This window comes from Eublepharis macularius, chromosome 18 (assembly GCF_028583425.1).
Source record: "Eublepharis macularius isolate TG4126 chromosome 18, MPM_Emac_v1.0, whole genome shotgun sequence".
Classification (NCBI taxonomy): domain Eukaryota; kingdom Metazoa; phylum Chordata; class Lepidosauria; order Squamata; family Eublepharidae; genus Eublepharis; species Eublepharis macularius.
The window spans coordinates 19,085,249-19,229,427 of NC_072807.1; the positions used below are offsets into that span (position 1 = coordinate 19,085,249).

At 45.6% G+C, this 144,179-nt stretch overlaps 2 protein-coding genes and 1 long non-coding RNA gene across 4 annotated transcripts; 2 read left to right on the plus strand and 1 right to left on the minus strand.

The window, feature by feature from the left end:
* The first annotated feature begins 13,960 nt into the window (after positions 1–13,960).
* On the plus strand, positions 13,961–14,268 carry LOC129345250 (60S ribosomal protein L36-like). The gene is given in 2 exon segments (XM_055002292.1): positions 13,961–14,195; positions 14,198–14,268. Coding segments are annotated over 2 exon segments (306 nt in total).
* Positions 14,269–53,200: 38,932 nt separating this feature from the next.
* On the minus strand, positions 53,201–99,365 carry LOC129345290 (uncharacterized). 2 transcript variants are annotated; one of them, XR_008598493.1, is made up of 7 exons: positions 99,165–99,365; positions 95,924–95,983; positions 82,842–82,908; positions 79,210–79,384; positions 59,726–59,820; positions 54,758–54,831; positions 53,201–53,390 (listed from the first exon to the last, which is right to left on the minus strand). It is a non-coding gene; the product is annotated as an uncharacterized LOC129345290 (long non-coding RNA). The 2 variants fall into 2 exon arrangements; XR_008598492.1 differs by lacking the exons at positions 53,201–53,390; positions 54,758–54,831; positions 59,726–59,820 and adding an exon at positions 77,778–78,489 and having other exon boundaries at positions 99,165–99,351.
* A 2,321-nt stretch (positions 99,366–101,686) lies between these two features.
* On the plus strand, positions 101,687–110,276 carry NR2F2 (nuclear receptor subfamily 2 group F member 2). The gene is given in 9 exon segments (XM_055002349.1): positions 101,687–101,779; positions 101,781–102,117; positions 103,983–104,042; positions 104,045–104,074; positions 104,077–104,243; positions 104,245–104,310; positions 104,312–104,341; positions 104,343–104,511; positions 107,776–110,276. Coding segments are annotated over 9 exon segments (1,227 nt in total). The 3' UTR covers positions 108,051–110,276.
* The last annotated feature ends 33,903 nt before the right edge of the window (positions 110,277–144,179 follow it).

Consider the following 144,179-nt stretch of genomic DNA (forward strand, 5'->3'; position numbering starts at 1 on the left):
ATCTCTGTCTTTTGGTGCTACACCTCTGAAGATGCCAGCCACAGCTGCTGGCGAAACGTCAGGAACTACAATGCCAAGACCACGGCAATACAGCCCGGAAAACCCACAACAACCATCGTTCTCCGGCCGTGAAAGCCTTTGACAATACATCGTCTTCCACATCATCTACTATTTGGACCTTTTTATCTGGAGATGTCAGGGATTGAACCTGGGACCTTCTGCATGCCAAGCGGTTGCTCTTCCACTGGGCCACAGCTCCTTGCCTTGCCACCAGCTGACTCAAGCAGCTATGCATTAGTTGTGACCGCCTTTGGTAGCCCTGGGATGTAGAAGGGAGTCAGAAGTAAGGAGGAGCTGCCGTCCTTCCCCCTGTGCCTTGGAAGCAACTATATCAACAATCCTTATGGGACCTTATTTAAAATATTTATACCTCATCTTCTCAGACTCAAAGCAATTAATACAGCCCCCCCACACAAAAAGCTGCAAAGACACCACACCATCATCCAGACACAAGTTTAAACAATCCACAATTAATATGCACATTTTTTAAAAAATACAGACTGTTAAAAACATAAGCAGCCTGTGGTGGTTAGAATGTGGGGCTCGGATCTGGGAGACTGAGGGCCAAGCTACACATGACGAAGACACTTGCCTGGCAAGTGGATTGAGTGGAGGGCAAGTGAACAGGGAGAAATACACTTGCTGTTCAAGTGTCATTCATCATGTGTAGCTTGGCCCTCAGGTTCTGTTCCCTGCTCTACTATCGAAGTTTGCTGGGTGACCTTAGGCCAGCTGCACACTCTCAGCCTCACCTATTTTATAACATTATGGTGAGTATACAATTGATAAGGGGAGCATGTTGTAAGCCACTTTGGGTTCCCACTGGGGACAAGCAGGATATAAATGAAGTTGTTTTTAAAAAGTTCAACTTCCTCCAAAAGTCGTTTGGAATAAAACCATCTTAAAACTTCCGCAAAGCGGCATGGAAAGGGGCATTTAAACCCGCGGATCAGCTGAATTAACAACACCTGGAGGTTGGCAACCCTAGGGAGTATCTGGGCCCCACCTGGAGATTGGCAGCCCTAAGAAATGAAAATCTGGCTTATAGGCCAGAGAGGGAGGGATAAATGTGGTTCAACCTTGCCTTTATTCTGTTACTTCTTGCAGGTAATGAATCAGAAAGATTAACCTCAGGTGGCTGTAACCCCCATAGTTCAAGGCCTCCTTCGTTTCACCCATCTAAACAACATGTCGTTATGCCTCTCAAACATGGTGGTACAATCTCTCTCCATACCCTTTGACTGGTTTTACTCCTGTTTCAAACAATATAATTAAAAAGGGATTCCTTGAAATAGAGAAACCGCCCTCCCTTCACATTTACTCTGGAATGCTGCCACTATCAAATGTTAGCTAGTCTGTAATACCAGATTATGATCTCTGAATGGGGTTGTATTTGGGAGGGGGACCCTCTTCTCCTATACAAGAACACTTGGAAAAGGGGGCCACTCAATCTTTTCTTGCTGTATTTATCGAAAACCCATAATTATCTTTAATGTCCAGAAAGAGTCTGTGAGAGCAGCCGTGTGGGGAAGGAACGCAAGGCCACAATTTTGCACCCTTAAATGGCTACTGGCAAGAAGGACGGCCCTTCCCCACCCCCCACTCCTATTAGTTTACTGTATAAATGGGAAGACTCTATATAGTTTGAAATTTAATTAAAGTAATTGACTGGATTGCATTTTGCCGTCGTTACTGTCATTAGTCGCCCTGACCCTTCTGTGAAAAGGAAGTGCTTCAGATTCTTTCTAAAGGGAATATTACGAGCATTAACTTCTTTGGCAAATGCTACCAACAGATTAAAATTCATTTTAAGCATTTTAAGGGAGACAGGAAGACCTGGTGGGCTGCCGAGAAGCACGGCACTTGCACACGCTGGATTACCTGTTATGGAAAGTGCTGTGCCAAGTTGGGCTCCGGGGTCCCTGCTGTGGACTTCAGTGTCTGGAACTTCTCAATTTAAGAAAAAAAAGACTTTGATGTTAAAGTTCCAGGTGTCCCCAACAGCTGCTGTCTCATCAAAGACAAGGCAGCAGTGGCCATTTTCCAGATGTATGCAAATGTATAATATTTGAAGTCTGACCAGAAGGGAATGCTTTGTGTATCTATACCTTCATGTGCTAATGCTAGGGTTGCCAGCCTCCAGGTGGTGGCTGGAGATCCCCAGGCCACAGAGATCAGTTTCCCTAGAAAAAATGGCTGCTATGGATGCTGGACTCTATGGAATTATACCCTATGGAGACCCCTCCCCTCTCCAGGCTACACTGCCTCAAGTTTCCAGGAATTTCTCAACTTGGAGCTGGCAACCCAAGCTAATGTCTGCAGATACAATAATTCACTCACTGCCTAGAAACACGAAATAGCACAGGATCTGGCAAAGAGGAGCCTGGATCATACCACATCAGGTTGTAAGCTGGGGACTGCATGACTCAATGTTTCCCCCTCCCGCATATAAAAATCCCGTGAACATAGAAATCTAGTTGTTGGGGACGAGCCAAAGAGCCTCACTGGACATTTTGTTTTCCTATGTGGAGTGATTTTTTTAAGGCTCAAATATGTAACAGCCCACCCAAATGCCAGCCCCACATCCATGGACAGCTTGAAGGGTTACAGTCCGAGAACATAATTAGGGATGTCAGCTCCAAGTTGGGAAATTACTGGAGAATTTATGGGTGGAGCCTGGAGAGGGCGGGGTTTGTGAAAGGAAAGGGCCTCAGCAGGGTATACTGCCATACAATCCACCCTCCAAAGCAGCCATTTTCCCCAGGGGAACTAATCTCTGTGGCCTAGAGGTCAGTTGCAATTCCAGGAAATCTCCAGCCACTACCTGGAGTTTGGCAACCCTAAAATACTGCTAACGGGTAAGGTGGATTCAGGGCCGGCCTGCCCATTGAGGCCGGCCCTGCAGCCGCCTCAGGGTGCTAAGGCGCCAGAGGAGCACCGGCCCGGGGGCAGGGGCACGTGCCACAGAACTGCTGCTGTCGCCGCTGGCCAGGAGTGTGTGCTGGTGACAGCAGTGTGGGGTAGCTAAGCGGGCAGCCTCCTGTTCAGTTGCTCTGTGGGCCAGGTGCAGCTGGTGGCCAGGGCGGCCGGCTGTGCCTGGCCCACAGAGCAACTGAATGGGAGGGCTGGAAGGCCCCACACACACATGCACCAGCCCTGCGTAATGATGTCACACGCAGTGACGTCATCACGCAATCTGGTGTGCACGCACTTGCGTGCACACGTGCACACAGAGGCAGCCGTTAAGCTGCCTCAGGTGCCAGCAATGCTGGAGCAGGTCCTGGGTGGATTCATATATGGATTCATATTATTCCTCCTCCTAGGTTGCCCAGTTCAAAGAGTGGACCTTCTTGTCTCAAGTTGATAAAAGCTGGGCGAGTAGCAAAAGCTAGACCCGTGAGAACCAGTGTGGTGTAGAGGTTAGACACGGGCTCAAATCTCCACTCAACCATCAAATGCACTGTGGAGAGCCAGCATAATGCAGAGGTTAGAGTGTTGAACTATGACCAAGGAAACCTAGGTTCAAACCCCTGGTTGCCATGTTGCTTGCTGGGTGACCTTGGGTAAGCTAATGCTTCTCAGCCTTGCCTACTTCGCAGGGCTGCTGTGAGATTGAAACGGAAGTACCATGTGTTCTCTCCTGGAGGAAGGTTAGGATTACAATGAGATAAATGAATAGCTCCCAGGCATTTATGGGAACTTGCCAGCCTCTTATCCACACACAGTGCTTTTTTTCACATCGTAGATTCATAATGGCTTACAATCAGTTTAAAATAAGACAACAAAATCTGCTATATAGTAAAGAGTCCAGCAGCATCTTTAAGACTAACCAACTTTATCGTCGCATAAGCTTTTGAGAACCTCTTTGTCAGATCTGATGAAGAGAGCTGTGGTTCTCAAAAGCTTATGCGATGATAAAGTTGGTTAGTCTTAAAGGAGCTACTGAACTCTTACTATTTTGCAACTACAGACTAGCACGCCTAACTCCTCTGGACCTATGACCACAGAAAGCACTCTGCTATAGATCCAGAGGAGTTAGCCGTGTTAGTCTGTAGTAGCAAAATCAAAAAGAGTCCAGTAGCACCTTTAAGACTAACCAATTTTATTGTAGCATAAGCTTTCGAGAATCAAGTTCTCTTCGTCAGATGCCTGATCTGATGAAGAGAACTTGATTCTCGAAAGCTTATGCTACAATAAAATTGGTTAGTCTTAAAGGTGCTACTGAACTCTTTTTGATTTCACTCTGCTATAGAAACTCATGGACTGACCTTGGGCCAGTCACTCTGTCTCTTAGCCCAAGGAGGGGACTCAATGCCTGGAAGACGAGTAAAGATGACTAGTTACCTGCATTTGATTTGGCAATTCACAAGAGAGACGGCATAGAGTTATGGTTAAATGTTGGTCTAATACCTGGGAGACCCAGGTTTGATTCCCCATTCTGTCACGGAAGCTTTCTGAGTGACTTTTGGTGCTAGACACACATTCCCAGCCTCACCTACCTCACAAGGTTGTTGTGAGGATAAAATGGAGAAGATGGGAATAATGTGAGTAATTCTGGGTGCCTGTTGGGGAAACAGAAATAAATAAATAATACACAGTCCTCAACCGTCAAAGACTGATGGCCAACCAGCCATTTTAGAGCATGTATTTCAGTTTTGCCACTTGCATCCATAGCAGATGGCTCTATTTCTTTGCATTTCCTTTTGACAATGGCCCGATGAAAGTATGTAATTGTATAACCAGGGTGGGCCACGACCGTGTACAAAGAATCTGGTTCACAGGTGTTCTTCCTTGCGCTACTTGTATACCCACAACAAACAATTTCGGGCCGGCATTTGATACCCTAAGTTTTATCAGCCGCACACCTGTCTGAAGTAGAGGAAAGGAGCGAGAAAGGGAGGGAGCAGAGCAGACCCAACCTTTTCATTATATTCTCCAAGGTGCATGCAGGGCTTGTGTAGAATTACATCGTCTTCCATGAGGTAATGGAAGCTCTTGAACTGATTTTTGTTTTTCCTCTTTGGGACAGATGTTTTTTTCCTCACTGTGTTAAGGAATTTTACAAAGAAGCGTAGAGATGAGAAAGGATTCTGGGGAAAAAAGACTTAAAGCTGAGACAGCGGGTGAAGAGGGTTAAAAATCTCCCAGCCTCTTTCTCTTGTAATATAGCTAGATTATGCACCTAGCAAAACATGATCTCCATGTCTACGGGACTGTGTGGAATACCTTTCTCTTGGACCACAGTACTTTTTTAAAAAATCTAAAATGTACCATATAATTTGTTTTTTTTTTAAGTTTTCTTCCAAGAAATAGATCAGCTTGACTGTTGCATTAGACTTGTAGGGTAGCCATGTTGGTATACAAGAAAATTTTCTTACGGATATAGTGACAGCCACAAGTACAGGGGGGTTCCAGGGGGATTAGACAGATTCATGGAAGAGAGGTCCATTACTAATGGAGATGCTAAAGAGAACTTCCACATCCCAAGGCAGTAAACCTCTGAATATCAGTGCTAGAAGGAGATGTTGTCCCCTATGCCCCGTTTGTTGGCCTATCAGGGCAACTGGTTGGCCACTGCGCAAGACAAGATGCTGGAATAGATGGACCGCTAGTCCGATCTTATGCTCACGTCTCACCTTGCCCGCGAATGCTCTTGATGGTCTTAGACGTGGCAGCAGCTTTGAACTTGAGACCCCTGCTGCAAGAGTATTATTGATTTACAACATTTATTTATCACCTTTAACCATAGTTCACAGGGTGGCTTACGATTCAGAAGAGAATGCGTACAGAACAGTAACATGAATTAGAAGTTGTACAATCATGAATCAGAAATCAAAAACTCAGAAATGCAGTTAACTACGGCCATTAACAAAAGAGCTCCTTCAAACCCAAACTGCTTTCAAATAAGGGTTTGTTCGAAACCCGGGTAGAATAATACTGACCTATCTCACAAGTAAAGAATATTGAGAATATATATACGAAGTGTGTTCAACTCTGAAAAAGTGTTGCGGAGATACTAAATATTATTACTAAGTGATGGTGGAGAGTGTCCTCAAGTCATAGCTGACTTATGGCAACCCCTGGTGGAGTCCTCTGCAACCCTGTTTTTTGTTGGAGGTCTCCCATCCAAGTACTAACCCAGACCAACCCTACTTAGCTTCTGAGATCTCCCATCCAAGTGCCATCTCTGACGAGATCAGGCTCACCTGGGCTATCCAGGTCAGGGCTCTAAATCAAATCCTGCCCTCAAGTCATAGCTGACTTATACTAACCCCTGGTGGGGTTTTCATGGCAAGAGACTAACAGGTGAATTTAGGCCACATAAAAATTCCTCAGATCAAGTTGCCAACCTCCAGGTGGTGGCTGACGATCTCCCAGAACTGCAACTGATCTTCAGGCGATAGAGGTCAGTTCCCCTGGGAAAATGGCTGTTTTAGAAAGTGGATTCTATAGCATGACACCTCTCTGAGGATTCTCCCCCCCCCAAACTCTGCCCTCTTGAGGACCCCCCCCCCCCCCCAATTTCCAGGAATTTCCCAACCAGGAGCTGGCTCTTTCAGCTCTTGAAAATGTGCCGGCGGAATAAGGTTGCCTAGTCTAGGCTGGGAAATTCTGGGGGATTTTGGAGGTGGAGCCTGGAGAGGGTGGGGTTTGGGCAGGGGAGGGGCCTTGGTGGGGTATAATGCCATACCCTTCAGAGCTGCCATTTTCTCCAGGGCAACTGGTCTCTGTTGCCTGGAGATCAGTTGTAATTCCAGGAGATCTCCATTCACCACCTGGAGACTGTCAGCCCTACAAGGGGAGCAAGAGTGCCTGGTCCCACATGCGCTATAGGCCTTGTGGCATTTTAAACCGCCCAAATTCAGCTGCAAAGTGCCAGTGGCATCCATGGGTCAGACCCATGAACACCGTAAAATCTAGTTCTGATCTTAGCTTCACTTTGTGATATAGACCTGGTCTAAAAATAGACACACACACACACACCCCAATAGTAGCATTTTCACTCATAATCATATGTCAGTGTGTAAATTCACAGTATTTTAAAATCTGTGACATCCTGTCATTGTTTTGTTTGATTCTGTGACACTCCCACTGAATAAATAAAACTTGAAATATGTAGTATAAAACAAAACAAGACATATTTAACAGCCTTCATATTTAATGTAATTAGGATCAATAACGTTCATGTAGCATTGCAGATGACGTTGCTTTAAAAATCATTTCAGTGTGACATGTGGATTTGCTTATTTAAATCTCTTTTGTATTTGGTTGTAGGGTTGAGAACGCCCAGGGGAAAAAATGTACTATGTGGCATACAAATTTCGTTTTTAAAAAAGTGCATTAAAATTAATTTTGTTCAGCTAATTTTTTGAGAACGACACAGCACTCCTTGTGACCTATTGAGAACTCATAATACTGGCACTGACATGCATTTGAGTAGACGATTTCTCCTTCACCCCCAAACGCATGGAAGAATCCCACCTCCGTTCAAAAATTCCATTTACAATTCTTAAGAAAGCCTCCCCAAATTGGCTGGCAGCTTTGCTGTTCCAGCAAAACAGAGCTGTCAGAGGAGGTCATGATAGATAGCTCCGTTGTGACCCTTTTAGAAAGTATATGTTCGTATTACATTCCGAGAACCTTTCTGATCAATAGTCAACTCAAATATTATTTTTTTTTAAGAGAGAGCGGTCTGGGGAATTATTACAAAAGAGGGTAAAGAAGTTTCAATAGCCTTCCGGAACATCAAGGGACGGCATCTCTTGAGCAGCGTCGGCAACCAGTGATCTGGTGTGTGATGTTTGCTTTATTTAAAATAGGTGGTATGGGGTTTTTCCCCTTTATAAAAAATAAGTACTTAACAATCCCTTCTCATTACAGGGAGCAGAGAGACTGGGAAATAGGCAGCATGCAGTACTTGCCATATTGCTCTTTACTTTTTTCCCGCCGTGCAAGATGCCAGCTTGTTCCTTCAAATTAAGACAATATGCTTATAGGGAAGGGCCTTATTGGCCATCCATCTTCCTTTTTTGTAATCTGGCTCCCATCAAGCTGAAATGAAGCCATTTCTTCTGACTGTGCCTGATTAAACACAGAGAAAACCTAGATCTCTAAGGAGGCTGTAATGATTCTCTGCAGACGTAATGTCAGTCCCGCACCTGCAGCTTTCAAGCGTTTGCCGTTTCCATCGTAAAAAGAAGCATCTGTTACAGAGAAGTGTTATCTTTTTTTATCATTGATGGTTATCTTTCGGTTTGAATACACCTACTCCATTTGGGATAAATTACAGGCCATTGCAAAGGTAATGAATGGGCGCTCCGGAAGCGCTCCGGTTATTGGGGGTTGGGGTGAGAAGGGCAAAACGCCTTTGACCGGCATGTTATTTATACCAGCGAAAGTTGGCGGCCTGCAGGAAACCCTTTTTCAACTGTGAAATACCAACGCAGTTCAGTGATGGAAGGAGGCCAGCGGAGTTCAGTCTCTTTGTGCTTTCTGAGAATGAGGAAATGCTGGTGTTCCTTTAGCCCACATTTTAAAATGTATAAAAACCGGACTTTATTGGGCCATGGATGTTTGAGATCGACAGCCTACTAAAGAGATAGGTCTGAAGACACGAGTTGCAAATCTGGACTTGCCAGGCCTCCCAATTATGGCAGGAGGCCTTCCACTGGCAAGCCCTGTTGCCCTCCGCTGCTTTGAGCAGCAGTGGGAGAATTTTTAAAAAAATAGCAGCATCGCTGATGTTGCCATGTCAGTACCAAGTAAAACATGAAGTAACATAAGGTAGCTCTAGGAATCACCAGAAACTCTCTGGTTTTATCATAGAGTTTCTGGCAATTCCTAGGCCTACCATTTGTTGCATTCAGGTTTTACCCAGAAGTAGTGTAGTAACATCAGAGATTTCACAAATGTTACACTCCTCCTCATCCCCAACCCTAGTTCTCTTGCCTGTGACAGGTTCAGCCTGGCAGCCCTAACATTTCTTACTTTACCTTGCAAAGTCCCATCCCAATCTGTCCCAGTAACATTAGTACTGGGGAGGGGGATAACATGAAACTCATGGACAGACAAGGTAACACCCTGTCTGCAACAATGTTGCTGAAGGAACCTCATAATTCTTCCTCAAAAGCGTAAGGAACTCTTGGGCGCCACCTTCTCTGGTAGTGTCATCTGAGGTGAGCTTGAAAAGCAAGGGGAAAGGTCAGGTTATTTTTTAACCCTTTTTAAAACACCTTTACACCTCTGGCAAATAGATCATATTTTGGACAAGGTTCTGTCTTCAGGAATGGCCTGAACCACAAGGCTTTGGTTCTGAATCCACCCCCAAACCGCAGAGCTAGGTGCTTTGGCCTATGCTGAATGCTTCCTCTAGGGCCTGCCCAGTATTTTGTTATTTTAACAGCTGGTAAGCTGAGCCAGTACTGCGACCAAAAGGGAGAACCTTGAGCTCCTTGGAAGAAGGCCAGAACGCAAGTGAAACAGGAATAGATGCGTGTGGGGTTTTTTTATGTCGGGTCATTGGATCATGTCATCTAATCTACCCTTGACGTGCAACAACTCTTTCAGATCTCAGGAAGAAGTCTTTTCCATCCCCACCACCTGGGATTTTTTAACTGGAAATGGCAGCGCTCGAACCTGGCCTTTTCTGTAAGCCCTACCTGTGAAGTGTGTTTGGCCACCTGGAGAGTCCATGCCCAGGCAGAGACCAAAGCTTTTATGAGGGATGCCGCAAACGTCGTAGCACACATGTTTGATGGTCGTATGTACCATATCTGACTGTGGGGATTGAATGTGAGCCAATCGCTATATCTGTTTTGTTCAGCACTCAATGCCTCAGAACCTGCCTAACAAGTTTGCACGAGGATTTCGGCAAAACGGCACATTCATGAAAATGCTGCCAGTCCAGATTGGCAGCCATTAACATCCCAAAGTACAACTTACATGAACACACACCAGTAGGATTTTTTTTTTAAAAAATGGCTGATTTATATGGTTTGTGACTAGGGTGGCCAGGTCCCTTGAGTCCCCCAGTGGGGGACTGGGAACCTGTCACTCACCCTCCACGATCTTCATCGTTGCTTGTTGTGCACATGTGTGCATGCTCCCAGCACGTGTGAGGATGTCACTTCCAGGAAGTGACATCATCACGCAGGTCAAAGGGTGGCCTGGCGTGCCCTTCCATGCTCATCACCCCACCACAGGCCCAATTTAGCCCAAATTGGGCCTGTTGCAGTGTGCAGGAGCGCGCTGCACCACCCGGGGGTTCACCGTGCTGCTGGGGGCACCCCAGGGAAGCGCCCCCCCTGCTGGCCAGGTAAGTGGGGTCGGGGGGAGGAAATGGGAGCAGGGGATCCCCCGCCCCGGGGCGGGGGAATTGTAGCCCTATTTGTGACTGATTTAACTATTTTTCTCCCTCAGAGTTGTGGCGGGAGAAAAATAAAACAAAAAGTCTGGCAGTGGGAAGCTTTAGGAATTGCTGGAAACTCTGTAGTAAAACCATAGAGTTACCAGCAATTCCTAATGCTACCCACTACCAACATTTTGATAAAACCATAGAGTTTCTTTTGATTCCTATAGCTACCTGTTGTCACTTCCAGATTGTACCTGGAAGTGGTGACATTGGTGCTGGCATCACATGCCCCCATGTCCCCACCCTTCACCTTATGGGTTGCTCAGCAACTCTACTTTAACTTCATGTTCTCTGTCATTACAGAAATTCTTTTGAGGATATCCCCTACTCGTGAAATATCTACCACATATCCCTCTCTAGAACAATACTTCAATTTCTGGTTGACCGATTTTTGACGCAGAGTAACCTCCTTGGATAAACTTGGAGCACTGTCTCCTTTGATTATTTTCTTGACCATTTCTATGTCAAGAGCAGGGCTTTTTTTCAGCTGGAACGCGGTGGAACGGAGTTCTGGAACCTCTTGAAAATGGTCACATGGCTGGTGGCCCAGCCCCCTGATCTCCAGACTGAGGGGAGTTTATATTGCCCTCCGTGCCATGCAGTGCGGAGGGCAATCTAAACTCCCCTCTGTCTGGAGATCAGGGAGCAGAGCCAGCAGCCATGTGACCATTTTCTCTGAGGGCAACCCACTGAGTTCCACCACCTCTTTTCCAGGAAAAAAAGCTCTGGTCAAGAGTGTTGTTGTTCAAACTCTTCCCGTAACTGAAGTGTTGGGGCCTTGCTTAGACCATTCATAGATTTAAGTTAGGTGGGCTTCCGCAGAGCTTTTAGCGTTACTGCGCAGTAGTGCCCAAAAATGGCCTACTAAAAATGAAATATCAGGAACAGATCCTGGCCATCGTCCTTTCTGAACGTCAATAGCATAAATGCCTGAGAAATGTTGTGCTATCAGTCGAGAAGCGAGAGCCACACCACAAAAATTGATCTTTCATCATAATATCTGTTCGCCGCATCAACAGAAATGCATTTGGACAATACATCATCAAGGTTATTGATTTTCTTCCATTTAAAGGCCTTTACACCAACGACCGCACAGTGAACAAAAGTTCTTCTGAACTATCACATGTGGGATGGTCGATTACATGCATTACTACACGGAGTGGATGGAACACAATAAGTCATGTGAGGGTTTGATCTCTGAGCATTCGCGTCAGTTTGTATATAAAATTTATCTTCGGTTGTGGCTTCTGTCTGTGGTCTTCAGTGGTACCGAGACAACAATGTCAGTGTGGGGATTTTAAGCCTCGGCTGCCATAGCAGAGGTTACTTCACCCTTTCAAAACTGTCACCAACAGCCTCAGGATCTTTAGTTAGAGCTGCAATGTCTCCACGCAGTACCACAGCCCAACTCTTCTTGCACCAAGAAAGCTGATAATTGCCCAGGCTTCTCTGGGGCTTCTGGCTTCTCCCTCCTGCCGTTAGACATGGGTTCTCTGTCAGGTGGTCGGTTACTGCCTGCCACTCCACAGTAGGCTAAAGAGATGGAATGGGAATCTAAAATCAGGATTAAACAAATCAGAAGTTTAGACATCAGATGGCTTTGGGACTTGGCCAGTTGGCAATCAATGTTGCAAATTAATTTGGGAAATGACATGGAAAGCAGGCCTCAACACATCCCTGGTGATTGTCAAGTGTGTGGATTTCAAAGACAGGAACAGATGTTTGAATCCATTCTTGTCCTGTTCATTTGGGTAAAAATTTATTCTGAACATGGACTGCACAAACCCTTCACTTCCCTAAGCACACTGGTGTTAGACAAACTATCAACTTCAGATTGTTCTTTTCACAGTACTTTGCTCCATGTGACAGAAGTTGCCTCATAAACATGCAGCAACCTACAACAATATCCACGAAACAATCATCAAGCTAGAAGCAGACTGTAAAAATAGCTTTTAAAAAGATAGAACCGTTCACTTAAGAAGAAATATTTTGATATGGCGCCTTAAGGACGGTGAAGTAGACACTTGGGTCAGACTTAAGGGGGAGAAGCGATCCCAAAGAAAGATGTTACCACAGAAAAAGCTCTATTTCTGTTTGCCACTCACCTCATCTCTGTAGACAGAGGCATGGACAACAGACTTCAGGAAAAAAGATCTTAACTGGCAGGTGCATCTCTTGACTGGAGTGCTGCGCTGCACAGTGCTCTACATAGGGCTGCCCTTGAAGACAGCTTGCAGGCTACAGCTGGTCCAGAATGTGACAGCCCAACTATTATTAGGGACGAGCCACAGCAAATATATGTTGGCCGCTTTAAAGCAACTATGTTTGTTGCCTGTCTGTTTCTGGACTCAGTTCAAGGTGCTTTAAAGCACTTCATGACCTGTGACCCACATATTTGAATGGCCATCTCCTCTCATATGTCCTGGTGTACCAGCTACAATCCTCAAGCAGCCATTTGTTGGCTGTATCACCACTTAGGGTGGCTAGTTTGTTATTGACCAGAGCCCAGGACTTTTCGATCATGGACCTTGCCCTGTGGGATGGGCTCCCTTAAGACATGAAGGAAGCCTTCGTTTTGGAGATCTTTAGGAGGTACTGGGAAGATTGCTTATTTGTTAGGGTGTTTGAGGAAAAACACCACCATAACTATCTAACTGCTTATACTTTTTACTGTCAGTTCAAATATCTCAACCCAAGTCGTTAGAATCTATAGCCTATGAATTTCAGAACTCACTTATCTTTGGAGACTTTCAGGAATTCCATTGCACGTCTCTTGTAAGGTGTAAAGCCGCACACTTTCAGGATCATGTTCTGAACAAATTTGCTCTGTTTGGTCAGGTGCCCATGGCAGTGACACTGGCATGGAGTTACCGCATTCTTGGTCATTTTGTGGCCTTTGTTGAGGCCAATGGCCATTGGGTAGTGGATTGCTATAGCTGCCATGGTTACGCAATGGAGGTTGTGCCGGAAGAGCTCTCCTCTCTTAAAAGATGCCTGCCTCAAACACCTTGCTCTGATGGAAAGAAAAACACCACCATAACTATCTAACTGCTTATATATTTTTACCGTGGGTTCAAATATTTCAACCCACATCATTAGAATCTATAGCCACTTATCAGTCTCTTCACCATGTGCAAGTCATACAATGCCCCTTTTCCAAATCCACAATCATAAAAGGATCACCCGTATTGTTATACTTTAGTAATATCAGTCTGTCCAATAATATGTCTCTTTCTTGTAGGAGAAATTCCTCATTCCAGACACCATCAGGCTTGGTGTTGCCTTGTTTCCCACTGCTTTCTCAAGAACGTGTCTTTCAAATGAATTTTCAAGAAGCCCACAAATGACACAACTGTAGGATGACACTTGTATTCACGTGAAAGGAGTTACAGACACGTTTTTGAGAAAGCAGTGGGAAACAAGGTAACAAGAAGCCAGGCCCCTCGTCGGACCATGTCTGGAATGAGGAAAAACCTCCATTGCGTAACCATGGCAGCTATAGCAATCCACTACTCAATGACCATTGGCCTCAACAAAGGCCACAAAGTGACCAAGAATGTGGTAACTCCATACCAGTGCCACCGCCGTGGGCACCTGACCCAACACAGCAAATTTGTTCAGGACATGATCCTGGAAGTGTGCAGCTTTACACCTTACAAGAGACGCGCAATGGAATTCTTGAAAGTCTCCAAAGATAAGTGAGCTCTGAAATTCATAAAGAAAAGGCCAAGAGAAAGCGTGAAGAACACAGCAACATTTTGGCAGCCATGAGGAAGGCAGCTGCTGAGAATGATTGAATTTCTTTGTCCAGAAAAACATCATTTTGAACACACACCCAAAAAAGAAGAGAGGAGGGAGAAATTTTAGCTTTGGAAATTTTTAAATCATGCTGTAAGCCACCTTGAATTATGTGGAAAGGTGAGGTATAAATACTCGGATAAGTAAATATGTAAATAAATGAATGATAGACAGAACAAACTACATTTGAGGTAACATGAGGCATCACAAAAGTTCTATCTGTAGTCATATCTGAGAGTCTCTCGATATGAGACATCTGATACATGAAAAATACATGTTGGGAGATGCAATGTTAGCTGGAAGGGTAGTTTAAAAAGATAGAGTTGGTGGCAGGGCAAAGGCTTTGCTTTGTACTGGAGCTGTGAGATGGGGCTGAAAAATGCCAGAAGGGAAACTTCGACCCATTATAACCTCTCCAGGTCTGAACTCAGGTCTGGAAGTCCGCTCCAGCCCATTTCCATTTCTCACTGCTCTCTGGTTGCCATTCCTCACAGTTTTAGACTGGAGAGGTGAAATTGACAGAGCCTTCGGAGAGGTGAAGATAAAATTAACAAAGAGTGATGTCTGCTGGCTCTCTTTTTTCAAACTACACTTCCTGGCTACCATTGCATCTCCCTACACTTGATGAACACATGCCGAGGTGTCTTGTGTAGAGAGATTCTGAGATCCAAGCCCATTATCATATGCAAGCCACCACTGGATATTGTTGATATGGTTTTTATTGTTGATAATGATGGTGGTGACGACGACAACGACAAAATAAGCATTTCTCACTAGAGCAGGCCATTCAGTTATTCAGGGCAGCCTGATGAGCTCATTAGTTACACAGTGTCAAGCGCGCATGTGCTGGGTGACCTTGGGCCAGTCACACTCTCAGCCTAACCAACCTCACAGCATTGTTGTGAAGTTTAAACAGAGGAGAAGAGAATGATGTGAACCACTTTCGGTCCCCACTGAAGAGAAAGGCAGGGCATAAATTAAGGAAATTCATTTTTTAAACCCTTTTCTTTTAATAGATTTTCCTCTTTCCTTCTGGAAGGAGGGGGACATGCCGTTCCTCCTTACTAGACAAAACGCTTCCTTAAAGCACTGTATCTGTTAAGACTTTCAGCAAAGCACTAGGGAGCCCAGAGCCAAATGCATTTGACATCCGTGCAATCCCATTTACTTCAATGAGACAACGTACACACTTGGAACACAGCGCAGTCTGTTTCCTCGGCAGCTTTCTTTATTCAATAAATAATGCGTGGAAGCCAACTTTTTTTTCCCCTCTTCTGGCTGTTGTTGTTGTGCTGCATACACTTAAGTAAACATTGAGCTCCATGTTCCCTTTAAAGAGTTCTGGCAAAGTGTAGCAGAGCTTAAATGGAATCATGCTTTCTCATGGGGGGGCCACAGCAGACCGGCTAGGAGTTTCATTCCGCTCCGCAGTTTCAAAGGCCTCTGTCTTCCCTGTTAATGGAAGAGAAACTCTCATTTTACTTTTCAGAAAATACCAATCAAAAGTGCTTTTGAAGATGAACTTTCGAAATTTATCAGGGCAAAGAAAGAATTTGAAACAGAAAAATAAAACATAGAGAAGTTGTTAACAGGAACTTCAAGAGCATGATTTAAATGAGAGTCGCTTCGCATCGGATCTTCGAGCCAAGCACTAAATCTTTGCAAGTGACTAGCCCAGATATCCCTTGATGACTCACAACAAGTGGCAGGAATTGGTAGCGATTGACCCCCATCATCCAGAAATAAGATAGATTGCTCCTAAATGTGGAAGTTTTGTTGCTAGCTACCATGGCTAATAGCCAGTGACAGACTTGCTCTCCATTAATTTGTCTAATCCTTTTAAAAGCCACTTTAGGTAGCTTTATATCCCATATCAAAGTCAATTCATCTGGAAGGCGAAGCAAAATTTGGATTTTTTCTTTCTTTCTTTCTTTCTTTCTTTCTTTCTTTCTTTCTTTCTTTCTTTCTTTCTTTCTTTCTTTCTTTCTTTCTTTTTTCTTTCTTTCTTTCTTTCTTTCTTTCTTTCTTTCTTGCAGAATGCATTCTACCCAACTTTTATTAAACACTACCCTTTCCTTTCAAAAGACTCACTTCTTGCTATCTTCTCCCTCGCATCTTCTCTTCGCCTCATGTTTCTCAAAAGGCATTTCTTTGAAATGCCCATTTGAACCTCCAATCCCCAAGTTCAGTTTTATTTTTAAACCGTATGGTTACAATATAATCAATTTATAGTGAGGTACCATCATGCAAATCCTTCTAGGTGCCTCAAAATAAGCTTTAAAAGGCAGGGAAATGAATGACATCCAACCACTGGGACAACTGAGAAAAAAAAAACCTTGAAGTTTTCTTTTCAGATCGCTGATCTCTTCTTGAGACATGGGGGAAAGCACAACTGCATGGTAGGATTCGCACAAGGCACTCCCTATGGCAGTGGTACAGCAGGCAAAGAGGAAAGCAGTATTGAAACAGACTTGGGGGGGATTCTCGAGATTGTCACAGAAAAAGAATTAAAAGGGTTCAACTGTGCTTTAAGAAAGGTCAGGCGCCAGAGAAGGTTCTACAAGATCAGAGCTGGAAGCAAAGATATAACACTGACATTAAAAAACAGGAAGAAGGAAGAATATCCTTCCTGTTGTGCACTGCTTTGCCTTCTGAAACAGCAGTCCTCAACTTTGCTGAACCTGTGGGCACTACTGGAATTTTGGGAGCATGGGATACGTGCCACCACAAGGTATCTATCATAAAATGGCTGCCCAAACTGGCCTGCTGCAAAGTGCTTGCGCACGCCTCAATCTTGTGCGATGATGCCACTTCCCGAAAGTGATATCATCATGCAAGCGTGGGGCCACATACACATGAGGAGCATCCAAACAGCACTGGGAAGGTAAGTGCTTGCCCCCCCCCACTCCCGCCAGAAGGGCAAGGGACCTGGTAACCCTACAGCACATGGTTGTGAAGACTAAATGAAGAAAAATAATGTAAGCTGCCTTGCATCTCCATTAGGGAGAAAGGGGGGTAAAAAATAAATAAATAGTGCCAGTCCATCCTTGCTGCTAAAGATGGAGATGTTTTAATGGGAGGAATGTTTGGGGTGCATTGGGAATAGTTGTTTCCGGGTTCCAGCATAGAAGGCTAAGGAAATAGACAAACATCACCAAGTCTGGTTGGGGATAACAATAATAATATTTGATTTATATAACAATATTTGATTTATGTACCACCCTTCAGGACAACTTAATACCCACTCAGAGCAGTTTACAAAGTGTGTTATTATTATCCTCACAACAATCACCCTGTGAGGTGGGTGGGGCTGAGAGAGCTCTGAGAAGTTGTAACTGACCCAAAGTCACCCAGCTGGCTTCAAGTGGAGGAGTAGGGAATCAAACCCAGTTCTCCAGATTAGAGTCCTGCTGCTCTTAACCACTACACAGGTCCAATCTGCAATCCCATTGCTAGCATATGAACTATTTAGAGAGTTGCCAACCTCCAGGTGGTGCCTAGAGATCTCCTGGAATTACTATTGTTCTCCAGTTTCCCTGGAGAAAATGGCTGCTTTGGAGGGTGGACTCTATCTTATACCCTGCTGACGTCCCTCCTCTCCCCAAGCCCTGTACTCCCCAGGTTCCATCCCCAAATCTCCAGGAATTTCCCAAGCCAGAGTTGGCAACCCTATAATTATTTAGGAACTATCAATAATAAAATAGCTTCCTTCGTGACTCAAAATATAATATGTACCAAATGGAGGTTAAGGAAAGGATGCTAAAATTTTGGACCAGGCTTAAAGAAGTAACTCATGAGCTGTGTTTCTGCTTTTGTTTCACAAACACACACACAAACACACAAATATATCAATGCCTGTGGGATATATCAAAACAAGTAAGTAAACAAAAAGCTAATTTTACAAGCAAGAAGGGTTTGTGTATCACCTGTCTTTTTTTCCAATCGGAATCCGGTCTTTCTTGCAGCTTGGAGACAGGTTTTTTTTTTTATGGTGAAGTTGTAAAAACCTGGAAAACAGGAGAGTTTATGGTTGAAGCACTAGCACGCCCTTTAACTATAGTAGTATTCATGGTTACCACGACAAGGAAGGTATTATGCTGGGATGGTAGTAAAGTTAAACCCGCCCTGGGGGCACTCTGAAATGCTAACAGCTCGTGCATACACTTAAGGGCTCTGGCGCACAGGTGCTTGCTGTCAAAGTGTGCACTTGGAAGGAAATCTTCTATAGCTACACCCCCCGTTATTATTATTTTTTTATTTGTTGTTTTGGACTGTAGTGCTGGAAATATTTCTCTAGTTGTGAACAACTATATTTGATTAAAAGCTGTCAGGTTTATCTACTTAGGAGGAGAGAAGAAAGATGTGTTTTCCCCAGAAAGGAAATCAATGTGTCTTTTTGATAGATGCAGACTGGAAAACTGGGAGGGTGTCGCTTTAAACGGCCGGAGTGGAAAGCCAACCAGACACTACCATTAGCTGCGGACATAATTGCAGTGGAGCAAAGCCTGTCTTTATATTGTATAATCCATGTTTACGGAATTACCTGATGACAGTGAGGCAATAGGATGGTAGCAAAAGAAGAGTGTGTGATAAGGGGAGACAATTTGCAGACAGAAGCAGAACAGAAAGGAGGGGTGGAATGCACCTTGAAAAAATAACATATGCATAGGGTTGCCACCTCAGGGTTGGGAAATTCCTGGAGATTTGGGAGGTGGAGCCTGGGAAGGGCAGAGTTTGGAGAGGGGATGGACCTCAGCTGGGTATAATGCAGTCCACTCTCCAAAGCAGCCATTTTTTTTCAGGGGAACTGATCTGTGTTGCCTAGAGATCAGCTGTAATTCCAGTTCTCCAGCCACCACCCGGAGGTTGGCAGCCCTACGCATGAACTTAGGGTTTCCAGGCCCCTTGAGTCCTCCAGCAGGAGACTGGATGTCTGGCACTTACCTCCACGGCTTCTGAGTCTTGTTTCACTCCTGGCGTGCATGATGATGTCACTTCCGGGAAGTGACATCATCACGCGGGTCAAAGGGTGGCCCTGGAGAGCTCCTGCACTTGCCAAAGGACTGAATCACCCCCCACGGGCCCAATTCAGCCTGAAACGGGCCTGTTGCGGGGCTGAATCGTCCCCTCCACGGGCCCAATTCAGCCTGAAACGGGCCTGTTGCGGGGCACGGAAGTGCACCGCAGTGGATCACTGGGGCACTCCGTACAGCCAGGGGGGTGCCCTGGGGGTGAACCCCCCCCCACTGGCCAGGTAAGTGTGTGCGAGGGGGGGAGGGGGAGCAGGGGATCCCCCACCCCCAGAAGGGGACTGGCAGCAAGCCTACATGAACTAGCTTTCTACTGAGTCAGGCTGTTGGCCTTTCAGGGCTGTCTTGTGTACGCTAAGTAGTGTTGCCAGTTCTTCTAGACTTACAGTGAAATCCTAAGCAAAGTTACTCCAATCTAAGCCCATTGATTTCAATTAGCTTAGACCAGATTGACTCTTCTTAGGATTTCACTGTTACAACTGATCTCCAGACTACAGAGATCAGTTCCACTAGAGAAAATGGCTGCTGTGGAGAGTGGACTTTAGGGCATTAAACCCTGCTGAGGACTGTCCCCGCCCCAAATTCCACCCTTCCCAAGCTCCACGCCCAAATCTCCAACCCGACCTCTGACCCACAGGGGTTCTCAGGGTTTTGGGCTGTGTTCTTTCACAATATCTATAATCAGGTCCTTTTAACTGGAGATACTGGGCATTGAACCTGGGGCTGTCTGCATGCCAAGTGCATACTCTACCATTGAGCTAGATCAGATTAATGAATCCAGCATACAGATTCTCACATTGTTCAACCAGTGGCTTCCACAAAGCCTACAAGCAACGCATGAAGGCCAAGGATACCACCAGTGGTCCAAGAGCGTCTGTAACCGTTTCTCAACATGAAGGTTCTGTTTAGCCATAATGGCTGAGCTAGCAGCTATCACCGCATCATGTGGCAGTGAGTTCCATACATTGACTGTGCATTGTGTGAGAAAGCGCTATAATTTGTCCATGCTGAATTGACTGCCCATTGGTTTTGTTGCATTCTAGTATTATGGGGAACGGAGGAAAATTTTGCCATGCTAAATTTTTTAAATTTCTACTATGTCCGGCCTTGACAGCCAATGTGGTATAGCAGTTAGGATGTTGGCCTAGGATCTGGGGAAGTCCACTGCGCCTTGGAAGATCTCTGGATGTCCTAGGACAGTTACTCTTTCTCAGTCTTCCATACCTCTCAGGGTTGTTTTGATGAAGGTAAAATGGAACAGGGGAAAACAATGTTACGAGCTGCTTGGGGGAGAAAAAGTGGAGGTATAAATCTCTAAATAAATAATAAATCTTAGTCGTCTTTCTTTCTAACTAAAAATCACAGAAAAGGTGATAGAAAAGCATCAGATAAGATGATCATTTTATTTAATAATAATAATAACAACAACAACATTCGATTTATATACCGCCTTTCAGGACAACTTAATGCCCACTCAGATTGGTTTACAAAGTATGCCATTATTATCCCCACAACAAAACACCCAGTGAGATGGGTGGGGCTGAGAGAGCTCCCGAGAGCTGTGACTGACCCAAGGTCAGCCAGCTGGCTTCAAGAGGAGGAGTGGGGAATCAAACTCGGCTCTCCAGATTAGAGTCCCACGCTCTTAACCACTGCACCAAACTGGCTTTACTTTTTTGGGGGGGGGGAAATATTTTGGGGGGAACCGGAACGGTACACTAATCCAAATGCAGCCCTGTCCCAATTCACACAAAGGCATGATCATAACTCCTAGACTCAAAGGCCTATACAGACCCCCTCTGTCTCCTGTCAAGTTAAATTTTCCAACTTTTGAACTAGTCTATGTATTTTTCTCTCTAACAGTTGTATGTCTTGCAGGAATAGCGAGTGACTTTAAATCCATGCTGTGAAAAACATCATATACCAATTTCTAAATGTCCATCAAAGGGATAGGGCAAGTTTTTTTTTAAAAAAACATCTTTGGGGAGGGGTAAGGATTTGGCGTCTGAAAACAATTAAACTTCAGATGTTGCCAAGGTGCAGTCATAATTATCGGCTTTGGTCCCTGTCCTGCTCCTGATAGCATTTGGAAATCACTGACCTAATTAACTGAAGAGCAGAACAGTTCACCTTTTTCTCAAAAATTTTTAAAAAAACCCTCCTCCCCCAATTCTTCTTGTGAGAGATTTCAAAATTACCTGCCTTTCCTTTTAAATGCTCTCATACACAAATCAAACCCAGCTGGCCTTTTACATTTATGACCTCCCTATCAATTGCCCTAGATGGTACACGCATTAATTACTAAAATATTTTCATAGTATACAGCTTTGCCCCTTCTTCCACTCATCCTGTTGAAGATAATTTTGGGTTTCTGATTAGACGAAGGAACAAGCAATCTTATTTACGGGGATTAAATCTCTCCAGCATCATAAAAGTTGCAAGTACAGTATATGGTTTTATAATGAAATTGGGATTTTTTTTTTAAAAAAAGAAAACTTCCTGGCCCAGACCTTGAAAGTCAACATGATGTTAACATTCTTTGCAATGCATAAACAGTGCCAAAACCTATTACAGTTGTAGTAAATTTTGATTACTGGAGTTGTTTGTTATTTTATGTCTAGAAGATAAAGCTAATATTGAGAATAGCTCTCTTCGCTTGCATGTATAAATTGCTTCCATAAAATATTATGTTTTGAAAACAATTAGAAATGAAAAAGAGAGAGAAATTATTTTACTGAGGATTTCCACCCCAAAATAGACGCTGCACTAAACATGCCCTCAAACTGTAGCAGTCTGGTTAGTTATCTCCTCCCCTTTGCCATATTGTGCAACTCACAAGTCTTCTGATGTCATAACATACAACACTTTCTGCTCCTCCCCTCCCGCCAGCAGTAGCCAATGATTTGCAGGTATGGAAAACAAAGTATTTTGCGATTAGGCTCCACCCATAATCCCAAATAGGAGCAATGCCCATAAACTTGTATGGCTTTACAAAAAGGGGCGGGGAGTAACTTGATCCTACTCCAGTGCTCTAACCACTGCTCCTCACTGGCTTGTATTACTGTTGCTTTATGCTGTGTGTGTGTTACTGGACCCGAATCATCTTCTTCCCTTTCAGTTTTGCTCAGCTTTATCTTTTTTCCCTCTTAATGGGCCAAGCTGGCATGGCACAATGGATAGGGACTATGGACTAGGATCCTGGGAGAAAGATTTTCTAAGCCTGCTTGGAGTCTCTAAGTGTGTCGACTATTTTAGGAGCCTCCATGGGTGATGAACAGCTAAGAAGGGTGTAATTTTTAAAAAAATAAATGATGCTCTGCAGGGCCGGATCGACGTGGGGGCAGGGGAGGTAGTCTGCCCCCGGTGCCGCCAAAAAGGGGGCGCTAGGCGCAGCTGCCAGCGCCGGGAGCGCATGGACAGCAGGACAGGGGGCGCACTTGCCACTCACCTCCTCCTCTGTGGGGCAGGTGAAAGGCAGCATGGGTGGCTGGGAGGCCGCCCACGCCATTCGCCTGCCCAGAAGGACAGGGGGCGCGTGGCAAGCCGGACTCCCCCTGTCCTGCAGGGCAGGTGAATGGCACAGGCGGCCTCCCAGCCACTCACACTGCCACCACCGCCAGCTCCGCGGCATGCCTGGACAGCCAGCTTGCCATGGGATGGCACATGCCACCCTGCGTGATGACACACATGTGAGTGGCCACAGTCTTCGGTTGCCCTGGGCACTGGCAACCGTAGATCCGGCCCTGATGCTCTGTCTGGTAGTGGATCTTCAAGGCAGGAGTATTTATTACAGTGCTTTTTGTTTTTCAAAAAGCCAGTACATGTATATAAACAGTGAAATCCTATGCAGAGTTGGAGTATCTCTGCTTAGGATTCCACTGAAAGTTGTGCCAATTTCTTCCCCCCTTAAGACTTGGGAGGAACCAGAATAAAGGTGCCAGTACTTGGCATCAGCAAGTTCTGTCACCAAAAAAGCACTAGTTTTTTAACATCTGCTGTCTGAGATTTTTCAAATGGGAGGTGCACCGTAGTTTGACCTTTGGGCCTTCTTGCATGAAAAGTATGTGCTGGACAACTGAGTAAAGGATCCTTCTGAGTTTCTTTGGACACTCCAAGACTACTGCCTTGGCCGCCGATATTTTTGAGCCAACCCTGACCATACGCCACTCTTCGGGAATCGGTACTTTACGAGATCTGTTGTGGTGTAGTGGTTAGAGTAACGGGCCAAGCAATGGTTCATCTACTTGCCATGAAACAGTCAGTCATTTGCTCTCATTCTCTAGCCTACCTCACAGGGTGGTTGAGAATAAAATTGAGGCAAGGATGTCCTTCTATGCTACTCTGCACACCTTTGAGGAGGTGAGAGGTAAAAATTCTCTAAATACTCAGTGTGTTGGGAAATGATGATTGAATCATAGAATCATAAGGTTGGAAGGGATCTTCATGATCATTTAGTCAGACCCTGCAGAATGCAGGAAATTCACAACTACCCACACATACACACCTCCAGTAGGGTTGCCAGCCTCCAGGTAGTGGCTGGAGATCTCCTGGAATTACAACTGGTCTCCAGGCCACAGAGATCAGTTCACCTGGAGAAAATGGCTATTCTGGGGGGTGGACTCTATGGAATTATGCCATGCCAAGGTCCTTTCCCTCCTTAAACCCCACTTTCTCCAGGTTTCACCCCCCCCCCCAGATCTCCAGGAATTTCCCAACGTGAAGCTGGCAACCCAGTGACTCCAGTGACTCCTGCTCCATATCCAGGAGATGGCAAAACACCATCAGGATCCCTAGCCAAACTCGCCTGGGGAAAATTGCTTCCTAGTCCCAAAGTGGCGATCAGCATTACCTTGGGCATGTAAGAAGAAACCACAAGAACTAAGCACTGATGGAACTCTTTCTGCCCTCCCTCTCGTGATCTGCCTAGGTTCACAGAACTAAATAACTTTGCCACTTACAGAAATACAACCCCCCCCCCAGCAAGAAATCCTGATTTTTATAGCAGTCTGAGTAACAGTCTCCCCCCTCCCCATGCACCCTCACACACACATATACTCACACAATTTTTTTTAATGGTGGCAGCATCAACCCTTGAACTAGCCCTCAAGAGTTTCCTGACACTCTGCCATTGGACTGCAGATTGTTCCGTCTTTCTGGGACCTGGAGAGCCGGGCGACAGTATTTCAGGGGGACGGGGAAGGAGAGAAGGAAGATTGATAAAGCAAAGCCATTGGTGTTATTTCTTATGCATGAAATTGATTAAATGCTTCACTAAATGGCTTATAAATTTACCTCTCATATTTCTGTCACCCACTGAAAAAGATTACGGTGAGACCCTCTATGGCCATGTTGTATACAATACCAAATTACAAAAGGTTGTAAAAACTAATGTTTTGTTTAAAGTTTTGAGTAGGACCATATGCCTCCGAGTGACCTTGAGTAAGCTATTCTAATTCAAAACATTTCAAAGAGGATAAAAGGCAGAGAGGAGGGGAAGACCACAGAATCCATCTGCATAATAATATTTTTTTTAAAAAAAATTAAACTCATATGGTTTTGTTGCCAGGATCTTTTTTTGAAGTTAAACACATGAAAGTTTACTGCCTTATACTGAACCAGACCCTTGGCCTATTAAGGTTAGTGTTGTCTACTCTGACTGGCAGCTGCTCTCCAGGGGTATCTGGTGGAGGTTTTTCACATTGCCCTACTGCCCGGCCCTTTTAACTGGAGATGCTGGGAATTGAACCTGGGACCTTCCGCATGCCACGCAGATGCTCTGCCACTGAGCCACTGCCCTTCCTCATAGTTCCACAGTATATAATGGGCTTTATTTATTTTATGTATTTATTTTGTTTGATTTATATCCCACCCTCCCCGCAAGCGGGCTCAGGGCGAGTCACACAACATCATACAATCATACAAACCACAGTTTAAATACAATAAATAGTTAAAATCATTAAAAATAATAATAAAATCCACAGATCACATTAAAAAGTGGAGCAGAATAGAGGAAAACAGGCAAGGGACCAGCAGGATAGTTCCTGACTTATGGCAGGATAGTTCACCAGCTCCTCAACCACTCTCATAGGCCTGGTGGAATATCTACATTTTAAATCCCGCAGGGCCCAGGTCTCAAGTGAGAGAGCATTCCACCAGGCTGCAGTAGGGTTACCAGTTCCAAGTTGGGAAATTTATGGAGATGTGGGGGGTGAAACCTGGAGAAAGTGGGGTTTGGAGAGGGAAAGGAGAGTCCACCCCCAAAAGTAGCCATTTTCTCCAGGTGAACTGAACTCTGTGGCCTAGAGACGAGTTGTAATTCCGGGAGATCTCCAGCCACTACCTGGAGGCTGGCAACCCTAAACTGCAGCTGGAACCAAAAAGCCTCTGGCCCTGGATTAGGCCAAGCAAACATCCTTGGTGCCAGGGACCACCAGCAGATGTTTATATATATATGGAGTTCAGGATACACCAAAGTTTGTAGAATGGACTTTATACATTAGATCTTTAATCTATCAAAGTTTTGTCTACTCCGACGACCAGCAATGGGTCTCCAGGATCTCAGGCTGAGATCCTTCACACCCTTGCCTGCCTGATCCTTTTAATTGGAGATGCTGGGGACTGAACCTAGGACCCTCTGCATGCGAAACTCTCAGTGCCTTCACCTGAGTCAGACCCTGAGCCAGGGTCAGTGATGTCTACCCTGATATCTAGTGGCTCTGCAAAATCTCAAGTCCTTCCATATCAACTTCTACCTCCATAGAACTTCCTGGACGAATGAGGATTTAAATCCAGATCCTAGTCTAAAACTTCTGGGCGGGATTGTGGTTTGGTGGTAGAGCATCTGCTTGGAATGCAGGAAGTCCTAGATTCAGTGCTTGGTATCTCCAGTAAAAAGGCTCAGGCAATAGGTGATATGATCTCAGTGTAAGACCCTACAGAGCCACTGCATGTCAGAGTAGACAATATACTGACTAATGGTCCTACCTAGAGCCGAACCACACGATACGAATTACACGAGACCAAGCGAGTGTCAGGAGTCCTGTCTTACCTCAAATGCCCGTGTCCAGCATTCTCTTGATGAGCACGTGTTCTGGTCCAGGCACAGATTCTTAATGTTATGCTCCAGTGTGGCCACAACGGCGCGTGTTCACAGTGGCAACCAGCAAGTCGACAGTACAGAGTGTCCTTTTTTCCTGGATCTTCCACTTCCTACCTGCAGCTCACTCCACCATGCTCTCAGAACTGCAAGTACATGATGCTCACATCTATGCGCAGAGTGCAGATGCATGATGGGATATCCTTCCCGCTACTTGGAGGAACGTGGATAAAACCCATGCCGCCACGAACACGGGTTCGATGGAGGTCCTGCATTCCTGGCATGTGTAGTTGAAAACAACGTTGGAACATGTGTAAGTGCATTTTCGTGTCATTCACGTGTAATTCGTATTGTGTGGTTCGGCTCTCAGTATCAGCTAACTTTGGCTGTGCTGTGTTTCTTTATCACTGCTTAGTCTGTGGTGTTGCTTATCTATGATGTCCTTAAATCATCTTATTCTGACACTGATGTTAAGTTTCCTTGTCTGCTTCCTGAAGGATTGGAAGACAAGAGTATACATTTTAAATTAAATAAAAGTGCATAAGTTAATTTTTCCCTGCTGGGGACATGAGTTGTTTCAGTCTGATACAGGCTGTGTTTACACACATTAGATAGCATCCTCTTGATGAACTAGGGCAATTATTTGCAACTGGGTTTTCCTGTTTCGCATAGCTGGATTTGCAACTGGATTTTTCTGTTTCACACAGGAAAATCCAGTTGCAAACAACTTCTATAACTCATTGAGAGGGAATTATCCGATGATGCATGAAAGTAGCAACAGTCTCCTGAGATAAGAGTTCCAGATGGGATGGTAGTATTATCACAAGAGGTTTCCCAAACCATTTCGGACCATGCTCTGAAAATACTAGACAGTTTTTTGGCAGGGAGATGGTGGAGAGTACACTGAAGTCATAGCTGACTTATGGCAACCCCTGGTGGGGTTTTAATGGCAAGAGACTAACAGAGGTGGTTTGCCATTGCCTGCCTCTGCAACCCTAGTCTTTGCTGGAGGTCTCCCATCCAATTACTAACCAAGGCCAACCCTGCTTAGCTTCTGAGATCTGATGAGATCAGGCTTGCCTGTGCTTTTGGGGGAGCAATACTTAATTTTCTAAAGGAAAGATGCAAAGGCTCGAATCTGGATGGGAATTGTGCCGTATTTCTGGAAAAGAAGCTCATTTCGAAAGTGTTCTGGAGACATGCAGCATTTTCTCAGTGGTGAGGGAAAGGCACCTAGTACATGTTCAGAAAACCTTTATGAAATCATATAAAGACATGAACACACATGTAGCTGCCTTAGATAGAATGCAACCATTGGTCCATCAAGGTCAATGTGGTCTACTCAGACTCATAGTGGCTCTCCAGAGTCTTAGGGGGATATGTTTCACATCACCTACTCATTGACCCCTTTTAACAGCAACTTTCTGCATGCTATGCGGATGCTCTTTCATCGAGCCACAGTCTATGCATTCATAGGTCTGCTTCAAAATGAGAGGAGATGGGTAATGGGGGAGGGGCTAAAAGAGGAGTGGGTGGGCAAGCTCAAAAATCACCCAAGTCTGCAAGAGCCCCCTCTCCAGTTACGCCACTGCTTGTCCTATTTTGAAAAACAATCCGGTCTCTGGCCTCAAGGAACCTCCGCTCTGCATGCCAGCTAGCAACTTGGAAATCAAACTCTGATGAGAACACATTTGAAAGCCGTAAAATCTCTACTCAGAACATTTGCAGCAAAAAGGCACATTCCAAAACTAGGCCCTGAACCCCTCACTTTGGGGTTCCCCATTTTTTGCTCCATACTCCAGTAGACACTTGAGTACACCCAGAGAAAAAGAACCTTCCTCTCCCCGCTTCTTACTTTCCCCTTCTCCCCGTATTTCCCTTGAGACTTAGCCCTGAGCGGGAGAGTTTCAGAGGTGCCACTCTCTGGGGTGTGACAGAGTTTGAACTACATCAAGTGTTTTAACTGACATAATTAATATTTTTAAGGGAGCCATTGACATTGTAAGCTCTGTACACACTATTTACCTTTTCAACAGGCACAGTTAATGCTCTGTGACAAAGTATATTATTTCTTGCCTGTAATCCATTCATGAAAAGGTCAATCTCTTACCATTATTTTGTCAACGGAGAAGTGTTACCTCTAGGCAATAAGTTAATTTTTAAATTAGAGGAGAAGAAGGAGTTCTTAAGCTTTGGGCTTAAAAAAATACCTATTTGTTATATAATGAACAGTGCCACTTGGTGCAGAATTTGCATTTAAGAGAAGCACATGTTTGTCTTAGGAATACACTAAAGAAATTCACTTTTAAACTTTCAAAGGATTTTTTCTTTGCAGAAGGTGAAAGATAAAGTCTCTCAAGAAACATCTTAGTCGGAAAACTATTAGGCTTGAGTGCTGTCTGAGAAACTGGGGGGTTGATCAGGAATCTCAGGTTCCCCCGCCTCCAGGCCAACAATTTGAAGTATATCCTTGCAGCCACAGAAAGAAAGAAAGAAAGAAAGAAAGAAAGAAAGAAAGAAAGAAAGAAAGAAAGAAAGAAAGAAAGAAAGAAAGAAAGAAAGAAAGAAAGAAAGAAAGAAAGAAAGAAAGAAAGAAAGAAAGAAAGAAAGAAAATCCAAATTTTGCTTCACCTTCCAGATGAATTGAACTTGATATGAGATCTAAAGCTACCTAAAGTGAATTTTAAAAGGATTAGACAAATTAATGGAGAGCAAATCTGTTGCTGGCTATTAGGAAGGAAGGAAGGAAGGAAGGAAGGAAGGAAGGAAGGAAGGAAGGAAGGAAGGAAGGAAGGAAGGAAGGAAGGAAGGAAGGAAGGAAGGAAGATGGTGAAATAATATGCTTGCCAAACTCCAGGTGGGGCCTGGAAATCTCCCAGAATTGCAACTCATCTCTAGACTACGGAGATCAGTTTCTCTGTAAAAATGGCTGATTTGAAGGGTGGACTCTATAGCATTATACTCGGTTGATGTCCCTTGCTTCCCCTGACCTAGCCCTCCCCAGGTTCCATGCTCATAATCTCCAGGAATATCACAGCCCAGACCTGGCAACCCTAGTATGTCCAATTCCACATATCAAATTCCATGTTTGATGATGTGATCAAAGAGTTGTTTTACTATAGTCACTGTAATATCTGGTTTATGATGTCTCAAGCTAAGAACACAACGCATCAGGAAGTTCTACTCAGGCCCCATTGAAATGACCCAGACCAATGCAATAAGCTTCATAGTATGGCTTTACTTTCATTCATTTCCATGGGGCTTGCCTAGAGCAAGTACTGAAAGGAATTTTCAAGGGGGCTTATGCTCCTCTCCAATGCTTTAGAATGTAATCTTAGCATCACTGTTTCTCCAGTGTGCTGCCCCTATTTCCCACCATGTCACTCTTCCTTTCCATTTGCTCCAAGGCACTGAACTGGGACCTGCAAGCAGCCTTTCATCACTGCTTTTGACAAATACTGCATTGGATGCTCTGTTGTGTTTGGTCAGGTTTTTCCATGGAATAAAAGCAGGGGAACCTGCAGGACTTCTGACTCAGTAAGTCACATGCAGTCCATGAATTGACGCCTGCTTGGAATTGAAAAGCCAAGGTCTGTGGCCAAACAAGCTTAAGTTACTGGGAGGGACTGTCAGTGGGAGAGAGTATGCCTTCCATATAGCAGGTCCCAAGTGCAATGCCCAGCAGACCAGATTGCTAATCCTAAATAGCAAATGATGCGAAGGATCCTGGTTTACTGGTCCCAGTCAGAACAGATCCATTGTCTCCCAACCTGTGGTCTTAACTAGAGGTGGGCATGAAACGGGAAAATGGCAGTTCGTTACAGTTCATGGTTCGTAGCGTTTCACGAACCACAAACCTGCATGAAATTGGCCGCTTCGTGAACCGGTTTGTTTGGTTCATGAATACGTCACTTCCAGGGAGCAGAAGGGCTGCAGAAAGCCTAGGAAACTGATTGATCGGCACCAGGCTGTCTGCAGTGATGAACCAAAAAATGAACCAAACGAACCGGCCTAAAAATCGTCACGGTTCATCAGAAATGCCCTCTGTCGAACAGCCCGGTTCGTGATAAACTTTGGGTCGTACTTCGGTTTGTGCCTACTTCTAGTCTCGACCCAAAAGTGGGTTGTGAAACCTTATGAAAGTAAGCCCAGGCCTTTCCAGTTTTATAGATTTGTGCATGCTCTCCTTTTTTGAAAGAGCTCACCCTACTGAGTATATTTGGACTTATGGATCACCATTCCAAAAAGTAGGAGACCACTGGATCAAGCTAGAGAAACAATTTGTCTGCCTACCTCTTTACATGTTTAAGGACTGTGTATTAGATACACATGAAGCTGCCTTCTACTAAGTATTGTCTACTCTGACTGCCCTCTGCTCTCCAGAGTCTCAGGCCAAGTTTTCTCGCATCTCCTACTACCTGTTCCTTTTAACAGGAGATGCTTCGGAATGAACCAGGAACTTTCTGTATGCCAACCAGGTTCTCTACCACTGAGCCCACCTCCAAGTAAGATCACATCTACCCACATGAAACTGCTGTATACTGAGTCAGACCATTGCCCCATCAAGACTAATATTGTCTCCTCTGATCGGTATCAGCTATCTAGGATCTCTAGAAGAGGTCTTTCTCATCACCTCCTGGTAGTAGAGAACACCCTCAAGACATAGCTTATTTATGGCAACCCCTGGTGGGGTTTTCATGGCAAGAGACGAACAGAGGTGGTTGGCCATTGCCTGCCTCTGCAATCCTGGTCTTCATTGGGGGTCTCCCTTCCAATTACTAACCAAAGCCAACCCTGCTTAGCTTTTGAGATCTGTTGACATGAGGCTCACCTGAGCTATCCAGGTCAGGGCCATTACTTCCTACCTGGTACTTTTAACTGGAGGTATTGGCTATTGAACTTTTGTGTGCAGAGCTCTAACATTGACCAATGGCTCCATCTCAGCTGGTCACCCACCGTGTCGTTCTGACACAAAATCCAACACTGGCAGGGCCTGAAGGGTTAATTCCTCCTTACTGAGTTTCCACAAGGGGCTGCATGTTCAGAGCACGCCAGACGCCATGTGCCTTCTTCGTCCAATAACTTGTCTTGTAATTGGTGTAGTGATTACTAATGTCATCGTGTTTTAGTATATATAAGCGCCACCCTCCCTCGGTCCCTCGCAGAGCCGCCAAGAAAAATTCTTTATTCACTGAGGCTCCCAAACCGGCTTGTGTCAAGTTGTGCTCCAGGCTTCGCAGATAAGGATCAGAAGGTGATTGGACACACACGCATTCTTAACATGGCTGACCAAGGCCTCTTTGGAGGCCACAAGGAACCTGTCATTATCTGTACAATGGCCTTCTTTCTTCTCTCCTTATCTTTCCCCAGATGATGCTGAGATTCTTATTAACTCATTAATGACTGAAGATGTCGTTCAGTGATGGGCAAGAGGCTAAAAAGCAAAGGACAGGCCATACTTCCTTGTTTTAATTAATGAAGCTCAAGTCCTTTTAAGATTAAAGACAAAACCCAAGCTATTTGAATTTCAACCTTGAGGATGTTGTGAGAGCAAAATATTTTTTAATAGTTAATTTTGCTGGCCTCACAAACAGCACTTCATATAACAAATATCGATTGAGCTTGGTGATGGTAAATTTAGATGCAAACAAGATGGGGGGGGGCTGTGAAATTTTGTAAGGAAATATCTAGGTGGGATGAAAAAGTGAATACAACAGTGTGAATAGGAACATGGCTAACCGGCAAAATTGATGAGCACGATAACTACAATACACACTCACACAATTTATATACATGTACTCCTCTTTTCTTCCCAATGTGGAACAAAAGTGGCTTAAGACATTGTTCATTTATCCTCACAAGAACCCTGTGAGGTAGGTCTGGCTGGGAAAAAGCAATTGGCCCAAGATCACCCAGTGACGTTTCATGACAGAGTGTGGGTTTGAATATGGATCTCCCAGACCCTAGTCCAGCACTCTAACCACTATACCATGCTGCCTCTCAAGACATTTTATCCCAAGAGACAGTGTTGTGTAGTGGTTAGTGTGTCAGATTAAGATCTGGAAGACCCAGGTTTGAATCCCCTTCAGTACTGAAGTTTGAATTATCCACAGATTCTTTCATTGTTTTCCCCTCTCCCTTTTACTTACATGCATAGATTTTAGTTAACACCATAAAGCTGTAAGCAGAACAGCATCTGAGGAGAAAATGACAGGAGGATTGCAAACAAGTTAAATTTGCCTTTTCACACAAACGCTGTATATTTTCCCCTGAACTGTACAGAGATCCTGCTAGTTATGATGATAAACAGAGATTGTAATTCCTTCTCAGGAGACGATTTTGCAAAGAATAAGAGACTGTGGAGAAGGAGGAATGTGCATAAACCTTTAGATGCCATTATGAGATGCAATGGCTGTTTTTAAAAACGTAAGAATGTTTAAACTAACTGTACCTTCACAAAATATCAGGCATTAAAGTTGTCACTAGTTTGAAAAATACTCCAATCTTTAAAAAAAATAAATTTAATGGTGGTGTAGTGGTAGTCAGACTAGGATCTGGGAGATCCAGATTCGAATCCCCAATTTGCAGTGGAAGCATGCTGGATGATATTGGGCCAGTCACAAACTCTCTACCTAACCTACCTCGCAGGGTTGTTGTGAGGATAAATGGTGGGCAGGAGAATGATGTAAGCTGCTTTGGGTCCCTGCTGGGGAGAAATACATGTATAAGTGAAGTAAATAAGTAAAAAATAAAATGAAAATTGGCTTGAATTATTTTCCAACTGCTACTTATTTAGGAAAATTGATTAGAAAGCTCAACACTAGAGGTGGGCACGAACTGGGAAAATACTGAACCGTGCAGTTTGTGGTTCATCGCATTTCATGAAACACGAACTTTCACAAACTTGCCCCGGTTTGTCAACCAGTTCATTTGGTTTGTGAAAACATCACTTCTAGGGCAGCAGAAGGCCCATTCCCACCATTGCCTAGGAAACTGATTGATCAGTGCCAGGCTGTCTGCAGTGACAAACCGAACAAACCAAATGAACCAACCTAAAGGTCATGGCAGTTTGTCAGAAATGGGCCCTGACAAACCACCAGTTCATGAACCATGATCTGGCCTGGTTCATGACCCATGAACCAGCCCAGTTTGAGATGAATTTTAGTTCGTATTTCAGTTCATGCCTGCCTCTACTCAACACCAATTACCTTTCAAAAATATAAATAACTACACTGTATGGAAGTTGCATCTGGAAATATAGGACTGGATCCAATCAAACTGAGTCCACCAGTTATATGACTGATAGGCTTTGTTAGATTTGGTACAATATGAATTGGGCAGGTTCGTGGGTTCGTGGGCAGGTTCGCTAGAAAATATTCCCTCCTGTAATTGAGGAGCAAGAGGCAAAATGGCCAGAAAAATGACGTCTGTGATGATGATTCAGAAATTTCCCTTGTCTTTGCCACAGAGTTTATGGGAAACTCCTACAGCATCACCCGGAAGTGATGTCATAAGGTAGAACTATCTTATGACATCACTTCCGGGTGAAGCTGTAAGAGTTTCCCATAAACTCTATGGCAAAGACAATATCCTCCCCAAATTTCACCCTTCTTGGGCACTGCCCTTAAAATCTCCCATCATTAGCTGAAGCAGTGCTGGCCACCCTATGCAGTATGCATCCATGAATGTCTTAATCAAAGTCATCTTTACCATAGAGTTTCCAGCAATTCCTAGAGCTACCCTCGTCACATCTGGGTTTTCTGCAGAAGTGATGTAGTGATGTCACTGACTCTGTGCCCCTCCCATATCCCTACCCCCAATCCTGCTGGACACCTGACAACCCTAACTCCTCCTGTCCTGAAGTCACTTGTTCTATTTCTGCCACAAACACTCCTTGTGCACATTGCTTGCCACTTTCAAGCATTCCTGTGTAAATGCTTGCTCTTGAAAAATACTGGATGTCTGGCAACGTTGTCCTCTTTTTCACCCCCCCACCAGCACTAAAACAGCAGACTTCTTCCCCAGGGCCCACACCATCTGCTCCCTTGGTGCCTCACTGCAGGTGCCTCCACAGAGCCCCACGCTACCTTCTCCATCAGTTGCCTTTTAGAAGCCAGTTCCTCTGAAGGAGGAGGAGAAAGCAAGGGAGGAGGTAGGTGGAGTGTGCTGTCTCTTCTGGGTTAGGAGAAGGAACAAGGTGGTATAGCTTCCATTCCTTCCCATCTGAGGCCTGAGGACACCTGCCTTTGGCATCCAGCAAGATGGTGGACAGCCTGATGGGGGCACTGGTGAGGGAGAAGTCTCACATCAGGGAATCCATAATCAAATCAAGGCTAAAAGAGATAAATGGGGGGGGGGAGAGAGAAGCTTCCAGGATCAAAGTAGAGAAAGGTGCCGAAGCTGGAAGATGATACAGTAAAAAAGACCATGACAAGTCATGATAAATGGGTCGTTATAAAATTCATGTTTAGGCTGCTCTGGTCTAGGGATAATGCCATTTGTCATAGCAACACAGGGGCACTAATGAGCCCTCATTGCATATTCATGGCTGTGGGGTGTGTGTGTGTGTACCCCCCCCCCCATCTTAAACCGATGCCTGGTAAATATCCACACCTCAAGCTGAAACTCACTTCCCTTCTCTCTCTCGCTCTTTTATTTGTGATGTAGCAGCAATTACACTGTAAAAGTGCTGCCCAAGATTGATTGCTCGGATCTGTAGTTCAATTGTAAATTAGAATACACGTCCTCCCCAGGGGATACACGGCCCCCTATTTGTGATTAAGAAAAAAGCCCCATAATAGACTAATAGCCCAAAGTTCTCTCTCTTTTACTTTCTGGCAATTAGCTTGATGAAATGGCCTCTTTCTGTGTACCCTGGAAGTGTAAACTGATATCATAATGAAGTATATGATGTTTATTTTATTATTTTCACCTTCGTGTGTACGGAGGGGGGAATGCATAAGTAATGGCTGCTTTGTCTGGTAAGTTTACTAATGTTCTAAAGTAAAACTCTCTTAAAGAGGCAATACAGCTTTGCCAGTGTCTTTAATTTAAGCCAGACATGATGGGAAGTGTTCTCTACAGAGAATGATACTTGGCCAACAGAATCCTAGGGCTGTCAGCTTCATGTTGAGAACTTCCTGGAGATTTGAGGGGTGGAGCATGGAGAGGGTGGGTTTTAGGAAGGGGAGGGACCTTAGCAGGACTTAATGCCCTAGAGTCCACCCTACAAAGCAGCCATTTTCTCTAGTGGAACAGATCTGGAGGTCAGTTGTAATTTCTAACTGCACCATAAACTGCAAACCAATCATATTGTAATTAGGTACAATTGTATTGTGATGTCATAATTGCTATAAAACCTCTGCTGCTCAAAGGAGGAGCCAGAGAGAACTATTTTGGGGGGGGTTTGTTCTCTCTCCTATAATTGCAGTTAAAGTTCTAAAGACCACTCCATTCCAGCCCTTTGTGTCTATTTAGGAAGGGCGCAGAGGGTTAGCTGTTTCAGGTATAACAACAGGGCTCATTTGGAGGGGGAACGCACAGGAACACAGTTCCAGCAGTTCCCCAAAGAGGTCACATGACTGGTGGCCTCGCCCACCTGACTCTCAGCCATTTTGGGCCCGTTTCGGTCTGGATTGGGGCCAAAATGGCCCAGATCGGGCCTCTGATGGGTGGTGAATCATTCTCCCCTCTCTCCCCTCCTCTTCTGTATTTGACCAGTTCGGATCATGCATCTGACGAAGAGAACTTGATTCTCGAAAGCTTATGCTACAATAAAATTGGTTAGTCTGAAAGGTGCTACTGGACTCTTTTTGATTTTGCATCTCTCTTCAGTAAACTGAACCTTTCCCCCCCAAAAAATTTATGCCCTTTTCTATTGCCTTACACTGGATTTTCCAGGTTAAAACTATGCAGTGGTATTTTGTGTGTCAAGAAACCACCATTATACATATATGTGCCATAAAAAATGTCATATAGTGCATTATAAATACCCCTGAGCATTGTGTATAAAAATGTGTAACACGTGCACTTGACATAAAGGCATTCACAAAATTAACCGCCGTAAGCAGGAAACCGAAACCATTGATAAAAGTATGAACAAATAAGAAAAGAAATGAAAAAGGGAGTCTTGTTCAGCCTTAGTGGGGTCGGAGGGGTGGAGAGTTTCTTCCACCCTACATTTTGATAGGGCTAAAAGTGAGTGACGCTGTATATGATATTTGCATTTCCCTCAGTGGAGGGAGATGGTTTACAGTTGCCAAACATCCATTACATTATTGGTTAGAACAAGTTCTACCACATTCTTCCAGACGACTAGTACTGAAGTATGAGAAGTCAGTAAACTTCAGAACAAATTTCTGTCTTCTACTTCGCCCACCGTGTTCTGTCCAAAGGCCAGTATGCTTTTAATTAATAGTATACTGGTGAACCTAATACAAGCAGTGATTTCTTATGTGTTTGCAATAAGCAGTTCACAATTGCTTCGTAACTTTGAGAAACTGTGTTTAGTTACAATGCATATTGAACGCAAGAATTCAGAGCTTTGTCTCAGAAGATAACGGTATAATAGCATTGTTTGTTTGCCAGATACATTCAGTCAGAAAGGAATTCTGAAAAGGTAACATACTCAAGACAATGGCTTATTCTCTTGTGTCACATATGTACAAATGTGATATGAGATGACTTTGCACTAAAAAGATGACATGCATACTGAAATTTCTAACTGCAACATAAACTGCAAACCAATCATATTGTAATTAGGTACAATTGTATTGTGATGTCATAATTGCTATAAAACCTCTGCTGCTCAAAGGAGGAGCCAGAGAGAACTATTTGGGGGGGGGGTTGTTCTCTCTCCTATAATTGCAGTTAAAGTTCTAAAGACCACTCCATCCCAGCCCTTTGTGTCTATTTAGGAAGGGCGCAGAGGGTTAGCTGTTTCAGGTATAACAACAGGGCTCATTTGGAGGGGGAACGCACAGGAACACAGTTCCAGCAGTTCCCCAAAGAGGTCACATGACTGGTGGCCTCGCCCACCTGACTCTCAGCCATTTTGGGCCCGTTTTGGTCTGGATTGGGGCCAAAATGGCCCAGATCGGGCCTCTGATGGGTGGTGAATCACTCTCCCACTCAGCAGCAGCCCAATCCTGACCATTTGGGGCCCCTTTTTGGCCATTGTTATCCCCTTTTTGCCATTTTGGGCCCAATTTCAGCCCTGAATGGCCAGGATTGGGTCCAAAACAGCCAGGATAGGTGATGTCAAGGGGTGTGGCATAGGCAAATCAGTTATGCTAATGACACACTTCTGGTGATGTCAAGGTGCGTGTCATATGCTAATGAGTTTTGCTAATGAGTTATGCTAAGAGTTCCTCCAGCTCTTTTTCTACGAAATGACCCCTGCATAACAATATCAAAAGTTTCAGGCGTAGCAATATCAAAATCATTCACCTCTCTGGTTTTTATCCCTGTTCATGTTCTTCCTCTCCTCCATTTTATACTCTCAACAACCTGGTAGATTTAGGGTACAAAATCCCCCAATCAGCTGGAGATAAGTGGGGGATTTGTATGTGGGTCTCTTCACCATGGGTCATTGCCCTTAATGTGACCTTCTAACCACTACAGCACATTGGCTGTCACCCCGTGACTTAGCCAAGGCTCACATTTGAAGAAAGGAGCCGAGGAAATGCTTTTGTCTTCTGTGAGAATATTACTATTTGAACATTTTTTAAAAAAAACATTTCTAAAGCATTCTGAGAGTTCAAGATCTTCCACATATAGTACCTCACTCATATTTATGGAAGTCTGAGATGTTGTCCTAGGGAGGTGGGGGAGGGGCTGGAAGAGAAAAAATAGGTTGACTAAAGTTTATGGCAGAGGTCAGATTTAAACTTTCTGTAGCTCAGTCTTATCGCCACAATTGGCTGCGCTACAGCTGCTTCCCTATGCTCATTTTGCTCAGGCTGTGCTTCCAAACTGGAGTGGGTTTTTTTTAAAACTTTCACACGTTGTTGTCCTCTAATTGTCCCCTTTCCAGCTTTTCCCTTGCTTTCCTCAGAGCTTACCCAAACCAGCTTTGCTACAATTTGTTTTGAAAGAAAGCAGTCCAAGCAGGTTAGCATGCTGTCTGGACTGGAAGATGCACATTTTAAACAGTCCAACCATTAGTGGCACATTTTTCTTCCTTCTGTACCTCATGGCCGCCATTTTCTCAATGCATCTCTAGAGGCTTTTTTGAGGGCTTTATTGTGTTATAGGACAATCACATTATAACAATCTATCATTGCAATCTACTAGTTCCTCTGAATTCTCAGCTTTAAAAATGTCTAGCCCTTTTCATTGCAGAGATATAAGGAGAAAGGCAGAGAAAGCTTTTGTCTCGATTTCCTGTAAAGGAAGGAAATTCACCTCTCAACCAATTGTGTAGATACTCCACTGCCATCTTGAAGCAACATCAGTGAATGCAAGAATAATCACCATGTGGATGCAGCCTAGTGCTCAAGGCAAACATACTTTTGCCAGTGAGGGTTCGATCACAGTTGAGCCTCTCTGACAACTAGTTGCTCCTCCAGAAGAGGAAACAGAACGGAGGCATTTGTTATGCAAATGAACATTCTGCTCAATGTCATTTTGTAACATTTGCTGATGGAAACAGTACAAACCTCCAGCCTGGCATGTCCCAACGTCCTACACCTCTCTGTCTCTGGGCATCACATTTCGTATAAACTTGTTCATCATTGTCTTTGTGCCTGACAGTCACAGCATTTAAAATATGTTGGGGGTGACACAATCCTTTCACCCAGTGCAGACATATATCACAAGAAGGATGTTCTCATAAACAAAGCGCTGCAGGCTGCGATCTTATCAGTCGCCTCTTCCTTCTTCCCAGCTCCCTTCAATGACAAACATGCATTTCTGCTAAACTTTGCTCCACTTTCTGTACAGGGGGCAGAGGGGGGAAAAAATACATGGTGCTGGTTTAGGAGCCACAAACTATGCTGCAAATCAGGACTGGCAGGCTGGGGTGGGGAACAGCAAGGCAGTTCTTAGGATAGTCTGAGTATACTTTTTTTAAAAGTTATCATTTCGGAGAAACTGGCTTTGGGAAGCTATCTGTGCAATCCTAAGCAAGTATACTCAAAAACTAAGTCAAGTTGAATTCAATAGGACATACTCCCTAGTATGTGTACTTACTGAATACCCTTCCCCCTTAAGGCTCGCTGGACTCCTTCCCTACTCCCTTTGAGCTATCAGGCCAAAATGTGACTTTTTGCCCGTAATTAAGGGGTTGATCTTTAAACATAATTCATTTGTTAGTTTATTCATTTATAACATTTCTGTGCTGCCTTGCAAACATCAAGGCATAGATCAAGATGGGTAGCTTGTGTGTCCGTAGCAGTAGAAAAGAGCAAGAGTCCAGTAGCACCTATAAGACTAACAAAATTGGTGGTAGGGTAGCTTTCAAGGCAATAAAACATTTAAAGAATTAAAATGCATTTAAAATGTATATGTAAAATATTCAACAATGCAATAAGAACATACAGACATGTTTTTAGAGTCTGTTTCTAGCCTGAACTGTTCTGCTCTGTTCTATGTATCCTTCCATCCTTCCATCCATCCATCTATCTATCTATCTATCCGTCTATCTGTCTGTCCATCCATCCGTCCATCCGTCCGTCCCATTTATTCCCCACCTTTCTCCAGAACAGGGACCCAAAGTGGCTTACATCATTCTCTTCTCTGCCATTTCACCCTCACAACAACCCTGTGAGGTAGGTTGGGCTGGGACCAGTCCATTTCCTATGAGGGAGAATCTGGGACTTTTTCATTTAGGAAAAAAAAAAGAAGACTAAGTGGGAGTATGACAGAGGTTTATAAAATTATGCATGGGGTGGAGAAAGTAGATAGAAGGAGCTTTCAGTCCCTCTCCCATAATACTAGAATTCAGGGGCAGCCAGAGAAATTGTTGAGAACCAGGTTCAAGACAGACAAAAGGAAATACTTTACTCAATGAGTAATTAAATTGTGGGATCCCCTGCCAGGGGAGGTAGTCATGGCCATAACCGTGCATGTCTTTAAAAAACAGATAGGCAGCTTCATGGAGGATCAGTCCATCAATGGCTACTAGCCATGGCTAATAAATAGAACTTCCATATTCAGAGGTAGTCAAACTCTGAAACCCAGCGCTAGGAGGTAACATCAGAGAAAGGCCTTGGCCTCTTTGCCCTGTTTGTTGGCCCTTAAGGGAAACTAGTTGGCCACTGTGTGCGACAGATTACTGGACTAGAGGTTCTTATGCTCTTAGCCTTTCAAAATCATTGCTTCCTTGTTTTGAGTCTCGTCAATCTGAGGACAAACGATGACTCCCAAGTTTAGTTATTGCACACTGGCTGATGGAGCTGGTGCAATGGCATGGACTCTTTATTAAGATTCTGGCTGTTCAGTGATCAGTTGGTTCCTCTGCGGTTCAAGGTATATTAATACACAGCTATTGATTCTGTGGGTGTGATAGCAAGGAATGTCCACAAACATTCCAGTTACTCAGAGAATGAAGTTGTCAGCTGCGACGAGAGACCGGGCTGTGCTGGATTCTACAGACAAATTTGGATTAAACAACACATCCTTTGGCTGCAGGTTTTTATTGAAACCTAGTCTTTTAAGATACCACAAGAGTCTTTTTTCAAGTTTTGTTTTGAAAAACAAAACATTTGTGCATGTGGATGGGCTCCTTAATTTTTTTTTTTTTTGGTTTGGCAATTTGTTCAGTTCCATTTTTTTCCCCAGCAATATAATAAAAAAGCAGCTGTTAGCAGCTTTTTTTCTCTCTAGTGGTAGCAACAAAGCTTTGCCAAAAGTTAATTCCTTACAATAAAATTAATCCCAGAGGTGTAAATATCTTCAAGATCTGCCAGGTCTTTTAAGATGTGCCAATGGCAAGAGCATGCAATTAGAATCGTTCCCCATAAGTGCAGGAGCCTTACAACGTTAATAGATCATTTTAATGGGGGCAATTTTTAAAATTTGTATTTAATTTGCATGATTACGATGCCAAGTGTGCTCCGGACAGCTGAGTCAGGGAGAGATATATTGCAGCTATGCAGTTGTGTGTGCTTTGCAGTGATCGGAGCTAGTCATTTAAAATTGGGCATGCATGGAGTTGTCCTGGAGTCATTTCATGATATAGCTCTTTCAAGTGTCTGAAGGGCTTCAGAGAAACGATGTTGCTGTAACCATTTCAATAACCTTGTGTGGTGGATCAATATCATTCCATAGTACATTTAGAGCAGGGGTGGGGAACGTCTGGCCCGCAGGCCGAATACGGCCCGCGAAATCTTTCGGTCTGGCCCGCTTCCAATGGGCCCAGCAGCTCCAGCGCCGGTGGGGAGACGCCGCGAAGAGAAACAAGCGGCAGCACTGCAGGCGAACGCAGCGGGCAGATCCCCTGATCCCACTTACCCACTTGGTGGGGGGGCGCACTGAGTGATGACATCATTTCCGGGAGTGACGTCGTCACACACGTGAGAAAGGGCACTCCCGGCACGGGACAGAACATAAGATCAAGGAAAAGGCTGTCTACCACTTTAAGGATATGGCCCACAAATGATGTTATAAATATTCCAATTGGCCCTTGGCAGAAAAAAGGTTCCCCACCCCTGGTTTAGAGGAATATGAGCATGGAATGGGTAAAATCGCCTAATAAGTTCCTAGCAGAGATAAGACTCAGTCCAAGACCTTGGAAAGATTTAGCACTACATCACTATCTCAGCTATTGAATTCTGTCAAACACTAGTGGGCAAATATCAAAAACGGAAATCAAATAGCATCGGATTCCAACTGGAGTTGTCAAAGATCTTGTAAATATTTGTGAAAGTGCTCCAAAAACATCTGGAGATGAATTGGCATGCAGATATTCCAAGGAGAGCTTTGAAAGTCTTGGAGAACAAATGTATTTCTTCTCCTGTTCATATGTACTATGAAGTATCCTTTGGGAAACTGTTCACTGTTGCAAAAGAATCCCTTAGCATCTCTTAACTCGAAAATCTCTCGATTCTTTTTAAGGGAATCTTTCTAAGCAACAAATGATTCACGTCACAATTACTCTTCCCAAATAAAACAGTCTTTTCATTTTCAAGTGATAATTGTCAACGATTATGTTCGCTGGTTAATTTTTTTTTTAATTGGTGAAAATCCAGATTGACTGTTCATTACTAAGGCTGTGCCAAATATTCTCCAAGTTTTATTTGTCACCCCAAACTCCTTATTTTAGAGGATAGAAATACATTCAAAAAATGTGCAGATATTCACTTTTTTTTCATTTTAATTCTTTTGGTGACATTGTTTCTACACTCGACTGCTTCTTTGATAATAACCTCCCCTCCTTAGGACTTGATCTTTCTTTTTCCTTTATTATCCCTCTGAGAGATCCTAAGCAATCAGGGATCACATACTGAATTCAATGAAGCCGCTCTGCTATGTTGCCCATCAGATTTAGTTGTATGATGACAACATTGAGGACAAATAAAGTCAATTAAGAGTGAAAGCAAAAAAAGTCAATGTGAATGAATATGCAGATTTTTGGAGGGACATAACAACAACAACATTTGATTTATATATCACCCTTCAGGACAACATAGCACACACTCAGAGGAGTTTACAAAGTATGTTATTATCCCCACAACAATCACCCTGTGAGGTGGGTGGGGATGAGAGAGCTCCGAGAAGCTGTGACTGACCCAAGGTCACCCAGCTGGCTTCAAGCGGAGGAGTAGGGAATCAAACCTGGTTCTCCAGATTAGAGTCCTGCCGCTCTTAACCATTACACCAATGGGAAACACTTTCAACATAACCAATAATATTTCCTTTTTAAAAAGTGAAAGCATTGGTCCAATTTACTAATAAAGATTTCCTTGGTTAGAAGTTCTTATAAACACATGCCTTTGGGGGAGGAGGTATGCCCTGTCCTTTTTCCTGAAAACAGCCGCTATCTGGTGTTTCCAAAAATAAAACCAATTGTTCAGAAGATTCATCTTTCAACAGATCTTAATAATCCTGCTCAGGTAGCGCAAAGGATGTTGAGAAACAGGAGCGTGGACTTCAAAACATTTGGCTTTCTTAAGCATTCCCATATTTTTCACTTATTAGTTACACGAGAGTCCAAAACTTAAAGAGTCCTCTAGTCTCATAAAGAAAAATATCACACTGACTTTCAAGAAATTTACATTGCTTACATTTGCACAGCCCAAGGAAACAAGAAAAGTGCTATTTTTTCCACTCTTCCTAATGTAATGGAATTTGTTCAGATGAAACACGAGAATGTTGAAAGCTGAATTTGTAGTGCAGCTTCCCTCCCTGAGGAAATGACATTTCTTCTGTCTGCAGTGGCTTTCATCTCGTACAAGATTGTTTGACTTCTGCCACACTTTCTAGACTCTCCTGCCAACAATTCTTTGGCGTTCTCGCCCTCTCCTTTCTAGTATGAGCTGCTGTTTTTCATTTCCCACCAAATAAAACCATTCTGAAGACGATTAGAAATGTGAGCTCTTGATGCCATATGCTGTATCTTTGAGGGATTCTCTAAGGAGATGCATGTTTCGAGTTGCTAGGCTGGGAATCCCATTTGATAAGGGGGAAACGCTCCAAGGTATGGTCGTTTCATTCCTCAGTATGCAGTATTCCTCAGTATGAAGTTCATACCCTCTGCATTTTTCTTAAACCATTTTTGTAACAATCTTTCCAGCCACAACATCTACCTCTGGGGGATACATGCAAGGTTATGCCTGAGTGAAAGTTTTAGAAGCCATCGTGAGATATGCTGGTTGACCAGTTGTAGGGATCGTTGTTTTTAACACAAAGGCTATGTTCCACCTGCAGTCTGAAATGGTACAGAAACAGTTTTGCATATTGCATTAGTGGCTGGTGTAAGCTAGGACATGCTCCCCATTTAGAATCTGTGTTCTGTGTGGTAAAAAGGGGCTTTCGCAGTTTTATTGATTTGTGCACATCTTGGTGTGTTTTTTTAAGTTGATCACTATAGCAAGTACATTTGGACTTGAGAGTAACCATGCAAGTCAGCATGGCATAGCGGTTAGAGCATCAGACTAGGATCTAAGAGATCCAGGTTTTAATCTTCACTCTGCCATGGAAGCTCATTGGTGTGATCTTGGGCCCATAACATGCTGAGCCTAACCTACCTCACAGGGCTGCTGTGAGGATAAAATGGAGGAGAACAATAGAAGCCAATTTGAGCCAGTTTGGTGTAGTGGTTAAGATGTGACAGGACTCTAATCTGGGGGACTCTAACTAGACATGGACATGAACCGCATTACGAACCAAAAAACCCCCACGAACCGCCTGATCATCTGTTTGTGATCCGGCGGTTTGTGAGGGTCCATGGCCAATGAACCAGCATTTGTTGGAAGCCCAGTTCATTGCGTTCGCCCCCAGTTCGTGAAGCCAGACAGTCAGGCACCATCAATCAATTCCCTTGGAAACGGAGCTGGGGGAATGCTTGAACTCTGTCTGCACTCCTTCTGTTGCCCTGGAAACCCAAATCGAAGCCCAGATTACCTTGATCGGCAGGTCTTCCTTCTAACCATGGAGCTGCAAATTGGTTACAATTGGTTACATGGGAGAAGACACCCAGGGGTGAGGGGGAGGGAGGTGTTCTGTAGCCATGGGCACTCCAATCTCATCCCTGCAAACCCTGATAGGCAGTTCTGCCGGCCAACCCCTTGTACACTGGGCCAACGTTAACTGGTGGCGCTAATTGTATCGAGTGGGAGTTTCCTGGGGGCCTCAGATTGGAGAGGGTATAACTCCAAGATCCCTATTGCAATCTTGACCAAACTTGGGTGCTGGCTGGAGGAGAGCCTCCTAAACACGCCCTGTGAATATGGGCTCTCTAAGTGCAACGGGGCCATTCCAATGCCCACGAACCACAAACTGTGAACTGGTTAGGTAATGCGAAATGTTCATTACAGTTCGTTTGTTGATGTTCATTGGTGGCACTGAACCACGAAACACAGGTTCATTAATTTTTTGGGGTTCGTGCCCATGTCTAACTCTAACCCTAACCTGACTCCTCCACTTGAAGCCAGTTGGATGACCTTGGGCTAGTCACAGCTCTCTGGAGCTCTCTCAGCCCCACCCACCTCACAGGGTGTTTGTTATGGAGATAATAATAACATACTTCGCAAACCACTCTGAGTGGGCACTAAGTTGTCCTGAAGGGCAGTATATAAACCAAATGTTGATGTTGTTGTTCATCCAAACTGACTCCTCATTAGGGAGAAAAGTGGGATGTAAATGAAGAAAATAAAATAATACATACATACCAAAAAAGTTAAGAACTACTGTTCTGGAGCCCATTCTAAATTTAAAAAATTTGCCTGCAGACTTTGATCTATCTCCTGAAGTCCTTATCCCATGTGAAATGTCTGTCTTATACTGTGTTGTTTCTGCAACATTCTCTTATTTTGTTTACTATTCAGTAAACGTTGGTTGCAGACATTACGCTGTTCTTATGTGCCATCAGATCACAATCAATGTAATGTGACCCCAGCCAGGTGGCTTTCAAGGCAAGTGGGAAGCAGAGGTGGTTTGCCATTGCCTTCCTTTGCAGAGTCATCCTTGTAGACATACTTCTTGTTCAAGTGCCAGCCCAGCGTAGATTCCGTGATCTGACAAAATCCCGCAGTACTATACCATTCCACATCCCATTCTACATCCCGCCTGGCCTCGACTAGAGCCAGAGCTTTCTCAGTCCTGGCTCCTACCTGATGGAAAGCTCTGTCTACTGAGACCAGGGCCTGGCAGGATCTACTATCTTTCCGCCGGGCCTGTAAGACAGAGTTGTTCCGCCAGGCTTATGGCTGAGGCTTGGCCTCCGCTGGCTGGCGGATACAACATCTACCCCCCTCCCTGTGAAAGCTGCCCACCACTGTTCTTAAGCTGCTGCTATATTCAATTGTACTGTTGCATTATTTGTTATTGATTGTATTGTATCAGGAAAAAGAGTGCTGCTATTTTTTATGATATTTTTGTATGATACTTTTAAATGTTTTAATATGGAATGTTTTTAATGTTGTTATCCGCCCTGAGCCTGCTCACGGGGAGGACGGAATACAAATATGATATAAATAAATAAATAAATAAATTCTGTTCTTACTGCATTGTTTTTCATTCTCACCTGCCTTAAGTGGGACAAAAGCAAACTATAAAAGAAGTAAGTAAATAAAGCAACAGATTTACTTATATTAATCCCACTACCATAGCCTCCTCTTTGCCTCTCTTCCTTCTGTCTTTTCCCCAATTTTGACTTGGGTAGATTGCAAGCTTATTGGGGCAGGAACCTGTTCTTCTTTGCTGATATAATGGTTAAAGGATGAGAAACAGAGTGAGAGAAGGGGGGTCATTCCTAATATTGTGTCACACCTCTGAGTGACCAAGAAATTGAATCCTAGTGTCAGGCTAGGATCTGTGATACTCCTGCTGTAGCACAGTGGTTCAGCTGTGAATCAGCACTCTGCTGGTTCGAATCCCATTACTGCCATGAGCTCAGCAGGTGGCCTTGGGTAAGCCACTGCTTTTAGCCCCAGCTCCCCAGCTGCATTGTGGGGTAATAATAACAGTGACTTCTTCACTGATCTGAGTAGCACACTAATCTTTCTAGAAGAACAGAACAGAAGAAGAGTGGTAAGCTGCAGTATTGCAGCCCAAGCTCTGCTCATGACCTGAGTTCGATCCTGGCAGAAGCTGGGTTCAGGTAGCCGGCTCAAGGTTGACTCAGCCTTCCATCCTTCCGAGGTCGGTAAAATGAGTACCCAGTTTCCGGGGGGTAAAGTGGAAGGCAATGGCAAACCACCCCGTAACAAAAAGTCTGTCAAGAAAATGTCGTGATGCAACGTCCCCCTGTGGGTCATTAATGACTCGGTGCTTGCACCAACAATAGCTTGCACAATAGCAAAAAGTCCAGTCGCCCCTTTAAGACTAATTTGCTTGCACAGTCTCTTTTACCTTTACCTTTACCTTGAGAGTGCAGGACTGGGCCAACCTGGGTTCTCTTCCATGGAAGCTCAAAGGATGACCTTGGGCCAGTCCTGCACTTTCAACCTAACCAACCTAACAGGATTGTTGTGAAGATAGAACAGAAGAGAGGGAAATGATGGAAGCTGCTTTGGGTCCCCACTGCAGGGCATAAATGAAGCAAATTAATCAATCAATCGAGACAGAAGGAAAAGCATTACATTTAGAAATGCTGCTTTAGGAAGGGCAAAACTTGCCCTCTACACAGATCCTAGATGGCTTGTCCTTCACGTCCCCTCTTCATGGGGGAGTGAAGTACTGTGTGCAAAATATACAGAGCAGCACTTCCACACATGTGTGTGTGCATGCAAACACACACACACATAATGTTCCAATAATATATGAGCCTTCCCTCCATATATTCATTGGTCTTTGTATCATTGGTAGTCAGGTCAACTGAGCCCGTCACTTCTGGTACCCTTCAGCAATGTTTTTGTTTTTTTGCCGCCTCCGGGGGGGGGGGGGGCGCTTATAAAAAAAGGACCTGAAACAATGGTGCCGTCACTCTTTAAGGAGGCCATCCGCTGAGATTTATCCCTGCCTTACCAAGGGTGAATGTCGGCTGGGCTGTTTTAAGCTGTAATGGTGATTAAATCATAGAACATTCGCTATTGTATGTCCCTCTGATTTTTATCTTCATCCTTTTCACATTTCTATTCACTAAGCGAAGGCATGAGGCTTAATGCTGTATTTCTGAAAGGTCCCTGGACAGATTTAGTGCTGGAAAGGAATATATATAGACAGCTGGAATGAGGTACCCTGTTTTTACTACAGTGAATGCCTTGTATTTTAATATGCTCTTCTAGCCAACGCTCAAATGCCTTCCTGGCTTGTTCCTCGTAAGGTCATTGGTGTTATTTGGATGTTTCAAGCTTCCTGGATTTGGTAGATTACTCTCTAGGGTTTGGTCAATCAACAAGGAGACCACAAAACAAAATCTGCGGCTGATTTTATCCGGAGTTGTTTGCAGTTTGGTGTGCGATTTTTGCCGATGTGCACTTTCCTATAAGAAAATGGAAAAAACCTTGTCTAAGACAATCGGATCTCTTTCTATTGCAAATTCTAGTCCACGTGGTGAAAACTTGTGAGTCATATCTGCCCAAATGTCCTCCTGAGTACAAGGGAGAGATTGAGGCACAGCCATGTCAAGAATAGATTTCACCCTTCCTACTCTCCTTCATGCTCTTCTACTGACATTGCCCCATTGACAGATGCTGTCCTCTTTTGCAAATATCTTGGTTCTGTATACCATAAAAATATCAGATGTGATAAGAACACATGAAGCTGCCTAACAATTACACGGCCCTGTCCTGGATAGCTCAGGCTAGCCTGATTTCAGAATCTTTCGGAAGCAGGGTCAGCCCTAGTCAGGGGTCATTTCGTAGAAAAATAGCTGCAGGAACTCATTAGCATAACTCATTAGCACAACTCATTAGCATATGTCACGCCCCTTGTCATCACCGGAAGTGTTATTAGCATAACTGATTTGCATATGCCACACCCCCTGACATCACCTACCCCGGCTGTTTTGGACCCAATCCTGGCCATTCAGGGCCAAAATTGGGCCCCAAAAGGTCAGGATTGGGCTGCTGCTGAGTGGGAGAGTGATCCACCACCTGTCAGATCCACCACCTGATCCTGGCCATTTCAGGACCAATCCTGTCTGTTTGGGGCCTAATCCTTGCCATTTTGGGGCCAATCAGGTCATTTTGGCACTGATCCAGGCCAAAATGTGCCAAAAATGGCTGAAAATCAGTTAGGCAGGCCACCTGACATGTGACCTCTTTGGAAAACTGCCAGAACTGCATTCCTGTGCATTCCCCCTCAAGATGAGCCCTGGCCCTAGTTAGTAATTGTATGGGAGACTACCAAGGAAGTCAAGGGTCACTACCTAGAGGAATGCGATGACAAACCACCACTTGTTAATGTCTGTTGCCTTGAAAACTGTACGGGGGTCACCATGAGTCAGCTGCAACTTGATGGCACTTTCCACCACCACCAATCCGACATGTAGTACATGTAAGCTGTTCCCCGGAAGCTCCATGTGGCTGAGTATGGATATCATAGTGTCATATGGATGTTATAAGAACTGTATAGTCCAAATTGCCAGCTATCTGGGTCATGTACAGGATTTCCCAAGGAAAGGGGACTTCAAATGTACATGCCCCAACCTGCCAGAGCCCCAGTTTGCCCTCTAGCCAGCGTGGTATTAGTGGTAGAAGTGTCAGACTAAGAGCTAAGAGACAAGAGACAAATTACACGAGGAGGAGCACGTGAAAGGAGCCGCAATGTTAGCCGGGCAGCTGAGTTTTAAAAGAGATTGGAAGGCTTTGTCAATTTCCCCTCTCTACAGAGCCAAGGAGATGCTGCTCAGAGGGTTTGTTGATTTCCTCTTTGCCTCCTTGAAGGGGAGGTGAAACTGACAGAGCCTCCTGGAGGCAAAGAATGAAATTAACAAACCCTCTGAGCAGCCATCTCCCTGGTTCTGTAGAGGGGAAATTGACAAAGCCTTCCAATCTCTTTTAAAACTCAGCTTCCCAGATAGCATTGCGACTCCCTTCACGTACTCCTCGTGGAATTCGTCTCTTGTAGCTTGGCTCTAAGATCTGGGAAGCCCAGGTTCAAATCTCTGCTGTGCCATGGAAACCTTCTGGAAGCTTGAACCTTGGCCTAACCTGCGTTACGCTGCTGTTGTTGTGAGAATAAAATGGAAGAGGGGGGAATGATGTTAGAAGAAACTTTGGATCACCAATTGGGGAGAAAGCAGAACATAAATGTCTAAACAAACAAACTTCCTGAGAGGGTTGGTTGGAGCTCAGTAGATTGCAGGAGGGGAAATTGCCACAAATTACTATCTCTTCTTCCTCAGACCTGGATAGCTCAGGTGAGCCTGATCTCATCAGATCTCAGAAGCTAAGCAGGGTTGGCCTTGGTTAGTGATTGGATGGGAGATCTCCAACAAAGACCAGGGTTGCAGAGGCAAGCAATGGCAAACCACCTTTGCTAGTCTCTTGCCATGAAAACCCCTCTAGGGGTTGCCCTAATTCAGCTATGACTTGAGGGCACTCTCCACCACCACCACCTCCTCTTAAGAAAATGTAAGTGCCTTTGTGACAGAAAGTTCATTGAGAGTATCCCCAAGTGGACTCCTCTGGTTGGCTAAGGCTCCTCCCGCAGCTGGGGAGGAGTCATGGCTCACTGGAAGAGCATCTCCTTTACATGGAGGAGGCCCCAGGTTCAGTCCCTGGAATCTCCATTTCAAAAGTATCTGGTGATTTGAAAGACCTCTGCTTGAAACTGTTGACCTCCCCAGTAGGCAATACTGACCTCGATAGACTGATGGCAGCTTTATGTGCCCATGTGTTCTTCTGTGGTTCTTTCCTTAGCAAGGCCAGGTCAAAAGTGAACCTCCTTTGAGACATCGGAACCTACCACGTTGACAATCACGTTAGGGGTTAAGAGTTGAATCACCCTTCTTATGGAGCATCCACCAACATAGACGAACAGCTTGTAGGCAGTTACTTACAATGGAAAATTCCAAAGTTGAGATTTTTCTCCATCAAATCAACATTACAGACTCATAATGCGTTCTTTAATTAGACATTGCTATTAACTGGACTGTTGCGTGATTTAAATCTAGCTGTTAATCTCCCTCACTCTACGCTGCCGTAGTTTTTATGACATCTAGTGAGTGACTCCTTTATGTAGTAATCTATCTGAAAACCACCTTATTTTTCCTCTTTCTTTTTTTTAAAGAAGAATAAAGGACAAGAGACTGAAATGAAAGCTTTTTTAAAGTCCGTCCATTAGTAATTTTCTGCTTAGTATTTGAAAAATGGCTCATTTTAATTGCTTCACAGAGGAGAAAGCTATCAAAGCTAATGTTCTTTCTTTCCAAACTTTTGTAATTATTTCTCGTGCACTCTTATTTGAAATGGCTTGAAAATATTTTCATTAAAATGTAGATTTGTCTCTCTCTCTCTCTCTCTCTCTCTCTCTTTCAAATGGACTTCTATTCCCTAGTGATTTTTTTTCACTACCAGCTTCTCAGTACGTATTGATGAAAGCCAACATTTGAAAATGGATTTGTCATTAACATTGCTAATAGTCACTGAAATTTCACCAGGTTTCAGTTTCATAAACTGTAGTGTCTTTTGAAGAAAATAAATGCCTATGGCCTGGGAATATTTATCTGTTTTCTGAGATTTCTGGAAATCCAAAGTACAAGCTTGATCCCTGTCTGTTCCGTTGTTGAACTTGGTTATTAGTTCGATATTCAGTGCAGACTTTTGTGTCATTTTCTGTCTTCCTCTTGCTTGTAGGATTTCACTACAAGCTCTTGTTTGCATAAGCAATCAACCAACTACCACTCCCATAAGGCTTTGCTACAGCCCACTGTGAGATCGCATGGCTATATCAGTACAGTTCCAAAACAATCCTGCTAGACATTCTCTGTCCTATCTCACAGTACTGCACTGCAAGCTCTTCAAAGATATTATCATTGCAATCTGAAGAACACTTTCCTAGGACTAAGCCCTGTTGAGTAGACTTCAGTAGGATTCGTCCCCCTCTAGGTTAAAAGCTGAGCAATCTGCTCAGATTGCTCTTAGAACATGGAGCCATACAAATGGGAAACATGCTTTTTTTTGTTAAGATCCTGGGATTATTCTCGAATAATCCACAGAGGTGAAATTGGGAGGGACGAAGTTGTTCCTGATTAGAGATGGGTATGAACCGAAACGCAAACCAAAGTTCATCATGAACCAGACCAGTTTGTGGTTCACAAACCAGTGGTTCGTCAGAGCCCATTTCTGACTAACCGCTACGAACTTTAGGCTGATCCATTTAGTTCATTTTTTGGTTCATCACTGCAGACAGCCTGGTGCCAATCAATCAGTTTTCTAGGCAATGGGGGGCATGGGCTTTCTGCAGACCTTCTGCTGCCCCGGAAGTGGCTTTTTACGAACCAAACAAACCGGTTCGTGAACTGGGGCAAGTTTGTGAAAGTTTGTGGTTTGTGGTTCGTGAAACACAAACGAACCACACAGTGTGATATTTTCCTTGTTCGTGCCCATTTCTACTCCTGATAAATTTGTTCAGAAGTGTTGAGAACTATTTGGGGTTCTGTTCTTCTTGTTATGGGAGCATTCCTGTTAGCAGTGAGGGCATTTTTAAAAACAAATCTAGCTTAATAAAAAGGCGTGTGGTGGGCTTCAGTAGGATTTTGAGTAGATCTGCTTATGTCTGCACTGTAGAACTAGTAGATCTCCTGGAATTACAACTGATCTCCAGGCAATGGAGATCAGTTCCCCTGGAGAAAATGGCTGCCTTGGAAGGTGGACTCTATGGCATTATACCCAGCTGAGGTCCCTTCCTTCCCCAAACCCTGCCCTCGTAGGCTCCTTCCCTCAAATTTCCAGGAATTTCCCAACCCAGAACTGGCAACCATATGTGAACCACTGGTAAGATACAGCAGGGTACCTCTTCTCTCTCTCGTCCCCATTTTCTCCCGCTTACCACCCCCCTTTCTTTTTTCTTTTCTGTTTTCTTTTGGCTCCTCAAGGAGATGTGAGGGAGTGAAGGAATTCAGAGAAGGGAATGCAGAGGACATGTTGGGATTGCGTTCTTTTTTAAAAATTATTAGGAATGCATTTTTGCCCTTAAGTGTCCTACAGCGCATCAACTTTGTCCCTGAAGCTATTTGTAGTGTTTTCCGTCAGACAGCGGCCTAGATAAGCACTTGCAATTAAGGATTCAGTTTACTTTTTAAAAGAAAAACTAGGATTGCAGCTTTATAGCTGCCAGGTGTTTATTTTATTGTGAAGTGTTGTTTGGGGATGGCTCAGTAAACTGAGGAACAATCAACATTACCACTGATTGGTCTTCTTTCTTTCGTTTTCAGTCACTTTTTCTGCTGGAATACATAAATACATGAAGCTGCTTTATTCTAATTTTTTTTTAAAAAAACAGAACGCAATTTGCATAATACCATTTATTAGGACCACATAAATGACACATATCACTGGACAAGCTTTCAAGTTCACCAGAACTTTCCATCAGGCTGTATGGTATTTTAAAAAATGTTTAAAAAGAAAGTAACCCTGTTCACATGTTATAGTGAATGCACATACAACCTGCATCTGCCTGTGTACACCTGTTTGTAAGAAAGAACCAACATGCGTTCTCTTTTCTAATAAAACTGGGCATCACTACTTGGATAAATGCAGGGCTTTTTTCTGGGAAAAGAGGTGGTGGAACTCAGTGGTGGAACTCAGGACTGCACAGTGATGTCACTTTGGGTCAGCTGGAACAAGGGGGGAGTTTTTTAAAGCTTAAATCACCCTTGGTGAAAATGGTCACATGGCCAGTGGCCCCGCCCTCGATCTCCAGACAGAGAGGAGTTTAGATTGCCCTCTGCACTGCTGGAGCGACGTGGAGGGCAATCTAAACTCCCCTCTGTCTAGAAATCAGGGGGCGGGGCCACCAGCCATGTTACCATTTTCAAGAGATGCCGGAACTCCGTTCCACCATGTTCCAGCTGAAAAAAAAGCCCTGGATAAATGTGTAGTTTCAATCACACACATTCAGCTGTGCATGCATTGAGTGCAACATAAGAATTACCCAGCACACACTGAAAGGAAAATCTAGTTATAGTGTGTTCTCTATAACTTGAGAAGAGTCTCACTGCCTCTCCAGGGTCTCAGGAAGAGGTCATTAACATCACCTACTTTCTAAAACGAGGACATGCAAGAGAATGAATTTGGAGCCTTCTACATGTCACACAGATGATTTGTCACTAAGCCGTGCCCCCCTCCTGTAATTATACTTATGTTTGAATGATATAGGAGAAGGTAGGGGGGCTTTAATATAATGCAAGTAATTGATATACTTATATCTGGTCTTTCCCTTGTGGCTCAAGGTTGCTTACAATTCCAAAAATCAGAAACATAGAAAAGATGTCAACAGAAATATCCCATTACACTTGCTCAAGAAAATATCTGCAGCTAATACCAGGGCCCTATTATTCATAAGGCAGATTAGGCTGAAGCCTAGGGGGCCCACAGAGACTAGGGTCCCATCATTTTTTTTTTTTGCTGAGGCACTGTTCTCTACACCCTAGGCCTCCAATAGTTAAAGACACTTTACACTCTGCACTATAGCAATACATGTACATATATATTTATCCATATATATACACACTCTCATAAGTATATATGAATAGAATTCTTCAGGAGACCCTCAAAATGGATAGAGGGCTATGTACTGTGGTCTAGTACCTACCGTACCAGGGTCAGGCAGTCAGCTGTAGTGGGGTGAAAGACAAGTGCCAGAGGGGGCCAGAAATACCTGAAAGCCTAGAGGAAAAGCTATGCATTAATACGGCCCTGGCTAATACCCCATTAAAAGTCCACGTAAATAAAATGTCTTTATACCACCTCCTAAACATTTCTACAGGTGAAGCCCCCTCACCTCTTCAGAGAGCTTATTGCACACATTGGGAACCACTACAGCAAAGGAGCAGTGGTGGGATAAGGCAACCAGAAGACCTGAGCTGGCACATGAGGACATATAAAGACAGCCTTTCAGCAACAACCAGCATTTTTTAATGGAACTTAAAAACAAGCTGGCAGGTTTTTAAAAGGTGAGATGTGCTCCCATTGGCTTAGGGTTGCCAGCCTCCAGGAGGGGCGTGGAGATCTTTCAGAAATGTAACTGATTCCAGACTTCTTGGCTAGACCTTGATAGTAACTGGACTGTCTCATTCTGAACCAGTTAAAACTTCCAAATTCACTTCAGAGGCCACATGTTGAGCCCTACTTATCAGTCCTCCCCTAGTAGCTTGCTAAAAGCAGTAGGTATGAACAGGGGACAACCAGCCATGGAGCTTACCAGGAAAATTCTGGGTGGGCTGCTGGTGACCAGTGGCCAGAAAGAAGCAGAATCAAACTACAAGTAAGCTAAGCAAGCTAACTCCTGCAGCACTGAAAGCCAGCTAAGCAGTAGGGTTGCCAGCCTCCAGGTGGTGGCTGGAGATCTCCCAGAATTACAACTGATCTCCGGGCAACAGAGGTCAGTTCCCCTGGAGAAAATGGCTGCTTTGGAGGATGGACTCTGTGGAATTATACCCTTCTGAGGTCCTTTCCTTCCTCAAACCCTGCTTTCTCTAGGCTTCACCCTCCAAATCTCCAGAAATTTCCCAACTTGGAGCTGGCAACCCTACTCAGCAGGGACTGCTCAGTTCAGATCTGGTAGCTGGTTCAGTAAGGACAGGGCTTTTTTTAATGGGAAAAGAGATGGTAAAACTCAGGACCACACAATGACATCACATTGGGTCAGCTAGAACAAGGGGGAAGTTTTTTAAAGTTTAAATTGCCCTCCGCAAAAATGGTCACATGGCTGGTGGCCCTGCCCTCTAATCTCTAGACAAAGGGGAGTTTAGATTGCCCTCTGAGCTAGTGGTGTGGAGGGCAATCTAAACTCCCCTCTGTCTGGAAATCAGGGGGCGGGGCCACCAGCCATATGACTATTTTCAAGAGGTGCCGGAACTCCATTCCACCATGTTCCAGGTGGAAAAAAAAGCCCTGAGTAAGGATACCAGATCTCCTAGTATAGCAAGAGGTCTCCCAGTATCCCAGTTCATTGTCCACCAGCACCCAGAGGAACTGGGGTAGGGGAAAGAACAAGTGCACAAACTTCAATTCCCCAGGACAAAATGGCTATTTCAGAGGGTGGAATGTGTGACATCATATCCTCACTTGAGGTCCTTTCCCCTCCCAAGCTCTGCCTTATCCAGACACTGCCCCAAATCTCCTCAAGCTAGAGTTTGGAGCTCTAGCCCTTCAAGCTGCCAGCCCTTCAAGCTGCCAGCCTCCAAGTGGTGGCTGGAGATCTCCTGGGATTACAACAAATCTCCAGGTGACAGAGATCAGTTGCCCTGGAGAAAATGGCTGCTTTAGAGGGTGGACTTTGGGGCATTATACCATTCTGAGGGCCCTCCCTTCCCCAAACCCCACCCTCTCTAGGCTCCACCACCCAAATCTCCAGGAATTTCCCAACCTGGACCAAGCAACCCTATGTGACCAGTGCTGTGAGTCTGTCATGGTAGGTCACTAGTTATGCGGGTCTGTTTTATGCCTGTGGTCTCTATGCCAATATTTATTACATTACTTTTATTATACCATGGCCGTTTCCACGCTACTCACCTTCATCTAGGGCCGTTTCCACACTGCTTACCTTCTGCCGCTCCATGCCACAACGTCGCAGCTCGTGCCAGAGAAAATGCGAAATAGCGCGAAAACGTGGCATTTTGCTTTCGCCACAGCACGAGCCGCGGCGTTGCAGCATGGAGAGGCAGAAGGTAAGCCGTCTGGAAATGGCCCAGAACAGGGCACAATGTTGTGAAAAAAACACGGAAGATAGCATTTTTTCACGTGAGTTTTGCGCAACGTCGCGCAAAACTCACGCGAGAAGACGCTATCTTCCGCGTTTTTCCCGCGACGGTGCGCCTCGTTCCGGATGAAGGTGAGTAGTGTGGAAACGGCCCATGTCTTTCTCTCCATTGGGGCCCTAAAGTGACTCACGTCACTCTCCCCTCCTCCGTCTTATCCTCATGACAACCCTGTGAGGTAGGATAGGCTGCCGTGTGTGACCAGCCCAAATATCCAGAGGAACTCATACGTATTCCCGCACCCTAGATATATCTGAACAAGCCCCTACACCACACTGTTACTGACAATTGGTAGCAGAGGGCAAGCAGCTTTTCAAGGACTTTTGTCCTTCACTATGTTTTGAAGAACCCCTGAGACCTTTCCATGGTAACATATCTCATTTTTATCCTGTGCTTTCCCCCTGGAGTTCAGGGCGACCTACTTCGTTCTCCTCTTGTCCATTTTATCCTCACAAGAAACCTGCCAGGTAGCTCAGTCATACAGCAAGCTTCAGGGTTGGATGAGGATCTCAATTCGAATCTCCGTGGTTCCAGTACAGCCACTTAACCTTTATACTGCACAGGGTCTTCCTTGGTTCTAGGGCTGCCCACCTCCAGGTGGGGCCTGGAGGTTCCCAGAATTACAAGCAGGGGCGGCGCAAGGGTTTGCGGCACTCGCGGCCACCACCCCCCGCACGCGCGCAAGTGTGCACGCACACATGATGATGTCACACATGACGTCATCATGGGAGTGCGCGCGCCGCCACCAGCCCGATCGCTGCAGCAGGCGGCCTCTGAGCTCTCCCGCTCGGTTGCCTGTGCCACTGCAGATGCCTGCCCGGGCTGGCTGTGCCCAGCTGGGGGCTTGTGCTGGCAGCGGGGCGGGGCGGGAAGGATAGGAGGCTGCTGCTTTGTGGCGCACACTCCCACCCCCCCCCGTGCCTCCTCCAGCACTCCCTCCGGCACCCCACGCCTGAGGCCACCGCCTACCTGGCCTCAATGGGCGCACCAGCCCTGATTACAAGTGCCATCCAGATGATATAGATCAATTCTCTTGGGAAAAAAATGGCTTCTTTGGAGGATGAACTCTATAGCATTATACCCCACTGAGCTCCTACGCCTCTCCAAACCTCGCCTTCCCCGAGCTACATCCCCAAAATCGCCAAGAATAACCTGTGGCACAGAGTGGTAAGCTGCAGTACTGCAGCCCAAGTTCTGTTCACGACTTGAGTTCGATCCTGGTGGAAGCTGGGTTCGGATAGCCAGCTCAAGCTTGACTCAGCCTTCCATCCTTCCAAGGTCAATAAAATTAGTGCCCAGTTTCCTGGGGGTAAAGTGTAGATGACTAAAGAAGCCAATGGCAAACCACCCTGTAACAAAAAGTCTACCAAGAAAACCTGATGCAACTTCCCCCTATGGGTCAGTAATGACTCAGTGCTTGCACAGGGGACTACCTTTACCTTTACCTAACCTAACCCCCCTTCTTACTTACTCTAAAACACGGTTTGAAAACCATAGTTCTAGGAAGTTGATAGTTTTTTTTAAAAAAAAAAAACCTGGTTGCCATTCATAATGTTAATGAATAGTTGCAGAGGCGAGCAAACAAACTTTTCCAGACTCCAAAACAAAGCAGTCCCTCCATCAGAATCAAAGCGTTGTGTTTCCTGACTAATATTTGTACAAGCTTGTTCTTGCCCACAATGGCAAAGTCCCTCGAATGAGTTTCTCAGAGCTATTCTTTGTGGCCCTCTTGGTGAGGTTTTCATTGTCAATCACAAGTTACTGTTTAATCCATAACCGTTTGATAAATGGAGTTCCACTGCAATACCTGTGTTAATTAGAGCAAAGATGCCTGGGACAGATTTCTTTGCTCACTGATAATTTTCCAAGGCCTTTCTACTACACACGCACATATGCATACATATACACTTATCATCATCATCATCATCATCATCATCAGGGCTTTTTTTCAGCTGGAACGCGGTGAAACGGAGTTCCGGAACCTCTTGAAAATGGTCACATGGCTGGTGGTCATGCCCCCTGATCTCCAGACAGAGGGGAGATTAGATTGCCCTCCACATCGCTGGAGCGGCGCGGAGGGCAATCTCAACTCCCCTCTGTCTGGAGATCAGGGGGTGGGGCCACCAGCCATGTGACCATTTTCTCCAAGGCCAACCCACTGAGTTCCACCACCTCTTTTCCCAGAAAAAAAAACCCTGATCATCATTATTATTGGGACTGCAAGCAGAACAAAACAAGAAGGAAATCTGGGGACTTAACAGGTCTTTTTTTACCTACAGTTTTAGAACACTTTCACCTGCCATGTTTCTATCTCTTTTGGCCATTAGGTGTGAAATCTTTTTGTTTCTTTCTCGGATCTTAACTTTAGAATGGCTTTCTCTCTTTTTTTTTTATTTGTCATAGAAAATAACATTAGACACAAGAAATGAAACATCAAAAGCAGACTATATACCAGAATATGAAAGCTACAAAATATTTCTCCTCTCCTTTCCCATATTTATTTATAGTCAAAGACTCTATACTCAACAGTTTATATTCAGTATTTAACATTATATTCAACATTTTAAATTCTACAGTTTAGATTATTAATTTAACAATCCGTCTATTTTAGGAATACATTTTCTTTTCTTTTTAATTTTTCTTAAATTTCAGCTACATTGTTAAAAAAAAAAAACTTTCCATTTTCCCTAAAATTCTAGAATTGGTCTATTATGTATGTAAGAAGTTAAATTAGCCATCAATGCAATGGCTTTTTCTTAATCCTATTATATAAAAGGCAACATGTATTGGTGACGACTCACCTTTTATCCTGGTGCACCTCCGGAAGGCGCTGTCGTGGTGGGTAGGCCAGGTGAAGCAGCCTGTCCCTCTGGAGGACGCTTCATTTTCTAGAGCCCTTTTTTAAAAAAACAGGCTTGGTTGCTAGTAATAATAATAACATTCTATTTATATACTGCCCTTCAGGGCAACTTAACACTCACTCAGAGCAGGTTACAAAGTATGTTACCATTATCCCCACAACAGTCACCCTATGAGGTGGGTGAGGCTGAGGGAGCTCTGAAAGAGCTGTGACTGACCCAAGGTCACCCAACTGATTTCAAGCAGAGGAGTGAGGAATCAAACTCGGTTCTCCAGATTAGAGTCCCACCACTCTTAACCACTATACCAAACTGGCAGAATATAGCCTGTGAGAAAACCAGACACCTGATAATGATGGGTAACCCCAGCCGGGAGTAGTTCATCAGAAAAGGGGGACTGCTTGGGTCAGGAACCATCATTGAGTGATCTGTTCTCCTTCAGAAATCACAATGCAAAGGAGAAAGAGACTAAAAAGTAGAACCTGGCTGAGAAGATCACACGTGATCACCTTGCTCTACACATCCTGGTCTTTTTCAGGTTGATTGCTGGGCTGCCATTCTCCAGGTGAGGCTCCGAGTCAGAGGCAGACTGGCTGTTTAGCTTACAGGGAAATATTTCTATGGGTCATTGACCCAGAGGGCCACTGGTAGCCAGGTGAAAGCCTCAGCAACTCTCCCAGTGCCTCCAGGGCCACTTGGCTCAGATGAAAGGCAACAGGAAAGGGTGTCATCTCCCCCATTATCTCATGCCCTGCTGTCAGTTTGAAGGAGGAAGCAATGGATGAGCTGATGCCCGTTGCTGGCACTGCTGAGCTGAGTAAGCTCTGCAGCCCTGGCTTGTAGTGCCGTGAGGACCACTCAGCTCGGCTTGTTCCAAGACCATTTTCTCTTCCCAGTCCACTCCTGCCTGGAGTTTCCCCAGAATTACAACTCATCTCCAGATGGCAGAGATCAGCTTCCCCGAAGGAAGTGGCAGCTTCAGCAGATGGATTTTATGGCATCTCATCCTCACCGAGCTCTCTCCCTTCCCCACACTCTGCCCTGCCCAGGCTCTGCCTTCAGGAATTTCTGAAGACAGAGTTAGAAACCCTAATTCAGATCCTGGCCCGGTTCTGTCAACAACTGAATCTATCTCTGGATCCCTCCTCACATCGGCCTGTCCCTCTGCTGTACACCAAAGCCCAGTTCAGACACTGCATCCATATGTACCAGGAGGCAGGCAACCATGCTTAGGTTGTCCTGATATGCACAGTTGCCATGTGGTTGGAACAGTGACAACACATGTATCTTGCATGCTTTTACACATGCAATGACTGCTAGATTTTTCTGGGTTCTAATTCACACATACCAAAGCTGTAGGTAAAGGTAAAGGTGCAAGCACCGAGTCATTACTGACCCATGGGGGGATGTCGCATCATGGCATTTTCTTGGCAGACTTTTTGTTAAGGGGTGGTTTTTCATTGCCTTTCTCAGTCATCCACACTTTACCCCCAGGAAACTGGGTGCTCATTTTACCAACCTCGGAAGGATGGAAGGCTGAGTCAACCTTGAGCCAGCTACCTGAACCCGACTTCTGCCAGGATCGAATTCAGGTCGTGAGCAGAGCTTGGGCTGCATTACTGCAGCTTACCAGTCTGCGCCACAGGGCTCTTACATACAAAATACACATGTTGCCCATGTTCAGACAACATGGCAACCAAATATATTAAGATAATCATGACATGCAGAGGTCCTGAACTTGTAGTGCACATAAACATCATGCCTGCGAAAAGGCTCCGTTCTGGCCCCAGTCCTGCTTGGAATTGTACCTACAACTCTCTTATGCCCTGGCCAATCCAGTAATACATGTCAGTCCAGTTATTCTAGGGGCATTTGGCCCCTCAACTCCCCCCTCCTCAAGTAAACAGATATCCAGTAACTTTCTGAAGGTAACAAAGAGTTTTTTTTTCTTGTCCTTTTCCAATTTGGAAATATTGCCAGGGCTGGAAAGTATGTTAATTTACATGCTTTTAAAACAGAGGGGAGGGTACTTTTAAATCCGCGGCGTGCAATTTGTGGTGGTCATCTTTAAAAATGCGGCTCCATGATCCTTTTTCCATTTGGAATGAATGAGGCTAATTAATTTCAGGCCATACTTGATGAGGTCAGCACCATACGAGAGGCTGCGTGCTAGACATTGCTAATCTCTTTCAGCTGAGAGTGATGAATTAAAGATGAAGCCTGCCTTCACAGGCCTAATTTAGAATGTATATAAAAAAAAAAACCCTCAGCAAATAATGCCATACCCTCCACAACAAAGGGAAACTTGTTCTTGCAAGCTCCCATGTAGTGTTGATTTGGAGGGAATCTCCAGTTCGCATTGGGAGCTTAGCTGTGGATGGGTAAAACAGATCAGAGACTCCTTCTCCTAACATTCCAACCTGGCTTTTTTCAGTGGGTTGTGTAGAATTGAGTGTTTTGCCTGTGTAACTCAATCGATGCTGGATTGTTTTGGTTTTGACCACATTTGCACTTAAGGTGTTATATATTATGTTTTTAGGTGCCTCCCTAAACTTTTTCAGAGCACTCCTTAAAAACATCAGGTGAAAATGTGGCAGATGGATTGTTTCCAAACATGAATGGCAAACAGATAGGCTTGTCAGAGCGCCAGGATTGGGTGACTGGAAGTACACTCCTAAACAGAGTTAACACCCTTCTAAATCCATTTAAATCAGTGGGCTTAGAAGGATATAACTATGTTTGGAATTGCACTGCCTGTGGCAAATACAAGGTGACCCTCAGTTCTGTAGGACCAAACTACTAACTGGCTTTCCACAAACGATGCAAAACCGAACTATTCAAAAAGGCTTTTTACTCAAATGAGAAGGCTGTATTGTAGGGATGGAGTCTCAGATGCTTCACTAACAAGTTGGGGATCATAGACTTCATCACTATTTTTGCCTTATATATTATCTGCTGCTTTAAATATGTACTATGTACAACCAGCACTCCATGTTGTCTAATGTTAGTTGTAGAATTGATCGTGTTTTGTGTATTTTTTCTACTCTGTCTTGGATCCTTGCTAATGTGATATCTTTTAAACTTGTATCTGTTTACCTTATGATATTTTATTGGCATGTACTTGATACTGATTGTATTAACCTCATACTGTGTAATCCGCCTTGAGTCTCAGTGAGAAAGGTGGACTATAAATAATGTAAATAAATAAATAAGTGCTGTGATTTTTTTCTCATACTTTCTTTCTTGTAATGCCCACATTTTTAGAGTTTCTCTGCATGAGACATCTGACACATGAAGAACATGTGTCGTGAGATGCAATGTTAGCCAGGAAGGGTAGTTTTAAAAGATAGGGCTGGCGGCAGGGCAAAGGCTTTGCTAAACACTGGAGCTATGTGAAGGGGCTGTGAAATGCCACAAGGGAAACTTAAGCCTATTATAATTTCTCCAGGTCCAAGCTCAGCTCTAGAAGTCAGCTCCAGCGCATTTCTGTTCCTCACTGCCCTCTGGTTTCAATCCCACACAGTTTTAGACTGGAGAGGTAAAATTGACAGAGCTTTTGGGGAGGTGAAGATGAAATTAACAAACCCTCTGAGGAGCAATCTCCACTGGCTGTCTTTTAAAACTATACGTCCTGGCTAACATTGCATCTCCCTGCACTTGACAAACACACACCAAGGTGTCTTATGTAGAGAGATTCTCTGTGTTCTACAAAATATATGTAAAATGGAATTGTTCAGGAAGGAATTTTTGTAAAGGGACCTGGGTGGTAGCAAAATGTTCAGTAAGACATTCAAGCGTATCTGAGCATCCTGGTTGGACTTGGATCCAGGAAACTCAAGTTCAAATCCCCGCTTTGCCATGGCAGCTTGTAGGGTGACTGGGGGAAAGTGAGATGTAAGTAACGTAAATAAATAAATAATGCAGAGGGAAAGAGGGAGGAATAATCAAGACTTGTGCATAACCTCAACAGTAAGAGTCTCTCTACACAAGATATCTTACACAAATAGGATCAAGTGGAAGATCTTAACATTTGTTCTCCCATTGTGGATACACATGCATGGCAAGGGAGACAGAGAGCCAAGCTACAAGTGACAAATTACACTTGCCTGGCAAGTGAACAGACTCACGTGTATTCCTTTCTGTTCACTTGTCATTCACTTGAGCTCCACTTGAACAAGTAGAGCGCAAGTGAATGGCAAGTGAACAGGGAGGAATACACGTGAGGGCCACGTGCCACTTGTCACTTGTAGCTTGGCCCTCACTTGCGCTCCGCTTGATCAAGTGGAGCACAAATGAATGGCAAGTGAACAGGGAGGAATACACGTGAGTCTGTTCACTTGCCAGGAAAGTGTAATTCGTCACTTGTACCTTGGCTCAGAGTACACGTGAATATACGACCACTGTGAAAGTAAGTCACTTGAGCATCCTCGTGTAAAATGACTTATACAGAGAGACTCTAAGTCAGGTCTGAGCATATCCCAGCAGAATACTGGTTAATCATGACATTTAAATACAGCCCTATTTTTTAAAAAGGTTCCAAATACTGTGATTTTGCTAACAAGTCAATTGACTTCCATACAATTTGATTTGGTAAATGTCTTAAATGGCAGCTGATTAAACGGCTAACAATTCTTTAGTTGATTAACAGCCCCAGTTAACCCTGATGGGTGCTGTGCCCCTCCCCTGCTAAGCAGGGAACTGTAATCTTCTCTTTTCATGGAAGTTTCTTTTTTAACCACTCAAATCCAAGCTTTGCAAAGCGGAAGCAATAAAGTGTCTGTTTTCTTAATGGTAGCTCTTATCAATGTATTTGGTTGTTGTTGTTGGGATTTTCATGTTTTCCTGCAAAGGAGGCACTGTAGATTATCTGATAGCTTTTATCAGGCCAACCTGATATAATAACAACACGTGCTTGGCTTCTGGCTGACAAAGAAGTCAGTTCTTCAAGATCAGGACGGCCGTAGACCATTTTTACAGGAGACGTTGAAGCTGCGCCTTTTTTTCTGTACATGAGTACAAAAGAGAAACTGAACACGTATTGCGGCCAAGGTGGCTTTTCCATTTGCAAAACAGGCCAATTTTGAGTGTCACATTTGAACAGAGTTAAAGTTAGATCAGCGGTCCCTAACGTGGTACCCACGGGTGCCCACCAGTATGTTCCATGGCACCCGCTTGCTTTATCCTCAAAACATATCTTCCACACAGCAAAGAGCCAGTTCTGTCTTTTCTCTCCTTCACTGGAATATGAGGTGCTTCAGAAGATTCCAAGAGGCATTGTGTTTGTGTTTGAAGGCAGCACCCATTTAAAAACACTTGCCTCCATTGGGAAATCTCCCAGCATTGAGCCTCCACGGCAGTCGCTTTGTTGCGGTGCCCATTACCTGTTCTCAAAATTCCAGATGTTCCCACCAGCTGAGCAAGGTCGAGGACCCCTGAGTCACATGAACAGAAGAACATAGAAATGTTTTAAATAAATGAGAAGCTGCCTCATATTGAGACACACTATAACTTCATCTGGCTCAGTCGTTCACTTTGACTAGTGGGGGCAGTCCACGGACTCAGGAGTCTTTCCAGCTCTTTTTACCAAAATTTGTTTTCAGACAAAAGATCTGGACCACTAAGCCATAGTATCATGGAGAACCCAACCTAATTGGAAGCTGCTTCTTACTGACCAATGGTACATGTAGATCAGTATTGTCATTGGCCACTTGCAATGGCACTCCAGGACACCAATCAAAGATGGGACTTTTGGAACACTTGTTTCCCACCTTTGTTGACCCCATGGGCATTTTGGGAATTTGAAAACAGACAATGGCCTCCACTACACAATGGTTGCCAGCTGTGGAGCACAGCTGACCACAAAACATGATGTCGGGAGGTTCTGAGCTAAGTGCTCTCTTACGATAGAGTTGCTGTTTTCCAAATGGCTCCTCCCTATTGATATGAAGGGGATTCCTCTTGAAGTCCTTTGAAGGTCCTCCTGTTCCAATGAGATGGTGGAAAGCCGAGATTGGCTTTTCGGTTTGGGGGGCAGATGCTTTGGGGGTGAAGCACCAGGCAACCACCAGGGCTCCCGCAGGCGCCACTCTAGGGATCATTGCCCAAGACTCTTTAACTGGAGGTACTAGGGTCTGAACCAGAGACCTTCTACATGCAAAGTTGATGCTCTGCTACTGAAGCCGCCTTCTACTGACTCGGGTCATTGGTGTATCGAGGCCTGCATTGTCTTCTGTGCCTGCCAGTAGCTCTCCAAGGTCTCAAGTCAAGGTCTTTCTCAATACCTATGACCTGAGCCTTTTAACTGGAGATACCTAGGATTGAACCTGGGACCTTCTGTGTGCAAAGCACACAGTGGCTCTGCCACTGAGCCATAGCTTCCTGCCAGATCACTGGCCATCTACATCAGTGATTAGCAGCAACTTTCCAGAGTCTCAATATGTTCAGCCACATAACTTTCATTTGAGAAGCTGCAAATAATGAGGCCAGGTACTGTGAGGCTCCATAGTCAAATATTCTGTTTTGAAAACAGAGATAACAGCTGTACACAAGGGGAAAGGCAGCATCACAGCTCCACCAAAGCATAACTGTGCATTGAAATGACAACCAACGCTTGTGTTGTTATTAGGGGAAATGGTGGCAAAACTATGAAGAAACAAAAGAGTTAAACTCTCTCCCTGCTTCCCGCACAGCCCCAATCTAAATCAGGGTCCCGGGCAGCAACTATTCCCATTTTGAAAACACTGCAGTTATCATTTCTTTTATTGATTTGCTTCTTTTATACACCACCTTTCTCCCAGATCCTAGTCCAACACTCTCAGGCTGGCTCTTAATGTATTGTGTATGTATGTATTTATTTATTTATTTATGATTTTTATTCCACCCTCCCCACATTTCCAGCAGGCTCAGGGTGGATGTACACTTGATGTACACTCAGGGAGGATGTACACTTGACAACTGCAGCTATGTATGTGAACAGATACCATCCAAATGGTTTCTCACTTGACTTGTGCAAATTGTAATTTGGGCCAAGTGCACACGTGTTCAAAGGCAGCATTGTATAGTCTGAGCCCATCGGATCTCAGAAGCTAGGCAGAGTCGGTACGTAGATGGACAACTGCCAAGGAAGACTCTGCAGAGGAAGGCAATGGCAAACCACCTCTGCTTCTCATTTGCCTTGAAAGCCCCAGCAGGGGTCGCCATAAGTCAGTTGCGACTTGATGGCACATACATACAGTACACATGTTTGCTCACTGTGAACATGTGTCAATGAGCCACACCTAGTGTAGTGGTCAAAAGATTCCATCTTTAAACTCTGCCTCAAAGGCCAAACTCAATGTGACCATGACAGATAGTACATCAGAAGTGGGGTGAGAGGTCCAGAAGAGACTTGCAGGTCAGGGAAACTGAGCCCAACTTCTGTTCATTTCCCTAAAGTTTCTTCAAGTTTTTTTTTTAACCTCTCCTCATCCAAGTTTGCTCTGACCTGGATAGCCCAGCTGAGCCTGATCTTGTCAGATGTTGGAAGCTAAGCAGGGTCGGCCTTGGTTAGTAATTGGATGGGAGACCTCCAACGATGACGAGGGTTGCAGAGGCAGGCAATGGCAAACCACCTCCATTAGTCTCTTGCCTTGAAAACCCCAGCAGGGGTCACCATATGTCAGCTATGACTTGAGGGCAATCTCTACCACCACCATCTATGTTCACTTCCAGAATAAGGATAAAAATATTTGGGGCAGAGGGTTCAGGGAAGAGGGAGCACTCTCCACTTCTCCTTTTTGCATTTAAATCAGAACACATACACACATTAATGATAGGACGTTTTGGAGGTCTTTCATTCATAGGGTCGCCATAGGTCAGAGGCGACCTGATGGCACATAACACACACACTCCCTAACCTTCTGCTTTGTATAGGATTACAGCAGATCTGGGTTTAAACAGGTGGATCAGCTGCCCATACATCCAGCCTGGCCCTCAATGACCAGACATCGAGGATCTACACCGATAATCCCGTGTAGTCTAGGGTTGTGGCTCAATGGCAGAGCATCTAATTGGTGTGGAGAATGTCCCAGGTTGGTTTCCCAGCATCTCCAGCTGAAAGGACCAGGTAGCAGATGGTATGAAAGACCTCCACTGGAGACCCCAGAAAGACACTCCTCATCTGTTCTTGGGGGGTCAATGGTCTGGTTCAGTCGGAGGCAGTTTCATGTACGTTGGCTCAATCGAACAGCCCCCAGGCATGCATCAATCTTTTAAGGCTTCCATCAGCAAGCATTTAAACATTGGAGCCCCTTGCAAAAGAGAGAGAGACTTGCAGTGAGCTCTGCTGCCGATCAGAACTGCCATAGCTCTCACTCAGCAATTTGGTTTGGGCCGCCGACCCCCAGGCCCGTGCAGTTCTCTCGACACGTTCTTACGATGCCCTGACAATCCTGACTGGCGGCTGGCAATGCAGGACGACTTGGCTTTGCCTTGCAGTAGTCCTCATTAGAAAAAAGCTGTTTTTAATTATGTCCGGTCTACATGTTGAATCAATCTTTCGATCCTTTGATTGCTTCTGAAAATATTTATATTGCTTAATAACGCACATTTTCTCCCTGCACCCTGGGCTGTGATTAAACCCAGACAAGGTCCACTGAAGCCCAGAAAATATGCAAGGGGGGTCTCGGGGGCAGGAAAGGGGAGATAAAGACCACAGGTTTTTCTTATTCTGGAACCATTAAAGTATATAAATCTGGCCATTTGAGTTGTAGACACATCAGAGTGCGGTTGTAATAAATACAGATTGGAGCATTATGCTTCTCAAATGGACTTTATGGATCATGGCCCATGGTCTGTAATTCTCTGATGCTGCACCTGAAGTCAGTTCTTGCTGTGGTTTGGAGGCTTTTAAAATTTTGAATGGAGTATTATTCTACTTTGGGGTACATTTCTCAGCCTTAACTGTCCACCTAGTGAATAAATCAGCCCTTTGAAATAAATCAAAATGGTTTTCTTTTGAAAGAACATACTTATTTTTCCTTTCCATGCATATCTGTGGTTGTTTATTTACTCCTAGCTATAGATCCTGATATGCATGAACAGATGCATGAACAAGAATGGGTCTATCTATTAGCCGTAATTTCAAAATAGGGGGGCGGGGGGAAGGATTGGAAATAAGATAACCAATATAGTAATGTCCTTGTATAGATCTATGGTACTGCCCCAGTTGGGATGTTGTGTATAACTCCAATTGCTGTGTCTTAAAAACAGATGTTCCATGCATGAGAAAAATTCAGAAGTGGGCAACCAAGATGAATAAGGGGTTGGAACATTTTTCCAGAAGGAAAGGCTGAAGAGTCTGGGACTTTTCTGTCTAGAAAGTTAACTGAGAGGCGGCACAATAGAATTATACATGTGGTGAAGGGGGAGAGAACTTTTTCTCCCTCCCATAATAGTAGAATTTCGGGGCTCCCAATAAAGTTGATGCTTAGTAAATTGAGGATGGACAAGAGGAAATATTTATTGACTCAGTCAGATATAGGGTTGCCAGCCCCCAGGTAGCAGCTGGAGATCTCCCAGGAATTACAACTGGTCTCCAGGCCACAGAGATCAGTTCACCTGGAGAAAATGGCTACTTTTGGGACTGGACTTTATGGAATTTTGCCATGCCAAGGTCCTTTCCCTCCCCAAACCCCACTTTCTCCAGGTTTCTTCGGGTTTCACCCCCCTGATCTCCAGGAATCTCCCAACTTGAAGCTGGCAACCCATGTCAGATATTAAGGTATGGAATTCATTAATAACAACAACAACAACACTTGATTTATATACTGCCCTTCAGGACAACTTAATGCCCATTCAGAGCAGTTTACAAAGTATCTTATTATTATCCCCAAAACAATTACTAGAGAAGCCCAGCATAAATGTCATTCAAAGGGGTTTAGCCAGATTTATGGGGGACAGACCCAGGCCATGGTGACTAAAGTGAACCTCCATGTCCAGAGGCAGTCTAACTCTGAATATCAGTGCTAGAAGACAGCTTCCAAGGAAGGCCTTGTCCTCTGTGCCCCGGGCCACTGGCTGGCCATTATATGAAAGAAGATGCTGACCTGGTGGCCTGATCCAGCAGGGCTCTTCTTATTTATTTATTTATTTAATTTTATTTTTATGTTTATTTATTTATTTATTTAATTTTTAGCCCGCCCGCCCTGCAAGCAGGCTCAGGGCAGGTCACAATAATAAATAAGATACAATAAGTAAAACCAATAAAATAACATCTCATGGATATCCACATGTTTTCATATTGTGTTCAAAATGAGTCCTCTGGGTGCAGATACTGGCTGCTTCCACACATGTTGGATAATGCACTTTCAATGCTCTTTAGTGATCGTTTGGAATCAGGTTTTCGTGTGCGAAACAAAAAATCCACTTCCAAAGGATTTCTAAAGTGTATTGAAAGTGCATTATCCAACGTGTGTGGAAATGGCCGAAGTCTATCCTTATATAACCAGTTATTGGTAATAAGCAACAGGCCTTTGTCTACTGGCTGCGATCTTCCTTCATTATCCAGCAGGACAGCATTGGAGTCAGAGTTCTGGATCAAATGGGCCCTGGGTCCAGTCCTGCAGAGTTCTTCCGAACAAGCCTTGTAATGAATGGAAGAGCCGTGTGAATTTTTTGGCAGAAAACCGGCAAATCTGTTCGGCGAGGTTAAAGTTACTGGAGTAGTGAAATTGCATGTTATTCGACAAGGTGTCTCTGTGTCGCTCCCTTGCCTTGAAGTGGTATCTCTGAAAGAAACTCTTTCATGTATTAAGAGCTTTACAAACTAGCCCTTGTGTTTCGTACTCAGTGCAGAGAGAGAATTGTTCCATGCCACGTTTCTATATTAAAAGGGCTTAAGCCGAAAGGTGCACATTGCCTATTTTTTTTTAAAAAACGTGGTGAGGGGGGGGGGTAGTTCTGATTGCAGATAACCGCTCAATTTGATTTAGTGTCGAATGATAGTGATAGGGTTGATAACGCGGTATTCATCGGTAATTCATCTTCTGCTGGTAGAAATTTACCGCAAAGCAGAGCTTTCCCAACACTGACAAGTCCTATTAATCTTCTTCAGACACATTTCAATAGGTGTCTCCATCTAGGCCCTACATCTAAACACTCTCGAGCATCACTAGAGACTCAGAGATGCCTTCATTTCGAGTCCTACTTGTAGGGAATATTGGGCAGTACTCTAATATATTTTTTTTAAAAAAATAATTCTCTGTCCTTTAAATTAGCAGTTTAAGTCTGCTCCCCGCCCCCAGTTACGTGTGATAACATTTCCCCTTATCTTTAAAAAGACCAAAATGTGGTAAGCTTTTTAAAGTGATCAGGTGGTCAAGTGAGAGCCAATGTGATTCGAATCCCCACTGCCACAGATGCTTGCTGGGTGATCTTGGGCCAGCCACACCATCTCAGTGTCACCTACCTCACAAGGTTGTTGTGAGCTATGAATCACCTAAAGGAATTATCCAAAGGAGCATTTTTTTAATCGAGTGAATAAGGTTGTACTTAATGTCCGTGGAATTTAAGGCACTCTTCACTGTATTTATTATGCTGCTTTTTTCCATCATTTTCTACTTTCGGGAACCCACTTTATTACTTTGTCTATTATATGTAAGATAATATTTCACTATGCTGTTCTCCAACCTTGTCCATATTATGGTGTGGTTTTAGCATATCGTTCTCTCAATTCTCTCTACCAATTACCATGGAACCGTTGTCAATTGAGTGTGTAATACTTTTCTTACTGCATTATTTTGGTTATAATCCCCCTTGATACTCAGTGAGAAAGGGAGTCCCGTGGCACAGAGTGGTAAGCGGCAGAGGTAGTCCAAGTTCTGCTCATGACCTGAGTTCGATCCCGGCGGAAGCCGGGTTCAGGTAGCCGGCTCAAGGTTGACTCAGCCTTCCATCCTTCCGAGGTCGGTAAAATGAGTACCCAGTTTCCTGGGGGTAAAGTGTAGATGACTGGGGAAGGCAATGGCAAACCACCCCATAACAAAAAGTCTGCCAAGAAAACGTAGTGATGTGACGTCCCCTCATGGGTCACTAATGACTTGGTGCTTGCACAGGGGACTACCTTTACCTTTCTTTTAAGTGAATAAATAGCTACGTAGATCTTAAACTGCTGATTTAAAAGCCACCATCAGCTCCACCCTTCCATTTGTGAGAACACCAGTGTCGGTGTTTATTCATTATAACAATACTTGCCGACAGCCCTGTAAGGTAGACTATAAATACTACCATCCCTCTTACAGCTGAGGTAGTTGAGAAATCAGCTTGGAGTCAGAGTAACGCAAAGGCTAAAAGGTTGCCGGTTCAAATCTTTTCTCTGCCGCAAACACTCTCCAAGAGCAATCCTGACAGTTCTTCTCAGAATCCTACTGAGGTTTATTCAATGGGACTTACTAGCAGGAAAATGTTCTTAGGATTGCACTTTAAGTAGTAAAAGGCAAGCCCTTCTCCTCAGCACTCGCCTCAGCTGCAAGATGGGGGCATATTAGGGCCTCAAACATGTGGGAGAGGGGAGGGGCCAATTCTGTGTATAATGTTATTGACCAAGAACCAATTTGGTGTCATGGTTAAGAGCAGCAGGACTCTAATGGGGAGAGCCAGGTTTGATTCGACACTCCTCCACTAGAAGCCAGCTGGGTGACCTTGGGTCAGTCACAGCTCTCTCAGAGCTCTCTCATCCCCACCTACCTCACAGGGTGTTTGTTGTGGGGACAGCCTTTGTAAACTGCTCTAGGTGTGGCATTAAGTTGTCCTAAAGGGCCATATATAAGCACAAGGTTATATAAGCATAAAGTTATACGGTAGGGTTGCCAACCTCCAGGTGGAGGCTGTAGATCTCCCAGAATTTCAACTAATTTTCAGGTGACAGAAATCAGTTCCCCTAGATAAAATGGCTGCTTTAGAAGGTGGACTTTATGGCATTATAGCCTGCTGAGGTCCCTCTTCTCCCCAAACCCCACCCTGTCCAGACTCTGCCTCCCAAATCTCCAGGAATTTCTCGACCTGGAGCTGGCAAACCTATTATAAGGCCATGGTAAGGATTACCCAAAGATGATCCATGAGAAGCACATTAAACACTGAAAATATTATACATTAGCAAAGTATTATTATTCATTGTTTAAAGACAACATCAACATCAGGTCTGGAGTTGCTACCCCTACATAGGCATCACCCATTGAGCAAATGATTTGGGACTTGGTGTTTTTTGAAAGACAGCTCCCACCAGGGAGTGCCACGGCAAGCAGCTGAGTCAGGGTTGCAATCTCCTGGAATTGTAACTGATCTCCAGGCCATACTGAGCAGTTCCTCTGGAGAAAATGGCTGCTTTGGAGGGTGGACTTTATTGCATTATATCCTACTGAGGTCCCTCCCCTCCCCAAACCCTATCCTCTCCAGAGTCCATCCTTGGAATCACCAGGAATCTCCCAACCTGGAGCTGGCAACACTAGTAGGGCAGGTCTAAATTTGTGCATGCTTATACACGCACACAATGCTGCTAGCTTTGTGGCAGTAAACCTCTGAATACCAGTGCCAGGAGGCAACTTCAGGGGAAAGCCTTGGCCTCTATGCCGTTGTTGGCCCCTGTGAGACTAGATGGACCACTGGTCTGATCCCGCAGGGCTTTTCTTGTGTTCTTAAATTGGTGTTGCCAATGTCATCTATGAGTTGGGCAATCCCTGGTGATCTGGGGCGGGAGGGGTGGAACCTGGGGAGGGCGGAGTTTGGGGAAGGGAATGACCTCAGTGATGTAAAATGTCATAAAGTCCACCTCCCCAAACAGCCATTTTCTCCAGGGGAATTGATAGGGTTGCCAGCTCCAAGTTGGGAAATTCCTGGAGATCTAGGGGGAGAAACCTAGAGAAAGTGGGGTTTGGGGAGGGAAAGGACCTTGGCATGGCATAATTCCATAGTCCACCCCACAAAGTAGCCATTTTCTCCAGGTGAACCGATCTCTGTGGCCTGGAGACCAGTTGTAATTCCAGGGGATCTCCAGCCACTACCTGGAGGCTGGCTACCCTAGGAACTGATCTGTGTGGCCTGAAAATTAGTTATAATTCTGGGGATCTCCAGCCACAACCTGGAGATTGGCAACCCAACTTCTTATAGGTGTGGGGGGGTGATAGATAAGGCTCACCCCCCCTTCAGCCATGAGTGATTCCTCATTCAGCCGTGACATGGAGCCAGTCCCTTTTTCTCAGTCCTACCTACCTCAAAAGGTTGTGAGAATAAAATGGAGGACGGAAGAAGCCTGAGTAATATGAGAAGTAAGGGTGGGATACGAGTAGGACAGACAGAATCACTACCCCTCCCGCAATGGATTTAGTAGCAATTTGTGGGAGCAATTTAGAGCAGAAAAACACATGGGGGGGGCGGTAAGTGCCTTCTTCCCAATTTCCCTCATCAAAGCAGTAGCCATATAGGGTCGGGGCTGTTGAGTGGAGGGGACTAGGGAAACAAAATTTCGGGCAGGACATGCTATTTGTCTTCATGTGATGACTAGGCTGGATCCGGGTAGTTGCAGTGCGGGCCCTGAGGGAAGCTTTGTCCGGAGTCCCACAATGGCTCTCAGCCACCCCGTACACGGTTGCTTTGAAGTTTTTTTAAAAAAAAACTTGATGCCCAATGTCTTTGGGACCGATTGATAATCTTGTAAAGTTCTCAAGCAGCTGAAAAACCAGGTGGAATGTTTATTTGTTTAGACAGACAAACAGACAGACAGACAGATACCTTGCTTTTCTCCCCAACGGGAAGCCAAAACACCTTTAAGGATAGTTCTCCCCTCCTTTATTTTATCCTCACAACAACAGTCCTGGGAGGTAGGCTAGGCTGAGTGTGGGTGACTGGCCTACAGTCACCTGGAGAGCTTCGATGGCAGAGTGGGGATTCGAACCCAAGTCTCCCAGATCCTAGTCAGATAAGAAAATATGTCTGGTGTAGTGGTTAAGAGCAGCGGGACTCTAATCTGAAGAACTGGGTTTGATTCCCCACTCCTCCACTTGGAGCCAGCTGGGTGACCTTGGGTCACTCATGGCTCTCTCAGAGCTCTCTCAGCCCCACCCACCTCACAGGGTGATTGTTGTGGGGATAATAATAACATACTTTATAAATCGCTCTGAGAGGATGTTAAGTTGTCCTGAAGGGTGGTATATAAATTGGATGTTGTTGTTGTTGTTGTTGTTGTTGTTATAAAACAAGTTCTCTAGAACATGGCAGTTTACTAGTAGGATCTATCCATCATTCTGTTTTACACAGTGGCCACCAAGTTGCCCTGGAAAGCCAACAACCAGGGTATAGAAGCCAAGGTCCTCCCCTTACGTTGCCTCCTAGCACTGGGTTTTAGAGGTTTGCTGCTTCTGAATATAGATTTTCCCTTTACTTGCCATTGATGGACCTTTCCTACAAGAATCTGTCTAACCTCCTTTTAAAGCCACCCATCACGACATGTGGCCATCACTACATCACTACTAGTGTGTGGCCATCACTACGTACATTCCATCATTTATTTACTCAATGAGTAAAGAAGTGTTTCCTTTCATCCGTGTGGAACCTATTGAACATTAACTTCATTGGGCGCTTCCAAATTCTAGTATGATGGGAGAGAGAGAAAATGCTCCCTCTTATCTGCTTTCTCTACCTGTGCATAATTTTATAAACCTTTGTCACATGCCCCCCCCCCACGCCATGGTTAAGATGATTACCGAGAATTCAATCAGAACCTTTTCTTCCTATTTGATCTGTGTGTTTTGTAATGTACACATCTGGTAAAGAACACCACTTGAGTCCTGCTCTCCAACTCTGCTACAAAAAGCAACCGGAGGTTAATGCAGCCACACAGATCACAATCATGCAACTCTAGGGATTCCCCCTTTCTTGTTGTCTTTACATTAACTTTCAAGGCATGAACAAATATTGCTCAGTCAAATTAGACCAATTGTATTTAAAGATGGATTATGTGCTGGGATCTTCGAGGTACGCAAACAAGATGGACGCAAAATGGCTGTGTGTGTTTTTGCCAAAGAACCCTCAGAATTTAAATGGGGTCATTTTGAGATTCTTAGTTTGTTAGCTGAGGAATCAAAATATGGAATGACAACTGGGTCAAGTTCTTGGGAAGGTGGCCCCTGGTGCCTTTTTTCTTTGTGTCTCTCCCTTGTCTGTATGTAAAGCAAGATTAGTGTACATAGGAGAGCCAGTTGGGTGTAGTGGTAAAGAGCGGCAGAGCTCCAGTCTGGAGAACCGGGTTTGATTCCCCCCTCCTCCACTTGAAGCCAGCTGGGAGATCTTGGGTCAGTCACAACTCTCTCAGAGCTCTCTCAGCATCACCTACCTCACAGGGTATCTGTTGTGGGGAGAGGACGGGAAGGTGATTGAGGTGACTGGAAGCTGATCTGAGACTCCTTCGGGTAGTGAAAGGCCAGGTATAAAACTCTTCTTCTTCTTCCTTGATCTTTCTTTTCCCCTTCCACATTGTACAGCCAAATATGCTACAGGCTGTGGCAGGGTGTGTGGCACATTAGTAGAACCCATACTTCTGCGTGTAGAAGGTCCCAGATTCAGTCCCTGCTATTTCCAGCTAAAGGGCCTCAGGTTGCAGTGTTGGGGAAGACATTTCACTGCTTAAAGCTTCGGACAGCTGCTCCCAGTCAGAGTTGACAACATTGAGCTTGACCAGGGGTCCCCAGTCTTGTTGAGTTTGTGGGAAAATCTGGAATGTCACGAATGTTTATTGGATACCACCACAAAATGGCTGCCATGGGAGCCAAGGCCAATCAGAAAATGATGGGAGTTTCCAAGAGAAGCATTCTTCTGTGCAGGGCTTTTTTTCTGGGAAAAGAGGTGGTAGAACTCAGTGGGTTGCCCTCGGAGAAAATGGCCACATGGCTGGTAGCCCCACCCCCTAATCTCCAGACAGAGGGGAGTTTAGATTGCCCTCAGCAGCACAAAGGGCAATCTAAACTCCCCTCTGTCTGGAGATCAGGGGGTGGGGCCACCAGCCATGTGACCATTTTCAAGAGGTTCCAGAACTCTGTTCCACCGCGTTCCGGCTGAAAAAAAGCCCTGCTTCTGTGATAGAGGCAGATGTTTCTCAATGAGTGCTTCCTGGAGACCCTAACAATACCTCCTGGGTCTTCTGAAGCACCTGCTGCCCCCTAAGGTGGATGAAAGCTAGAAATGCTTTTGAGGAAGAAGGACGAGGACAGCAGGGAACTCATCAGCTGGTTTCATGGAGCCTACAAGTGCCACATTGGAAATCAATGAGCCAGAAGAACCAGCACAACAGTGTCAAAAGAATACACGATGTAAGTGTACATAAGACTGCAGTAAATAATGCTTATCAATAGCCACTTTTTTGGTCACCTATGGTGAGGCGACAACTTAACCCAGGCAGCAATCAGAAAAGCTATGGTTAATTGGAAGCAGGGGTCATTTTGTAGAAAAAGATCTGGAGGAACTCATTAGCACAACTCATTAGCATATGCCACACCTCTTGCCATCACCAGAAGTGTGTCATTGGCATAACTGATTTGCATATGCCACACCCCCTGACATCACCTATCCTGGCTGTTTTGGACCCAATCCTGGCCATTCAGGGCTGAAATTGGGCCCAAAATGGCAACTGCATTCCTGCGCGTTTCCCCTCGAAATGAGCCCTGATTGGAAGAGAGATACTTAATAAAGGGGAACTTGGAGGTGTAGTTGTGCTCTGTTACATAGGAAAGAACATAGAGTCTTTCTATGTGTCAAAATGGAAAAGAAGCCATATTGAAAGAAAGACTGGGCTAACAAATCAAACGTTTAACTAGCTGCTGGAAATATTTTGGTTTTGAAAATATATAATAGCTGTGCTCTCTTTATTTTTTAGCTGCCTTCCTACCTTACAGGTACTCAAGGCAGCCTACAATATAAATAAAATAACGCTCATAAAATGAATAAAATAAAGTTTCAAAATGATGGGAACTGATATTAAACATCATTTATGAGAAAACAACAATGGAATTAGGAAAGATGTGAAATGTCCGGCTTGCTGGGTATGAATACGAAACACAGCAGCAATACTAGCAGTAATCTATACGTAGCATTAGTTTAGTTATGTATATAAAAGAATGGAATTATTATGCATCCACCATTTTAAGCAAAGTTGGTATATAAAAGTTGCTGGAGGCTAAGAAGAACACCAAGAAAGACTGAATATATGGTTTGGGCAGGACAGACAAGGGGGGATCCTATATATGGCTGAAAATGAAAAAGGTAAGGCGTATTAACCAAGCCTGGATCAATGAATGAGAACTTGACTTAACAACATTCTCTGAGAGCTGGATAAGCATTATTAAAGCAGAATATACAGTCATATTCCAAGCCATGTTTTTCCCATTTTGCAGTAAGCACTTCACAGGTGTCTGTCACCAGTAGAAAACCACATGTGATCTACAATGTTTTTTTTTTAAATCTAAATCTCTTGAATAGTGATAATAACAATATAAATTGGAAGAGAGATGGTTCTGTCTGTCTTTCAGGTGACTGACATGCTACAGGTTAGTAACACAGGGAGACTATTCAAACTTCTTGTGGACTAGCAACTCCTGTAGACTTGCTTGCGTGAATGTTTGAAGAAGTTTCTGAGATTTCCTGAATTGGTAAATCAAATTAAACACATGTCCACTTTTCTTTTCCTGTAAGATACATATAAATAATATGAGAGAGAGATTTCAGAAGCACTTTTGATATTGTGTGTAATTTACACACAGGGTAAACATGCCCCAAGGGATAGGATAATTTCATTTGGGACAATGGAAGTGCATTAATTACTGGTGAAATATGGAAGACATACAAGCGTTACCGTGGGATAGTGGTTAGAGAGTTGGACTAGAATTTGGGAAACCCAGGTTCGAATCCTACGCTTCCATGGAAGCTTTCTGGGTGAGTTTATACCGGTTACACACTCTGTGCCTAACCTACCACACAAGGTTGTTGTGAGGGTAAAATTAAGGAGAGGAGAGGAGAGGAGAGGAGAGGAGAGGAGAGGAGAGGAGAGGAGAGGAGAGGAGAGGAGAGGAGAGGAGAGGAGAGGAGAGGAGAGGAGAGGAGAGGCTACTTTGGGTTCCCGCTAGGGAGAAAGGTGGGGTACACATGCAGTAAACAAACGATAAATAAATGGTCATTATGGATTAAAAAGAAGTGTAGGTTATTGTGAGACAGTTCATAAACATACCTAATCACCAAATATGCTTTCTGCGCTGTGGAGGACAAGATCCAACATTATCATGCACAAATATGCTGGTCTGCTCATTGGAACTGGTAGCACAGAGACTAGAAACACACAATCTTCACACACGTGCCACATATATATATATATATATACACACACACACAGAGGCTTATGGAAACTTTACCTTTTCTATATGTTTCTATGGAGTTTGGCATATTCTTCTACTATGTGGGGAACTTGCTTAGCGGGGCAACTTCGAAAATGGTCTTTTGAACATTGGAATTCTCATTTTTCCTGCCTGTAGAGGATGCATGAATGTGTCCCATGGCCTCTTCCGTCAGGATGCTCCTCTGGGACTCCTATAACAAACAAACATTTAGATCGAGTGTAGCTTAGTGGCTAAGAGAAGGGATTGTGGTCCGTATTGTGGCACAGTTCAAATCTCAAAATTACCATGAGTTTCCTAGATAACCGTAGCAGTTCCATGTACTCACTCTTTGATCATATCTTGGCTTTTCAATGTGGGGAATAATGCGACTGGCCTACCTTACAGGTCTATTGTCAAGATAACAACAAAGTAATACATATAAAGTACTTTGAAGACTGAAAGCTCGAGGGAAATGACAAGTAAGTTTGTACAATATCATTGTGCAATGTGAATTTGTTATCTTTACTATTATTAATGTCCAATGCTAGTGAAGCTTGGTGGTTATCAGTGCAATAGAATGCAGAATTACGGCTTTCTAAGTACATTGCAGAGAGGAGGAGACATGGTATAGACCCATCTTTTCAAGATCTCAGAAGTTAAGCAGGTTTGGTACTTGGATGAGAGATCACCAAGGAAGACTCTGCAGAGGAAGGAAATGATAAACCACCTCCTCTTCTCACTTGCCTTGAAAACCCCTCGCTGGGGTCGCCATAAGTCAGTTGTGACTTGAGAGCTTGTACATACGTAAGTTCATTGACGTGAATGAGATTTTTCTTTGTTTTAATTAAACTGATTTTTTCCTGTTGTTGTGAGCTGCTTTGAATCCTTTCAGGGAGAAAACTAGAGAATAAACATTAAACGAGTAACAGGCTGTTTCCACACATCTTACCTGCCTGCGGAACATTGTGTGAAAGACCTGGAAGACACTGTCTTCTCGCGTGAAATCGCACCAGGAAGATGCTGTTATCCGGGAGTTTTGCGCCATTTCGTGCAAAGTTCCCGGATAACAGCGTCTTCCTGGCATGATTTTGTACGAGAAGATGGCATCTTCCGGGTCTTTTGCACGATGTTCCACAGGCAGGTAAGACGTGTGGAAACGGCCCCTGTGTGACTCTGCTTAGGAAGCCACTGTTAGCATTCAAACAGGAAGGTCCAGGTTCAAATAGGCCAGCTCTGGATTAGGAAATTCCTGGAGATTTTGAGGGCGGAGCCTGGAGAGGGTGGGGAGGGGCTTCAGCTGGGTATGATGCCTCCACCCTCGAAAGCAGCCATTTTCTCCGGGGAACTGATGTCTATCGGCTGGAGATCAGTTGTAATTCTGGGAGATCTCCAGCCGCCACCTGGAGACTGGCAACCCTAGGTTCAAATCCTTCCTCTATTATAAATTCAGTAGGCAATCTTGTACAATCCTCAACCCGATATGGGGCTAATCATGTTGGCCTACCGTAAAGGATTGCAGGAAATATTACCAAGACAAATGGTATGCGGCTGCTTGAAAGCACTATATAAATATTGTAATAAATACTATGAATTTTCCAGCCCCTTTACTGAACTTCTAACCACCCCAACACACTTATACTTGAAGTACCTAAAAATAAAGAATTGTGCTTTACTTAGTCATAATTTGATTGCTGTAAGGAGACAGAAGTTAACTAAATATGAACAATAGCAGTACTGTCCTAACAGCAGGATTTGAGTCCAGTGGCACCTTCGATATCAAGAACATTTTCAGGGTATGAGCTTTTGACAGTCAGAGCTCCCTTCTTCAGATATTCAAATCCTACAGTTCTACTGCAGACCAACATGGCTACCCACCTAAAACTAGTACCACTGTAAGTACTCATTCCTGGGAGTAAAGCCCACTGAACAGAGTTGAGTAGAGTCCTGAGTAGACCAGGTTAGGATTGCTCTCTATGATAGACTAGGAGATTTACAACACAATCTGATTCCGCACACGTTGGATAATGCACTTGCAATGCACTTTATCAATCGTTTGAGGTGGATTTTTTGTTCCACACACAAAAAATCCGTTCCACATGATCTATAAAGAGGATTGGAAGTGCATTATCCAACGTATGCAGAATCAGCCCTAATCAGAATAATACCCTTTTAAAACCTGTTGAATTCAATAAATTTAGAAGATTGCACTGCTGGCGGTCACATTAAACTAATACTACATTTACGTTTGATGGTAGAGAAGGAACAACATTCTCTTCTAAAAAGGGCTCATTTTATCTAAAACGGGCTCACTCATCCTCCCAAGAGCTGTGATAATGATTGTTCCCATTTCCTAGGTGGAAAACTGAGGTTGCAAAATGGTATTCTATATCCAAGGCCAGCCAAAGAATCCCAGACTGAGCTGATACTGCTGCTCAGACTAGTTTTGTGATCTGGGCCTCATTCTTACACGTTATGCTACGCCACCCCCAAAGAATGCCATCGCAAACTTTGCCTTCCTCTCAAGCACCCACAAACTCTTTCTCCGAATCACGTTAAAAGATCTAAACGACCTTATTGTAGGTGGCAAGTTTAAATGTACCATATTAATAACTTCTTATCCGAGACAAATTAAGTCCTTATGTGTCAAAAGCACTCTGCTCTGGATTACCTACAAGAGAAGTATTTATTGAATAAATGTTGGCTCCAATTTCATTTTAATGTGACTGACAGGAGGCTTCGGCCTTTGCGAATGAGATAGGAAACGCTCAGACCTAAGACTCTCTTGCAACCCTACACCTAACGTGTCTATTTCTATTATGTTCTCTTTAAAAGGGGGATATCAAAAAGGTATGGGTAGTGGGTAGAGATTTTTTTCCCCTTATTCTTATTCTGAAGAGCAAGGATAGAGATAGAAAGGGGGGGAGAGAGAAAGAAAAGATCTGGCTTTCAGCCTAAAGAGAAATCATTGAAACAAATTAATCCTATGCTGTTTAAATTGACATGGTAATCCATCATCAGCAAAGCAAACTCTAAAACCAATCTAGAATCGGCAGTCTTCTTTCATTGCCCCTGAAGGCACAAAGGCAGATAGTAGAAAAGAGAGGGAGGGAGGAAGAAATATCATAAAAGTTAGCAGTGCTGTGAGTAAGGAGAAAGGAGAGGGGCGGACCTTGTTCCTTCTAATTCCAACCATTACTCCCCGCCCCCCCCACCCCCAGTAATTCTCTATAATCTTGAATCATTGCCTTTGGTAATCCTGATTTTTCTCTACTGACTTGTCTTCTGTTACAGATAGCTGAAATCTCAGTGGTTTGATCATCCGATGGGTGAGGTCTTTTGTATACACGCAGCCATGAAAAAGCATATCTCGTAACATTCCATTGCTTTGAGTAGAGATTAAACACACAAAAAATGTAATCTTTCATCAGAAGAGATGCAAAAAAAGCCCTGTTAACATGGGGTGTGGATGTTGCGGGAGGGGGGGGTCTCTTCACACTCAAATGCTGCCATTGAGCAGTAACTGCCAGAGATATCGAGAGGACAGCATTCTGGAGGGCAGAGTGCCCTGGGAATCCCAAGAGCAGGTGGAGTACCACTGGTATGTAACATGCTTGAGGGGGAGGGACGGGGGTAGTGTGGGCCAGTCATCATACTTCAGCATAGCCTACCTTATAGGGTTGGTGTTGGGATAAAAGAAGGAAGAACATGGATACTTCCTCAAGCTCCTTCGAGGTCCTATAAATGTGACAAATGGAATGGGGTGGGGGGAAACAGATATGATACATACAGAGTTGACTAACGTTGGCCTCTTCTTGCTAATAGTAAGTGAAGATGGGCATGAACCGAACTACGGACCAAAATTAAGCACAAACCAGGCCGATTCGTGGTTTGTGAACCACGGTTCATCAGATCCCATTTCTGACGAACCACCACGAACTTTAGGCTGGTTCGCTTGGTTCGTTTATTGGTCCGTGACTGTAGACAGCCTGGTGCCAATCAATCAATTTCCTAGGCAACAGGGGACGGACTTCCTGCAGACCTTCTGCTGACCCGGAAGTGGTGGTTTTCTGACCCTGATGTGGTGTTTTCATGAACCAAACGAACTGGTTCACGAACCAAGGGTAGGTTTGTGGTTCGTGAAATTTGATGAACCACGAACAGCATGGTTTGGGTTTTTTCTGGTTCGTGCCCATCTCTAACAATAAGTCCTGTGGCTTTTTTCTCCTATAGCATTTGAGTTAGATCTGGCACTGCTAAATGCGTATTAAAAACATGAAGCTGCCTTATACTAAATGAGGTCATGCGTCTGTCAGAGCTGCTGTAGCATAGCAGTTGGGTTGTGAATCAGTACTCTGCTGGTTTGAATCCCAGTACTGCCATGAGATCAGCAGGTGGCCTTGGGTAAGCTGCTTCTCTCAGCCCCAGCTCCCCAGCTGTATTGTCAGGATAATAATAACACTGACTTTGTTCACCACTCTGAGTAAGGCACTAAACTGTCTAGATGAGTGATATATAAGCACAGTTATCATTATTGTTATCATTGTCATTGTCATTGCCGTTACTGTTGTTATTGTATACTCTAACTGGTAGTCACTCTCCAGGCTCTCAGCAATATTTTACATCACCTACATCTTGATCCTGTAACTGGAGAAATTAGAGATTGAACCTGGAATCTTCTGCAGAGACTGAGGATTGTATCTCAGGCCTTCTGTGTACAAAGCAGCTGTTCTACCACTGAGTAACAGCCCCTGCCCTAGAGCAAAAAGGGATAAGAGAAAACATTTGCCTGGGGTCCTGGGATAGTTCTGAGCTGTCCTGGTAACAGCTACCTAGTTATGGGACCAAAGCACAGCTACACCTACAACTATGGACTGTAAGAGATGGCACGCATGCAAGATAAAACATCAAAAAATGCAAAGCAACATCAAAGCTCATGGAACCTTTTGATGTCTTGCAAACCTTTTACTTTTCCTGATGAGTGAAAAACTGCAAGCAAATGTTCCTATGTTGTTCAAATCTGGATACCCCAAAAATTGCCTTGCCACTCACCTCTGTGGGCCCCCAGTTGGCCCTACCTGCTTTGGACAGTCGGTGTGGTATAACGGACAGAGTGTCAGGCTAGGAGCCGGAAACTCAGCTTTGAAACCCCGCTCTGCCCTGGAAGCTTGCTGGGCAACCTTGGCCAATTCACTCTCTCTCTCTCTCAGCCTCATGCACCTCACTGAGTTCTTGTCATGAGGATGAAATTGAAGAGAGGAGAACGATACTGTAAGACACTATGGCCGTTTCCACACACATTGAATAATTCACTTTCAATACGCTTTAGTTATCCTTTAGAAGTGGATTTTTTGTTCCACACATGGAAAATCAGTTACAAACGTTCACTAAAGCATATTGAAAGTGGATTATTCAACGTGTGTGGAAACGGCCTTTGAGTCCCCGTTGGGGAGAAAAGCAGGATAAAAATATCTGAATAAATAAATAAATAGCAGACATGACACCAAACTCTCTGCAAAAATGTGGCAGACAGGCTGATGGGGCCAGTTTGAAAGAGACCAAGCCAGGCCTTTATGCTGTGGCTTAAGAGAGCTGTATTACCCAGGACTTTTTCATCAGTATCCAATTCTACAGAAGGACATAGCAGAACATATGTTACTAGAGTCATGCTGTTCAGATAAGCACTGCAGAGTAAGTTTGTTGAATACAAAGACGACTTCTTTGCATCGCATACAGTGCGCGGCAAACATCTGACACCTTGCAACCAACAGCAGAGAGGTCGAAGGGTCCGTAATATGAACCATATTCGACATTCGCCCTACTTTCCTTCAGTCGGGGGTATGGTTTCTTCTTGTTTTATTATTAAGAAAACACAATGTGGGGCGTGGCAGGAAACCACAAGCGCTCTTATTTTTTAAAAAGTTTTGTTGTGCTGCAATTTAGAACTCATTAAACAATAATAATAATAATAATAATAGTAATAATAATAATAATAAAGCAGCTATTTGGCCTCTGGCTACCGAGTATTTCTTTCCAAAGCAACAAAGCATTCAGCCCTCGAACTGGCCAGTTTCCTCCCTTATTTGAAAGACTGAAATTTGGACTTGAAAAATGTCCACACCGGGCCAAATAGACTGATGTTTTCAACTGACAAATTTCAAGAGCTTTCAAAGTTAAATGTGTGGGTTAAATTATGCCACGAAGATTCAGAATGTACACAGCTTGAAGTACCTGCAGCTTTTCAGACATGTGAAACATGCCAAATATAATTTGCCTTTAAATGAAATATAGTGATTGCCTTTCCGTAAAATAAAAATCAAAGGGCACGCTTCATCATCTCAAAAGAGAGTTTCTGCCTTTATATCACATAACTTGATATGAATAATCATAAAACAACAGGTCTGACTGGGGGGTCACCAGAACTGGGTAATCTTTAAGTGAAATAGTTGCAAACACAACATGTCTTGCCAGAATACCTTTAAAAACATTCGATATTGATGTTTAATCCCTGTGGGTGGTGCCTTTTTCAGTAGGAGGCTGAGCAAGAGAACTTCCCAATGGTTTGTACCCTAATTCATAGATAAGCCTCTAGAAATTTGAACTGGAAAACAGTAAAAAACAATGAACTGTTGGCTTTGGCTAAACATAAGAGTTTTTATTGATGGGTTTTTTTCCAGAATATATGTGTATTTGAGTTGGCATATCAGTTTAAACATCAAATCAATCAACTTGTGTGTGTGTGTGATGTGCTGCCAAGTTACTTCCAACTTATGCTGATCCTATGAATTGATGACCTTCAAAACATCCTAACAGCTTTGCTCAAGTCCTGCAAACTGAAGGCCATGTCTTCCTTTATTCAGTGAATCCATCTCATTTGAGGTCTTCTTCTTTTCTTACTGCCCTCAACTTTTCCTAGCATTATTGTCTTTTCCAATCAATTCAACCATTATTTTCTTTTCCAAACAACTTTCCCGTAACATTGAATAGAACTACTATTACACTGCAGGATTCTATCCTTTCACACTACCTTCGCCATTGTCTTTTGACTTTTGAGTAACATACAAATGGTTTCATTGGTCAATCCATTAATTCACACAAAAGGGGATAATTATTAATCAACTCTAGATTCTTTAATTGATCAGCTGTCCACATATTACTTACACACACATACACAAACACATGGAGTGTTTGTAAGATTATATCATAGAAAAAAGATATAAGAACTCCAAAATTTGCAAGAAGCAGCCATATGACCGGTGTTTAAAACTTGTTTTACTGAAAACGTATTTCACTACCAGCTTGTCAGAGATCCACAGATGTCATTTTTCACTGCGTCTGATACTTTGTGGTTTAATGTTACTGAGTTTAGCTTTAACTCTCCATTGCGATACGATCACCATCCAATTTACCTCAGTCAAACAGGCAAGATCATTTGGGGATAAGGGTGATCTATTTATTTCTTTATTTTTAAAAACACAGAATTACTCTCTGATACTCAAGCTAGTATAATTGAAATCTGAGTGGGAGAGCTATCCTATAAAAACTTTTATGGCAGACAGAACTGGATGATTTTTTTAGAACAACTCGTCTTAATTTAGTTGAGGAAATGTCTAAGAGGCACCTAAAATATTTGCAAAGAAATAGCAGAGTTTTGAAGGCAAAATGAACAGGCCATGAGGGTTGGCAAGAGGCTGTATAATTTAAAAAATAGCTATCAACTAAATTTATATGGTGATTTTATCTGTGTTTATCTGCTCGTGGACCAATGCAGGTTTGACCTGCAATCCAAATGCGGACTCTTTGTTTAGCTAAAGCTTTACCTAGGCTTCAAAAAACCCAGTAAAATGCCACTTTGAATTAATCAGGGTTGCTATATGTTAAACATCAGCATGGCAGGTTGGTGCACATAGAAACATCCAAAGCAATTTTACTTTCAACAACATGACAAAAAAAAATCCAAAGTTTTTTCCATGTTGGATTTTAAACTGTGGGGCAACTTCGCTTCTGAAAGCATGTTGTTGGAAGCATTTGAAGTGACTGTAATGATTTAATCCTTGTTATATTCCTGAAAAGATTGTGGATATTGTTTTTTTCTTAATTAGAGGTCACTCTTGTTGGATTCATTGTCATTTCTTTCCAAAGTGGCCTCTCTTTGTGGATTCTTTTCAGGTGACAAATGAACTATTTAAGTATGTAGATGAAAGTATTTGGGGAGAATTGTGTGCATGCGTGCATGTGTGTGTACATGCATGCACACGGACAAGAACCTGGTTGTTTCGAATATGTCTTTTAATGGAATGATACGAAAGAAAAGAATTTATGGGAAGAGTAGAAGAAGAAAATTATTCTAAAAGTCTGACAACAGTTTGACAGTTCCTTCACATTTTTTTTCAGCTCTCTTGTATGTGTGAATCTCGACACCTTCAAAGTATTGAGTAATCTAGCATCTAGAAACCTAGTTGTTCCTGTCAGATGAAAGACCTTTGAAATGTGGAGAGACCCCTACATATATTTAGATATCGAAGCTGGTCATATCCTCCTACAGCTTTATAAAAGGGTTGGGGGTTGATCTATGAACTGCCATTTTATTTCGCCTGACTCATCAATGAATTAATTGATTCCAATAAACAGGGATAAATTACATGCTCTCCAAATAGGTACGGTTTAGTCCCTTGAATAAAGAGATTTTCTCCCTTCTGTGTCAGCTGGGCATTTATTACGGAAGGCCCGGATCCCCCTTAATCTGCTAGATGAAACAAGAGACAGGCTTCAACGGAGTCACACGGACGCCATTAGCACTTCTTCCCCCCTTTTAAGGCTAAAACTAAAACCCACATTTTAAAAAAAAAACTATTTGAGTGACAAAGTCTGTTAATGGCTATTTTCAGTTGATTAAGCCTGCTATCCCTCGCACCCTTATGTGGGAGCAAGGCCCCTGATCCTAACGAGGCTTTCTTCCGAGTAAACACGCGTCCCCTCCTGCTATCGAGTTTTGCTGTACATTCACAAAACAGTTCCTCTCCCATTAGAACTAGACCTTGGGAAGCAAACGGGGAAAGATACCCCATTTCCCCTCCGCAAGCATTCCCCTCTTCCCTCTCCTTAAAAATAGATTTATTCTTGCCCTAGTATTCACACCTCCTCTTTCCCCACCCCCGGTGCCAATGAGTGTCGTTAACCTCGGTTCTGTGCCGGGGCCTTAAGAGTTAATGAAACCTAGCTCCTTGCGACCTTAAGGGTCAAAATCTTCCTATCTTCAATCTAAGGAATTAGGCAAAGAGGTTTTAAGATCATAGGGGGGGAGAGCTATATACCTTACCACCATCCCCCACCGTCCAAACACACACATTTTGCCTTCCACCTAAACATATTGGCCGGATCCATCCAGGGGGACCCATTAAAGAATTAATCCTGGTTTTAAATTTTACCCTGGGGCTTCTCCTCGCCAAAATTCAGCTAGCAGGCAAAGAGAAGCCCCTCTCTTCTCCCCGCGCAAGTGGAAAGGGGGTCCATTATTGAAGGGGGGACCCCAATTTCGCTGGTGGTGGTGCAAATAAATAGGTACTCTCTCTCCCCCTCGAATTTTCGTAGCCAGTTGCAGTGCGGATCGGTCGTTTCTCAAGTCCAAAGTTTATTGGGGGGGGAGTGGGGGGGGTCGTTCTGGGCTGGTGTCCCGCTTTGGGGGAAACTTTGCTACAAACTGCTCTCCCAGTCTGTCTCGCCGCCAGCAAGCAACGGTGGGCGAAGACGCCAAGAATATCGCTGACTTTTAATGTATGCTTTCGAGGCGCAGAGAAGTACCCAAAGATGCTACGCTGAGCTCATGGCGCCTGATCTTCCCCGCTTGGGTTTCTTTCCTCCTAATTTTTTTTAATCTATACTTGAATTTAGGTGTCGAGGTAGGAGCCCCTTCCCTTCTCCCTGTCCTTCGGCCGAAAGGAAGACGCTCCGGAGTGGCCAAGGAGACCCAACTGCCCTCTTCAAACCGCCTGTAGGACCTCCCCGCTCATCCTAACCATCTTATCCATAACTGTCCAAAGGGTAGAGAAGTTGACTTTCAAAGCGCCTCCCGACCACCTGCTTAAGTACCCCAAATCAGTGTTTTAGCCCCCCCCCCATCTATCTAAATCGCTATACTGCCTTGAGATGGAGGAAGGAACCGGGTTAAGTAGGGAGGGGAGAGGCTTTCGAGATGTCCCCTTGCCCCAAATTAACGTGGGGTCCCGGAAAGTTTGGCTGTCGTCGCTAGACCTTAAGGAGCCCATCAGCGTTTCTGGTGTGCATACCGCCCCCCCCCCAAATCTCCCTTCGCTTCCCTCCTTCCACTTGCTTAAAAGCCCCTTTGCAATTCCAAGAACAAGAGAAGGGAATTAAATCCCCAGGTTTGCTTTAGGGAAAGTGTCATCGACAACCGCTGCGGGTCTATAATGGATCTCTGGCTTTGCCTAGGCTGAGTCGAGAATCCCTTTAGATACTGGGGGAATGCGGAGCGGGCAAGGCGCTTGGACTTTCGCTCCGGGTTCTGGCAGAGGAAGGGAGCCGGTTCTCGGCGCAGAGAAACCTCCGTCGGTGGCTTCCACATTCCCCCTGGCCCCCCTCCCCGAAGCTGGGATTACCAAATGTAAGAAATTCACAGCCTCCCTCTCTCCCTCTCTGGCGACACTCCGGGAGTTCCTAATCACTCCGTATCGATTTCGCTAACTCTTTTCATCCCACTGAAGACACATCTTAAAATACTCCTGCCTGCAATGCGCTCTTTGCTTTAGACACACTAATAAAATGATTTCGCCTCGCCCCCTCCCTCTTTCCCCCCCATCTACGCAGTAAAAAAAAAAAATCGTTCGAGTAACCCGGCTATTTGTGTGTGATCGGTAAATATTTAGCTTGGTGATCTCTCCGGCGTCTCCTTTGGATCGATCGATCCAGCCCCGAAGTGAAGAGGAGGAGAGGGCGCCGTTGTCCGAGGAGTAGGGAGACGGCCGGCTACGGCCTTCACTTTACTCTGACCGGGCGGGGGGGGGGGGGGGTCTGTAGGCCGATCCCGGTCAGATCTCCTCGGGAGTAAGCCCCGCGGAACTCCGCCGGATTTACTTCGCGGAAAGATCGACGGAGGCGCAGGAGAAGAGCGCGCCGGAAGCCTGGCCAAAATAAGACGCGGAAAAAAACGGGCAAGAGGCTCTCTCTCGCACAGGCTCTCACAGGTGTACACGTGAACGGTGCTTCCGTCCGTTTTACACGTGACAAGCATTGCCCTCTCCCCTGCTTGACTTTGGACGTGAAATTCTGCCAGCTGTCTGCTCCTGGGTGCTTATGAAATCGCGCCGAGGCTGGGGAGAAACTCGAGTCCCACACCAGGCAGGACCCTCTCCTCCAAGCGAGTCCCTTGACTTCCTCAGCTATCCCCCGTCCCTACGAGCGGGTCCTTTCTATAGTTAACGGGGTTCTCCCCCTCCCCGGTGAAACCTGCGCCAGGTGTTTCGGGAAGCCAGCTGCCGCAAACCACGCGTCTCTTGGAGGGGGGGGGCTCCGTGCGCGATGGCTGGGGTGGGGGCGAGAGGAGCCTGCCCTTCCCAGAAACAAGCAAACAAACACACAAACAAACAAGAAAGAGCCTGCAGCTGGAGACACGAGGGGCTGACACCGCAGTAACCCCCCTCCCAAGGTGACTGGGCCGGCTCGCACCGATTCCTGCCTGCTACAATCCTGGCGTGGATGACTTTCAGCCGGTTCTGCACTCCCAGTAAGGGACAGGAGAGAGCTAGGTATGGGGCGGACCTGGCGTCCCTTTTTCGCCCTTTCTCCGCAGCCAAAAGTTCCCAGTTGCAATGGGCGCTTATTCGCACACTGAGGTCTTGACATCAGACGCGACACTTTCTAGCCCTGGGTGGGGGAAAGAGAGTGGCGCACAACAGGCGCGGGGATGCTCGTGTGCTTATTGCAGCATTATAAATGGCCATCAAGAACACACACGTCTTTATACACATAGGTCTTCCTTCCTTCTTCCTTCCTTCCTTCCTTCTAATTTTCTCTATTTCTCTCTCTCACACACACACTCACATCTGGCCCCGATTCGACATTACTTCTTATAAGGAGATCGACCCCAATCTTCTCCCCCCCCCCACACACACACACTTTTTGAAAAGCGCTGGAGTACCTGCATTTATTACAAGGATGGAACAGGGGGCAAAGGGGGAAGTTCTGTCTTGTACATAAGTGGCAGCTACGGTTTAAGCCAGTCTGTGTACAGAAGTTGTGCACGTTGGCATGAACACCTGGAAGAGTCGTCTCTTCATTCTCAGAAGCACCCCAAAGGTTCGTGTGAACCCAAGCCTGGCGTCTGTATCACCTACCCTAAGTTCCATCTCTCGTGAGAAAGAAAGATCGATATATCTGTCCCGCATCCTGATCTCATGCGTGCTTACTCGGAAGTAAGCGCAATGGCGTTTATTCCCAAAGAAACATACCCAAACTTGCATTCTTAAAATGCATTCACGTTGGCAGGATCGTGCCGGTATGTCTCATCCTTACACACGGGGGCTTATTATTCTTGTCTAGGCCGGTACAGACTGCCATATTCGTCTGTCTCTCTTGTACTGAGAGATTCCCAATTGACAGATGTGCGTCTGGAAGAGCATAAGGAGTTGCACGTGTAAAAACAAACATAAATAAATGTATAGGTGCCTGCAGATCTTTTCTCCAGCCTGCAGTTCTAAAGAAGTTCATTGCCATGCAAATGAGGTCTTTCCCGAGAAAGATGTCGTGTGAACGCGTATCTCTTTGTGTCTTGGGGAAGAACACAGGGTCCCAGACAAAATAGGCGACTCTCTCTCGTCCTCGATGTTCTTAAAAAAGGCCTTTTTAATCTTTTTAATTTTTTTTGGCTCCATCTACAAGCTGAATAAACTGACAGGTGTCTTTGGAATTTGGCTCTGTGGTTTTATGAGGGAGGGGGGTGCGTGTGTGTTTAAATCCAAACCCCTCTCTTCCAGCTAGGTGAAATAGGAATAGGAAAAGCCGGGAAGGGCGGGGGGGGGGGAAATAAGCCATCCTGCTTGGCTGAAGTGATCCGCTGGCGAAAGGACATCTTCCCCATTCTTGAAGGGAAGCTTATCCGTAGAATATTTCTTTATACTAAATTGGCCTGTCTTGACTGCCCCTATCAAACAATTTAATTAGAGGGCTTTCTGCCCAGGGAATGGGGGGGAGGGGGAGGGGGAAGGTGTGTGTGTGTGTGTGTGTGTGTGTGTGTGTGTGTGTGTGTGTGTGTGTGTGTGTGTGAGAGAGAGAGAGAGAGAGAGAGAGAGAGAGAGGAATCTGCCCTGCATTTATTGTATTTAGCAGGAATACAGGCAGAAAATGTAGCACAAGCTTTTGGTTGAAAGAACACCTATGCCTTCATTGAAAGGCGCTGATCCGCAAAGCTAGCGAGGACAAGGAAAATCGATTGCCCGGACCTTCTCCGTCCCTTTCACACCATTCAAACATCCCCCCCCCCTTCTCCTAGCCCTCCCAAGACAAAGCCCCCAGCTCCTTGGAATAACGGCAAGAGGAGAGGAGGAGAATCGAAGTCCCAATCTTCCTTGATATGGCTTGCTTGGAGGTTAATCTTTCGCTTTTTAAAGTGCGAGTATTTGTATGCGGGTATATCCATAATCGGGCAGTGCGTTGTTCTGCGCTGTTTCTGTGCAAGGCAGCCGCTGCGCTCCGAGGAAGAGGCAGCCCGACGCATTCGGTGCCTTTCCAACGGCAAGCTCTTAGGGTTAAAATAGCCCTCACCTCTGACCCCTTCAGAGGAAAGCCTCGGCTATCCTCATAACTTCAGTCAAACTTTGGAAAGCGGGCCGAGGGGAGGGAGGTAAACAGGGGTTGGAGACTGAAACCATTTGTAACTGGTCGAATCCCCCAGCCCTCCCCGCAAATCCACCCTTCCCACTCGAGAGCTTTTCTTTCTCCCAAGAGGGAAAGCAAAGAGGTTGGGTGCACGAGGTATTAACAGTTCTCCATCTTACTGGGTAAAGAGTTTTGCCAAATGTCTCTACTGGATTCCGTTTTTTAAAAAGTGTGGCCAATACAGAGTTGATTTAATTCTCCCCCCCCCCTCCACCCCCAAACTTATCCCTTACAAGGAAAACATGTGAGCGACAGTAAGGAAATTTATATTAATCTTAAGAGAGGTTGTCCCAGTCGTCTACGGTGAGTATCTGGTCTGTATCTGGTCTGAACTCTTCAGGAATATTGATTCCTTGGGGGGGGGGAGGGGGGCACGGGGCTGCAACGTGAAGCCAGACTTCCCCACTTAAAATTCAGTCCATAAGATGCATCTCAGTCTTCTTCGACGTGCCCAAGAATGGGGACTTCGCCAGGCCAAAGGACTCAGGGCTGAGAAGGCCAGGGCCAAGAACTTATCCTCTTTCTCTCGCCTGGCCTGATCAATACGATGTCTTGTTCCCCTCCCCAGATAGCCCTGCCTATGAGAAGTCATTAGACCTGCCTTTCTAGTTTTTCAGCATTCTTCGAGGTGGGCCGAACCCCTTGGTAAATTTCATTAGTCCCTGTAAACATGCAATTAACGTTCCAAAAGTGATGGAGTTAATTCCTTCTTTTAAGGCGAGGAAAGGAAACCTTGCAAAAGACATTTTAGGGGAGGGGGGGGGCGAGTAGGAACCTTTTTTATCACCTGTAACATTTCTTGCCACTACACATTTCCCAGGCTCCTCGAGAGGTTCACTCTATTCCCCCCACCCCAGAGTTATTTTTTTAAAAAAAAATCTTTAAAAATAAATTCTTTAAAAACCCAGAAAAAGCTGACAAAATGGGTTGCCAATGGTAAATTAAAAAAAATAAAGAAAATAATTGATTTCTTTCCATCATATTCTTACTCCAGTCCCAGTTGGCGCAGTATAAGGACCCATTCTGTGGAGGGCAGGAGAAACAGGTTTCCAAGGAAACAAACCATTTAGGGGGTCGACCCCTCGAAATGCCTCCCGCAAAACCCCCGAAATAGTGTTGGAAAAGGGAAGGCAGTTTTGTCATTATTGATCAGGTCTGATTGAAATTAACAGCCACCACTAAACTCATATGAAGGACCAGAAATATGGGGTGGGGGTCACTTTGAAAGTGATTGGGGAGTGTCCTGTAGTGGAGAGGGAAATAAATAAATATGAACAGGGGCAGTTAGAAAAATCTGGACCGTGGCTCAGCTTGTTCTCCTTTGGGCCTTTCTCTCCACGAACAAACTATCCCCCCCTCTCCCAACTGCACCCCATCCTTTGATTCCCCCCTTTTCTTTTACTGTCCGAAAAAAATAGGATTTTTGTCTTATTTCTTTCTGCTTGGATAGTCTCTGTTGTGCGCTTGCATTAATTTGAGGAGCGATCTCCTCCCCCCCCCTTCCCAGTCGGGGAGGGGAGATCGTGTGAGTGTTTCCAAACTCTCCTCTTTCCAGCCCCAAACAAGGTGTAACGAAGCGATCTTCCTTCTAAGGAACGAGAAGACAGGCAGAAAAGAGGCATCTGGTACCTTAACATTTGGGTGGGGGCTCTTTCCTCCCCTCTTTCCTTAAAGGCGAGGCGTGCATTCCTCCACTGTTGTGGAGAAAAACTCCCCCCCCCACCACCCCATTTTAAACTTAGATTGTGCATATATAGGATTTTCTAAAATCACCATTATTTTGGGGGGATCCCCCTCCAAGGCTTAATGCAAATAAGACACATTTCATTCTAGATTGAGAGAGATCTTATCCTCCCCCCTCTCTCTCCTCAACTCCCCCCCCCCACAAGAGGTAACCTCCTCTCCCTCTCTCTCTCTCTCAAATCAGTTTGCACAATCGCTTAGATAAACACCAGGAAAATACGTTTTCATTGCCTAAGGGGGGGTACCTTTAGCCAAAACAAAAAAAAGACAGACAGAAAAAGAAATATTACATGCTCCTTGCCTATCGGCTGCCTAACTAAAGAAGAAGATGCAAGCGATTTGGGATCTTGAGCAAGGCAAATATGCTTTGGGTATGTTTAATGCTCGTTTTTAATTTCTTTCTCTCTCACACACGCCTTCTCTCTCTCTCTCTCTCTCTCTCTCTCTCTCTCTCTCTCTCTCTCTCTCTCTCTCTCTCTCTCTCTCTTCCTTGCGATGCGGTTTGTGATTGTGCGGGTGTCTCTCTCTCTCACTCACTCTTTCTGACTCCCTCTCCCTCATTCTTTATTAAAAGAAAACGACGAAGTCCCGAACGCACTAACTTGGAAGGGAGTCCCTGCAATGAATTTCAGCGAAACTTCACTTCCGAAGTCCTTGCGTTTGCGGATCGGGGGGCGGGTGGGGGCTAAACCCCCTGCTTTCCAAGGTTATGTAGGGTGGGCGAGGGGTGGGGGTGGGGGAAGCCGCCGGGTGGACTTTACATCAACTCAGGATTGGGAGAAAGTGGGTGTTTAAAGCCCGCTAGAGTTGTTCGAACAGCATCGTTTCGCAGTCTGGTTCAATTTTTATTTTTACCATAATATCTTTGAGTCGGAATCAATGGCAAGGTCGATTGGGGTAAAAGCAGGGACTTGGGGCAAGGGGGGATGGCTGGAGCGGGGAAAGGACGGTCTAAAGCAAAGGATACAATGAAACTCCCGGGATTCTTAGCCACGTGCGGGCTTTATTTATTTAATTCATTAATTTTTTTTTGCGGAAACAGCCTGACTTTCGCGTCTGGTGCCCCCCTTATTCCTCCCCCCCCCGAATTTCTGATTGATGGAAAAGTAAGGGTACTCACCATTGCGGGGGGGGGGGGCGATCTGCTGTCAATCCAGCTCCTCGGCGCAAAGTTCTGTCGCTTTTAATTGTGGAAGGGAAAAAATGAATAGTCATCACGCGGGTGCCAGTTTTAAAAATCCGCTTGAAGGAGCCGGGGGGGGGGCACCCTCACGCTTCTTCCTCGGAAGGAAGAGGGGGGAATTCCCCCCCAACCCACCTCGTCTCCCCCCTTCCCCTTAAAAAAAGGGGGGGACACATTTTCCGAAGCTGGCACCAGTGGTTTGCAAAGCCCTGCGCTAAACTGGTCTCCTTAATTGGCAATCCGTACGAATTAATCACATTTAAAAGGTACAGAAGTTTGTCGGCTGGGGGTCTCCCCCTTTCCCTCTCTCCCTCGCCTTGCCTACGTGTGCCCCCACGTCCCTTTCCCTTTAAGAGCTGAGATTCTTTGAAAGTAGAATTGTCGAGGCTGGTGAAAGACTTACGCTAGGGGGCAGACGGATACTGTACTTCTGGCGTCTTCAAGCCGGTTCTCCCCCCCCCCCAGCGCTTCCCCCCTCCCCTCCCCTCCCCTCCCCTCCCCTCCCTCTCTCTCTCTCTCTCTCTCTCCTAGCATATGTTCTAATTTAGCACTGTAAATTTTTCAGAGGGTCCGTCTCTGACAGCCCCTGGTGATTTTCAAAGTACCACAAGCCAGTGGTTAAAAATTACATTGACTTGAAAGTTCAGAGTCGTACAATGAACGGGCGCTTTCTTCCCATTCAGAGCTCTTGGGACGGAGGGGGGAGGGAGAGAAGGGGGAAATAACCCGGGGGTGGGGGGGGGGTGATTCATTGAGTCTCTTCTTCGACCGAACCCGAAGACACCCCACCCCACGGACTTGACTTCACTGGGTCCAAACTTGACTTCAAAGAAAAACGGAGGATTTGAAAGACACCCCCTCCGCCTCCCAATCTCTTTTGGAGAGCAAATCAATCAATAAATAAGCCGTATTTGTGGGTGGGTAGAGGAGGGAATAAGGACCTTTTCATAAGCAATTTTCTCCTTGTTAAAAAATTAAGTTTACAAGATTCTTCTTCCATGATTTCATTTTTTGCTGTTCAGCAGCTAAAATCTCTTTCACCTGCCATTACAAGGCAAGGAGATTTGTTTTCCGGATTTTTTTTTTCCAAAAGGACCTTATTCCCCAAAGTTGCACAATAAACCCCGGTTTAAAAAGCAATAAATAAGGTTCCTTTTTAAATGACAGGTATTGATGAAGTGAGGTGACAATCGTTTTCTCCAAGGGATCTCATACTCTCTCTCCTTTCTCTGTCTCTCGTGTGTGTGTATACACACAGGCACCGTATCCGCTGTTAATATTAAAATGCTTCCCCCCTATACATGCTATTGTTATTAGTTGGAAGATCGGGACATTTCGCATAGTGGCTGGAGGGGGGGGGGATCTGCTTCAGCGTTTATTGCCATAATAGTTGCTTTCTTCTTTAATGGTAATTTAAAAAACTATTAATACACAAACTTAATAATTCTCCCTGGCCTTTTTTTAAGGGTGGGGGGACTGCTGGTTATCAAGGGAGCTGGTCTTTCTTCGGTGGTCTTTGTGTTGGGCGGAAAGGTGTGAACAGGTTCCTTGCTGGAGATTTGTTCCTTAGTGGATCGTCTTTGAATAAGATTTAAAAGGCGAAAAGGGTTGTTTTGCTTACGCTACCTGCTACCAGCATGGCCGAGTCAACCCTCTTCCTATATATCCCGAAAACAATTCAGCCTTCCTCTGAATTGTGTATTAGATGTGCTGTGTTTGGAAGGTGTACTTGTGTGTATGACCATTCTCGGCTTTCCTAGCGGCCGATGGCTTCCTTCCCTTCTCCATCACAGAGGGCATCTTCGACTGTTTACTAGGGGCAAAGTCTTGATCAATAGAACATTCCGCCGATCGCTTTGAAATTGACCATATGAAACAGATAATACGGTTAAGACTTCTCCACAGGGCCGCCATAAGCCCCGCTCAGGTTACAACTTTCCGCTCTTCGGAGCACCTGTGAATTAGCGACAGGCATTTATGTCTACACCAGAAAAAAGGGGGTGTATATGGCAACACGGGGGGGTGGACAGTGTCCAGGTAGTACCGAAGTGTTGATTCGAATAACAAATGCCTTCGAATTTGGACTCTCCGCCTTGCACCGCATCGGCACTATATTTCTAGCTGGTCATTTTCTCATTCTCTCTCTCTCTCTCTCTGCAAACGCATTTCATGAGAACTGCTGTGCTCTGAACAGATCGTCCAGCCGTCTCCCAGAGAGCAAGGAAGATCTTTAAACACCTTTCCCCTCTTTACATGCACTAGGGCGTGAATTGCAAAACTCATTGCAAACTAGAGGATCAAACCGTGCAGCAGGGCTGAAATGTACTACGAAATACTTGCTTGTCTTTTCTTTGAAAGAAAGAAAGAAAGAAAGAAAGAAAGAAAGAAAGAAAGAAAGAAAGAAAGAAAGAAAGAACTCTTTCCCCTCCTTTCTGTTAACATAAAGGAAATATGTATATCTTAAGCGGGGTGAAAGGGCCGGAAAGGACTTCTAGATCTTCCAATTCCAACATACTTAAAGACAGTAAACGTCTACGTGTGTGTATTTCTCCTCTGTATTTGATGAAACCCATCCCCATGTGCTATCGTCGCTCTTCAGAAAGCATCTGGGTTACATGAGTTCCCAGTTGTGAAGGTATACAGACGTCGTGTGTGTGTGTGTGTGTTTGTGTGAGCGAATACTTCCCCAGTTCTGTTTGGATCTCCGTGCGCGAGGTTCTTTGGAATGCTAGAAACTTCAAGTAACAATGAAGCGTATGTATGCTTCTCTTGTCGGGTACTTTATCTTCTGATGTCTCTCCCCCTCTCTCTGTCTCTCTCTGTGTCCCCATACATTGATAGATGTCTATCTAATGTATGTGTCAGACACCCACTCTTCAAAGATTCCTTCAGAGGCTGTGAAAATCTGTATATCTGCATCTCTGACAGGGGACTAAGAGTGAATGGAATGAGAATGGGACTTCTAAATCTAGAAACAGAACTTATTTTAATTTGAGAAACTGAATTTTACGTCTCCCACTTTCTCTCTGTAGCACTTACATACATATCAAGATCCAATGACAGTATGGCTGGGAGATCTCATTGGAGAAGATTAGAGAGGTTTTAAGGGGTGGGGAAATTCTCTCTTTTTTAAAACTAGCTAGTGGTTGCTGAGCCATTAAAAGTTAAACCCACCTACCTGTAGAACTTTAATCCGAACTGGGCACTGTTTACGTCTATCAGTGTCAAAGCAGCAGCCCAGATCTTCCGGTCTAAAGGAGTGGTTTTTGATCCCCTCCTTAAGACCAAACACTCAATTTCTCCCATCCACTGCTTCTCAGCTGTAATAACCTTTCGCCGCCCCGTAAGAAAAGCCATTCTCTCTATCGACCCCTACCCCGCCCCAAATATCCTCCGCATTAGTAGTCCAAAGAGGGCAGGGCTTGCCCCCACTCTGTCCAAAGACGATGGAGCCAAAGGGTCTCCTGGCAAAGAGTTCAGAAACTGCTCTCTCACAAAGACCCGTCCAGCATCCTTGCAAGACCTCTGGCTTCCCGATGCCCGCTATTAGGACTGTATCGCTGCCTGCCCCACCACTCAAATGCAAAACCCAGTTGTTTTTTTCTAAAGAGCGCGATGGCATCCTAGTATTCACGCTAATAAATAATACTAAAACTACTCACAACGACGTATTTTTTAAAAAACACACATCTTACTTTGGGTTGCTCTGAGTTTCAAAGCTGGGTTAAAGAAAGAGGGGGGAGGGAGAAGGGAGGGAAGAAAGGAGAGAGAAGAGGGAGGGATAAGCCACTCGCGTTAGGACCGGGCGGACTCCCCCGGCTCCAGCCATGCCAGCCGTGTACAAGGCTGCACTGCCCAATAAGGGGCGAGGGGAGGTCCGGGAGCTTTTGACCAGTCAAAGGCAGCCTCTTGCCTTATAAGGCGAGCGGTCGCCATGGCAACGTGTGCTAAGTTGCAGCCGTCGTGTCAAAGTTCACTATATAGAGAGCTGGGCGAGCTGAGCGCGGAGAAAGCGTCCGCCACTCTCCCCGGCCCCGCTCCTATAAATCGCATTCACTCCTTTCGCCCCCCCTCCTTAGCATATTTGATCACTGGGATTCTCTGGTCTGCTTTTTTTTCTCTTTTCCCCTTCCCCTTCTCTCCCTTTCTTTTCTTCCCCTTCTCTTTTCTCTCTTCTTTTTTTGCACCCCTCCCCCTTTACCCTTTTTTTTGCAAAGAAAAAAGAAATTGCCCCTCTCCTCTTGCAATCTTGCACCCCCCACCACCCCCAATTTTGCATGCATGCAAAATCCTGTTGCGATTCTCGGTTGCGAGCTTGATTATTAATTTTTTTTTGGCCGGGCTCCCCCCCCTCCTCCCCCTCCCCCTCCTCCATCCCTTTTATCATTCTTCCTGGTTGGGGGTGGGGGGCTCCAGGGCTCGGGGAGAGTTCTCGCTATCTCCCTCTCTCTTTCTCTCCCTCCCTCCCCCAGCCCTCCAGCCCTCCCCCACCCACCCCCCTCCTCTAGCGCCGCCGCCGCCTCCCTCCCTAACCCGCCCCCCCCCTCCTCGCCTCTCCTCTCTCCTCCTCCCCTTCTCGCCCCATGTGTTGTGCGAGGAGGCAGCTTTGCTAAAGAGACCCACTTGCGAAAGAAACCGGAGCGGCATAAGGCACGAGCGAGCGGCGGCGGCGGCAGCAGCCCGGAGGAGACCAGCCGCCGCGGCAGCCGCGCGAGGAAAAGGAAGGAGGGGGAGGAAAGGAAAAGAAAGGAAAGAGAAGGAAAGGAGAGAGGGAGCGAGAGAGCCCGAGCCACAGAGACGCCAAGCGCCGCAGAAGCGAAGGAAGATTTCCGATTGTGTGTTTGTGCGTGCGTGTGTGAGTGCGTGTGAGTGTGGTGTGTGCACGCGCGTGTGTGCGGGGCGTGCGTGCGCGCGTGGCTGCGGCTTGGCTTTCTTCCCCCCCGCCTCCCTCCCCGGTTGATGTTTCTGCTCTCCCCAAACTCCGAGCCCGGCATCCGATCCCGCAGCGCGGCAGCAGCGGCGCGCGGGGTCTTCGGGGCTCGCCGGCCGCCCGCTCGCCTCTCTCGCCATTCCGATGGCTTTCCTGAATGGCTGACTGCGGGCGCCTGTGGATCCGGCCCCCAGACAGCCGCCGCTTCTCTTGCAACTCCGCTGGGCTCCCAGAGAGGGAGGGAGGGGGAGACCCTTGAAGAGAATCGCCCCTCTCTCTCTCCCCCTCTGGCCACCCCCTTTTGTATTTCCCCCCACTTTTCTTTTGCAAGCAGACAATCGCCTTGATCTTCCTCTGCAACTTCCTCTCGCGTCCCCTTTCTTTCTCTCTCTCTCTCTCTCTCCCCCCCCCTCTTTTTTTTTTCTCTCACTTTTTCTCTTTTTGGAGGGGTGGCCCTGCGTTTTTGCAAGGGGGAAAAAAAAGATAGTCTTATCTATTTAAAAAATAATAATAATTGCAAAAGCAAGGAGCGGAGACCGAGCCGGGCGAGCAACTTCCAGAAGGAAAAGACAGCTTTGGTCAAGGTGAACTTTTTAATTCGAAGGTGGACACAAAGAGAGCTGAACCTCAAGGTCGCCCTCCGCCAGAAGGGCCGCCGCCGCCGCCGACCGAAGCGGATCCGCCGGGAAATCCAGAGCCACGGGGGGGCGAGCGATTTGGTCAAGGGGACCCTTAGATATGGCAATGGTAGTTGGCGCTTGGCGAGAGATATGGCAATGGTAGTTGGCGCTTGGCGAGATCCGCAGGACGATGTGGCCGGCCCGCAAGGAACGCAGCCCTCCCAAGCCCCTCCCGTGCCGGGACCCCCCGACGGGAGCCCCCCACACCCCGCAGACTCCGGGCCAGGGGGGGCCTCCCAGCACTCCAGCCCAGCCCAACCCGGGCAGCCAGCAGAGCCAAGGCGACAAGCAGCAGCAGCAGCAGCACATCGAGTGCGTGGTTTGTGGGGACAAATCCAGCGGGAAACACTACGGGCAGTTCACGTGTGAAGGGTGCAAGAGTTTCTTCAAGCGCAGCGTCCGGAGGAACCTCAGCTACACGTGCCGTGCCAACCGGAACTGTCCCATTGACCAACACCACCGCAACCAGTGCCAATACTGTCGGCTCAAGAAATGCCTCAAAGTTGGCATGAGACGGGAAGGTATTGGAATTTCATTTGTTTTCCACCCTGTAGGTAGCTGGGGGCAGGGACCTGGCGGGGGTCGCCTCCGCCTTTGGCGTTCGTCTGCAAGGAGGGTCGTACTTCGGGGAGGGGGGGCAAAGTGAGAAAAACCCCAATGCCAGCATCAGATCGTGTGTAATTTTTTTTCTTTTTTCTTTTTTTGCAATGGCCTGAAGGAATTGGGGGGGGGGCTGATGTCCCTTTGCCCTTTGGCTGAGTTTGGGGCAGGGGGCAAATGCAGACGGGTGATGTGAATAAGGGGGTCCAGGCCAGAAGTTGTTTCCTAGGAAGAGCTAGCTTGTCTCCTGCCACACAGAAGCCCCCCCCCCTCCCCTTGAAGGGGATCCGGTGGTCTCCGGCAGAAGAGATTCCTCGGGGTCACCAGGCAGGGCGCGCGGTTGCTCCTCTTCCCGGGCACCCAAACAATGCGCTGACGACCCTCCAGCCATTTGTAAGCCTTCCCTCCGCCGCCACCCCCTTCCCCGGCGCAACTCCTCTTAACAGCCGCCGTTGCAATGTCCCGCAATTGCCCCGCGGCTCCTTCCTCCACGCCTCCCGTGCGGAATTCCAACCGGGTTTCCAGAAAGGCCGCGGGGCTAGTTTCCTCGTCCCGGGGAAGAGGGAGCCGGCTGGCGGAGCTCCTCCGGTGCAGCCCAGGAGCCTGCCTTTTTCGTGTTCTATATTTTATTTTATTTTATTTCCAACGCGTTTCTTTGCGTTTGCAACTGGGGGAGGGCGAGAGGGAGCCCCAGCCCCGAATGGAAGCCGGATTCCGAGGGAAATCGCAGAGGGGGTTCGAGCAAAATGGAGCTTTCGCGGTGTATGCAGGAGCGAGCAGGCGGCTGCTGGCCGCGTCCTAATGGCGTTTTCCTCCTCTCTTCTCTCCGACCCCCCCCCCCCGCCAAACCTCCGGTGTCTGGATTATGTTGTAGCTTCAGGACGACTCCCTTCTCTTTGGGGAGCCCTTAAGCCCCCTCTCCGGCCCAAGCTGGAGCAAGATCCAGGGCTTCCTCCCCCCCCCACCCCCAGTGTCTTTCTCTCTTTCATTTTCTCTCTCTGTGTGTCACCATGTAAATTTATGAAACAAACCAGAGGCCCACTTTCCACGAGGACAGCAGAGCGTTCCGAGGAAACCCCCCCGTCCAGATTAAATATATATGCATACAAAGAATTTCAGTTATATATATGCAATATCTTTTTTAAACGCTTTTCATTTCTTTTCCTTTTGAGAAAAAAAACACAACGGTAGGGTTATTTTATACAGAACTGGGAAAACAAAAACATTCTGAGTTCTTGGGAGAAAAGATATTTGGAGGGAAGGGTTTTCTTTTTCTTTTTCCACGCTCCAACCTCTTCTCCAGATTCGAAAAAAAGGAATATTTAAAGAGAATAACAGATTTTATCAGAAGGGGGGTTGTGTGTGGGAACGGGGCTGTTTTGGTGTGGGGAGATTTACTGGAGCGGGTCGCCGGAGGTCTTGGAAGGGCCGGCTGCCGTGTTTTCCTGGCTGCTTCGTCCTTTGGGAAGGGGGGGGGGTGCATTACTACAGATGGGTCTCATCCTTCCTCGACCCTCCAGCCTCTTTGATCTGCCCCCTCCCGAAAATAAAACCCGGTCTGGCTTCCACTGAGCGCTTGGTTGGGGCGGTGGGGATATTAAAGCGAGGGTCTCGCTAGTTGGGGAGGGAAAGGGTCACTCACACCTGCCTGCCCCCTTCCTCGACCTCTGGGACCCTCTCCCTGACCCCCCCCCCTTCAAAAGCGGCCTTCCTTCAGACAGCAGCAAGCGGCCTTCCTTCGCAATGCAGATATTAATAGCTGCAGTTTCTTCTTTATTTACTGCAGCCGTCCAGAGGGGTCGGATGCCACCCACACAGCCGACCCACGGCCAATTCGCCTTAACCAACGGGACCCCCTGAACTGCCATTCGTACCTCTCCGATATATCTCCCTGTTGCTGCGGGCAGAGCCTTACCCGACCTCCCGCTTCGGCAGCCAGTGCATGCAACCCAACAACATCATGGGCATCGAGAACATTTGCGAGCTGGCCGCCCGGATGCTCTTCAGCGCCGTCGAGTGGGCCCGGAATATCCCCTTTTTCCCCGATCCTGCAGATCACCGACCAGGTGGCCTTGCTCAGACTCACCTGGAGCGAGTTGTTTGTCCTCAACGCGGGCCCAGTGCTCCATGCCCCTCCACGTTGCCCCCCCTCTTGGCAGCCGCCGGCCTCCACGCCTCGCCCATGTCCGCCGACCGAGTGGTGGCCTTTATGGACCACATACGGATCTTCCAAGAGCAGGTCGAGAAACTCAAGGCCTTACACGTGGATTCGGCGGAGTACAGCTGCTTGAAAGCGATCGTCCTCTTCACCTCAGGTAAGCCCACCCGACGGCTGGGGAGTTTGGGGAGGGGGGCAGAGCCTGAAGGGCAAAATCCGCCCACCCCCCCAGCTGAGAAAATGTGGACCCCGAAACTATTTGGAGGTCCAGGAGAAGGCAGACCAGCCCCAATACTGAGCCTAGCCAGGTTTACTTGGGATACTTCTGACTCTTTTTAAGTGGGCCTTACTCGCAAGACAACGTGGCTAGAATTGGAGCCCTGGAGCCTGCCAGTTTTCTGGGACGAGGGGGGAGCATCTTCGGTGAGAGAGATCACCCCTGGAGAGAATGTTATAGCAAGAGGCACGCATTCCTTTATTAAGCCGTGACCGGGCCTTGCACCCAAGGAGACAGAGGGAATGCTCCAGCTTTAATATTCTCGGCGGAACAACCTTTTCTCTTGTTGTTGCGATCAAAGACAGCGGTGGGGCGGCCGACTAGAGCAGCTTTCTGATTTTTTAAAAAAAATCCAGTTTCTTTAAAAAATAGCACGACCGCTGTCCAAATGTAGATGCATCTTAGAAGCACAGAGCAGAAGGGTGAGGAAAAAAAGGCCATACTGCTGGGTCTATAAAGGAAGTCTAGGTCTGAATTGCGGCTAGATTCTCCTCTAATGCAACTGGTCAGGGCTAGGAAGGCGTGATCGTGGCTAAGGGTTCTTGAGAGGGGCGCCCCCAAATGTGGCCTTGAGTTTCAGTGGCTAGAGACATTTTTTAAAGCATGGGCTTTGAGAGTGCCAAGTTTCAAACATGGCGATATGCATCAATAACACGTTCGTCGGCTGAACATTTCTGCATGCCCCCCACCGCCGCCCCCGCTTTCAAATGCAAACAGAAAAGGTGTCTCTTAAACAATCAAAAGTGCAATGGCAAAAGAGAAAGGAAAGAGCTTTCTATGCCAACTTGCTGCTGCATATAAATAGCGCTACAGTTATAAAACAATAATGGAATGTATGATGAAATCTCATTAGCCCCGGTTCAACTTAGGTGAATAATACATCCGATATTAACTCTGCAAGGCAATAATTTCCAACGCTACTTGCTTTCTCCCCTCCACCCCTATTTAAAATGATAATTCACCGGACCACCCCATTAACTGCAGGACTGACAACTCGGTCCAAAGAAAACCCTGCACCTTTTCGTTCCTTTCTGCCTCTTGCATTCAGTTATATGTCAAATAATTTCTAATAGGTTTTTTTTAATTTAAAAAAACAACTACAATATTTTAGAAACTCTCTGATGTGAGGAAACAGGCCGGGAAAATTGCAGTGGAGGAAAAAAAGGAAGACTTACAATTCAGTCCTTGTTGTGTTAAGGGAGGTCTGGGGAAATCATGCAGTTTTCTGGACTTTGTCCAAAATTTAGGTCGTGACCCAACTTCCTTTTTTATATTATTGCTGCTTTCCACCGTGACACCCACTCCCCCTTCCCCAAGTATTCCCTCCCCACCCAAATTACTTAGACTCAAAAGGTGATCGATTAGACAGACACAAAACCAGAAAGGAAAAGTTAAATACTGGAAAGGAAAAGTTACTGTGCCTAATATTCCCCTCTGCTCCCTTTTTCTTCTTTCTTTTGGAAGCTCTTAAACTCCTACGAGGCCTACCTACTCCGCTCGGTTTCTTTCCGAGGAATTATTATTAACGTTATGAATGTAGTTATCTTAATGGGAAATTCTTCTCCGGCGGTTTTCTAAAGTGGCAAATTTATGGCAGTTGGTAAAAGGTGGCTCCCTATGTAAATTGCCTTCCCAACTTAGATAAAGCGGTCTGTTATCTGATTTTGTGGGGTTATAAAAGGGAAAAAAACGGATGCGGGCATTCGCTTGTTAGACACCCCCAATAGCACGTGATCCGTGTATTGAAACATCAAGAGATGCATATAATATTTACTGGTGTTATATGTGTGTGTGCGTGTGTATTCTAATGGCTTTCAAAATATGCATGTGTTAGTACTTTGCCAAGCAACTGGGGGGGGGGGGGTGGCGAGGAGGAGGTCAGGTCAAAACCCGATGAAAAGAAACCTCATTGTATTTTTGCCTGTCAGGGGTAGGTCGAGGGGAAGAAATGCAAAATATAACAGGGATTTTAAATTTGGTTCAAGGTAGATTAAATTCTCTCCCTTCTTTTTTTTCTGGCTCTTTTAACGAAATAAATGTTTGCATGGTTGAAGGAAAGTAGAAGAAAGAAAGAAGACCGAGAGAGGGGGAAGAGAATGGGGTGGGGGGGCACAGAGAGAAACAGCTCTAATGAAGAGAGAGATCAGAGTTTGCTTGGCTGACTTTGAATAGGCTAAACTGACAAGATCAGTTTTAAAGGGCCACTTACATCACTTTCAAAGGCTGGGGGGGAATGCGGTGTCTCCTTTAGGGGGGATCGCTTCTTGGGTGCGGAATCCCTTTATCCCAAGGCCGGGCAATTTCTGAAAGTGTGTGTGGCTCTTTCTTTCTTTCTTTCTTTCTTTCTTTCTTTCTTTCTTTCTTTCTTTCTTTCTTTCTTTCTTTCTTTCTTTCTTTCTTTCTTTCTTTCTTTCTTTCTTTCTTTCTTTCTTTCTTTCTTTCTTTCTTTCTTTCCCATGTGTTTGGATTCTGCACTATTATTTTCTGAATGTGTGTCTTGGGTGTGTATGTGTGTGTGGGGGGGGTGCCTTCTCCTGCCGTCTGCTCTGCCCCCCCCCCCCCTTCAAAGCATCCCAATGTAATAAAACCTCTCCGGAGCTCATGTTAAAAACTGACACCCACCTCAGGAACTGAAGGCCGAACCAGAGCAGACAGAAACCTTTAGCACGTGCTGAAGTGTCTCCCGTGGAAATCAAAAGGAGGGCGTGGCACGATCCCAAACGTGTTTACTCGGGAGTAAGTTCGTCCAACGAGGCGAGCTCTCCCACCCTGTAGGGACTGACTAACCCGTGTGTCTTCGCAGGGCTGGATCTTGGCCCAAGGAAGAGCAGTTCCTCGGAAGTAAGGTTCATTTCGCTGAAGCCTGGCTTTCCAGCAAATGTGGGGTGAAATTAGGGCGGGCATAGGCCTGCAGACATGTGTGCCCCCTCCCCGATCCCCAAACCGTTTTACGCAGAGGTAAAAACCCATCATTCAATAGCCGTTCACGCTCGACAATATTTCCTAGGAAGGGTTTCGGAGAGAGAGTTGCTCGAAAACAGCCTTGCTAAAGCAGAATCGTCGTGTTTTCTCATTTCTAGAGGGGGAAAGATAACTTGTATAAAACTGACGGTGCCTCCCTTTCTCTTTTGAAATCTCTTCTAGATGCGTGTGGTCTCTCTGACGTAGCCCACGTCGAAAGTTTACAAGAGAAATCGCAGTGTGCGTTGGAAGAATACGTTAGAAGTCAGTACCCAAACCAACCCACGCGCTTTGGAAAACTTTTACTACGCCTCCCGTCTCTTCGCACCGTCTCTTCCTCAGTCATAGAGCAGTTATTTTTCGTCCGTTTGGTAGGTAAAACCCCAATAGAAACCCTTATCAGGGATATGTTACTGTCTGGAAGCAGTTTTAACTGGCCTTATATGGCCATCCAATAAGAATATTATATATATATATATATATATAAATATATTGGTGGAGAGAGGGGAAAAAACACAAATCAGAAATTGGAGGAAAAAAGTAGGAATGAATTCAGAGGATTTTGCAATGACTTTTGGGGTCTGGCGGTTGTCTAGACGTCTTTCAGCTAAGCAAGGATGTTTCACTAAAAGAAGAGAATGATTTGAATGGACTGTGAATTTTAAAAAAAGGACTTGCGAAATGAACTTTTTACAGAACGCATTAAAAAAAACTCCCGTGTTGTTCAAAAGTTGCTTACCTATCTCGCTTTCTCTCTCTTTTTTTTTCTTTTTGGGTTGTTGAAAAAAAGGAAAAAAAGAAAAGAGTTTATTTTTCTTTTTTTGTTTGGGGGAGCTGTAAAACTTTGAAACACAATCTCTCGCTAAAAGTGCATTTAAAGGAAATCTGGAGAAAATTAACAGAATGGAATGAAGTCTCCCCCCCTCCCCCTCAAATTATTAATAGTCATATGTTGTCTGTGTACCTATAGCTTTTTTTCCTGGTTTCAAACCAGTTTATTCTGTGGTTCTATAATAATTTTGATATAATCTTGGCTTCTTTTTTTTAAAAAAAAATGTGTATCCTTAAAAAAAATATATGTTCTGAAAGAATTAAAACTGTCTTGGAAAAGTTTATGGGAAGAAAGTAACGACACAAAATTAAAATACAATTGCCCATCACCAGTAGGGAAAAAATGGAAGCGCACTTAAAACTGGTCGGCTACCATTTAGCTTCAAGCGACCACAGCTATTATTAAAGAGACCCGAAAGAGCCACAATTACCCCCACCACCACCCCCACACACCTTCAACTAGTTTTTTTATATATATATTTTAAAGACAAAAAGTGGATTTGGTGAAAGAATAGGAATTACTTGGAGGGAGACGGAATTGTGTCTAAGACACAACACAGTTTCGATGCAAACACACACAACCACACACACAAGAGAATCGTCACGAAGTGAACTTTTTTGTAATTTGAATGAAATTGGGTTCGACTTAGTTGTTCTGAATTGTTACCGAGTTCCTCTATCTGTTTGTATATTTGCAAGCCCTTTGTATGATAATACCTGTTGATATTTTCCCTTTTTTTAAAGAAAAAAAGAAAAAAACCATCGAATTCAGCATGACAAAAAAAACCTACACCTACTGTTGGCACTTATAGATAACGTGTTTGATTCAGTATCTTAGAGTTTACAGTTTTTGTGTTTTAAAGAAAAAAAAACTGAAGGGTTTTTTTTTTATTTTAAGTGCAACATTTCTGTATACTGTAAAAGTTATAATAACTGAAAACTGTTTGGTCCAGTCTTTGTGTGTTATATTCCAAGGAAAAAAATTGAAAGTATTCAGAAATTAAAATATTATTTGATATCTGAAAACTTGTATGGCTCTCCTAAATGTCTGGAGGGGAGGGCGGGGGAGAAGCCCACCAGTCTTCTCTTAAAGAGTTTTTGGTCCTTAATTAAATAGATGCCCGATGGGCAGAGTGACTTGGCAGCAGAGATGGGGCCAGGTCTTAACCTCACCCCCGCGCTTGAGGAGGCGGACAGGTTCCTGGTGGGAAGGGAAGGTGCTCGACTTCGGTTCATGGCCCAGCTGGTGACTTTAAGAGATTGCCAGCCCGATTCTCTAAGTAAGCTGACTCGGAAGTAAAACGTTTCGGAGTACTGAGTGTACAAACAGTAGGACTGCAACCTGAGATGACAACTCCCCCACCCCCCCAAAACCTCTTACTATCTTGTTAAATTCGTATAAATTGGCGTCGAGGAGAGGAGAGAAGATGGCCTGTTATTTTTTTTTCCCTTCTGTCACACTTAAGTGCCTACCTAAAAGCACTAGATGGGAGAGAGGGGAAGATAACAATAGGTTAGGATCAATATGGTGTGTGTGTTTCAGAATGGGTGCCTGCGTATTCAGAATATATATGCATATATCTCACATGGTAATCTGTTTTCCAGCGAAGTGGCATTATTGAAAACGGTGGGTCGGATTTGGGGTTAGGAGTCTTCTTCCAATATGGATGACATGGAGAATAGCTTTGAAATTGCTCGCTATTGATTGTTATGGCGATGGTTACAGTCAGCTCTTCTTCCTTTGGAAGTAGGTTTTGTTGGAGTTGTTATAGGTTCTGGCTGGAAATTCTGATATGGGTTTTGGATCCCATGACAGAAGGTATGTGTGTGTGAGAGAGAGAAAGAATATCAATCGTTGTAATAGAAAGACCCCCCCCCCCCAAAAACCCACTATTTATAATTATTCGAGTGTATCTTCATTTGATTTCGATAGGAGCTTTTTCTTTTTAAAAAAAATCGGTAAAGTGCAATCTTTTAGACCGGAGTAAAGTAAAATTTCCCACGGAAATTCAAAGCCTTTGATATAACTCGAAAGCAAAATAGGGGCCACCTCCACAACTCAAATGTGAACTAGCGTCTGGGTCCCTCGTTGTTTGGACTGGGGAAGAAAGATGCTTCCACAAATGTCTGGGATCTGACCCTAGATAAGGTTCTAACCCGCAACAACCACCCTTGAGGGACCCTGCCATTGTCAAAGAAGAGAGTTGGCCTGTTAAGGCTCGAAGCCTGCTTCAGTGAGAATACAAATGGGCCAAATTTGTTGGGACTGTTGTGTACATTTTTTAAAAAAACTGTTCGGCTGGCTCGCCGAGGTTGTCAACCGAGGCTTTTGCGATCTTGATACAGATGTAGGATTGCTCTTGTCGAGTGCCTGACCTCTAGATGAAGCTTTCCCCTCTCCCCACTGTAAGCTGTCTCTGTGTCGGTGGGAATGAGTTTGCAGGAGGAAAAAGAGACATTTCTCTATAACTTCAGGACGCAAAGTTTGATTTTAGGAAATAGCCACGCATGGGAACGTTGTCTGCTGGCACCACAATATCCACCCCAAAAGAGAGTTGTCATCATTATTAGACGAGCTTTGTTGTGTGCGCGTTCCGATTTGTGGGTTCTTGTTGTCAACGTTGCTCGATTCTCTAGGCCTGTGTGTAGCGCCCCCCCCCCCCCTCCCCAGTCCTGGGAAGCAAATTTTAAGCTGTCGAGGGAAAAGAACAATAAATGTAAACCGGTTGAGATTCACGCACCACCACCCTCCCTTCCCAGATCTCATCTCACGTCTATGTAAGACCGAAAACCTCCCTAGTGGAGTTGTTTAAAAGCCCTCGAGCTAGGTGTGAGTTTATGGCATTTAAGGAAAGTTTGTCTTTTCCCGCTGAGTTAGAACAAAGGAGCCTCCCCCAAGCAATTGATGGGGACAAAGAAAGTGGGCTTGGGACTGGAGAATTCGACGTGAAATTGACGAGGCCTCTTTTTTGGGGGGTGAAAAAGCTGCCGTTACTCTTTTTGTCGAAGCGTCTTTTAAAGCAGCCCTCCCCTTCTCAACCTCGAGGCTTGAGATAGAAGCAAAATTGCTGAAGCGTTTGAAGGGGGGGGGGAGACCGCTGTCAGCATTTGGAAACATGATTTTTTGGTGAAATCCTAAACAGAGTTACTCCAGTCTACGCCCCCTGCAACCAATGGGCTTAGACTGGAGTGACTCTGCTTAGGGATCGCCCTGTTTATCCCGGTTGTTGCTTTCCGGATTCTCTCACCCTCTGATTCCTCCCTCGTCCCCCTAACTCTGCAGCAGTTAACTTTGCTACCTGGAGCCAGCCGGGGAGGAGGGGGCAATCTTTCTGGAGCTGAAACAAAAGGCGCCAGAGGCGGCCTGTTTGGAGAGAAAACAGGGCGAGAATCTCGCCAGCCTTTCCAGGCGGACAGGCACTTTATTTTTGAAGTTGGGAAGGCAAAATCGCGCGCACGCCCCTCCCGCCCCACCTCCAGCAAAGGGGACAGACGCCGCCGCGGGTCTCTCTTAAGGCGCAGATCCGGACGCGAAGTGGCATTTTTGGGCAGGGGAGGGGGCCCGAGGGGGGAGGGCGAGGCGAAGCGTGCGAAAGTCTTGCCCGGGCGCCCGGTTTGTCCGATTAACTCATCCAATATGGCGTCTCCCAGAAGCGCCTGGCAGAGGGCGAAGCGAAAGGAAACACGTTGCGTTTGGAAGGGGGATCTGTCTTCGCATCTTCGGAGGAAAGGCTCGTGGACATAAAAGCAGCCGCCGCCTCCTCCGAGCTTAGGAAGTGCAAAGCTGCCCCCTCCAGTCGTCCAGTCCGGACACTTCCAATTTTTCAATATAAGCAAGCTAGGATCTTGGGGGGGGGGGCAATATCGCAGCACCCCCTTCCTCCACTGGAGCTGAAACAATTAACTTCCAGGGGCGTTTTGTATTCCCCCCCCCAAAAAAAGAGCAGATCTAAAACCAAACGGGGATGGGGCCGGGGAGGATCAGCCACCACGGCGTGACTCGCGAGTAAATGTCCCTGGTGTTAATGGGGAGCATGTATACTGTGAAAGGATCGGGCTCTTTCGGGCGGTTGTGGCGTGCGTTTTGTGTATTCTGGTGTTAGCAATCTCTGGACTGGAGTTGGGGGGGTGAGATAAATTTGTGGAGAAAGCCCCCCTCCAAAAAAAAACCTTGCACTTCGCAGCCCAGGGTCAGATGCCCCGAGGTGTCCGCCGGTTGTTTGTTTGCCTGCGGAGTCGAGTTGGTTTCAACGCGATCCTTCCCATTTGGTGGAAAGACTTAAAAGAGATTTTGCAAGATGAAGTGACCTAGGAATTAGGTGTTTGCGGAGGGGGGCGGACAGGAGTGAGTAAAGACATCCGTATTGCAGAGAAGTGGAGCCGGGCTGAGGAGGACCTTTTCTTGCAGCTGAGACGCACTTCCGAATCGAAATTACCTGGGCTTGCAAAAAAAGGACCCCTTTTTCAAGCTCTGTGGCCAGGAAATGAAAGGAAATCTTTATCCAGAGCCATATTTCATATTCGCGTAAAAACTGGTGGTGGGAAGGGGAGAGGTCTCAAGAGGGGAAAAAGGTGCTGATCAGCGCTTGGAATTAGAACCCCCCAAATTCAATAGAGCTTTTAATTTTAAAAAAAATGTAAAAATACATTTTAAAACTTTAATCGTAGCTGCGCTTGTGGTCTTCTCTTTGAACAGGGAAAATGGCAGGGTGCATGGAAATTGGGTTGGGGGGTGACAAAGAAGGGCCTGCGATTCTCCTCCTCCCCCTCCCCCTCGATTTTCTCTTTTATCTATCAGCCTCCCCGCCGCGCGGCTGTCTAGTTAATGGTAAATTTTCACCTAAATCTAATGATCCAGTCATTTTAAAGCGATTAGTCCTGGGAGCCGGTTTGTAAGAGAAGACTACCTATTTTCTTGGGAAACTTGACGCTTCCTTTCCAAAGGCGGGCAGGAAGGCTGCGATCCAAGTCACCCTGGGAGCTGAGCTGCGCGGCTGACTTACTCAGCAAGCTGCGAGCCTTGTAACAATCCGTCGGGTTTTACTACTCCCGGAAGGAAAAAAGAAAAGAAAAGAAATATGCTTCCAGGATGCGAGTGTGAAAAACCAAGGAATCCCTCTTGCACATCAAAGAAATAATGTGTGTCTGCCTGCGCGCGTGTAGGGGGGAGATATTTCACTGTCCTTTCCGAAAGGAATTGTGGAGAGGGGGTTAAATCGAAGAGGTGAAATGAGGTCTCTTGAATAAACACCAGTGGTGTAAATAACCCTCTACTTAATAAGGTGGCAGGCGGGGGTGGGGTGGGCAAGGAGGACTTCTGGAAGTCTGGGGAGAGGGTGGGGGGAGCCGCAGTTCCTTTTCCCGGAGCTCTCCAGCCCCCTGAACCGAGGAGGCGCGGGTCTCAGCACATCCCCTCAGATCTTCGCTAATACAAACCAGATTTCTCCTATTGTTCGACAGCGGAGCTCGTGCCCAAAGAGTTATAAATCGTATTGCCCTTTTGATAACGCGGGTGTAATCAGTTAGCATGTCGGCCGGGCCCAATTGTAAAACTGCCTAATGTGATATGTCAGCTGAGCCATTAAAACTTATATATTTTGTAAAAAAAAAAAAAAAATCTTTCCTTCCCCTCTCCTAACCCCCCTTCTTCCCTTGAGCTGATCTGTCAATGGTATTTTGCTACAGAGTTGCATCTTCGAAGAGGCGAAGCTTGACTGAGATAGATTTCTGGTTTATGATGATTATGAATAATCACTATTAATAAGCGTGCGAATAGTCCGAGAGTTGGAAGGGAAAGGGGATCTTCCCGTTAAGCCTGAAATCTTAAGATCGCTTACTCGGGAGCCACACCCCCTCCCCCACTGAACTGGGGCTTGCTTCAGAGTAAATGTAAGGCGGATCGGGCCCTAAAAGGGTGGGCGGGGAGAAGATCAAATGCGCCTTGGAAAGGGGTAGGAATTCTCAACCTGGTTTTCTCCGAGGGAGAAATTTTAGATATATATAACTTGTCTTGTGATTAACTGAACAAACACATCTGCTTTTCGACTTGGGGCGCAGTTAATTATGCAAACAGAGCCGCCAACACCCCCCCCTTTCCTTTGAAATTAAGCGCGGGGGGGGAGGAATATGTTATTTTAAGACGGAATACTTGAAAGTGCTGCGCTCTTTGGGAAAAAGCACTTGGGTTTTTCGGGATCGGTGTACCCTAAAACGTTGCTTTTAACCCCATTTTGTTTCCTTTCCCCAGCCTTCTGGGTCTTGCAGTCTTTTGTGTGTGTGTGTGTGTGTGTGTGTCTATACGTGGAGTGGAAAGCAGAGAGGATGTTGTTTTTTCATGTTTTCAAATAAAAGACATACCTTTATGCTAGGAAAAAATCAGCAGCGTCCAAACTGATCGTTTATTTTCCCTTCTCCAATGCGCAGTCGTCTAGGCCAGAGTTTAGGAGCCTGGGTGCCAGTGGCGGTCCAGGTTAGCACCCATTTGAATCAGGTTTGCCACGGGTTGATTTCGGTTGGCCGAGCGAGTGTGGAGGCGGAACTCCCATAATATGCCCTTCTGTGCTTTTTATTAGGCTCGGATAAGGAACTAATGATGAGCTTTACCTCCCGGACGATGGTCGCTCATATTTTTTATTTTATTTCCCTCCTACGAAAAGTTGGAGAAATTGAAACTATCACTTCTGGGGCCCTAGGAGATGGTGGCCGGTGGTCCTCTAGGGGAAAGAGGGGAAGCACTTAAACAGCAGCAATTTTGTTCTCTTTCCTGACTGTTGAAAGGCGAAAATGGCTAGGCACGACCCGGCCAACTAGGGACTTTGGGCGATCTGAAACCATCTAACCAAGAAAGCTGGTGGGTCCCACAATTAACGTGTTGGACTTTAAGATGCCACAGGATTGTTGAGGCAAACAAAGGGGAGAGTCTATCTGGTCCTTAAAGAAGACTCTTCTTTGAACCTGGCTGGAAAGGAAGAGACCAGCTTCCGCTTTAAGCTGTTGGTGGCAGCCCCACAACCGAATAAGGTTTCCTGCCCCTTGTTGAGTAAGCTTTGGACTGGAGGCCCGAAACATGTGCTCTTCGGACAAACCCCTTTGAACCCTGTAAGGTTTACTTCCGAGTAAGGGGTCGGGTTGCGCTGCTCAGGCCTAGAAGAGAGCTTTGACTCTCGAAACCTCGTACCCTGGAAATCTAGATGGTCTTTAAGGTGCTGCTGGACCCGAACTTTTTCTCTGAATTTAGGACCCTGGACTCTTTCACTGAATTTAGCGAGAACTCTATTTTGGTTCGGGTTAGCCCGGCACGTTTTTAAAGCTGTTTGGAGTTAAGATTTGGGTGGGATTGTCCCTCGGTCCGGCCCGTTAAGCCTCTCTTTGGTTTGTTTTCGTGGGAGCCAGAGACCGATCTGCCCAGATCAAACCTTTGGAGACTGTGACGAAAACACAAGGAAGGAGGAGGGCAGAGGACCTGACTGGAGGTCTTTCCACTGTGGGAGCGAACTAGCTTCTTGGAGCAATAAGACAAGGTGGTCAGAAAGTGAGACGTTTAGACCAAAACGGAAACAAACAAAAATAATTTACAATAATTTACAACAGCGAGTAGAAAGAGCCCTTCCCCCCCCCTCAGTCTCTTCTGTGAATCGTGACCAATATGTTATTTTTTTTAACCCACCGCCTTTCCCTTCTTAGATTCCTCGGTGTCTTTAACTTTCCCTTACTTTATTAAGGAACTGGGGGAAAGATATGGAGAAAGGAGATCAGTCGCGGCCATCCCCTTTGAAACCTGCCTGGTTTAACTATTTTGCACAACTTTGCTTAGCTCCCAGGAGGATTCTTCATTTGGAGAAGGCCCGAATGTAGAGTTTAAAGCTTTCAAAGGGGATGGGGTGGTGCTGGATTGAATCAAAGCGGGGCATGCTGGTATCCCATCCAGGGGAAAGAATATGGTAGCTACACCAATAAGGGTAACTAATATTCTAATATTTCTTTTTTTAAAAAAATGGCATGGATTTCTTTGTCTGGCTTGGGAAAAGAATGAGGTTCGTTACCAGGGGGAGTAAGGCACCGCCTCCCAGGCTGTAAGGAGGAAAAGAGAATCCGGTGTCACAGTTGTAATATCTCCTTGCAAACTTTTGTGCCTTTCTCAACAGGTTCTGTCTCTCTCTTCCTGTTCTTTTCCTCCTCTTGCAAATCGATGTTAACTTGTGACTTAGACTCTGCGGGTAATCAGACTCCCCCCCCCCATTCTCTCCCCCCCCCCAAGCATTTAATAAACGTCTATTAAGCGCTCCAAACGTAAGCTAAATTTACTGCCTCCTTATTTCCAAGCGGTATTAATGATAGATTTATCAACAGAGACTCGCTTCCAGCGCTGTAAGGCAGGAGCTACGCTGCAAAGGGAGTCGGACAAAAAGCACTCGATACAAATCTCATTATTTATAAAGCACACAAAAAAGGAATATTTCTCTGGTAAGGTAGATTCTGAATTAAAATCAAGGGAGGTCTTCGAACCCTGTCTTTTACACGAAGACAGGGTGCTTGGCAGCTTTCTTTGGCGACGTTGTTTTTCGGGGAGGAATGAAGATTTGGTCCGCCTTCCGCCTTTTCTGTTTATTACTTCTCCATCAGACTTCTCCCCTTGACTTTCCAGGTGGCAGATTAGGTAACGCCACTCTTCACATTTAGGGCTAACAGCCAAGTCGAATTGAAGTGACTACACTTGCTGTAAAGGCCCTCCCTAGAAGCCAGATCGAACCCCGACTGCGTTCAGCCTTCCTTCAGGTTTTTTTCAGGTTTCAACTTCTTCCAGTCCTGGAAACCTTAAGAAAAGGGAAGGTCTGTAAGATGGAGGGTGGGGGAGAGGAAGCCCTTGAAAGGCCCAGGCGGACCGAAGTTAAACTGGGACCAGTTCCTCTTGAATCCTAGAGAGTCGTGGCGGTGATTCTGGGCAGGTTTATGAGAAACTCACAGCACAACCTTAAACTCAGAGGCCATCTTCTAAATTCACTGACTTCAGCGGGAATAGCCTTCCCGTAGCTTTAGAAGCCAATCGCTCCGTTTTGGATTGCACAGCAATTCCCAAATAAATAACCTGCCCTTAAAACAGGTATAGGATCCAATTGTTTGCTGGGAAATAGGAGCCCTACACCTCGGTGGGGTCTTTTTCTGGGTAGAAACGTCGAGCTGGCAGGTATGCATTTAATATGTGCACAGGCTTCGCCTATTTATTCAAATAAAGTCCTTTCTATTCGGAGTCACTCCGATTTAAATTCTGGCAGGGTTGCAGCCAAGCCCCTCTTAACTTGAGCAAGACTGAATTCAGAAGTGTGTGTGTGTTGGGGGGGGGGGCACATATATGAAAGTGCTATTCTTTTTGGAATTTGGAAAACTGGACGTGGTTTATTAATACCTCTTACAATTACTTCTCCGAAGGACATCGCCGACTGTTTCCTCTCCTCAGCTGGAGCTTATTTGCAGCGCCGGTGGAAATGAATTTCTTGGGTATTTCTAGGTTTTCTAAGCTTACAACAGACAATCTTATTTTTCCGGAATTATCGGCTGCCCAAAGATGTCCACATTTTTTTCTCTCCCACACCCCTGTTCTGTGGGTCTCTTTCTCTCCTATCTCTTTTCCATGAACAATGTCTGGATTTTTAAAGAATGGATCTGTACTTATTTGCACTGTATCTCATGTATATGACTTTGTGTTTCTCCCACTTTCATCCGTAGGGATTTTTTTTTAAAAAAAAATCTCCTCTAGCTATTTCATTGAGATGTCTCCTGTACTGTGGTGTCAGTGATCTTTGTTTCTTTGAAATAAAGGGCTTTTAAATGGACTTCTGGCTCCCGGCTTGGTCTTCTCTTTCGAAACGTTAGAAAATTGTGCCATCTATCCGCTATTCTAAGTACTGTCGCTCTCCGAGGCCTATGAAGACCTCCAGCCCCCCCAGCCTCGATTCAGCCGTGTCAAGGGGTGGGCCAAGGGGTGAGGGGGAGAGAAAGGGAAGCAAAAGTCTGCCCCCCCTTTTGACAAATTCCTTTTTTCTCTCTTTAAGGAAAGACAAGAGAGGGAAAGGGGGAGAAGAGAGAGAGAGGCGTGTGAATCGCTTTCTCCAGAGCTGCTCTGGCAGGTCACTTGCTGCCACGCACACCCACCACCGCACCCCACATTTTCACCCCATAACCACCTTTTTTCCAGTTTAAACCCCGGATTTCAAGATGAAGTGAAGTCCGAGAGAGATTCCCTAGCTCGCAGTACTAAACCCCGTGGATTCAGAAGGACTGCAGCCATACCGAGAGTTTCCTGGCTATTGGGGGTGCCACTCTTATTTTCCTGGCTGAGAGATATCACCACCCTGTTATCCACATGTACCCACCCTCCCTTTATAGAAACAGCGGTGCTGGATTTTGCTAGACCCGCATTCTAGGAACTCCAAAGGGGCGACCAGGTTTTGAGGGAGCTGCTCCGGTGCCCATCCCCTCCTCCGGTATCTCATACACAGACCCCCCCCCAGCCCAGATTTAGCTGGCCCGTGCCAGCTTGGCCCGTGCCAGCTCGATTGGGTTTGGGGGCACCGTTTGGAAGGACAAGGAGAGAAGCTCCTGCCTCCTTATTTCCCTAATAAAAATTGCCTCTATGTGTCTGTGTTTGCTGTCTTTAGTGGTATTGTCCTTGCAACTGACTTGGCAGTGAGGGTAAATAGAGGGCAGCCTTTTCACCCCATCCAACATTCCTCCTCCAGCAGGAAGGATTGACCCCCGTCTGGATGCTGAACACGTTTGTGTTCCCTGGAATTTATTTCAGTGGAATTCACAGCAAGGCGCTGGGTTCTTCGAGTTCCGCAGTCTCAGAACGCATAGATCTCACAGGCATACCTACATACTTGCATGCAAACATACACGTGTGGGTCACATACATACACAACATGTGTGTGTGTGTTTCAACAAGAGGCAATGGAGCTGAAACACCTTGCTTTAATTTTTGAAGAATTAAGGGCAAGAACCAAAGGAAGTGAAAGCGCTCTTTCTTGGCAATGGAGAGTTACTGGTATGCGTGAATGGCTCCGCACACCTGGGATATGCCCCGCTAGTTTTCCCAGCAAACAGTCATAGGGTCGAGTGATGATCAGACCTACCTGAGGACATCTCTGCCGCCCCCTGACAAAATCCTTTTAAACGAGTCCCCATCCATCAGTTTAGTAGATTATAGGAACTATTTTCTCTCTCACACACACCCCTTTAGGCATTTCTTGGAACTACCTGGCACCTGGATATTAGGTATAGGTGGGAACTGTCTTGCGTCCTCGAAAGAGGAGAAGAGGGGAAACTTTTCTAACTGGGTGCAAACGAATGCGTCTATGGAACAGAAGAGGAAAAAGAAGTTGCTAATTCGGCAACCCCCTAGAAATTCTCCAATCAAACAAGCAGCCACGAAGTTGTTGAAATAGCTGGTTGCTAATACAAATTCAATCTGGATTAAGAAGCACAATTTTGCTTGCTAATTTTCGCTGAAACGATAGTCTTTGAAAAGTATTGGCTTTGCAAAGATCCAGGCGATTTTTCTTGTCATGTGGGCCGGTTAATTCCGCGCTTATAAGAATGTGTCCCTTCCAGATTATAAATTTCACTTTTTCATTTCCAACGGCCCTCTATAGAATCCCTCTTCCAGGTTCTTTTCTTCGTGGATTTGCAGTTAGGTCAGATGCCTTTAAACAAAAAAGACACTTGATAGGACGAAAAACGTTATTTGTCTCATTTTCTCACCCACCTCAAAAAATCTACATTGTGACCGACGCAACTGAACTTCTACACACTCGAATTGGCTTTTTACGACCAGAAGATCGGAAATACTTACCTCTCCTTGTGAAATTGTTCCCTCTCTTTAATAGGCCCCACTTGCTATATATCAAGTTATCGAGTGGTAAAATATTCTAGACATCTCTCTCCTTTTCGAGAATGACAGCTCTGGTTCTTTCTGGATTTGAGGGTTTAAAAAAATGTATATATACTCAGTGAAAGGGGAAAGTTCTATAATGCGTTTTACACATTGTATTTGGCCCTTTCGAGAAATTCCAGACTTCGTCTAGAACCACTACCAAGATCAAGTTGACAATTGGAGAGAGAGAGATTTCCCCAAAGGATTAAAAAAAAAATCCTATTCTCTGGTCAAGAGGTAAAGTATCCTAAAAGTGTTTCTTTCGGGGAAAATGGGCTTGCAGTGCCTTAATGTCTTAATTCCACTTCAACGGAGAGATCACCAATTCTCTGGAAATTCGCCGCAACAGCCAGAAGAACTTTCAAACCTTGCTTGTTTATCGAGAAATACTAAGCGGAACACCTCCCCACCTACACACACACACACTACATAGGAGTTTGTTTCGTTTTGAAAGAATGCACAATTAGCTTTCGATGAAACCCTTTCTCCTCTTCTAGACAAGCCCCAAACAAGTACAGGTTAGAACTATCCTGTGGGTTAGATCTCTTTCCAACTTGGCCACTTAACTGTCTGTCAAGTGCAACCGACATGAAATTGACCAGTCCGGCGCTTCTGCTGCTTGATCGCCGCCTTTAGAGGCGAAAGTCCTTTGCAGGAGAGAAATGGGTGGCATCGCCTTTCTACAGCTATAGATTCTCGACATCGCCCATTTTTACTAGGAAAGCCCTCATTGCCATCTGCGCCTGGTGGTAAACACTTCTCCCTCCCACCCGCAGAGAACACAATTCCTCCCCCTCCCATGTCCCCACCGAACCCCCATTCATTTGATGTCCTACCACTGCCTCTCGTGGAATCCTACCCCCTCCACGTCTTCTATCAAGCAAGAAGTTACCCACTGTTCCTAAGACCCCTGACCCCACCTCTGCAGCCGTGCCATTTTTGTTCGACTAGAGTCAATAGAGGGTTCTCAAGGCACGAATTCTCCCTTTGGGGGGAATTGGGTTAAAGAGCCCATCCTACTTGTGGGGCAGGCTTCAGCTGAGACGTGGGAATCAAAGTTCTGTCCTTGTAACACAACCAGTCCCGCTTCCAGTGCGATTCTCTCATCACACACACACACACACACACACACACACACACACACACACACACACACACACACACACACACATACACACCCGATTTATAACGGGGCTAATAGCAAGGCTCTGGCTAATAGACTCCCCCAATGAAGATTTGCAAGGATTCTGCCCTTTCCTCCCGTTGCTTTCGTGAATCGTTCTGACGGCCGTTCGTTGAAAAAGAAAACCAGGGAAAGTACGTTTTGGGCAACTTGAGAGCTCTCAAGAAAGATGAGAGGGGAGAGGCCAGCAAGAACCCAGATATTGTGGTCTTTGCTCGGGACCCGAGAGAAGAAAGTAGACACATTGTTTAATTTCAAAGGACACGATCTCTTTTTTCCCCAACCCGAGTGAAAAAAGGGTGGGTGGGATTGTGTGTGTGTGTATAGCAGGGGGGGGCGTTCACAACCCAGTCCTCCTTAATCCGAAGATGTCGTTCGCCCCGAGCTTTTCCTGGCAGACAGAGTAACCCACCACCCAGAGCCTGATATTTTCATCAATGTCTCCCCAAGCCACAGCGTTTTCCCGGGATCGAGCACCTACCAGCCAGCTAAACTCACAGCCTCTGGGTCAGGCAGCGATCTCCAGGCAATGTAACAAAACGCCGGGATAATTTTCGCTCATTAGCATTTCCATAGCAGGCTTCACACAAGGATTCAGCCCCCCCCCTCTCTCTCTCACACACACACACAGTGCATACACTGACTAGGCCAATACCCTCCACCTTTGGATTCCAGTATTCTAATCTTGCTCTATTTCTTTCTTTTAAAATAAGGCTTTTTTTTGGCTGTCTTTCCACTTCTCTCTCTCTCTCTCTCTCTCTCTCTCTCACACACACACACACACACACACCCTGCCTATGCACTGACTAGGCCAAGCCTCTCCACCTTTGGATCCCAATATTCTAATCATCCCCTTATCTGTTTCTTCTAAAATAAGATTTCTTTGCTGTCTTTCCACTTGTATCTCTTTCTTTCTCTCCTCCCCTCTCTTTCTCTCTGTCCCCCAGCCTCTTTCTCTTCTCTCTGGTTTATTTTTCCCCCTTTCTCTCCGTTCATTTCTGAATCTTTTTTTTTAAAAAAATTCATTGATTAATCTTTTCAGTCTTTTCATTCACTGGTTGTAAAAAGAGAGAGAGAGAGAAGGGAGGGGGGGCTTGGTCAGCATCAAAATGGCAAAGTTCAGCTGGGGGGGGGGGGGAGAGAAGCCTCCAGCTACCTACAAAGAGGCTGTGGGGCTTTGTAATCGCAGAAAGAAACAAGACTGAAAAGAAAATTGCAGTACAGCCTCAAGTGTGAGAGTGTGTTTGTGTGTATGTATCTCTCTCGCTCTCTCTGTGTGTGTTTTAAAGGCGCCTTTAACTGCCTTTGTGCTGAGTAGGCGAAAAACTCCTTGCTAATGCCAGTCACGGTTTGAGGAACTTTGAGTTAACCTCTTATATCAAATGAATCTTTTCATTTGGAAGCCAATAAATCTCAATCTAAACGGGCTACCTTTTGTAGAGCCAAGATGGGGCTCTGGCGGGCAGTTTGTATGAAAGAAGAGATAAAGTTTGCCTCTCTTCCCGCCCCCACCCCACCGCCTCCAAGTTTTTTTTTTTAAATACCCCTCCCCGCTTTTAAATTAAAAAGTGGGAGGCGGTGTGTGTGTGTGTTTTCGTTGTTGTTGTTTTGGAAGTTGGAAGCAGTTGGGAATGAATCCGGTGAAGTTGGACCCTTAATCACAGTAAGCCAATTTATTTCACTCCACTCTTCAAGGGAAGCTTTGAAAACTCCGGGGTGATTTATAGATTCTCAACAGACCAGGAGTTGTGGTGGAGGTAGAGGGGTGGGGTTTGCAGGCACTGGTGCGTGTGTGTCTGTGAAAGACAGAAACGGAAGAGAGATAAAAATCCAAGTGGAGCAAACTATGAACTTTAAAGACAGGGGAAATCTATTTGATCCTAAGAACAGAAGTGTGGGAAATGTTTTGTTTTTTTTAATAACAAGAAATAGTACTGGAGTTAACTGGATTTGCAAAGTACTTTTACTGACGAGTTCCTGCCCCCCCCCCCATTTATCTTCTGTGCAGAATTTGTGACTATAAAAATGAAGGAAAGATGATAGTAAACAGACAGTAGCCTGTCTAGGCGGATGGGTAGATACCTACTACATATACGATCTGTTATATACATATGCACACAGATATGTGGGTGTATATATGTGTGTACCATGTAGGCTTGCAGGTACACACATATACACCTAGAAATCCAGGTTGGGCCTACTGCTAATTCACACCTGTACAATAATTTGTTATTTCTCACTCTTTTCAAAACCCACTTTGAAAGGGCTTTCTTCCCCTAATTCCTTTCCCCTCCCCCCCCCTTTCTCTTCCCTTTAAGAAGTCCGACTCCGTGTTCTCCTCCCGCGTCTCCCTTTTGAAAGAGAATTATTAATTACTCTTACAAGACGGGCGATTCTTAACTAATAACAAAAGTTGTAAATTGCCACCTTCTCGCCAATATTTCCCATTTGTCAACCGTGATTGATTTGATTAATATTCCGTGAGTGAAGATCATTTTGAAGCCCGGGCTACATAATCAAGGCGCTGCGGAAAACCTAAGAGTAGATTTTACGCACGAGGAGGGGGGAGAGGAGAGGAGGTGAAGGGTCTCCCTCCCTCCCTCTTTCTTTTTCCTCCAGATTTCATATTGAAGCCTGAGTTAGGTTTGCGAAAGAAGGGATGGTTGGGGGTGGCGGTGAAGTTATAACTCGATGAACAGGGAAAGAAAATGCATTGCTAGGGCGGAAGGGAGGAAAAGGAAGATGAGCTGTCCGGGGCTGTTGAGAGGAAATTCAGCACCCAAAGATAAAACAAAGCAAAAAAATCAAGAGGAGATCACGTTTTGCAACAGGAAGGAGGGAAGGAGAGAAAGAGGGAAGGAAGGAAAGAGGGAGGGAGGGAAGGAAGGCAGGCACGTGATGTGTACCCCCTCCCTTTTGTGTCGGCCGGCAAACCTCAAGAACACATTTGCTTTTAAGCCGATTTCAGGCCGCCTCGGATTGCCCGTTGGACGAAACCGGTTTCAAAGCCAAGCGTCTGAGTTTGGCTAGGTTGGCTCGAAAAGGATGCTTCCAAGAGACGGTGTCAGCTCGGATGATGTGTCTAATTTAAAAAAACCCAAAAGGGAGGAGGGGAAATCTCCAGCCACCCACAAACACACCGCCTCCCCCTTCCCTGGGACGTTCAAACGTTGACACCCCAAGGCGCGTTATCAATCCAGGCGCTCATCTCCGGGGGGCTAGATGTCCGGAGACACGCCTCTCCGCGTCTCTGGGTCGCCTCGGCCAAGTGGATCTCGCTAATGCGCCCAGGCGCGTCTGCAGCCGCAGAGATGCGTGCTAACCCCTCGCCTCGCGGATCAGCGAGCCACCCAGAGGGCCCGCCTGGGTGTTTATTTATGTCCAGGGCTGCGTCTGGAAAGCGCTCCGCTGACGCGGCGCCGGGATCTCTCTCTCCCCCACCCCGCCGCCCCCCGAATGTTCTCCCTTGCAATCCATTAATATCTGTTTCCTTCCAACGCCACTTGAGTTTTTCCATCTTAATTATATTAAGTGGAGCAGCAGGAGCTACTTGGACTGAACATGACGTATGGCGACGGTCGCCTCTCCGGGCTTCGATCCTTCATGGCTCTCCCATCGCCTCTATCAATATTCGACAGATATGCCTGGCAAAGGGATGCTCCTTCCTTCCTTCCTTCCTTCCTTCCTTCCTTCCTTCCTTCCTTCCTTCCTTCCTTCCTTCCACACACCACTGCATCTTTGTAGACAAGCCTGTTTTGAATTGTGTTGTGAGAAGACTTTTTTTTCCAGAAAGAAGGGACCCCAAAGGTCATTATAAGATTCAGAGACAGACAGGCAGATATCCAGACATCTCATCTCTGTCACGGGCTATATCTATTGCACGATTCTGCTAAACAGGGAAGAAGTTATCCCACTGCTTATTTCTCTCTCAAAGGAGTTTCCTGGAGCTCGTTTTGTGAATGCATCATATGTATTAGATAAAGACAGCGATCATCAAAAACTGTACCAGGCAATACATTTTCCTGTCACCTTCCTCTACTCCCACCCTCCTTTGAGTGAAGAGATATTAAATAATAACTTTTTAAACCTTCTGCCTGCAATGCAGGATCCATTGCACACCTGTATTTCAGTGCGTTGCTGCATTTATCCCGCCTTCGTCTCCTTAAATATGGTATAGGGTTAGAAGGTGGGAGGAAAGTGGCCTTAGACTAATCGGAACCCAGTTCTCAGGTTCCCGGTTGACAGATGTGGCTAGCGAGAGCTTTAGATGGCCCCAGAAGTAGTTTCTCCTCCCTTGGAGAGCTGGGGATCTAGTCCTCATGGGGGAGTGTGCGTTTGGCAGGGGGAATGGGAAGTCCCCATTACCTAACAAGGAAACCAACCAAAAGAAGCTCGGTGCTGTTTGGTTTCGGACATTAGGGAGAAGGTTGGGGAGGGGGCTGGCCTTCTTCAAGCTAGTCTGTTTTTTAATACAGAAAAGTCCAGGGTGGGCTTGCATTGGAATGTGGATACAGAACAGGAAGACGTTGGGGGCCGGGAGGAAAGCGAGGCCAAGTCCTGGAGGAACACCAACTTGGTAGGCACTGGCGGGCAAGGGCAGTGAGAAAGCCCAGGGGGTTCCAGGAACGCTGCTCCAACAGAGTGGAAGAAAGAGAAGAACACTGAAATGGGAGTGTAATGTATTTATTATTCGCATTCCCCCCCCCCCATTCTTACACTCCCGAGATTCTTCAGACTGCAGAGTCTGGGGAAGGGGCTGGCAAGTTCCTCGTGCCCCCCCCCCCAGTCTCCCTGGAGAGAGGGGAGCGGGGAATAAACCGACCCGGGCCGAGGCCACCAGATTGCGGTGTCTTCTCGCCCCTCCAGCCACTCAGCCGGCAGCACCTGCTTCTTCCTCCCCGAGACTCCAGCCCGGACCGCGTCGATCTCGCCTCCGACACGCTTGACGTCAATGCGGAACGGCCCGGAGGCGCCGCGCGAGTGTTGTGTGGGAGGAGGAATCGGATGCCAGCCCTCCCCCCCCACCCGCCCCTCGGTTGCTTGGAGGATCCGAGCCAGGCGCCGTCTAAAAAGGAAGGGAGATGGGAACATTGAGATGGTTGCAACGGTGGCACTCCATGCCCCTCCCTCTCTCGCACACGATTTTTTCTCACATTGCACATGATGCAACCTCGTTCCTGCGGTGCAGTCACAGAGCGAGGGCAGACGTCAGGCGAAGCCAGGGCTGCGGAGATCTGGCCACCTCCATTCGCAGCAGCCCGCTAGCCAACTCTCAAGTCTAAATCAATGCCTCCCCCTCCCCAGCCAAGCACAACAAAGGCAAGGGGAGAATCTCCCACCTCTGTCCTCTCAAAGACGCCCAGACCGCCTCTGCAAAGTCACCAGATAGCCTGGGGTGAGCACACCTGTCCTTTCTCTAGTCACCTTATACCAGAAAATCCCCTTGACAGCTTCTAAGCACGCGTGCCAGAATTAACTCTGACGTAGAGGCCACGATACCATCATCGTCATCATCAATAAGAGCTAGCTAGTATCTTCTAGCTAACTTGGACCTCCAGTTATTCGGAACCGATAATGACACCCTGTTCTACCTCGCAGGGCCATTGTGAAGGTTAATGTGGCATAAAAGCCCTACTTATCTGCGAGGGTCAAATTTGATTTCTGTGCGTTGAGAGGGAGAATAAGGAATAAATGTCACGAAGGGAACCGCGCTGGATGAAGAGTTCTCATCTAGCTGCTGTAGAGCAGTGGTTAAGTGGTTCGGCTGCGAATCAGCACTCTGCTAGTTCGAATCCCACTACTACCATGAGCTCAGTAGGTGGCCTTGTTAAGCCAGCTCTTCTCTCAGCCCCAGCTGCACTGTGGGGATAATAATAACAGTAACTTGTTCACCACTCTGAGTGGGACGCTAATCTATCTAGAAGAGCAGTATATAAACGCAGTTATTATTAGGGGAGGGGAGGACCCAGGCAACACCTGAATTTAATAGTAGTTTACATGGTTAAGATTTTAGCTTAAGCGTAAACAAAGTAATCGACAAGTAAAGGGCCTCTGAGTGGTATATCAGAGGTTCATAAAACGGCCAGTGGTCTAGAATAAAGAAGAGCTATCACCAGACTTCGGGATTACCCATTGAAGCGGATTGGGAGCAAGTTCAGGGCGGAGGAAAGGAAAACACGTCTTCACACAACCGGTAAGTGGGGCCTTGAGCCGGCTACAACAAGCCCTAGAGGCTGCCGCTGTCACACACGGGTTTGGGAAGCCATTAAACCAACATATGAACCTCCACCTCCGAAGGCAACAGGCTCCGGTTCTGAATAGCACGAAGCCAAGAGGGAAAACCCAACACGACCCTTGATTAGCGCTTCCCGCAGGCCTCGGTCTCATTTGGCAAGGGAACGCTGATATAATAGGGGGGAAGAAGAAACTCGTTCAGGTTCCATTTCCACTCGGCCACAAAAGGGGGAGAGAAAGTCTATTCAATAAAAGGCCCTTCCCTATTCAATTAGGCTCCCTTCCCCAGATACACACGCATTGATTGATTTACCTGGATTCCTCTCGAGGAACTGGGAGCCTCGCCGAGATAAATACTGAGGTTGGAAGGAAACCTGCAAAGGAACGAAAGCACAGACTTAACTAAACAGCTGACGCGCAGAGGTGAGTCCTTGAACCGGAGTCAGACCAGTTCCTCTCCTCTGGAAAGAAGCTGCAGCTGAGTTGCTGGTACCCACAACCAAGTGACTTTCCTAGCTTAAGAGGTTAGCTTCAGCTAAGCACCCCTCTGCTCCTTTCTTGGTTACTAGTACCTCAAGACCTCTGATTAATTAAGCACCCCAGCAATTAAGGGCTTTGTTTTGTTTGTGGTGTGTGTGTGTGGGGGGGGGGTAGGTAGGACTGAAGGTGGCCTTGAACTGGGAAATTGTGCAACAATCCTAGTTGGGAAAAGGGAGCAGGATACACGCACGTGAGAACGAGAGACACGAGTTACATTGAATGTGCAGATACAATACAGTATCTTGCTCCTGGGAAGGGTAAGCAGAGGAGGAGGGCACCCCCTCTATCATACACACGTCCACTTCGTCTCAAAGAAGGTTCAGCCACTTCCCCCGGCATCCTCAAAGGGTCTTCTTCAGATATTGACTGTACTAGTCTCACACTGTGTAATCCGCCTTGAGTCTCAGGGAGAAAGGCGGACTATAAATGACATTAAATAAATCAAAATAAATAAAATACCATTACTAGGATTCTGATCAGACAATCTAGCACACACACAAAAAAATCCCAAACAAAACAAAACCTCGTAAGTGCTAAATTCAGTTCTCACTATGGCTGCTCCAACTATTCTTAAAGGTGAATGAGGTCTGGGGGTGTGGGGGCATCCTCCATTTTTAGGAGATGGGGGGTACAAGAATGAGAATATGTTGTACTCTCTCAGGACAGGTGGGCTTTAGGACTGAGAAAGGGTGGCTCCCCCCTCCCCTTTCCAAACATCTGGGGAAAGGGACCCCTTGATATCAGGCATCTGTTTATGGACACACACTCAGTCCATTGACTGGAGCTTCTCAGACTCCGAGTCTCCACTCTGAGTCCCAAGTCCTGCCTTAGGTCCCTGCTCAGTGAGTATTCCAATATGGCAAGATTAAGGAGGACCCTTCTCAGAAGATTCGTGCATGTGTTTGTCACCCAACTTCACCCCGCACTCCAACGTCTGAACGTGCCCTTTGCTCAGAGGGTTTGGTGCATTCTTCCCTGTCGCCCCAGCCCCAGCCAAATTCTTATTTCAACCTAGTCCTGTTAGAACCAGCGCATTGGTTAGCTTGCTTTGACTGCCCAAGTCCATCCACTCCAGCTGCTCACTGGAGTGGATGCACCCCCCCTTAAACAAATATCCCCACACACACAGAGGTCTTTCAAGAACCCGAAAAAGAGAATGCAGAAAGTCTGGTTGCTCTCTCTCTCTCTCTCTCTGTGTGTCTCTCTCTCTGTATATGTGATGCAAGTGATAGTCCCCCCCACCCCTGCGGTTGTGTGGGACGGTTTCACATATTCCGGTGCCTGGGCTTAATGGTTAAATTTCAACCTGCCTTTTTGATGAAACCCGTTTTCCTCCCCCCTTCCCTCCCTTCTCCTCGTCTTCTCTCTCTAATCCAGGAATCATTAGTAACAGCCCCTGGCTACATGTTTTCCACCGCTGAAACATTATGATAGGGTTGTAATACAAATTCCACAGACTTATTTTGCATCTTTGCGGTAGGAAGACGTAAGAGCAATAATATTATATTTTAAAAAGCCCCTACAATCTTTTCATTTCCCCTCCTCTCTCCTTCACTTTGGGGGAAGAAAACAGAACTTCTCCTTACGATGTAGATGGTGTGTGTATGAAGTTTCATATTATTTCCGAATTTCTTGTGCTTTTTTAAAAAAAACACCCTCCCCTTTATGTGTATGTGATCAAAGCTTTGCTCTGTCATCCAGTCTTCCTTTTGAATCCTTTGTTATTACGAAAAAATGGGCTCTCTGTGTATTATCTCCTCTGTAATATTCAAAATTGTAAGACAGAAGTCTTGCTCGGTTATCTGGGGGGCCCACCTGTCGCAGCTGTTGGGCTGTATTGTTCTAAGGGTAGATTCCGTTTGGGGTTCGTTTTCTCCATGCACGCCCTTCCGAGAAAACACTCTCCACGTATTCATGATGGGTGGGAATTAGAAAGGGCGAGGGGCAACGCAGTAAAAAAAAAAATTAGCACACATCAAGGAAAATTGTTACTTTGTCTTATCCAAGAACTAAAAAATAGACATAGTGTTTTGCCAATGAATGGCTTTATAGGTTCTCGAAAGGACTCAGGTTCCGAGAATCAAAACCCTTACACGATCCATTCGGAGCCATAATGATTTACTTGAGTTGTGTGGGGGGGGGGCATAAAAGGAGTGACGCTACACGTTTGCTTATCAATGCCTCGATCGGCAATTTTTGTCCGAAATAAACGCACCCCCTCCAGCAAAATGCACCCTGACAAAGGCCTGTGATATCTGTAAAATAAGTAGGCCTTTGAAAATGGCCATATACAATTCCTGCCTTTGATAGAGGCATCGCTTTCATCATTTTCCATGTCAACATTTCTGTATTTTCTTCAGAGTTTTTTTTTAAAGCCAAAGGAGATTTTTATATGTGTACGTGTGCCTTTCAAAGTGTTAAGCACACACACACTGTGTGTGTGTGTGTGTCTGAACTGGAAAAATAAGGTTTATTAAAAAGGAAACATCGGGGCCAATTTGTTTATTAAATTTAATTTCTGGTTTCTGAGAGAATCCAAATTCTTCTAGACTTAACATTGATTTGCTGTTTTACTTCGCTGGAAGAACTGGCGCGTCTTGGGTTACAGAAGAAAACTGGACTTTCTCCCCTCCGCTTGCTGTTAAAATATGGATATAATTCATCGACTACTGGTGGGCGATTCTCGGGACTGGTGTGATTTTCGTCGGAGCATCATTACCGCCGTTACTCGAGAGGTTTCCTTTCCACTGACTCCTAAGGGTCAATTTTAATTACCTCCAAACTTTAAAAAAAATACCCAACAACAGCGAGGGTTTAAATTATAAGCTAGGTGTGAAAAGCTATCTGTTATTGTATAGCTTAATTTCAAACATGGGAGCTTGAGTTACAACTTGCAAGTCTTTGAGAAATCGTACACCCGAGTTGGTTTTATGTTTCTCCCTCCCCTCCCACCCTCCTGTGCCTCCCTCTTCACACATACACCCACACATTCTGATACTACAGGAGATAGCCACGGAAGATACATTGTCTCTTCGACTCACTGCAAATGGGGCACTTTCGAGTGTCCGATTCTATTAGCTCCCTTTGATTAAGAAACAGGGCGCGCGTGGTTAAATAGCTCCACCATTAGAGGCTCCGGCGCTTGCAGTTCACCTTTCCGCGGCAAGGTGGCGCTCCAAGGTGACAGCTTTGGGCGAGATCCCCTTATTAGCACCGCTTTTCTGGCGCGGAGATTAGGAGAACGATACAATTCCACCGGGCTGCTCGGCAGAAAAGACAAGATAGAGCAAACAAACCTTCAAATAGCCGATTCCTTAAGGAGGAGAGAGAACTAAGGCGGTGGGGGGAGGCTGGGAGGATAAAGAAGGAAGGGGGGGGGGGAGCCGGCAGGTAAAAACGGGACTTGCTTCGAAGCAAACGGCGACGCAGATGTCTGAAAGAGACGGAAAGTATCCGTCGCAGAAAGCCAGACCCATTCGCAATATCCCGGGGAGGGTATATGTGAGAGAAATAACATTTTGAATTAGGACACAACCACCTAGCCTCAGGATTGATTGCAATGCAGAACTGGTCTACGGAGGAGTAAGGGACGAGGCCGGGAAAATAGAAGCGAGGGCTCTCTCACTCTCCTAAAGTTTGCACGTTTGGGGAAAGCGATTCTCCCGGGTGGGTGGCGGTTTGGGGGAAAGCAGAAAATGGGAGTCCTGGAAGAAGCACGTAGAGAGTATCCTCGGCCCTGTTTATTTCTTTCCTTGGAAGCCAAGTGGCTTCTCTCCCTTTCTGCCTGCTCAACGTCAACTGCTTTTGCTAGCCCTGGGAATGAAGGAGAAAACCGATCCGAAGAGCCTCTCTGTTCCCCTTCAGTAGTCACCAGGACAAAATTGCACAACAAATCTCTCCCTCTTGACCCGTATTTCGCATTTTTTTTTTTTTTTTGCTTTGGATTTAGGATGTTTAAAATCACCCATTCCACTTTTTTTCTTATGAAAAAATAAAGACAGGAGGAACAGGATTTATGAATAGCTGTTCTTTTTTATGGTGTTCCTTACTCTTCCTCGGTCAGATTGAATTCCAGAGGGGAGGTCTGCGGAGGCAGCCATTTTCCCCCTTTCCAGTTCTCCTCCAAGGACCTTGATTCTTAAAAATGGAAGAGAAGAGGCCCCGATTCCTAATTAGCCCCTATGACGAATCCTCTCGGTGTACAGGCCTAATTTTCGGACTTGATAGGTTGTTTCCTACGGTATTAAAACGATCCAAAAGAGAGTTTCGAATAATCTGCGCTTAGTTCTACGTTGCTTTTTCTACCCTGACGTTTGGCGTGTTGGTTTTCCCCCCTCCTCCCTGACCCATTTGGGTTTCCTTTTCTTCTAAATACCTTGACTGTTGATAGCTTGGAAGGTGCTCGAGCCCGGGGTCAGGCCTTGGAGAACCTTACCGGTCCAGAGAAGGCGGCCGTGATGTCTCCACGCTCGCCCTCTTTCACCGTTCATTTCCCCAAGTATTTCGCTTGCCCCGCGTGATGAAAAGTGACACTCGCCAAACGGCTTCTCCGAATAATGAAGTCAGATGGGGGCTTTCTGTGCTACACGGAAAGGGGGGAAAGGAACCGAGAGCGTTGTCTGTTCGCTCAGCTAGGAGGGAAGCCGAGCTCAGTTTCCCAACTAACCTGGCCCTGCCCGGAACCTGCGCCTTCCATTTCAGCTTCTCCCACCCGAAAAGGGTTTCTTTGCCGCTCTTTCCCCTGTCCCCAAGAAAGCAGTTTCATAAATATATATTTATGAGTGATGCTGAGAAAAGGGGGAGTCTGCATTCCCTCTGGGAAGAATGCAAGAGGCCTAGGCCTCTATAGGGGACCCGTTCCCTGGCATCTGAACTGGGATTTCCCACCCGATCGCAGCAAGCAGTTTAGAGATCCGAAACCACTGAATTCTGCACGAAGGGATGCATCCCCCCCCCCCACCCGGGAACGTCAAATGTATATATGCCTTCCATATTGTTACTCTTGGGGAAGGAGGAGAAGGAAACCACTTTCTCCTCCCCCAGATCATGTCGTTTGGAAAGGAAGTGGGTGCTTCGTTTCGACATAAACAGACTTGTCAGGGATCAAGTTTCAGTGTCCTTCGCTCTTTCTCTCCTCCACTCTTCGAGCTTGCAACTTGTGAATTATGGTGCAAATGTGTGGTGTTTAAAAAAAAAAAAAGATTCCTAAATCAGGAATCTTCTCTAAGGAGTCTTCGGAGGGTCAGGGAATTAAAGCTGCGGTATTAAAGTGCAGTTGGGTTCTTTATTAAAAGGAAACCTCTTAAAGCGTTCCCACCCGCATCATACAGAGGCAGAGATAGGTATAAACTCCCCCCTCATCTCAGTTCACTCGCCCAACTTTTCCTCTGTACAAAAAGGGAAGAAAGAAAGAAAGAAAGAAAGAAAGAAAGAAAGAAAGAAAGAAAGAAAGAAAGAAAGAAAGAAAGAAAGAAAGAATGGCAGAGGGGATATTAATGCTGAAATTATTTTAGTTTCTCCAAACTCAGCATCAAATTCAGCTTAGAACAATAACTCGAGAATGGGAGGAAAGTTATCTATCTATCTATCTATCTATCTATCTATCTATCTATCTATCTATCTATCTATCTATCTATCTATCTATCTATCTATCTATCTATCTATCTATCTATCTATCTATCTATCTATCTATCTATCTATCTATCTATCTATCTATCTATCTATCTATCTATCTATCTATCTATCTATCTATCTATCTATCTATCTATCTATCTGCTCCCCCTTCTCCCCCTCTCCGTTGTAGGAGAATCAAGTGGTGTTTATTTGAAGATGACCATCAAAGGGCATGATCATCAGAAATGTGATTTTTCTCCCTCTCGAGTAAGATCACAGCTTCGCCACAAAGAGAACCTGGTTTGAAACCCTTTCCCCCTCGCCCGCCTCCTCCAGGTTCATGGACGCGGCCGTTTCGTCTTTCTTGGACATGTTTTGCCCCTTTTCAAAATCGCCGTTCTTTGGTTGGAAACCCTTTCTGATTAACATCTGTCTGTCTATCTACAGCACAACGCGGCTGTCTTTAGTGGCGGATCCTTTAAGAGATTCTTATCTTGTCTCTCAGGCTCTGTGTACTAAATGGAACCATTCTGAAGTTGCCAGCCCCGTTCTCTGTGGCTAGCCGGGCTGAAGCCCCGCCACCCCGCTGTCCAGTTGACCTTTCCACTGGTTTCCCCAGGCTGTTCTAATCTTGAGATGGGTTGGGTACCAAGATGTACGGTGGGGGCGTGGGGGCAGGGGACGCGTTTCTTTTTTAGAAGTTCTAGATACAATCCTACCAGAAGCGAATGGGGAAACTTATTCAGGAGCCCTAGAATTAAATATCTTGTTTTGTTCCTTTGTTTGGTGGCGATGGAGAACGCAGACTCCCAACCTTTGTTTCTTTTCCCTTCAAACCAGAGCCACCCCTCTTTGTATCGGCGCCACCTCTTTTCCAGGAGTCACCTTGTAGGCATACCCAGGGCTCTGGGTTCACCTATCAAAGAGTTTGGGTCAGGCCTTTGATCTGAATTATGGATGGTTACACCGAACTATATTATCGGTGCAATCCAAAAAAGAGTTACTCCAGTCTAAACCCTTTGAAATCAGTGGGCTTAGACTGGAGTAACTTGTTGGGATTGCACTGTGTATCTTCTAACCCGTGTCTTTGGGGAGATACTGAAGGAAACCTGGGATAACGTGCAATTGAAAGAACCATCCCTCGATTGTCTCCTTTTGGCTGTGCGCATCTCTCTCCATCCATCCATCCATCCATCCATCCATTTTAGGGGGAAGTCTCTCAAACCAAAATATCCCCCAAGACATTGATTAGCAACGGTCCTCTCAGGTGAAACTTGCTGATTAAGACCGCAAACCCGATGTATATTTATCTGGAGAGTGAGATTTTCTTTCGAACAGACATGCATAGAATCGTATCTGCACTCCGCCAAGGAAATTTTACATCTTTGCACTAACTACATGCCATTTAACCTGCAAATGCTGTGCAGACTTTATCCATATTTCAGATGGGAAAGCTCTAAGTTAACGATAATGCAAACGCTTTGGGCCGGGCCTGTAGAAGAAACACTGCCGGCCTCTTCTTTAAGCCCTGCTATTGGAAACTGGTGTAACTTCTGCAAGACATTTGGATGTTGGATAGGGACTGTAAATGTGAATTGTGGCTTAAGATGAGCAGCGTGTGGAAACAAAAACACGTGTCAGAGAAATGAGGGCAGGAAGATCAGCACTTACTCGCACAGGGCCTAATTCATAAAGGGACTCGCTGCCACAAAAGCCGACAGGCTCACTTACAAAAGGATTAGACATTTATTATCTGCAGGTGAGCGAAACCTCCAAGTGCAGCGGCAGTCTATCTCCGGAAACCGGAGACGGGGAACAAACAAGTCTGCCCTTAAGCAACTTCCCAGTGCCCCGAAGCCAAAATGGATCTCATCTTGGTCTCATCTGTTCTTAATAGGGGAGATCGAACAGTAACTCACGAGGAATCCACCCCCTCTGCCCCTTTCTCCCATCACCGCTCGGGGCTCATTCTGAATTCTTATTTACATTGGAAGTCCCCCATCCCCCAGCCCATTGGCTGATCGGCAAAACTTTCCAGAAGCAAGCGATCGATTCTCTTCTTTTCTTCCTTCTAGCGCCCCCCCCTCCATTGCCAACTTGTTTGAAAAAGCTGTCAAACCCCATTAGAACACAGAGCTCTGAGTGGCAGACCCCAAAAGCTTTGAAAAGCTCAAAGAGGAGGGGAGGGGGGGAGAGGGTGTCTCGCCTATCTAAGGAGAAAAGTGATATTCCTGCCCCCCCCCACCCGCCCCGCTCTTTCAAAAAGCTGCAGATAATCTAGAACAGGTTGCGCCTGTGATCCAGAGATGAATTGCCAAAGAAACTTCCTCCCGTTTTTTTCATCTTCTAGGCGAAGCTACTTCACCGGGCTAGAAGTTCGGTTTGACAGTCCCGGGTGTTTGATTTGATTTTTTTTTTTAGATGTTATTTTTGAATAGGATGACTAAGTGGTTGCATACGCGGGTTTATTAGGAAAATGGCATTGAGGGCTGACGAGGGACCGAGGGAGGGGTCTTAAATGACCGTGAAATAATATCATAAATAATAATTCTCCGGTGAATGACTGTAATAGCTGGAGGAGGGTGGGTAGAGTTGATATGCCGGATGGATCCTTTCTGTTCTCATAAAAAATGCCCCAATAGACGGATAGATATAGGTATAGATATAATTTAAGATCCCCAAGTCTTTATAAGCAACATAACCGGGAACAGTCCAAAAAACACAAGCTCCTTTTAAGGTCACAGGACTAAAGACGCTTACTAGGTAGTAAGTCCCATTGACTTCAGTAGGACTCCTGCGTTGTCAGTATGCTTAGAATGGCACTTTAGTCTCGCGCGGCAGGTAATAAACAAAGCGCTCCGGTCTGGTTGGAGTATACGGTCGTTGTCATCAGTACTAATACTACGAATAGTAATCGCCATCCTGGAAAAGTTAACTATCCCCCGATTTAATGCTTAAACAGCGGCTGAGGGGGAATCAATGACACTTAACTCTCTCACGCAGCGGATCGTGACCCGAATATGCAACTTGAGATCCCAAAGCAAGCCGGTCTTCTCGGATTATTGGCACAACCCAGCCAACATAAAACACTTCCCAGGCCCTTTGATTTCATGAGATAAAAGGTCTATTATTGGAATGGGGGTGCGAGCGCTTAAGGTATGGCTGGATCCCCTCCTGTATTAAACTGAGACGTGCCACGGGGTAGGGGGTATCCTAAACTGAACTGAGAGGGCGAGGGAGGTTTTGCGCCCAGTGCGCACGCTGCGTCCTGGTTGCGGCGTCCGGCGCGGTTACCAGGGCCGCTGAGCCGAGGGAATCCAAAAGATACCCGGAGCTGGAGCGATGTTCCTTGGCAAGGGAGCGCTGCGGACCCCGAAGCCGCCGCTGTTCCCTCCACACGTTTGAGCCACCGTTCCCAAGACCTGCCGGGGTCAGTTCCAGCTCTCCAAAACGGGCGCACGGCCTCCGGCATAAACATTGTGTTGAAAAGAGCATTAAATATCGTCTGGAGTTGCTGGTGACAAACTGGACGCGGGGAAGCAGCAACTGAGAAGGAAGCGCCGCTAGAGCGCTGGAGGATAGGGAGAAAGTGGCCATTTCTGTCCTCTACTCAGACGCACGTCTGTTTGGAAGTCTACCAAGAGGCCGAGAGAGTCAAGGGCAGAGCAAAGGGAGTTCCTCTCCCTCTCTGCCCTCCTCTGCTGCCAGCCCAGGTGGGGTCTCCTCGAAAGGGGAAAGCCTGGACTGCCAAGGTCTCTCCCCTTTAGCTCCAGAAACGTGCGGAGACGCGGAAGGGTTAGAAGGTGCCCTGGCTGAAAACGTCGCCGGGTAAACTCGGGACCACGGGACTCCTGGCGCAGCAGGAACTTGGCAGCCGCACCAATTCAGCCAGGGGTTTGAAGCAAGCTGCCTGCCGATGACGACAGACCGAATTATTAATCCTGTTAGCTATTCAAGAATCCAACTGCATTTAAAGGGCTACAATCCTCTGCTTCCTTCACTGAGGAGGAAGTCCCACCAAACTTAGGTGCGTGTGCGTAGCATGCCTCAGATCTGTCTCTGTAAACCATACCAAAGCCTACGCTTGCTTACTCGGAAGGAAGCTCGGTCGGACTTCCTCTCAAGTAAGGATTTTCATGGATAAAAAGGCTGAATTGTGACTCAGGAGCAGGGACTCGTCGCCATCGTCTGAGGTATCCGTGGTGCTTTAGCAAGCAAGGGGAGAAGTCGATGGGGCCCTACCCCGATGATCTTACAATCTTGCTCTTGGATATAGGGCGATTGCCCTAAACTTAAGAGGAGCAATTGATGGCTACCTACAGGACTAAGCAGGGCTGAAAAAGAATCTACTCCTCCGTGTATTCTGGCTAAATTATTGGTTCTGCACCAGAGGGTAAAGATTTCACCCTTCCAACGAGGCACTCCTGCTCTCGCGCTCTCTCTCTCTTGCTTTCTCTCTCGGAGCCACCGAGATTTCCCCCAGCCCTTCAGTAGATGCCTCCACAGAGACTTTTTAGGAGATAATTAGATTATAAAGAACATTAAAGTTGTTTTATTGATTCCCATGGAATTCTCCGAGAGGGTGGGAACGGAGCGCGGCGGGGGTGGTGGGCTTTCATCTCGGCAATGAAAAGAAAGAAACAGCCAGCCCTCGCCCCTCCTCCGCGCTCGAAATGGACGCGAAGCTCCCTTGTGGCCAACCCGCGTCTTGTGTGCTCGCAGTGTCACGTGTCAGAAGATAAAAGTTTTCTCCGTCCCTCCATCTCTTGCTGTAGGACGATGGGAGCGGCAGGAGATAGGGGGGGGGGGATCATAGCCAGATGTTTCTGCTAGGAAGTAAGGTGACATTAAACCAGGCACTCAACAGCCACTGTGGTGTAGTGGTTAGGGTGTCGAACTAGCATCTGGGAGATGCTGGTTCGAATCTCCATGTACGTTCATTGCGTGACCTTGAGAAAGTCCTGCACTCTCGGCCTAACTTACAGAGTTCTTGGGAGGATAACATGGACTAGAGGAGAACGATGTAAGCCTCATTGGGTTTCTACCGAGGGGAAAGGCAGAATATAAATGAAGTAAAGAAGTAAGTAACCTTTCCACACCTCAATATCTGGAGCTCTCGCAATCTTCTCCCAAACTCTTTGCATATCACAAGCGGAAGGTTTCCAATGGGAAATTCTAGTGGGAAGGAAGGAAGGAAGGAAGGAAGGAAGGAAGGAAGGAAGGAAGGAAGGAAGGAAGGAAGGAAGGAAGGAAGGAAGGAAGGAGTTCTTGTGGAACTCACAAGTTCAGAACCGACACCGGATGCCTAAAAAAGCATTGCTGTCTTCTAGAACCTTTGCATTCTGCCCGGATGAAACGTTTGCAGCATTTTGAGCCAATAAAATACTTTTTGGTTTCCTCCGCAAGATTAGCGGAGGTGACAGTTCGCTCGTCTGAACAATACATCTCAGACAACACGAGGCAAACATGGTCTTGTGAACTCAGTTCATCTTTCGCTTGGCAAAAAGCTACAGTCTGGTGTTGGCTTCTCCTTTATAACCAGTGAGCGCCTGCTGCCTTTGTGACTGCAGAATCGGGGCGCCAAAGAGTAGTCTTTCACACATTCATTGCAAGCACGTCATAATCTGGCTCTGCTGGGATTTATCTAGTGTTGGCAACAAGGGCTTGAGGAAAGGGGCATTTGCCCAAAAGAGCGAGACCGCTTCGTGCTCCCACCGATTTAAAAGAAAGACCGGAGTTCCACACGAGACTTGGCTGTTCTTAGGTGGTATTCGCAGCAGTGCAAATAGTAATATTAATAGTATTCCAAACCACATAGCCCTTTTGTTGCAACCCATTGGTCAGTCCTGAGTTCAGATCCCGTCTTTGCCAGGGATTCCTTGTATACTCGAGCCAAGTCTCAGCTTCTCAGCCTCAGTTTCTGAACAGGCAACGTTATCAGTTATATTTTGATCCTTCTCCCAAGGAGTTTTGGATTGCCTCCTCCGTTCTAACAATATCCTATCGTTTTGTTTATTGAATGTCCCAGCCCTTGATAGTATTGACTTACACTGTGCAATCCGCCTTGAGTGGCAGTGAGACAGGTGAACAATAAATAAGACCAGGGCTCATTTTGAGGGGGAACGCAAAGGAATGCAGTTCCCCAAAGAGGTCGCATGACAAGTGGACCCACCCACCTGACTCTCAGCCATTTTGGGCCCCTTTCGGCCTGGATTGGGGCCAAAATGCGGAGATAGGGCCTCTGATGGGTGGTGGATCGCTCTCCTGCTCAGCAGAGCCAGATCCTGACCATTTTGGGCCCCTTTTAGGCCATTTTCAGGCCCCTTTTGCCATTTTGGGCCCAATTTCAGCCCTGAATGGCCAGGACCGGGTCCAAAACAGCCAGGATAGTGATGTCAGGGGGTGTGGCATATGCAAATCAGTTATGCTAATGACACACTTTTGGTGATGTCAAGGTACATGGCATATGCTAATGAGTTGTGCAAATGAGTTCCTCCAGCTCTTTTTCTACAGAATGCTCCCTGAATAAGACTAATACATACATATATACCAGTGAGGTAGGGTGACTGCCAACTGACAGTCGCCATATGAACTTCACACAGGGGTCTGAATTCTGGTCACCCCTGCCCAGTCACTAACCAATGCACCACTCCGGCTTTCTGTAAAAACCACTGCAATACAGATGATAGGGGATACAAAGTCTCTCTCTCTCTCTCTCTAAAAAGCAGGAAGGACGACTTGGGTCACTTTACTTGTAGGGAGAAATAAAGCCCTATTAGGGTTCAGCATAACTAAAACTGGCCAGAAAAGAGAGGGCATGGGTTGTTATTTAATAAAGCAGGGCTTGGGAGTAGTATACAGAAATTTAATCCTGGTTAAGGGAATTTATGATGAATGGACAAATTTTACCCAAAGATATGTGCAGGGTGTGTTAGATAACCCTTCCCACCCCATTTCATTGGAGGCCTGTAATATCCTCTCTTAGGACCAACCAAGTCAGCCCAGAACACTGTGCAAGCTTTTGAGCCCCACTGAACTCTTCATCAAGCTGGCGTTCCAAACATTTAAAAGACAGAAGGGTGGAAGGCAGATTTTTCTCTATCATGGCCTGAAAACAAATCTGCTTTCCACCTTCCAGTATTTTGAAAACCTTGTAACATCTATCCTGCTGAAGAGTTCTGGGAAGGTCAAAAGCTTGCACTGTGTTTGTGGTTGACTTGGTTGGTCCTAAGAAGAGGTTTCAGGAGGGCTTGGATTTCTTGAGGACCAATACAGCTGTTAGGCTCTATAGACTGACACTCTGTTGGAGGTAACAAAGGAGAGGGCTGAGTAATAGGCAGAGCAAACAAATATACTTACTATTTAGATGTGATTGTTTTTCTGCTGGGAGCCAGAATTAAAGAAGAATAATTATTATAAACTAATTTCTCCAATCTTACCACAGGCAGGCACTGTCTGTTGTACCTCGTTGGCTAGCACAGTTGCTACCTTCCTTCATAAAGGTTTTTAATTTTCCCTCCTCTCTCTCTCTGTCTTTTTTTTTAAATAAAGGGATTATGTCTCTTTCTTTCTGGATGGGTGTGTGCAGGGGAGAGGTTGGCCTCAATTGGCCAAGGCTAGTGTGACAACTGTCAAAAGTTTGACATCAAAGGCAGTTCATAGGATTCAGTTACTAGAAGACCTGTCTATCTAAAGAGGAAGATCTTAATTACAGACGGGCAGGGCTGGGGGGGGGCAGATTTGGAAAAAGGGGGGGGGAAGCGTGAGGAATGGGTGGTGGTTGTTGAAGAAGTTGTGTGTGTGTGTATTAGAGGAAGGGGAGAAAGGGGGGGCGGACTGTGCTTTCAAACTAGTCCTTTTTGATGAGGCCCCCTCTGAGCATCTTAATCAGGCGTTTGCCAGGGCGGCTTTACTGCCCCCCTCCCCAATTCCTCTGAACTTTATAACTATATGTAAACACGGTGTCAGTTGGGCAGTAATCTCTTCTGGGGTTTCTTATTAGAAAAAAATTTCATTCTCCTTGAGTTCTAGATTAAGCAGAATAGTTTTCTCTATTGCTGAATGGACTGGCGTTTCTTGGAATATAATGTGTCAATTGTCGATGGGTTGTGACCCATAAAATGTGAGGGTGACTATTCTGGCTTTGGTATGTAATTATGCAAAACACTTTCTATAAAGCCATGCCATCCGATCTAATGACGATGCCTGGGGTCCGTTGCTTAAAAAAAAAAATCTTATGTATATATACAGGCTCCGTGGAGATAGGGAAGAGAAGGGGAAGTAACATTTTGTCTTAATGCAATTTGTTTATGAGAATTTTTGGTCTTGAAAAAATGAAATCGATTGAATGTCACGTAGAGGCTGGAGAAGTGTGTGTGTGTGTGTGTGTGTGAGAGAGAGAGAGAGAGAGAGAGAGAGAGAGAGAAGAAAGAAAGAAAGAAAGAAAGAAAGAAAGAAAGAAAGAAAGAAAGAAAGAAAGATTTGGTTAGAAGAGAAAAAATACTGGCAATTAACAATGTCTTTCCTTATCAATACCTTTGAGACACAAGATTTTTTAAAAGTGGACTTCAAAGAGAGAAATGGGAAGGGGTGAATTTGTAATAAACAGTTAAACTACAAAGAGGAAAAGTTTGGATGACTGCAGTGTCCTGATAAGCACGTGACCACCAAGTTTGATTTGATGCCTTGCCTATTTTCTTTGCCGGAGTGGAATCTATTGTGACCACATAATCCTAATTTTGGTCAGCTGCGGGCTCTCCATATATGATATTCTCCATTTTAAAAATCCAGCTAGTTGGGGACTTGTAGGAAGGGCTAAAGGTGGGAGGCGTAGCTGAACGAAATACCCTCAATGGATGTGAAGCCGGTAGACAAGTCAACCGGATTTCTGAACTGGAAGAAAAGCTTGGAAGGAGCGGGGGGAGGCACTGAGAAAAAGCCAAGGGACGAACTTCTGCAGGGGTGGGGAGGAATTATGACAAAAGGGAATCTGTTGAGTCAGCAAACCGAATGTAAACATTCCGAGAGAGAGAGACAGAGAAAAGAGACAGAGAGACAGAGACAGAGAGCGAGAGAGCGATCCTACCCAAAGCAAACAGGCTGGTAGAGATCAAGGGGAAATAAAATGAAAAATGCAATATTGGAAGCTACTGCAGCCGGTCTTATGGAGCTGTGTATACACCCCCCCCCCCCGTCCCCATTCACAGGACAACGTTGCCAGCCCTGCGCCCGCGGTTAGCCCGGAATGCCGCCCGCAGGTCCCCTGTGCCATCGAGTCAGACGGCTCCCCCTCCCTCCCCTGTTTCCAACCCTGATTAAAAGGCAGAATAAATAAAATATCAACGTGACAGAAAGCGAGCAAGCCTGGATAATTAGAAAAGCCCCCCCCCCCCCCTATTTGGGTAAAGCACAGGTAATTGCGATTGTGAAATTAACTCCAATGTGTCCTTTTTCCTGAAGATTTCGGATTCGTTCCCATTAATATACGCTTGGGATTATGATCAGGAGGGTGATCAGATGAAAGAATATTTTCTTTTTTCCTCTTCTCCCCTGATGGGAGGGGGCACTTGAAATCCTGGCAGATAGGGAGAGAGATTCTCTGTTAGCAAGGTCCGCTTGCCCGGATTGCTTGGAGGGGATCTTTCTTGGGGGGGGGTATTGAAAATCATAGCAATGCAGGCTGTTTAGGGGGCTGTCGGGTGTGCATTTCAAAATCAGATGATCAGACTGGTGACAATCACACACACACACACACACACACACAGAAGCCAGGCACACAAGCGCCCTTAGAGGGCTGGAAAACGTCGCTGCGAAGATGGCCACGGGCTGCGGCGAGGCTTCTGGCTCTCTGTTTCAGACAGGCACCCTTTGACATCTCTATGATCCCTGGAATGACAGAGTTGTCAGGGGAAAAAAGAGAATATTGAATCCTCTGTTGTAGCGTCCCAGCATTCAAAAGGGATTCGGGGATCCTCTTTCTGACACACACAAAAAGGAGGGGGGAGGGAGAAAGGCGACTTCTCAGAACCCTGCGAAGAAAAAGATAAGGGGGCGCAGGGCGGGGAGAAGAGTTTGATGTTTCCGAATGAAAGTATCGCACCTTCAAGCTCTTGCCATTCTCCCCAACGTGCTGCCTTGATGGTCAATTCCTCCCCCTCCTTTCAAGTAATTTTTTTTAAAAAAACGTTCGTAATGAAGATTTTTCTTGTGCTTCTTTACACAAATGTCCGACATTGATTTTTTTTTCACCCATTCTTT